A 144,179-nucleotide genomic window follows, 5' to 3' on the forward strand; every position below is an offset into this window, starting at 1 on the left:
TTATCTACACTTTCCATCAACAACTATGTGGCATAGTCCATCATGATAATAACTTTTGACGAGCAGGTTTGATCATTAGGATCCTCAAGTTAAATTTTGAAATTTCGTCCCAATACTTTTGAACTTTTTACTTTTGACATTCCTTTTTTATTTTCACATAGTTTGCCTTTGTTAAGCAAAATTGTCAATTACATCATCTTGAACAGCTCATTGGGATATAAAATCTTTTGTAATGACGTCATAGCTACTTTTGAATGAAAATATGAAACCATTGGGATAAGATATCTGTAAATTCTTATTGATAAATTACGTAACTTCTTATTAATAAATTTCAAAAAAATGTTTTTAAGCTTGTTATAACAAGTAAGGAGTGTTATTAAAACTTAGTGACCAAAAATTACAAAGTCTCTGAGGCGGGCAGCTCCTTTCTGAAGCCCCACTTTTCACGCTGCATTTTGTCTCACTCCTTTAAGAATTATTGCTCAAACATAATTGTCATTGACATGGAACAGGATTATATTTAAAACACCTTAAAACTGCTCGTCGTTTAATGGTTGGTCCCTCTAGAAGCTCCTTCCCCGCTTTTTACGGTAAAGTTTAGTAGCGTAATTTTGTCTTCGTTCATAAAGAATTGGAAAAGGCCAACCTGATTTTTGATTTGCGTTTATTAGTATTTTGCCTGAAATAACTCTGAAATCCTGTAGAGTGAGCCACGATTTTTTTTTTTTTTTTTTTTTTTTTTTTTTTTTTTTTTTTTTTTTTTTTTTTTTTTTTTTTTTTTTAGTAGTTTCACATGGTGTCAAAACGTCGTATAATTAATAATACATAATAGATACGAAAAAGTGAAGTTTTTTCGAAAGTTAAGGTCTTATTTAAATCCGATCATTTTTTACTCTTAAACAGGGCACAAAAACATCTAATTTTTATTCAAGTAAAACCCTATCTCGATCTTCTAGGACAAGTAGTTCGATACAGCTAAAACAAGCTTGAAAGTAATTGGCTACATTACCCACTTATTTAGCATGGCCTACATGTATCTTTAAAAGCGAACATGCCACCACATGACATTGCTCCTTCTGAAAACTCGGAAGCTAATCAAGTAGATTTTTGACGTTTTTAAGTTGATGAGTTGCTCAAAAGTTTTTCTCGGAAGTGGGTCCTCTTCGGACCAAAGTTGCAGTTTCGTCCCATAAATGAGAGAAAATGAAATTATACTGGAGCCTCATACCTTTGGATACTTAAAAAGGTCACTAGGACTTTCTATTTACTTTTTAATAAGTCCTACTTCAAAATTATAGTGCCATTGGTTGGATAAGATCGCCCCTTTGAATTCTAAACTGATGCGTTGCTCAAAAAATTTTCTCGGTAACGGGTCCTCTTCGGACCAAAGTTGCTGTTTTGTCAAAATGGCAGAAAATGACATTATAGTGGAGCCTCTTACCTTTGGCTACTTAAAAAAGTTACTGGGACTTTCTATTTACTTTTTAACAAGCCCTAATTCAAAATTATAGTGCCACTGATTGGGTAAAATCACCCCATGAAAAAAAGAAAAACAAAAAAACACGCATCAGTTATCCATTATTCTCGTATAAATTATGGAATTCGTATTACTGCATAATCTCGGTAGTTGGCTTCCCTGACATATTAATGTTCATGTTGAGACGACTTCCTGTTTGGGAGAGTTAGCCCCCTTTTTCATTTTTTTTTCAGGCCTACAACTTTTATGACGTACCTTGACATTAAATTTAGCCTTATATATCTCTAGTGTCCGTAAAAAACAGAACTTTTCTGATTCATATATAGCTACTATGTTGTCTACTGTTATCTATGTTGTTATAAAAAACACGTTTTTTTAAAGTTTAGGTTATTATTAGCACCAGTCACATTTTGTTTATAGTTCACAACCATCAACTGTTTAGGACCCTTCACATTGAAAACGGAAGACTTCATGTTATGTGCTAAGGTTGTTACGTTTCCTGTTACCTGTTACCTGTTGACCCTTACGTTCATAATACCTTCATATTGAAACTATTCCCTTCACACTGGAACACTGTTTTGTGATAACGCAAGTTCAAAATCCCCATAGACAATGATCACAATCATCATTCGCTGAAGATTTGAATTTGCAAAACATGACACAAAAAAAAAAAAAAAGGAATAGTTCAGACGATTCGGTACTAGCTGCTGAAGCTATCCTTGAGGAGTCTTATCAGCAGGGAGAGCATGTTGTCCAATTTCTTGCATATTTCAAAAGAGAAAGATTTTTCTCCATTTTCAATCCTCTTTACTTTTAATACAATTTTCTTTGCTCTTTTTCAGTTTTTTTTGTTGTTGAAAATAGGGTCCTTCGAGCTTAACGAATATTTTCTATCTTCTACAAACACAATTATTGTTGTCCCAAATGCTTATTTTTGCCTTGTAGCCTATACGTAGAAACAAGTAATTTTTGTAACTTCTTTCATTAAGACTCTTGTGATTTGTCCGTCAAACACTAACGTTAACGCAAGGTGTTATGCCTGCATACTAACCCTTTCAGAATCCAGTGTTAAGGGGAGAACGTGACAGCGTAACGCAATGTGAAGGGTCCTTTTAACAGGCGTCGAGTTAATCGAGCAGTACACCCAAACTGAAAAAGAAAGAATTTAGAATGCTACACAAACAATACTAGCTGCGCAGATGGAAGCATCCCTACCTTCCAATTAATAGGGGATTGCAAAAACAACTTACGAATGTCTGTCACTACACTGGAGGCAATAGTGTGCTTTCCTATTGAGCCATGATTGAATTCCGCGACCGGTCGGCGCCAGCTGTATTGGAACACCCTTCCTGGATGAGCGGATTATTGCACCTTCTGAATTGGTATTAAAAAGAGAATTGTCCGAATTGATGGGTGTCTATTAAATTACCAATTAACCCAAGGTAGCACCAAGCTCTCTTACAAGATTGATAGGTATTATGTTTCTTGTCTTTCAACTACCAGAGGATTAGCACAAATAAATTGAGTTGTTTCTGAAATTACTTTTCATTTGTTACAGATAATATGGTTCAAAATAAGTAGCCATTATTGACGAAGAAGAAGAAAAGGTCAATACAGTTATAGAACGGCTCAATACACATCTAAATGTTACAAATTGATTGCTGGATTTTCAACAGCTTAAAAAGATTTTAAGTTGTAATGTTTCTTTTTGCTTTCGGTTGAATAAACTTGCTTTTTATTTAATTTCTGATCGTCTTTCAAATAATGCTGGGAAATCTACCTCTCTCCTCCATGGAAAAGTCCCCTAATCTCCAAGCAAAGATCTCCATCTGCCTCCAAGGAAAGGAAAATTCCCCCACGAAAATTCCTTTCTAGACCTCCTTGCGGGATTCCTTTCCGTGTAAAATTCCCCCGAACAATTCCATCCTCGCTGAAAATTCCCCCAGCGAATTTCGAATTGTCGCTAGCCTACAGTGAAAAAAGACATGTTTTCTATTTAATTTCAAAATACCTATCGAATCATGCCAGAAATAACCCCCTCCTTGAAAATTTTTCAATGCAAAGTTTCTCCCGCGGAAAACGGAAAATTCTTCCATGGACTATGTCTCCCGCGAAAAATTTACCCACAGAGATTTTATCCCACGAAAATTCCCCACGTAAAAGTCCCCCAGACATTTCAAATCCCGCAGAAAATATTCCCGGACAATTACCCGAGACATCTTCATATATAAAATTGAGTCGTCTAAGAGAAAGTAAGGCAAATAAAAAGCTTTTTGTATAGAAGTAATGACAAATTATCGCCCTCCCTCCTTGCGTGCAAAATTTTTCCTGGGACGTCCACTCCCGAAAACTTCCCTACCCACTTAAAATATTCCTCGTTTACCCCCCCCCCTAGACAAAACTCCCACCTCGAAAAATATCTGTATCCATGTCAATAACAAATTCTATATGTAAATAATGGGCAAAATTCATTAACCTACAGCAACTTTCCCAGAGGCTGTGAGAACCGTGTCACCCCAAGAGGCATAGCTACTGTACCTTTCAACTATGCTGGACAAAACGGCTATCTCAAAATTTTGGTGAGGTTACTTTGGGGGAAAAGAGGCGTGCGAAGGGTGCTAGTTGCTCTACAATCTTTTTGGTCAATTAAAAAGGGCACGAAAACCTTGAATTCCTGTTCGAATGAGCCCTCTCCCAACTTCACAGGACCATTGGTTCGACACGATCACCACTGGGAAAAATACGCACAAGCAAAAACATAAACACGCATCCATGACCTTTCTGCTGAAAAAACAACAACAAAAAAACAAAAAACAAAGCAAAATTCCTGATTTTTGCAGATGGGAGCTTCAAATCTCGACATTAAGGTCCCCTGATAGGCTTAATTGAATTTTTATTAAGATTCCTTGACTTTTTAGGGATGTTTCATATATTTTTCGAATTTTAAGGATCGAAGTTTTTGAGGGGTAAGATTAATGAGTTTTACACATTTCGAATCAGCATAAGAAGCCAACGATGTAACAATTGTTATCAAAATTCCGTGTCTAAGAGGCTCAATTACTATTGGGCTGAGTAACTCCTTATTTACAGTTCTTCACCAAAAACAGTTTGATTCTTCTTGATAAAACCACCTTATAGTGCCTTATGGCACCAAGGGTGGCATTTTTTGGTGCCATTTCCTGAGTGGAATGGCACACCCTTCCAGACCCCTAAGTATGCAAAAAATAAATATAAGTTTGGAAAAAAAACGCGTAATGGAAAAAAGGTTTTGATTTAATTTTCCGTCCTGTTTTACAGACCTAACTAGTAAATGATTTATCTTATATTGTATATGCAGATGAATTACTGCTTATTAGCCGTTCAAAGTTCCTTGTATGGCTATATATAGAAACCTACCTTTATAATATAAAACAGCAAATATTACTGAGCCTATACTTAAAGCTTGAAATAAGATTAGGGATAAAAGACTTTTAAGTAAATGCTCTATCAACTAGAATATCATCTAGAACTTGGAATAATTTGATCTTTCCAGCATGAAAGGAGTTACTTGACTTAGAATATCTTCAATCCCCCAAGACTAACTTAGGTCTGAGGAGTTGCAGGGACCTAAAGATAATATTTTCTCTTCGGGAAAACCTGTAAGGCAGCTTGTCGTTAGAACTTAAATTAGTATCTTCTCTCTTAACTTGCAAATCACCTTGAACGAATAAATTCGATCTTTCTAGTATAAGAAGACTTTCTTAACTTTGAATATTTTCAATCAGCCCAGACTAAACCAGACTATTTGAATCAGTTGATCCATCCAGTTGCAGTCCTAGTCATAACTTGTCGTGGCCGTAAATAGCCCTTTTCGCAAGTACTTACAGTCGTAAGTAGCAACATGTATTTACAGCAGTAGTATTAAGACGTCTGATGACACACATACCGTATCCCTCTATTCTGATGACACACATGGGGATTATACTAGAGCCAATTGGAGTTACCAATCCCGCCTCATCTGGTCTTCGGGATTTTTAACTTAGAAATTTTAGTGGGCGGATGGTTTTACTTATTGAGAATTTTGATGTTGAGATTTTTATTTCAGCTACGATTTGGAATTCATACTACCAGTATTCGCACGTTTGTGGAGAGACTAAGTAGTAGATTAAGCATGGATAGATGGTTGTTTTTCATATAATATCATACTTAAATCATCTGAGAAGTTGCTGCTCCTAGAATTCTAGTGCAAAAAATAGATAGGGGTAATGCATGCTTGAATAAAATCTGTCTTAGACTCCTATGGTTTCTTCTCTAAATCCCTAAGTCAATTAAAGCACAGAAAAGCGACGATTTTAATAGTTTCACCCTCCTGAAACAGCATTTTCAAGATGATGAAATGTATGATTTAATAACAAGTAAGGGTATATACCCGTATGAATACTACATCTCCATCTCGAGGCTTCGTAAGAAAAAATTGCCATCCATCGAATCGCTTTATGATTCACTTCACAATCGTCAATCCACCACTGTCGGCTATGAATTTGCTAAGAGCGTTTGGGCTAAGGGAGGGTGTAAAAATGGGGAGGATTATTGCAAAAAGTACCTGGCAAGTAATTTATTGACGTTGCTGGATATTGTGTTGAAAAAAATGGATAAAATCAATAAAGAAGTTGGGGTATTATTTTCCAACTCCTCATCTGGTGATCGATTTAATTGTCACTCAGAAGACAGAAAATAGCATTGATCACCAACGTGGGTCAGGATCTATTTGTAGAGAGATCTATTGAGGGGGGGGGGTTGTGTGTTTCCCACGGAAATCGAAACCTTAAAACTGATAATGACCTTGAAATTGAAATTAATCTTGAATTGGTACCTTAACATCAAAACCTTGATAATGCACAGGTGAAAAGTTAGATGCAGTTTCTCTTATTGCCAACCTTCATCCGAAACAGAATATTGTTGTCCATCACGTTCTTCTGAGATAGATGCTATCCAGCGGTTTCAAGGTCACAAAGATACATAGAACCCTATAGTTTGAGCAAAAGCAATATATGAAAACGTTTATCAACACTTTTGTCAGTACACGATCAGAAGCATAAACGAAGCTTGAAAAATAAATTTTAAAACTCATTTTAAACTCAACCTTCGTTAAAATGTGCGACAGTGCGGGAAATGGGAGTCGTTGTGACGTTGTAATCGACCTAAAAGATTGTGGATCCAAACTTCACATTGTTCACCACGATAAACTCTAATATGGTCCTTTTACATATGAAATAAATAAAAGTTTTTTAAATAAAAATATTGCTTCTGGTAGCGTAATTTCTTAAAACTCATGTTGAAATTCTATTACAAAGTGTATAGGTACACTTTGGCCGAGAGAGGGACAAGTTCATTACAGGGATACCGATTCACTTTTGCTAAGAGTTGAAACAGACAATTTATTAGATGATTTGGAAAAATGTATGCAGATTAGCTGTCGAATGGGCTTTGCCAGTTCGGATGAGTCGATTTACCCAGTGCTAGTTAAGCACCAGGCCCCCAAAAATTATTATTTTTAAAATAAGAGACACGTAGCGACTTGATTTTCAATGGTGTGCTTGCAGGTCCGAAGGTGTACTGTGTTTATAGAAACTGTGCGGAAAGTAATCTCATTCCAAGAGCAAAAGTCAACTCTTCCAGACTTAGGTTATGCTGATGATTTGAGCATCCTAAATGAAAATGAATGACTTTTTTGGAGTTACGAAAATTGAGGGTGTAGGGATAGTTTTGAAAATTAATGTTAAAAAGACTAAGTCACTAAGAGTAGGAATAAGTGAAGATTAGGAGGTGATGCTGTCTAACAAGAATATCGATCAAGTGAACAGTTTCTCTTTCCTAAGTAGTATTGTTAGTAAAGACGGTGGGTGCAATGAAGATGTTCGCAGTAGAAAAACCAATGCACAGCGTGTTTTTCACAGTTGAGAAAAGTTTGGATGAATAGAAAGATTAGTTTTCCAACCAAGATGCAATACTAGAAGCTATGGTGATGATAGTGGTCAAGTATGGTCCTCAAGCGTCGGCCCTCCAAAAGAATGAGGAAGACTTGCTAGATGTTTTCCAGAGAAATTGCCTAAGAATTATTTTGGGTACCTGACGTACTTACCAAATCTCAGACAGTAAGTTGTACGAAAAATGTTGTCTTATGCCGCTTACTAAGGCTATAATGAGAGAAAGGTGGATATGGCTAGGAAAGCGAACGAAGGATGACATATCGCCAAATATCGTCCTTGTCCGTCAACCATCTAGGGCAAACCAAATTAAAAGCAGGCCGTCCCTGAGCGGGGTGGGAGGATATCGTAAGGAAAGATTTAAGGGAAAAGGAACTTCTTGATACTGTAAAAAGGGAGGCTTTGCATGGATTTAGATGGAGGAGGAGTATGCGTAGCTGTGTTGAGTTCACGCGGCTTGGTGCTGCAGTGAGTCGTTAATAGTAGTAGCAAAAGTAGATGACTTAACCTTTGTCATCATAGGCAGCGCAGCAGCACTACCTAAGTAAAGAGCAAAGTGTCTTCCATGAGTTATTTTTTTCAGACCATTTCGAATGGAAGAAGTTGTCATTGAAACTTTAGAGAGAGCTCATTCGACTGGAAATTCTAAGTTCTAGTGTCCTTTTTAAGAGTAATAATTTATTAAAGGGCAACCAACCCCCCAACCAGGACCTTTTTATCTGCACTTCCCCTCAACCCCCACACTTTTATCAAAATTTTACGATAGACATTTTCTTCATAATAACCGTAAGACCAAATAACTTTGCCTCTATGGATGATAAAACCCTCAGAGCATCTGTGGCAAGGGATGTAAGCGATGTAAGCTACACATTTTTTACATATATGGTTCATCACTGGCAGTGCAGTAGCGCTGCTTATGTAAAGAGCAAAGTAGGCTCTATGTCTTATGTACTTGTATTAATTTTTTTTTCACCTAGGCACTTCGTACGGAAAGAGTTGTCATAGAAACTTTGGAGGGGGCTCACTCGATTAAAAATTGGGAATAAGGAATGGGAATAGGGGTGGGGTTCTCAAAATTGACTCAAAAAACTAGTTGTGTTTTGAGTCAGCACTAATCCACACACGTCCATACAAATCCATGCATATATAATATTTTTACACTATAAGCCCTTATGATACTTACAATTTATAAACGGTTAAAACGCTAAATAGATCAAAAGATAGTATAGAATAGAATATATTTATTCACTACAATAGCCGGAGCTACTAGCATTAGCATGTCATGACAAAAATAATTTATACCTTCAAAAACACTCACAGGAAAATTTAAACAAACATTATATTAATCAAACATTAAATATTAGTCGCGTCAATATTATTAAAATGACGGGTAAAATATGGAACAAATGATTTGCGATATCTCTCAGTACTATATGCTGAGCAAGTCAGTAACTGTGTATAATAGTTTTTTATTTGTCGGAGTCTAGTAACTGGTCCTTCAGTTGGGGGGCTCACAAAGTTGGGTAGTAGACGACAATGAGTTGGGTAATTTAAACAATTTAGTCCAAATCTATATGTTAAGCCATGTCTACGACTATCAAGTGAGTCCAAATTGAGTTGTTTCAGTGCATCTTCGTAAGCTGAGTAGTTTTGTCCAAGTATAATTTTTACAGCTCTTGTTTGTATCGTCTCAAGTCTATCTGTTTGATCTTTTGTCAATCCCGGATGCCAAGCAGGGCATGCATACTCAAGAGAAGGTCTAACATAGCTGCAGTATACAGACTTTAAAACCTCAGTTGGTGTACCAAATCTTTTTAGGTTGGAAAATGAATGTAAAAGCGAGGCGCCTTTTTTAGTCAGATAGTCAACGTGCGAATTCCATCTCAAATCATCGTCCAAAAGAATCCCAAGTATTTTAACAGTTTTCTTTGTTGGCAGTATGGAATTATGAGGAGAGTGGTTGTTACCCTTTAGGAAGGAAAATGTCATATAAGAGCTCTTAGTTTCACTGACCGTCAGTTTTACCTTTCCTAATTCAGCTTTTAGATCATGATAGATTTCGATCAAGTCAGACTGTTCAGTAGTCGGAGGGCTTAGTCGCAGTGATAAAACAGTTAAATCATCAGCAAATTTAAAACGCTCACGTATTGTTGTTAAAATACGGTTACAAACAATAAGAAAAGAAAGCGGGCCTAATTTAGTCCCTTGTGGCGAACCACAAAAAATATTTACAAATGCAGATGGCTCATGATCAGAAAGTTGGACACACTGAGATCTTTCAAAAAGAAAACTAGCGAGCATTCGTACAAAAAATGGACGGGCACCCATAGCCTTTGCTTCTTCCACAACTACATTATGATCAAGACTATTAAAAGTCTTAACTATGTCTGCAAACTTTTGTGGAATGCTAGGGAAAGGGGAGGGGGAGTGGACATCGAAATCCGACTTTTGGGATAGAGCTGGATCGATAGACATCCCATTCATTCAGGTTATCAAAACACCATATCTCTGAAAAAGAAATACACAATTTAAAGGACCCAGTTGAAAAATATTGGCCGGGGGAAGGCAGATTTGGAATATCGACTTTGGGGGCCGGGATGGGGAATTTATCAAGAACAATAAATTAATTAAGAAAAATGTAATTCTATTGATCCTAATTGCGATTATTTTTAATGCTGATCTGCTTTGAAATTTAGGGCCGTGAAGACACCCCACTTGAAATTTCAGAACCAAGGAATATCAATCAGGAAACAAATCTGGGTTTATTCTTGGCATCGTTTTTATTTTATTTAAAAAAAAACTCGTTTTAAAAAATGATATCAAAAGCCATTTTTTTTTTAGACAAACGAGCACCGAAAACGAAATATAACATAATAAATCATATTTTAGAAGATTTCCGATTGACATAAATCAACATTCAAAGTCGTAACACGATGGGGGTCAAGATAGCTTCAGCCGCTTAGAAGGCCCAAAGTTATGCAGATTTTCAAACCATTCGAATATTACTTCCCCTTCCCATCCATCCAAGATTATACTTCGAAAGTATTACTAAAACTCGCTGCAAAATTTTTTCCAAAATATAAATAGCATGCCAAAATCTTAATTCTTAAACAGAAAATCCGAAAAAAAAGCTTTACAAATGTTGTTTGCATTAATCAATAAAAAAAGAGGGCGTTAGCTCAAGTCTATTTGTGGCAATTCCTGTTCGTTTTAGGTTTGACTTGATTATTCAATGCAATTTCTGTTCTTTCTAAGTCTAATTTATTCTTTGAAAGTGATGATCAATTTAAGTTTTAGTTATTATATGACTTTATTTCTCTTGACCTTTGGTTTAACTCAGCTATTTACTTTTCTTTGAGAAACAATTTTATTAGAAGTATTTTTAATTAATCTAAAAGCAAAGAGCGACATCGAGTCGCTCTTTGCGAATAAATTTCATGAATGTATTCTGAAAAATGTAGTGCGCTTGATAAAAGACAGGTCGTCACCAAAATCTTGGGAGGAATCAGGCCCCCCCTCCTTAGGTCTGTAGGTGTCACTCATTGACGCACATTTCGGGCCTGTCGGTCAGTATGATTAGAATGACTATATTAAAATTACGATCCGATTCCATTGCGACAAGAGCACCAAGAAGCACACAGAGTGTATAAGGAATGTCAGTTTGTCTTTCGATCATTATAGGTCTTTGAAAAGACACCCAAAACTCAGTATGTTGGTTTCAGTAAGCCTTTCCTTAACTTTATACGACAATCTGTTCAACATAACGTGCCCTTGTTAAAAGATAGTATATATGAGACGCACCACTCTTTCCTAAGTCAATGCCATTGTGTTAACTATAACACAATCCTGTTCAATTAATCGCTTTTGGTTTACAAGATTAATGACGTCGCAGGAAAAGTAATAAGAAAAAGAAAAACGCTCTTTGCGTGGTTGGGGCTGACTCAAACCAAAGCATAACATAATACAAAAATAAAATCTTTGTCATTTCATTTTTGAAGCGAAACAAATGAATGGACTCGATAAACAAGAACTTAAATGAACAAATATTAACATTAATTATAAAGTTAAGCTTAAAATGAACATAAATTACCACAACAAGAGTCATGTGACATCAACCTTTAATGAAAACTAAACATAGCATTTTCAAAATTCCAGTCAATATAAATCTATCTATATCATCTATAAAAAATATTATACTGTATGGGAATGTAATCAATTTAATTCTGTCGACAATGCGTTACCAAGAGACTAACAATTTACGGATACAATTGTAGAAGATAATAATCGAGCAATATATTTTGCATTATATCAACGCTATAGCTTAGTGAGTAGCATATCCATGGCACAAGCTATTCGCAAACGTGTGGCAATCATGAAAAATATAAGAAACAGCATATGATTCATTAACAATACACATTTTATTGACAAATCGTAAAGAAATACAAAGGAAAAAACTTAATGAAACAATGGGTTGAAGCTTCTTTGAGTGAGGTGTTAGTGAAACTGTCTCATCCAGTCCATGGAGCATCTCTTGATATTCTATTCGGAACAGTAATGCAGTGAAGTTGATACCTGCGAAATAACATTACAATCTTACCACATTACAAAATTAAAGCAGGCAATAATATTTTTGACAGTAACCATGCTAATTATAGAAAGTTCCAGAGACAAATTCTACAGAAAACAATCGAAGAAACTGTGAAAGTGAAATTTAATTAAATTGGGAGTGACAACAATGTGCCTTGAATATTCTTCTTGTATTTATTTCTTGCCTGAACAGGACAAATGCTTTCAAACCTAATAAGACCCGGGATAAATGTAATCTACATGTTACAATCCCCAAACGTAGATCCACTTCCTTGTTTCAAGAGGGTTGGAATATTGTTCCACGTCCTCAGAAAAAGTCGAGGATCTTGGTAAAGTTTTTGTTTAGGTAGTAATCCATTAAACAAAGGCAGTGAAGATGCAGGCCACACGAGGTAGGATAATTGTCACCCGACTTTTCTCACATATACAACGGATATAGGAGAAAAAATAGAAAACCATCTAAACCACTTTGTTGTGACGTACATTTACTCCCCTCACCCTAAAAACGGTCCCTGACCTTTCACGCAAACCTTGGTGTCGATTTCTTAGACAAATGGAAATTTGTTGATGGTCTACCTGTCATAGACCGACATTTTAAAAATTAAAAAATTAGCACAATGGATATCCAAGAACAAATCCCATTGTTCAAGGATTTTCCTCTCATTTACTTACCCAATCCTCAAGTACGCATGTCCGTTTTGGCATCATGGCATTTCCAACAATACCAGGAGGTAGACTAGAGACAGTCCATAAAAGATGTTCACGAATTATCTTTAATGAGGGTAAACTCCCCTATATCTCCCTTATTCGGAAGAGCGTATCTGGTCACCTTCAACAAACAGAGGCAGTGAGGATGTGGGTTCCAAGAGGTAAGATCCTTGATGCCAAACTTTTTCGGACATATACAACGAAAAATGGAAAACCCTCTACATTATTTTGTTGACGACATATACCCTACCCCCCTGCCGAACCATTTACGCAGACCTTGGTATCGATTTATCGGATAGAAGGAAATTTGTTGACGATAAAACAGTCTTAGACAGACGTTTCAGAAACTTAAAAAGTAGCCAAATGGATATCCTGGAACAAATTCCATTATTCAAGAATTTCTCCTTCATTTGTACGCCCAATCCTGGAGTACGCATGTCCTGTTTGGCATTTCTGACAATGCCAGGAGGCAGACTAGAAGAAGTTCTTAAAATGTGCTTAAGAATTATATTCAATAAGAGTAGAGTCCCCTATATCTCCCTTCTTCGGAGAGCGAGTCTGGTAACCCTCACCAAACGAGAATAAATATTGTCCTTTCGTTCCGCGAACAATGCCCTCCATAGCCCCCGAACAAATTCCTTTTTCTCTAGTCAATTTTTCTCCTCCAACCTCGTCTCTCTCATTCCGCTTCAATAAAAATCTCCTCCTGCCACCAACTCAAATCTTACCTTCCATTTGTCCAATATTTATTTTATATTTTTTGTCAAGAGACAAAATCTTGTATTTGTTTTTGTTTGGTTTATTCCCTTTCAGTCTTGTGACTTTTAACTGCTTCTGACATTTCTTTTTTTAACGTTTTGTACAAACTCCTTGAAAATTTGAAAATTTTATTTTTTTCCTGACTAGCCCTACTATATTGATCAATAATGTTTGTGTGTTTTTATTGACTCGAAACTGCGAATTCGACCCATCCGGGTTGTCACAAGAAATTCTTCATCAATGAACCTTATCTCCTGAAATTTAAAAACGATCAGCTTTAATGCCATTAAAACAAAGAAATCATTAGTCTCCTAATCAAAAGTTGTGCATCGTTATCCGGAGTTTATTTACCAAAAATCGAGCCATCAAGAGAGTTGATGAGCACCGTTTCCTGGGAAATCATTTATCACGGGATCTTTCTCGGATTGCTCACCTCTATCTGATCAAATTCTTCGGTGCTATACAGCAGGAAGTAATTCCTAGCTTCAAAAGCCTTCTCCCATTCAGCTCGATCATCTATCTACTTAAGTCCAGTATAAGAATTGCTACTAAATACTGCTGCCCAATAGATACTCTATGAATGGGCTTGCCCAGCTCAACATCACTTCTAATCATTCAGTTTAGGTCTTTTGGGGTGTGGGGGGGGGGAACATGTAACGCAACCAAAGATTAACTGCTGGTTTAATGTGGTGTTAATAAATTCCTTTCACAAGAACATCTACACATCTTCTTCTAAGGAACATGCTCTTCTTTCACAACCGTGTGTCAAGGCGACAAGATAAACAAATAGCTTGCTGTTATTGCTTGAGTAGGACAGCTATAGGTAAAAGTACCTAAAATCAGCTTTGTCAAGTGCCGCACATTCAACTAGATCAACTCACCGAGGACAACATTAAGTTCTATTATAGAATAAGAGAAAGAGACCACCAGTCTCACAGCCTAAATCCTTAAGAATTTCTTAAATACCTATATCTTTTCGTGTCTCTGATAAAGAAAGGTCAATCGTGTAATGTTATTGAAATTCCGTAGCTTTAATTTGTCGAAAAATAATCAGGCGAAGAAGGATATAACTCAGAAATTTTATGTATTCATGCGACAAAGAGGAGTGCATCCGAGTACAAAAGAAACCTGCTGCAATTAACTTCGAAATAGCTTCCAAAAAGTGAATAAAACATTTTTTTTTTTACAAAATTTAAATGGAGTGAAATAGGTCTTAGTTGATATGCAAAGGTGGACAGACAGCCACTGAACTCCAAATATATTGTGAAGAAAATAAGTAAGAAAATGATACTATACTTCAAAAATCGGAACCTATTTTGGTGTCCTAAAATACAGGCAGTCTCGTAATTCTACCCAAACTTCAACAAACAAACATTCTGATAAAGCTTTTCCAATTACGATAATTTAGTGAGGAATTGTAGCAAATTCATTTTTGTTTGGGGGTAAGGGAGGTAGTTTTCTATGAAGAATCCCCCAGTACAACGAAAATATTTCCCCAGTAAAGAAAACATTAATGCTCTGTGTAAAACGAGGTTCCATAAATCAAAATTGTCTTTGCATACCAAAAATATGAAGGTGAAAAACCGTATTACATTATTACAAAGACATATTGCAAACATGCCAGTTTATAAAATCTACAATTCATTTATGAGGACCTGCCCTTCTAGGAGGTTCGTGTTTGCCCTTTATGACAGTTATAAGCAATGCTCGAGAATTTCAACTGGAAGGAGGAATATTTCACTATATATATATATATATATATATATATATATATATATATATATATATATATATATATATATATACATATAAAGGGAGGATGAGGATCAAGAAAACCATCATTCCCTGGGATTAGTCTTGCCAAAGAATTTCCCAGTTCCAGGGGAATTTCTATAAATTAGTTATATAAGCTACTTGGCTAGTATTTTAGGTTTCTGTAGTCTGCAGCTATCTTAAAGTTGTTGCCGCTGTCTCAGTAATGATTTCTTTCTTTCTATCTTTTTTTTTGGCGAAAAAAGTTGGAAAAACAGATTTAAAATCTCTAACTATATTTCTAAGGCAGTCTTTACAAATTTTCATTTCGCTGACCTGTCACCCTATGGAATTAAGTCAAATTTGACAAGAAAAAATACCCCTGCAGCGAAATAAGTGGGATTTTCACAAAGAAAACAAATCTAAAAAAGCGGACTTCCAAACACTTTAATGTGAAGCTTCAATCATGTAATATATTTAAAAAAGAGTATTAACAGGTTTTAATTTTGAAACTGGAATTTTTGAATACCTTGCGTTGATTAATTAACAAAAGATTTGGTACTTGAATTTTGTTCGAACCTACATAGAATGCTTTAACTTTTAGATTATTTGGTTAGTTCCTGTTGGCAAAGAAAAACCAAGCGGAAACCGTGTTAAGCATACAAACTCTCTAAGCATAATGATTCATAGGCAGCCTCAATCATCATAAAAGACAAACTATTTTTACAGGAGATAGAAGAGCTACACAACCTTTTATTTATACGTCACAGTTCTAAGCAAGTAAACTTGCTACTGATCAGTTTATTAACATGCGTTGTGTGAAATATATTGTCTTTGTAAATGAGTTGAACATGCCTGGGGTCAAGTAAGTTACCTGTAAAATTTTATCAGTCAAACTTATCTGTTAAATATTCAAATTTAGTTATCAGAAAGACAACACCTACTTTTTATTCTTTTGGAAGTTCAAGCCTCACTAAACATCCTACATTGGCTGAGTGGAACTTTGCTTCGTTTTCTAACACTTTTAAATTTTGTATTAATAATAAATAAAAAAAAAAAAAAAATCAAATTTTCAAGAAATTAAGCGTGTTTTCACAATTCTAAAAGAATTTATTAAAAACATTTTTACGAACAAAGTTGTTTCCGCAAGCTAACTAACAATAGTGAGTTAAACTTCTCTAATAGGTACAAACATTTTTTAACAAAAAAAAATCCCAAGAAACTTTGAGGGAAAGGTTCAGGAATTTGAGAAATTAAAATAAAACTTCATTTAGAAGAAAGTGTGTGGGTGGCTTTTGTGTTTATCAGTCTTATATTTCATTTTATACTTATTTTGAAGTTTTAAATGCTATGAAAATTTTAATTTGTGTATTTGAATTAGTGTATTTGAATTTTGTATTTTGCAGTAAATTTTATTATTCCCTCCCATTCTGGGCAACAGTTTTTTATTTTTATTTTTCCACTAGCTAATACGATAGTAACGCCAGAAACGGGACTATTCTCTGCCTCTGCTCTTTCTTTGGCACAAGGTAGTATTGTTCAAGGAAGCTAATTACCCTATTATGCCATTATTCCAGTTTCAGTTGAGATTATCTAATCTGTGAAGAGTGATGTAACAATTGGATGAAAAAACGAGTGCGGTGCGGAGTGAGCTAAGATTGTTCACAACTTTTTGACAAAAAGGATTTATTTTATCAATTTTGTGAACAAATCAGAAACATTGTCGAATGATTAATTCAGGTATATGTCAACATTGAGCCATTATATCTTTCTACTTAATCAGCCACCCGGTTTTGATCCGGTAACAGGGACTTGAAGAAGTTAATAGTTTTGTCATGTTGGTGCCATCCATAAATTACTTTTTATGTTGGCTCTTCATTTGTAAAAAAAGCATCTTGAATAAGTCTTCGCTATTTTTTAAAAAGATGGCATTAGTAGCAATCCGTGCAAAGAATTCCTCATAGTGACGACTCTCCAAATGAGTACTGTATGTAGCCTTGGATTAAGAGATATGGTTAGTCACTGTTATATAAACAAGTTTTTTTGATTGGTTCTGAAAATATCTAGTTGTTTGTTGTATCTTAATCAAGCTGGGATGAAAGGTGACAGCTAGTGTCCTAATTATGCCTTTCGGAAGTCCGAAGACCAGTCCCACATATGTAGGGAAAGAGGGGCCCCTAGGTTATCCGTAAGGACATCTACCAAAGGGCTAGTGTCACACTTTTGAAATATGGAACCAATTCGAACTCAGTGAGGAATAAGCAAGAGGATTCATAGATTCTTGTCATCAGCAAATTTACGGGAAAGCGACACCAAAACTCAACATAACTTGGTGAAAAGAGTTAAGCTCATATTTGTGTCTTTTGGGTTCTATACCTGATTCAACCTCTGTATAAAGGATGGGGCTTCAAATCTCTCATCATGAGCCTAAACACTGGGCGCGCTGGTGGAATTCAGCCAAACTCAGCCAATGCCTATAATTATGGTCTCAATTGCCTATGATTGATCTGAAAATCGTGAGGAAAGGGACAAACTTTTGGAATCCGCCAACAGGTCACGGTCACGATTAAGTTATGAGGCTTAGGTTACGATTAGAAACGATACGAACCAGGAGCTATGGTTTCCGCTGAGTATTTTGAAGATTCAGTCTGGTCCAATACCTTGTATGGCATTTGTCCCAAAAAAACGAGTTCCATATTAGCTTTCATGCCTGGCCTTATTTTCGGTTAACATGCATCTTCACATTTATGAATGACACTTTTAGGACGACCCATAACCAAAGGATTCCTTTTCCCTATCAAAATCGACACTAAAAATTATTCTTATGTATTTGCTTTGTTGTTGCGGTGCGCACAAGAGATTTTCTTCACTATTAGGATAGCAGAAAACCAAAAACATGAAGCCAATGCAAGTTTTCATGTACAAAACATAGTCGCAAATACGTGGTGTTTCTCCAAATGGACCCATGGGTTACAGAAGTTATGTGAATACTTCCCAACACTATGCATTGGGTGGAGGGGTGTTATCACTTTATTTGGGATAATTTTGACATTCTTTTATGCAAATTTATGTGAGTAAAAAAATTGGAAAAATCGAAAAAATAAAGATTTCAACGATTTTAATGGGCTGCGCACATTAAAATAGCAATTTGAAGGTATCTAAAAACTAGTGTACCAAATAAAAACATAAATTCTTGCAATAAGAAAATGTCTGTGTTGCATTTACAACACTTTTCCATAACACGAGTCCTCTATTAAACGGGAGGTACTTGTTAATTATTCGGAGCACACTCAAGTTCTTGATCTGAATGTAAGATCTGAGAAAACATTTTTTCTAGTATAAATACATTAAATATGTATCTATACATTAAATATTTAATTAAACTACATCCGCATTGCAATTATATAACTAAGACAAGCTAATTATCTCTGAGCGCACAGAAAAACTGGTTTTTACAACAGATGAAGAACAACAATGCGGTCACTATAGTACACAAGTACCCAACTAACAACTTGCCACAGCACCAAGCCGCCTAATGCCAAAAAAGCAACACACGCTCCTCCTCCATTCTAATATACTCAAAGCATTCTCGTTTACACCCTTCCAGGAGTTCCCATTTCCCTTACATCTTTCTTTACGATATCCTCCCGTCTAAACCGCGGATGACCTCCTTGTAGTAGGGGGGGGGGGGGAGTTCTCTTTTCCCATTTGGTACTTGTTAATTATTTTGAACTCAATCAAGTTCTCGATCTGAATGTAATGTCTGAGAAATCGGTTTCATAGCCACAAAAACAAGTGACAGACTGAATTGGACTTATATAATTTGGGCTATATAGTTGCACATTAGGGGGGGGGGGCGGTTGTTGATAAAGTCTTTGGCAGCGTGATGTCAGGAAACCATTTTTACTTCATAATATGCAAAATAATTGTAGCTAACATATTTTTCATACAGACCCACCATACTTTACCATCAGCCCCCTAACGTGAAATTATACAGCCAAAGTTATATAAGTCCAGCGCATTCTGTCACCTGTCACTTGTCTTTGTGGCTATGAAACCAGTTTTCTCAGATTTTACATTCAAATCAAGAACTTGAGTGAGTTCTGATTAATTAACAACTACCAAATGAGAAAAGAGGACTACCCCCCTCCTACAACACCATTCCGACTATGCCCATGCTAAAATCTATGAGCAATAAATCATTCTCCTTCCCCTGTATCCACAAAACAAAAAACCCAAATTTTATTTCCATGATTAACATGCTAGTTTGAATCAAAGTCTGAAGCGTACCTTCCCAATCAATTTTCTCTAGCACTTGCTTTATGGTTAATTGCTTGCAACTATGCAACCATGCATAGTTGCTACTATGCAAGTTAAGTTTATTAAATCGTAAAAAGGAATATTAAGGAATATCAAAACTCACTGAGATCCTTACCTTATTGTTTTAGGCAAACTATCAAGAACTTCTAAAGGAAAATTTTTCACTCTCAAAAGACATAGGGTTAGAAGTGAGGGTGCTGCAAAAGAAAAAAAATACACTAGAATGCAATAAACATAAATACTTATCATTAAAAATTATTTAACAAGTAGAATTAAATATATATTTAGGTAATAATTAATAAATACGGGACATTACATAAAATTAAAGACTTTTAAAAACAGCAAAGGAACGTCGGAATAGTATTGCTATTTTAGATTTCAAGAAGGTTTCACACTTCATAGCAAATATGAAGAGCTAATACCGTTTCTTTCATCCCCCCGTGCGATAGCACTTCTATGAGGCCAAAACCTGTAGCTAAATCAGTTAGCTAGTTAAACAAAAGTTACCAAACCCACCTTAAAGACTTAAATTTGCAGTTTGGCCATATTTGTACATTTATCTTACGACCTGGAGAGATGTAATGACGATTTTTGGCATTGATAGGTGTAAGGTTCGTCCATCATCCCTTATCGCATGAATGTAATCTCTGTTTCTGGAGGTGATATAATGTGTTGGGGTAACTATTCAAAAAAGTGTAATTTTCTGGGTAAATTTATAGCAAACAGTATTACTGGCTTTCGTATAAAGTGAATATATCATTCGATGCTTTTTTTTATGCTCTTTACAAACATAATAATCGCTTCTACCGGAAATTCAGATTTAAGCACTTTTTGACCTCTTAAAAATGACCTATATATGGAGTATAAAAAAGGCTAAGAAAATTGGTCTCAAACCTTAAATACCTTACAACAGTGATGTCAAACTTACTGTTTCATTATGAATCCATTTTTTTTAATGTTATATAATCCACAAGCACTGATTTTCCAATATTAATTTAAATAAATTAATTTTTCCAGTGTTATGACGTTTTCTTCTTCATTGACATCGAATTTTAAATAAAAACATGCGTTTTTGGTCGAAAATATGAAAACCGGCTATTACGAACGCCAGTTACTACTGTGTGCTATAAATTTACCTATATTAAATACAGCAATGGGTAGTTTGCGTATTTAATATATGCCATGCTTTACCTCCACCCCCTCCCCCTGATGTGCAAATATATAGCCCGAATTTGTTTCTAAACTATTACAGATTTGCGATTTCAAATATCCTATTATTTTGTAAAAAACGACCGAAAACGCATGCTTTAATTGAAATTTCGGCGAAAAGGAAGAAGAAAACTCTATAACATTGATAAAATTTATTTGTCCAATTTAATCGTGGAAAATCAGTGCTTGTGGATAATATAACATTAAAAAAATGGATTTATAATGAAACGGTAAGTTTGAGTCCAATGTTTTAAAGTCTGAGACCAATGTTTTAAGCCTTTTTTATACCCCATAATTAGGTCATTTTTAAGAGATCAAAAAGTGCTTAAATCTGAATTTCCGATAGAAGCGATTACTATATTCGTAAAGAGCATAAAAAAGGCATCGAGTGGTATATTCACTTTATACGAAAGCCAGTAATACTGTTCGCTATAAATTTAACCGTTTTCTGTTTAACAAATCTAATTCCGGACCAGACTAGCATTTCATTGAATCCTTTTGCAATGTCCTTCGACTTGAACCTTCTTGCATTAGCCCAACAGAATATACGTTGTCTCACATCAAAGTTAAAAAAGTTCCTTCATTTGTTTAAATTGGTTAAACCAACTAGCACTTGGTGGAAGAATTGGTAGTATTATGACATAATTTAGGGAATTCCAATATTCGTCTGGAACGATACATAATATATAGTCACCGTGACGTTAGGTCGGAAACCGTGAAATCTGGCAACTTCAGCATTAGTGATACGCAGCTTTTTTTTTATTATCTAACTAAATACAATCTTTTTTACCATGGAACTTGAAACTGGACACACCAACTGCAAGCTAGTTGTCATTTTAGTTGAAAAATCAGGACCTAAATTAGGACTTCTGTAAACAGAAGAAGAAGTAGCATTTTAAGTCAGGGTTCAGAACTTACCAAAATCAAGAACAATCAAATCGTCGAGGTCGACTAATCTATTCCATATCTCTCCTCCAATAGGACTAAAAAAAAAATTAAAAAATAAGTAAAGCAGAAAAAAAGATAGGGGGAAACAAGAGTAAGAAAACTAAAAACAAAAAAAAATAACTAAAGGTCAAGATACGGTCACCAAAATATTATTTTTCTGCAGTGAAGTTAAAAGAAGTGCCGTGATCGGCCATGAGTTTTTTTTTTTTTTTTTTTTTTTTTTTTTTTTTTTTTTTTTTTTTTTTTTTTTTTTTTTACGGTAAAAACACTGTTTGCTCTGGGTACCCATGAATAGAATAGATTTTACTTTTTTTTTAAAAACTTCAAAATTCAACAGAAACTACGAATAAATTTCTTAATTTCAACAGTAAATTTCTTAAGGACTTGGCATGTTTAGGGGCGAATGCCCAAAACACGCCAGTATGTCCTCAAACTAGACAGTTATTTGAATTGCATTCGGATCATAGTTGTTTTTGATTTTTTGGGGGGAGGGGGCGAGAAGATACGAATCGGCAGTTCGCTGTGTCTAACTACTTTTCCTATTTAAAAATGACACTGTCGATTTTTGTTCGAATTAATTCTGTCGCAATAATCGACGACCACTGGTTGGGTACCATCTTCCTTGTATGAAAAAAGCGAAAACCCATAGGTATCACATGCCATCGTACACATACCAAGTACGCTAGCCGTTACGCTTGTAGTATCGTTGTGCATGCCAACGACACAGACGTGGCAGTAGCCTGTGTTCATTTTTTTTTAAGAGCTTCAAGCTGAAGGACTGAGCAAACTTTTCTTGAAGCTCCCGACTTGCATTATCCCAGTATACGAGCTGGCGGATGGAGTCCACTTGTCCAAAGAGGAGCAGATTATGTCACCGTTTGTACACTGTCTGTCAGGGTGTGACACAACGAATTTTTTTTTCGGCGTCGGGAAAGGTTCTTTCTTAAATACCGCGGCGTCTCTAACTTTTGCTTCAAAAATGGTGTCTGTGACGGAGCGGATCAAGGATGCAGAAGGGAAGCTTTCAGTCGACACGTTTAGAAAATTTTACGATCTACCAAAATCCCTGGGCATTGAAATGTACAGTAAACAGGCCGGATTCAATTCACTGGCCAGTGTAAGGTTGGTGCCAGAAACTGCCACCTTCTGACGACACCTTCAAGCCATGCATACGAAGAGCCATATTCGCTACATGGATAATCTTGTCGTCAGTAAAAGCTCGGCCGAGCATTCCAGATCCACTCCTCCATGGATGGAATATGGCTGAAGGGGGAGTAGATGTGGTCGTCTCAAGCTGTAAAGAAGCATCAAGCCTGGAAGCTTACTGCAGATGCAAAAGTAGAAGATGCAGGAAAGACTGTAGCTCCTCAAAAATGAAAGGATGCTGCAGCTTATTCTCCTGCCACGGAACGAGGAGGGCATGCAGGGAGTCTGACTTTACCCCATCTGAATTCTCGGAAGAAGAAAATGAGGAATATTTTTGAAAGTTTTACTTGATACCTTTTACTTTTAAGTACAAAAGGTACTATCAGTTACTAATCAGTTACTATTACCCAATTTTATGGGCAGGCCGAGTACGACAACTCTAGTGCGCCGACTGAATCCATCTGTGAAGCAGGATTCTTTCATGTAGTAAATAGCTCAGTCGTATCAGTCGCAAATCAGGTCTCAAAAAGGTAATTGCAGACGCCTTAGTATACCAGCAAACATATTCGTCCATTCTATAAATTAAATGAAAAAAACTAGTTTTTTTAACTTTAAGTAAGGAACGACATTAAAACTTAAAACGAGCAGAAATTACTCCGTATATGAAATGGGTTGTCCCCTCTTCAACGTCTCGCTCTTTACGCTAAAGTTTGACTCTTTGCCACAATTTTACTTTTTAAAACAATTAAAAGCATTAGCGTAAAGAGCGAGGCGTTGAAGAGGGGACAGCCCATTTCATATATGGAGTAATTTCGTTTTAAGTTTTAATGTCGCTCGTTACTTACGGTTAAAAAAACTAGTTTTTTTCATTTAATTTCTGAACGTTTTTGAATTAATACATGTTTGATTTTGGCTCTCCACCATAGGACTTGTCCAATCTTATTGAATGTTTTGTATTGAATCAGATTAACAGATTATTAAAATGAAATTTGCATATTAATTCTTTTTTTGGCTAAATGGATTTCTCTTAGTTTTGATCAGACGATTTTGAGAAATAAGGGGTGGGGAAGGAGGCCTAGTTGGGCTCCAATTTTTCGGTTACATAAAAAGGCAACTATGACTTTTAATTTTTAACAAACGTTTCTGTTAGTAAAAAATATACATAACTTAAGAACTAACTTACGTAACAAACTTTTATATTCTTATATTTTTATTATGTATATAAGGGGGTTTGTACCCTCGTTAATGCCTCGCTCTTTACACTAAATCGTAAGTTTTGTCTCAATTCTTTAAGAATGACCCCTGAATCAGAAAGGCCGTAGAGTAAATAGTTGAAATTACTAAAAATACTTTAGCATAAAAAGCGAGGTATTTATCTCCTCCTAAATACCTCGCTATTTATGCTAAAGTATATTTAGAGCCCCTCATATGCGTAATAATCTCTGTTCGTTTTAAGCTTCAATGCTACTCCTTACTTTCTCCTTAATTGAAAAAACTTTTTCATGTTTATCTTTTCATTTTTTTTTATAGTAGTTTTAGAAAATCCTGAACCCTTTTCATTGAATTTCTCTTCCCACATGACATATTTCTCGAAGGAAAGATTTAACTACATAGCCCCCTCCCCTCATTCCCACCCCCAAAACCAAAAAAATCCCCCTGAAAACGTCTCTACACTTCCCAATAACCATTATTATATGTAAACACTGGTCAAAGTTTGTAACTTGCAGCCCCTCCCCGAGGGACTGTGGGGGAGTAAGTCATTGCCAAAGACATAGTTATAATGGTTTTCGACTATGCGGAATAAAATGACTATCTCAAAATTTTGATCCGTTGACTTTGGAGAAAAAATTAGCGTGGGAGGGGGCCTAGGTGCCCTCCAATTTTTTTGGTCACTTAAAAAGGACACTAGAACTTTTCATTTCCGTTAGAATGAGCCCTCTTGCGACATTCTAGGACCACTTGGTCGATACGATGACCCCCGGGGAAAAGAAAAAAAAGAAAAAAAAACAAACAAATAAACACGCACCCGTGATTTGTCTTCTGGCCAAAAATACGAAATTCCACATTTCTGTAGATACGAGCTTGAAATTTTTGCTATAGGGTTCTCTGATACGCCGAATGCGATGGTGTGATTTTCGTTAAGATTCTATGACTTTTACGTTGTGTTTCCCCCTAATTTCCAAAATAAAGCAAATTTTCTCAGGCTCGTTACTTTTGATGACAAAGACTAAAGTTGATGAAACTTATATATTTAAAATTAGCATGAAAATCCGATTCTTTTGATGTATATTTTAGCATCAAAATTCCGTTTTTTAGAGTTTCGTTTACTATTTGCCGGGTCGCTCCTTATAACATTACGCCGGATTCCTCAACCCAATAACTCACAAAAAAATCCTGAATTGTCACACTTAGTTATAGGCTAAATTTGGCGTTTTTGGCCTATATCTCAGAAACGCCCCAACGGCGAACATGCGCCCTATAATATTCGTTTTCAGCATGGTCGACTACCCTAGGATCCGTCCTCAGCATTTTTGTACCTTCCGGCATGGGTGGGTGCACGATACAGAATCTTGCGCTCTGACCAAAAGAAAGGAAATAACGGAAGAAACTCGTTTCTGGGGAGTTTCATCTATTCAAAGGTTCAAAGAGAGGTTCCAATCCACACTTAGTAGTCACATTTTGGGTACTAAAAATATTATAATTTCATTTCCTGTTTTGAATGAAAGGCTTCGCCAACTTTATATATATATAGCTTCATAACTGCTTATATATCTTCCAGCCTGATATTGTACGATTTCGTCGATATGTTTGATTTCGGACTGCAAACCAACGGTATTTTAAAATATAATTGTCTTCAACCTGTTGAATCATTAGTCTATAGGAATAATAATGCATTGTACTGCATTTCTTATTCATTTCTTTGTTAGTGGCTGGATTTATCAATTTAATATTACTGTGATAGCCGTCGGCTCCATCCCAAAAAATGATAGGATATTGTAGGGCATCGTAGCATCGATGAGTTTCAGCAATTCTTACCAACTGAGCGTTTCGCTTATGAAGAATAATATCTGGAGGTAAAAACTGATCACCGACCATAACGATTGCCACTTCATCGATAGTTGGAGCATTGTATCTACGCACATGTTGGCCAGGAGGCGTTTTGTCAGCGGAAATAACAATTTTATGCGTGTCAGTAGGCATCAAATCGATGGCTGTTTTGAACAGACGCACTAAATTATTATTTTCGTGAAAAAGATGTTGCAATTGGGAAACGATTATCCTTTCAACGTTGGGAGAAATTTCGCAACGTGCATTCAATTCAGAATTTCTATCACTGATGATGTACAATTGTAAAAATTTATGATTCTCGCCTGAGAATGGTAGAAGGGACCCTGCTCTATGATAAATTTGCCCTTTTACTTTGAAAGTAGACATAAATTGATCTGGATTTTCGATTTGGGCTCCAAACGACGTCATTTGGAAACATGAGCTATATTTTCTGATTTGTGACAAAAAACGCTTAGATTCTGACGTAGTTCCAGTAAGGAAATTCTTCAATGGCTCTGGTGGTGCAGCCAATAGAGGAAGTTTAACTTTTCCTGAGGCGCAACACATTCCCATTGTTTCACCATTGAATTTCAAGGCCTTCCAATAGGGACAAATTTTAGACATAGTCCCGATTTGAACACATCTACTCAAGCTATAATCATCGACTGGGCTGTACCTGAATGCCAGGCGATAACTTTCAGGTTGCTCTGATTCCTCGGCACGCTTTCTTTTCTTACTTTCTCTATCAGCAGTAAGCCTGATTTCTTGCTGTTCTTGTGATTCCTCGGCACGCCTTCTTTTTTCACTTTCTCTTTTAGCAGCAAGTCTGGTTTCATGTTGCTCTGGTAGTTCCTCGGCATGCCTTCTTTTTTCACTTTCTCTTTTAGCAGCAAGTCTGGTTTCATGTTGCTCTGGTAGTTCCTGGGCACGCCTTCTTTTTTCACTTTCTCTTTTAGCAGCAAGTCTGGTTTCGCGTTGCTCTGGTAGTTCCTCGGCACGCTTTCTGTTCTTTCTTTCTCTATCAGCCTCAAGCCTGTTTCCTTGCTGTTCTTTTGATTCCTCGTCACGCTTTCTTTTCTTACTTTCTCTATCAGCAGCAAGTTTTTTGGCATAGACTCTTTGAGCATCTTCCTCGGCTGTTGCCATTGTAAGTTCATCAGTCATTTTACAGTTAAACATTAATAGATTTCTACGTGAACGCATGTCTTAAATATCTTTAATGACGTCACCGTCATAACAAAAATGACGACAACTAACTTCATGACGTCAGTCAACACACAAACATGACGTCACCCGACAGACAGACAACTTATTTATATATATATACTAGCTGTTGGGGTGGCGCTTCGCGCCACCCCAACACCTAGTTGGTGGGGGCGCTTCGCGCCCCCCCAAGCCCCCCCGCGCGCGTAAGTCGTTACGCGCCATAATAGTTACGCGCCATTGTAGTTGTGTCCCTATGTCCCACCTGTGAATATAGATTGATATATATATATATATATATATATATATATATATATATATATATATATATATATATATATATATATATATATATATGGTTTTAACTACGTAAAACTTGCGAATATACAACATTCTTTGCTGTCCCATTGTCTTTGCATATAAATAGATTGTCAGGTTTACCGACTCTTGAACATGCAACATATAATGGTCCATGGGAAAACAATCTGTATTCAGATCTATACCTCATGATTCTAATGATTGCCCTTGAGCTTTGTTGATGGTGATTGCTAATCGACCATTCCCTGTCCCGGTGTCCCGGTCGTCATTTACATCCCCCTGTTTCCCCCGGTGTCCCCGTTGTAGTTGTGTCCCTGTGTCCCGGTCGTCATTTATATTCCCTGTGTCCCGGTCGTCATTTGTATCCCGGTGTCCCGGTCTGTATATACATTCGTTTTTTAGTTTTGTTTTTCTCCTTTATTTTTTCCTTTTTTTTTCTTTTTTAGCTTATTTAGATTTTTAGATTTTTTAGTTTTTTTATTAGTTTTTAGTTTTTTTTTCTTTTTAGTTTTTTTGTCCCGGTCGTCATTTATATCCCCCTGTTTCCCCCGGTGTCCCCGTTGTAGTTGTGTCCCTGTGTCCCGGTCGTCATTTATATTCCCTGTGTCCCGGTCGTCATTTGTATCCCGGTGTACCGGTCTGTATATACATTCCTTTTTTAGTTTTGTTTTTCTCCTTTATTTTTTTCCTTTTTTTTTCTTTTTTAGTTTATTTAGATTTTTAGATTTTTTAGTTTTTTTATTAGTTTTTAGTTTTTTTTTCTTTTTAGTTTTTTTGTAGTTTTTAACTTCTTTTTAGTTTTGTTAATTTTTTTTTTTACTTATGTCCTGGTCGTCATTCATACTCCCTGTGTCCCGGTGCTTCCCGGTGCTTTGTTGATTGCTAATCGAACATTCCTTTTGTCCTGGTCGCTTTCTCTTTGAGTTTCGTCATTTATTTTTTTCTTTTTTAGTTCTTTTAGTTTTTACCTTTTTTAGTTTTTTTTAGTTTTTTAGATGAAAATTTTTTTTAGTTTTTTCCTTTTTTTCTTTTTAGTTTTTTATTGGTTTTTACCTTTATTTTAGCTTATTTTTCAGTTTTTTCCTTTTTTTTAGTTTTTTTTTATTTTTAATTTTTTTAGTTTTTTACCTTTTTTTAGTTTTTTTAGTTTTTTTAGTTTTTTAGCTTTTTTACTTTTTTTATTAGTTTTTAGTTTTTTTTTTGTAGTTTTTGCCTTTTTTTAGTTTTTTCAGTTTTTTTTTTTAGTTTTTTAGTTTTTTTTTGTAGTTTTTGCCTTTTTTTAGTTTTTTTAGTTTTTTAGCTTTTTTATTTTTTTTATTAGTTTTTAGTTTTTTTTGTAGTTTTTGCCTTTTTTAGTTTTTTCAGTTTTGACGTCACCTGATCCAGTTTTTTCAGGTGACGTCACCTGACACATCCACAGACAGACAACTTATTTTTATATATATAGATTAGTTTTTAGTTTTTTTTGTAGTTTTTGCCTTTTTTAGTTTTTTCAGTTTTGACGTCACCTGATCCAGTTTTTTCAGGTGACGTCACCTGACACATCCATCCACACATCCATCCACACATCCACAGACAGACAACTTATTTTTATATATATAGATATAGATATATATATATATATATATATATATATATATATATATATATATATATATATATATATATATATATATATATATATATATATATGTATTATATATATATATATATATATATATATATATATATATATAATAATATTATATATATATTAATATATAATATTGCATATAATAAATTGTCAGGTTTACTGACTCTTGAACATGCAACATATAATTATCCATGGGAAAAACAATCCGTATTCAGATCTATACCTCATTATTCTAATGATGTGTCCCTGTGTCCCGGTCGTCATTTATATTCCCTGTGTCCCGGTCGTCATTTGTGTCCCGGTGTCCCAGCTTGTAATTTCTCTTTGAGTGTCCCGGTCGTCATGTATATTCCCTGTGTCCCGGTGTCCTGGTCGTCATTTGTGTCCCGGTGTCCCGGTCTGTAATTTCTATTCGAACAATCCCTGTGTTCCGGTCGTCATTTATATATCCCGCCTGTGCCCCCGGCGTCCCCGTTGTAGTTGTGTCCCTGTGTCCCGGTCGTCATTTATTTTCCCTGTGTCCCGGTCGTGATTTGTGTCCGGGTGTCCCAGTCTGTAATTTCTCTTTGAGGTTCCCGGTCGTCATTTATATTCTCTGTGTCCCGGTCGTCATTTGTGTCCCGGTATTAATTTCATCAGTTGACAAACATGACGTCAGTCGACAAACAACTTCATGACGCATACAGCTCAATCCTTATAATGACGTCAGTCGACAAACATGACGTCACTCACCACACAAACATGACGTCACTCGACACACAAACACACAGACAACTTATTTATATATATATATATATATATATATATATATATATATATATATATATATATATATATATATATATATATATATATATATATATATATATATATATATATATATATATATATATATATATATATATATATATATATATATATATATATATTGACCAGTCAAAGCAAATATACCCTTGCATTTTTCCGATTTCACACTTTTATTCAAAAATCTGTTGGAACGTTGAAAAGATCCTTCTGACTAGTCTTGACCTCCTGATCAATTAAAAAAAAATATTTCATAAAAAGAAATCTTTCGAAGAAAAGTAAAGAGCAATATTAAACCTAAGACCCGTAGGCACAAATTTATATAATGATCCAAATGACGAGAAATTAATATACAAGAATAAATGAAACCCAAATCAAACAGAAATTAAAATACACAATCATAACTATTGTAGAAATAACAGGTATGCACTAATACTGATCAATAAATAAATCTTACTGCGAGTGAAAATTAAACTGAATATTCAAGTCAAACTTGAAACGAACAAAAAGGACTACAAACAGGAGTTTGGCCACTGCCCCTACCCCCTCCCCTAACCTTAAAAGTTCCAAAGCCTGTTGCGTCATTTGCGTTTTATTGAGAACTATCAGCATTTCGAACAGTGTGCTTTAGTTGAAAAAAATAATAATAAACCGATTGTTTTATATGTAATAATATTAATTCTTGGAAATCTCAACACTTTCAGATTTTATTTCACAGTATGTTTATTTTATTTTTCAATATTATAAATATAAAAAAAATGTTTAAAATATATGTTGTTTTCAGTAAAGTCCAAATGATGCAATTGGCTTTAGAAAGTCTACGACTAGGAATGGGGGAAGTGGGGAGTAGCCAAACCCCTCTTTGTAGTCATTTTTGTTCGTTTTAAGTTCGACTTGAATATACAATTTAATTTTTACTCGTTTTCAGATTTATTTATGGTCTTAAGTTTAATATGCCTCTTTATATTTCTTTGAAGAATTTATTTTTAGAGTTTTTTAAATTAATTTCTGTTCGTTTTTGATTGCCAAAGTTAATTATTAGTGAACAAAATGAATGTTTCCACAGTTTTCGGATCTTCAGCTGAGGAATTAAATATCCAATTCTTATTTATTAGTTCAAATTTACTGGATTTATTTAAACGAGCCCCTCGACACTCCTTAGAAGTTTCAACTAAATGCCAGTAGCCGTTCTTGAGATATTGCAGCTACAATCATTAACAACAGAGATGCGTATAGTTTCTTTAAGTTCAACATCCCCCTAAACACTCTCTGAATTTTTCAAGTGATACCCACCCTAACTGTTCTTGAAATACTAAATATATGCCGTTTTAACAACCTGGATGGATATAGCATCTTTTGGTTTTGTTTAACTTCCCCCTCAGTATTCCATGAAAGTTTCAACTTAATACCCGTAGCCGTTCCTGAGATCAATGTAAATATGCCCAGATATTCCCTTTTGATAACTTGCAAGACATCTAGCAAATTTCTATTTAGTGCAACACTCCCCTAAATATTCCCCGAAATTTTCAGCTTAATAAAATTATCAATTCGTGAGATATTGCAGATAAGCCCTTTTTACAACAGGGATGCAATATGCCATTTGACAAGCAGGATGCAGTTAAACTCTTTTGATTTAGTTCAACAGTTCTAGTTGTAATAGTAAAAGCTACAGCAGTATCTGCCATCAGTCACAATCGTACTAGTAGTAGCACTAATAATATTGGTAGTAACAGTCTAAAGTACTAGCACTTGTAGTCACTAGTTGTCACATTCAGTCACAAGTTGTCATACTCGCAAAAGCAAATAGTCACAGTCGCAGTTGCAAGTTGTCATAGTCACAAGTAGCCGCAGTAACAGTCGAGTTGCATTCGTGTTCGCAGTCGCAGGTAGTCGCATTCGCTATTATTCACAGTCAGAAGTAGTTATAGTCACAAGTAGCCACAGTATCAGATACAAGTAGTCATGTCTGCAGTCACAAGCAGTTGTAGTCACAAGCAGTCATAGTCACAGTCGCAAGTAATCACAGTAACAGTCAGAGTAGTAGAAATAATAGTGGTCCTGAATGTTTCAAGTTAATACCCTTAGCTATCCCTATTATATGACAAATACGCCCTTTTGATAATCTGCATGCACATGATGCTTTTTGATTTAGTTTAAAATCATCCTAAAAATGCCCTGAAGGTTCACCTTAATATCCTTAGCCTTTTCGACACACCCAGGGTCAAACACTTCCCACTTTCCTAATGATAAATCCTGCAGGTGAATAATCGGCACAGTGTATAAGTAACAACCCTGTCTCCGAGGCTTTGGCGGCAGAGCATCCCCAGAGACATAAGACATATTAGATTTGTTGACTATTTCGAACAAAATGGCTAATTCATGATTTTGATCAGAGGTATAGTCATCCACAGAGGCATAGTTATTAGACCTTTCCACTATTTTGAACACAATTTTTTGTTTTCAAAATTTAAATCAGTGTTGGGGAGAGAACATCGAAACAGGGCGAGTTGGGGAGGAACTGGCAGCATTCCGACCACTTCTGGACGCCCCCCTGAACATGCCTTGAAAGTTTCAGCACAGTCATTACCACTGTACACGATGAGTAAACGACAACGAAATTTATAAGGGTGCTATTTTTCCAGAGAGGAGAGGGATCATTTCATCCAATCTTGCGAGGAGGGCTCCTTCTTCTATTTAGAGGTAAGATTTTTTACTAGTGCTAACTACGACAAACATTTTGTAAAAGTGATTATTTTATAGCATCCAAGTATTGCAGTCAGGAGCACGATATCATTGAACGATATCAATTTAAGGCGAATTTTTGTGGCAGAGTCAAGCGCCATTTTTGTGTTGGCTAAAACAGAAACGGTAAGAAACCTGTTTTTACTAAAAGAAAAACGGCCGTTTTAACAGATACTTGTTTTTTTTTATAGTTGTTTAAGCATAAAAGAGTTCAGAGTGGGTTATATGTAAATTAAAAAAAAATTACAAAAAGACCCAAATATATCAAAGGACCAAAGACGAATGTACAAAAAGACCACATAAAAAAAACATCGTTAGCACTGCTTTCGCGTAAAGTACGCATAAATAATAAATGCACTCTCACTTGGTATTGAAATTGCAGGCACTGGGAGATGCATGCATGCAATTTCAATTAACTCTGGATAAGTGTAGAAGTAGTTATTCCAAATTTTCTAGTGGATCAGAACTATTTTTTTTCCTGATCTTCGTCTCTCGCTCAAGAACAAGGGAACTCTTTTCTCATATACCCTAACAATACTTGCTGCCAAGCAGGTAGTGCTTATAATGTTATCATTTTGACTTGAAAATTTCATCCGAAGTCCAGTCTTAGAAACCAAGTAGTGGAGGCATTTTGGTTTGTCCCTGCATTGGTAAAAGCGACGTCAATTGGGAAAGATACAGAGTTAAATTGGATTTTATTGAGTTCTTCTGTACTTCTCTGCTCGGAAATAAACTACTAGAAAAGTAAGGAGACAGACTGACGAGGTGAATCTCAGTCTATATGGCTGATTTTTTCGAAAATTTTATGGTTTAAAAAGCCCTTATGAAAAGTACCATACCAAATTTAGGACTGGCCGAATGATATCTCTTGAGCTGAACAGGTAATAATTCCTTCAGGCCATTGACTGACTGAGCCATAGTGCTAGTATCCAGAGTCTGACAAAATCAAAGAAGTCCTTTAATCATCAGCACAACTTTGCTGGCCGAAACATAAGTATACACACTAGCTATCACCGTTGCATGTTTGAACGGGCAAAGAACCTTAATGACCGCTTCCACGATGGATCACACATTGCTGTGAAGTTCAAGCTCTTTGACTTTAGCTTCACGAAGGTTTCGGTTGAAGAAGTCGTGCAGTGGCTCTTTTCGGGCACAACAAATTTCTTTCATGGCAGGGGAGCTGTTCCATCGAACATTCATACCCTTTGTGATACATGGGCTAAGATTATATGTCATGCACATAGCCTCAAAAAAATCATGGGATCTGGAGGACACTTTCGTGAATGCTCCTCGCGTTAATACTTTACTATAGACGCCTCTTTGCCTAGGGACTGCTCACTGAGCAGCCAGGTAACTATGTACTTACCAATACTAACCAAAAGGTGCAAATCCAGTTAGAACCAGTTAGCTGGTTGAGTTACTTTTACGCAAATAAAATAAAAGTCGCTAGAACCAACTATGATCCTATTCGCAACCAAAACACGGAAAAGGAAGAAAAACGAGTTTAAACAAAGCGGAAACGGCAAAAACTGTAAAAAAAAACAGAAGGTAATAAAAAAACTACAACTTGTTTCTTGTTTTTCCTCTTTTCTAAAATTGAACAGAAAATTTTAGAAAAAATAACAGAAACACTGCCGACCCATGTTTAGTAGGTTATCGAGCTTTAAAAAGTCACAAAATGAGTTGCAGTAGTAGTGTCCCTGAGAGTTTCAATTTAAAACCCTTACCCTTTCCTAAGATATTACGGATACACCTTTTTAGACAATCAGGATGCACAAAGTATCTTTTGATTTGGTCCGAAATGCTCCTCATCATTCCCCAGAGTTTCCCTAGATATCCTTAGCCTATTTGGACTAACCCAGTATCAAACATCCCTCCCACCTTTTATAATGATAAAGCTTGCATGCAAAATGGATAAATCACATAATTTAGATTTCTTGCCCCGGGAGCTATGGGGAGTATGGCATCCCGGAGCCGCCATTGTTAGACCTTTTGTCTGTTTTAAACAAAACAGCTTTTTAAATTTCTATTAGTGTTGAGGGGGAGGGGGGTATCTAAATAAGCAGGGGGCGGAGGCAGCTTCAACATCCCCTGAAAATTTCAACGTAATATCTTCAGCTGTTGCTTAGATATTGATGATTCACCCTTTTAACAACTATGAATATAGTGTGTTTTGATTTTGTTCGCATTCCGCTCAAAAGTTCCTGAAAATTTTAAGTTAATACCCTAAGCCTTTTTGAAGACACATGATCAAACATACTCCCTTTTCCCAATAACCAACCTCATACATAAATAACTGACAACATGCATAGCTTACAACCCTCGCCCCGAGGGCTTTGAAGGGTTATTATGCCTTCCCGGAGGCATAGTTATTAGACCTTAATACTATTTTGAACATGATGGCTATTTCAAAATTTTGATTGGATTTCTTTACGAGAGGGCAGCTAAAAAATCATAAGAAGGTGGTCGGTTGCCCTCCAGCCGCTTTTCAAAATATCCCTCAACTTCCCCCCCCCCCAAAGTTTAACCTTAATACTCTTAGAAACTTTGGACACACCCAGAATCAAACATTCCTCCTTTTCCTAATGATAACCATTCTGCATGTAAATACAGGCAAATTGAATAACTTACACTCCTTGCCCCGGAGGCTGTGGGGTTTATTTCAACCGCGGAGGCACAAATATTTGACCTTTGGAGTATTTTGCACAAAACTACTATCTCATGTTTCATCGGATAGCTTTGAGTAAAAGAGCATAGGAGGAGAGCTGGTAGCCATCCGGTCACTTTTGGCTCTTAAAAACGCACTTATCTTTTCAATTTCCTCTCCGACGTTTATACGAACACTCCATTCCATATGAAGGGGCCGTGGAAAAAATTATTAAGAACACATTGGAGCCTTATGGCACTTTACCACAGGCCTCAGATTAAATTTAGGAAGGCACATTAATCTCATAGGGGCGTGCATGTTATTCGGTCCCGATCAATGCAACCCCTGTAACTGAAAGCTCGTTCAACTAAACGTCCATCCAACTCAACCCAATGCGATGCTATCTTATCAACTCAACCATACTTAGTTTAGTACCATCTAAACCAACTCCCATTCAACTTTCAGCCTGTTTAAGACAACCTGTACAACTCAACCCTGTTCAAATCAACTCCTTGCAACTCAACCCACTTTAACTAAATCCGTGTTCAAATCAGAGCCATCCAATCTAACCCCATACAACTAACTTTTAGTAAACCACATTACTTGAATACTTGTTTGGCAAAATCAATAAACAACCTTTGAATAAGTTTTAATCAGTGCTGATTAGAAGACCAAAAGTTGTTCTCGTTTCCTTCACAGTTTATAGCTTATGTTGCAGAAGCCTTAGCTTTAGGTCAAATTTGACATTTAAATAATAGCATAGGGTTGAAGCTTTAAGTGATATCACACTTTGTAAGGTTTCTGTGGTAACATCTTTTGTACAAGTATTTCCATGTTTAAAATAAATATAAAGCTCGTTAATATAGTTTTTTTTGTCCTAAAAACGAACTATTTACAAGTGAATAGCGTATAAAACTTTAACATATCCCCCATGTTTTCTCTATCTCTGGCTACTTCAATTTTTTGCAGATTCTTGTGCTCAGGGATTTCATTGCATACTTTTTCAATTTAGGGCCATCTGCGGGAGGGGAGGGTGGGGCAGACAAAACATTTTCCCTCGCACGGGAGCTCCTAGAGTGCATAATTTTTTAGTATTTAATTTTCAGTTTAGAAACATTTGGAATGAAATTGGTCAGAATTCCAATTAATTTGCTAGCTGAAAGATAAATGTGTCATACGATTTACCATCTAACGGTCTTTCAAAATGCAACCTTAGGCTATAAGCAAAACGTTAAGGTTGAACGTAAGATAAAAAATGCTGTTTTTAATTTTTTGACATTATTTGGTTTTCATTGGTTTACTTGGCTTTATAACCGTTAATGAGAGTTAAATATTGAATAAAAAAACAAGCCAACAAACTAAGAACAGTCCTGTGTATAGCCTACGATTATATCCTTAAAACATAATGATGTTAATTCCAAGATGTTTCACCAGTTTTCATTTTTCAAGGTTAAGATGATAAAACAGTGTTCACAACATATAAAATGTATTTTGTAAATATATAAAACATATATAATCAAACACGATATTTTATCTATATTTTGTTTTCAGAAAAGCGCAAACTTAAAGCGCGACACTTAGGCTTTGAAGAGGTAAAGGGGACGGTAAATCTTGCCCTTATTCGTGGTAATTTCTGCTCGCTTTAAGTTTGACTCAATTATTCCTTTTAATTTCTGTTTTTTGGGGATTCATCGACTCATCCAAAGTAGTCAGTACCTGTTATCTTTTTGTTTAATGTCATTATTTATATTAGTTGTTGTTCGTTTTGGGCCTCATTTATTCATCCAGACTAATTTCTGCTTGTTTTAAGCGTGAGTTATAATATGACTTTTAGATTTTAATATGGCTCTTTACTTTTCTTTGAAAAATGTCCTTTTAGGATTTTTCTTAATTAATAAAAACTAAGTAGTTTTCATTTCATCAAACATCATTTTTGTAGAAGCTGAAAGACAGCAGTCAGCACAAACTGAAGCAACTTGAGCAGAATGGCAGCATTTCTTTTTAAAAAGCGTGAATAAGGACGAGAACAAAAATCTTTAAGAACACTTACGATGTTCCTCCAAAAGTAATGGCTCTATTCTGAACAATACAAGTTGTGTGCCTTCTTCGCATTGAGATTGGTTCTCCACAGCAATTCATCTCATGCCATCTATTTGTTTTCAGACAAAAGGCCCATAAATCGTTGAAATGTCGATCCAAGATACTATTAAATCCGCCAAGAATGAATATCTGGTCCTTGTATAAAACTAAGAAAAATAGAAGATAAAAAAACACAACATGATCTCCTAATTATCCCACGGTTATTAACTGTTCACTTAAAACTAACAAATCACATTGAAAACATAACCATAAAGTATAGCTATAGTGTATACTCCAATTTTAACTTCGAGTGACTATGGAGAGTTCCAAAGAACTAAAATGCTTCAGCTTTTCGCATAAGAAATGAACCCAATATCCACATAGCATTGCTGTAGATGAGTATCCATTAAACAGAAATAGCAGTAGACAAACAAATTGGCTTGACACATTTATTAGCCTTCAGCAGAAGCAGGTTTTCGAAGTAGAGTTCCAGCAGATTTCTTTTACATGTTGATAACGAACCTTAGTAAAAGAAGAGACGCTCGACAGCTGCAGACGACATGTGTTATATTTTCTAAGAACCTTTGACACTAACGAATACTGTAGGACAGACAAAATGTTTTTACTATTCGTCAATTGATCGCAATAAATTTACTTTTTGGAACAAGTTGCGCCACTCAACTGGTTCCAAGTCCCTGTTCTTGATTCCCATGAAAGAGAAGAGATCAGCACTGCTTGGTTCCAGTATGCTTTCAGCAGCTAGAGGGAATAAAAGGTTTTGTCAGCAGGTCCAATTTGACCTGTAACAACATTCTCATCGGCATCAGTATTGATTCCATCACCACACTTTTTTTTACCCTCAAAAAACCCATCTTGTTTGTCTCTCAAGGCCAAGTATGATTGGGTTCACAAGAACATTTATATTTTACAGTGATCACTACATTTGATTTCTCCTAAATTCTTTTTTAGTTTTTTTGAAATTAAGAGCGTATCAGCCTTTTCGAGTACTTGCTCCCTTGACATCATATCTAAGTTGAATTGCTGGGTGGATCAAAGGCTCCCCTCGAACTCTTTGTCCCCCACCCCGATCTCTTTATTTAGTACACTCAGAACCTTTAGCAGCTGGAAGTATGCATTCCTTTCGTCAATTTTCTTGATTTTAAAGTACTTCGACTTAAGAATAGTTGGCAAAACAAGACTTACATTTCGTTTTGGGATTTTGATACTTTCAAAATTTTAGAATACCTCAGACTAGATCAGTGGCAATCAGACATGTCTGACAGAGACATGAAAGCGTAGTGAACAAGTAACTTATTTTGCAAATATACAATCATTTTGAAAGTGTTTTGTATATTATATTCGGAAAGAAAATATTTAAATACTTGTTTAAAATACACAGAAGCAAATTTAGCCAAGTACATATTCTGAAATAAAAGAAAGTAAATAAGCATATTTTTTGCTTGTATTAAAATACTGTAACAACACTGTATAGTAGAGAGTTCAGAAGGAGGTAAAACAAAGAACTAACGAAGCCAGCCACTATATATATATATATATATATAAAAAATCTTATGTATATATATATATATATATATATTATAAAAAATATTTTTTATTTTATCTTATGTATTATTATTAATACATAATCTTATGCATATATAGATAAAAAATCTATATATATATATATATATATATATATATATATATATATATATATATATATATATATATATATATATATAATATATATAATATATATAATATATATTATATATATATATATATATATATATATATATATATATATATATATATATATATATATATATATATATATATATATATATATATATATATATATATATATATATATATATATATATGTTATTAAAGAATCTTATGAGGAGAAATTTCTTACAGGCCGAATGACTTCGCCTTCCAATAGGGGAGACGGAGCAATTATCCACTAGGGGTTTATACCATAGAAACTTCTTGCTGTCAAACACATAGATCGTGTTATCATAATCGTCATCACCAAATCCTGGTTGCAAGCCTCTATTTTCGATTCTTCCTCCAAAAAAATAAACACAATGGCCATAAGCTGTAGCTGAATGAAAATCTCTCCCTGCAGGAGGAGCACCCTGAAAATTGATCTTTCTGAAGTAAAACAAGATCCAAGTTAAAAAACTGAATACTATTTGATTTTTTATCATCTCTATTTTGCAATATGCTATTGTTTGAAATAAACCATAGACGTGTTAATTTATGCTAGATAACCGACAACGTGTATTTCAGTGAGCTCCTCGCAATTTTTCTTCTATGTCACACCAGATGTTTCGTATAGAATTCATATAGGGTGTCTGGAGGTAGGCCTGATTACATAAACTAACAGATTAGTTACCATTGTTGCCACTATTCTTCTGATTGGATACCTGATTTCTCTCTCACGCTTTACAAATCGTTTTCTATGCTCAATTCATCTAGGAAAAGAATGAAGGATAACCTAAATCCTTTTCACTGCAGTATCTTCCAGAAGGCATCATCAAATGAAACCAAACTTAGTTGGAAGTAAAGACTACTATCCTATGTGTCTTTCGAGAGTCCGGACCTCTTCCAACATCTCTAGATAACGGGAGGAGGTGGTCCCCAAGCTTCAGCCAAACTTAGCGGTAGGTAATAGCTAGTGTCTTAGTTGTGCCAATTGGGTATCCAATGACCCAACTACTCCTGAGTGTGGCAGGGGGGGGGGGGAGGCCTAGGTTTTTGGAACCAGGGGCAGCCAGATTTCAATCAATCCTAGTCAAATACAAAAGTTGTTGCACTAGTTCTGTCTTTCTGTTGGCAAAAAAAACTATAACAGAGTTTTCTGAAACTGAGTCTACATACAAAACTTTTCTGGACTAAGATTATTCTGACGATTAAGCATTCTAGATAAAATGTTAAAGAAATTTCAGAGAGTTTGGAAGCTCATGATGCAAGAAAATATTAGAAAATTAATGTTAAGAAGACGGAGTCACTAAGGCTAGGAATGAGTGAAGATGAAAGGAGACGTTGGGTGACAGAAAGGTCTATCAAGTGGAGAGCTTAACTCCCCCCCCCCCCGGGGTAGTATCATTAGTAAAGACGCTGGGTGCAGTGAAAATATTAAAAGTAGAATAGCCAAGGCCAAGAGTTGTTTTTTTCACAGTTGAAAAAAGTTTTAGAGAATAGGAAGAGTCAGATAAGTCCGCGAACCAAGATTAGAGCATTGGATGCTACAGTGATAACAATGGTCAAGAATATTTCTGAAGCATGAGTGCTTCGAAAAACAGAGGAAAATTTACTATGTTTTCTAGGGATGTGGGCGTCCTCCTCTCGCAAAAAATTCTCACTCCATTTTCCCCAAATACATCCTATCAACATTTCCATTTTCCCCAAATGCCTCCTATCAAGATTTTGAGATAGCCATTTTGTTGAAAAGAGTCCAAAGATCAAATAACCATGCCTCCGGGTTTGACAACCACTCTTCCATCCCCTAGTGCAAGGGCTGTAAGCTATGTAAGTTGCCCGTAGTTAACATAAAAGGTTTTTAGGTGGTCGTATAAACATCGGAGGGCCAAGGCCTCAAAAGGGGCATTTTAATACTAAAACATCCTAAGGAAGGGGCAATGGGGGATGGATATCTATAATCCTCTTGATTTCTGGTCTACGCTGTTATTATGAAAGCTAAGAGTAGCATTAGAACCAAAAATTAGCAGAACTTATTCTGTATAGGAGGGGACTGCCCCTTCCTCATCCCCAATCTCCCCCTCGCGGTCGTAGAAACTTCGGAGGATGCTCATTAGATCGAAAATTTAATGTTCTAATTCTTTCTTTAAGTCAAAGGTGACTGGAGAAAAACCCACACCTGTCCTAAAACTGTTTATAACATCTGATCCTTTTGTTTACCCCTTAGGACATCTGATTGACATTGTGAGGTACCTATTTTGTGCTTTTTTGTGCTATTTTGTGCTAGCAGCTCAATTGTGTGTTTGATGGAATTTTTCCATGAGGGGAACTTTCCAGGGGAAATTCTCCTTTGGGGAAATATTTTCCGGCGTAATGTCTGGAGGAAATTTTACAGGGAGGGGGGTGCACTTTATGCCCGATGAAATTTCCATAGAGGAGTTTCCCGTGAGGGAGAGGGGTATATTTGATCGAGGGTGAGATTTACCAGCATTATTTGAAAAACTAACAGAAATTATTCCATATATGAAGGGATGCCCCTCCTCAATACCTTACTCTTTACGCTAAAGTTTGACTGTTTGTCCCAATTTCGTAAGAGCGTCTACTGAAACACGAGGGCCGATTAATTAGAATAGAAAGCCTTTTGCAAAAGTGCTAACAGCTTTAGCGTAAAGAGCAAGGTATTTAGGAGGGATCTCTTCATATATAGAACAAATCTGCCAAAATTAATACTGAAAAACGTTCAGAAATTAAATTTAAAAGAATAAGTTTTTTAACTGAACGTAAAGAGCGACATTAAAACTTAAAACAAACAAAAATCATTCTATATATGAGAGGGGCTGTCCCTTCTTTAACGCCTCACTCTTTAAACTAAAGTTTTATTATTTTAAAAACTAGAGTTGTGATGAACAGTCAAATTTTAGCGTGAAGTGTGGCGTTGAGGAGAGGACAGCCCCTTTCATATCTATATATAAAAATAAGTTGTCTGTCTGTGGATGGATGGATGGATGGGTCAGGTGACGTCACCTGAAAAAACTCGATCAGGTGACGTCAAAACTGAAAAAACTAAAAAAAGGCAAAAACTACAAAAAAACTAAAAACTAATAAAAAAAATAAAAAAGCTAAAAAACTAAAAAAACTATAAAGGTAAAAACCAATAAAAAACTAAAAAAAAAACTGAAAAAACTAAAAAAAGGCAAAAACTACAAAAAAAAACAAAACTAATAAAAAAAGTAAAAAAGCTAAAAAACTAAAAAAACTAAAAAAACTAAAAAAAGGTAAAAAACTAAAAAAAATAAAAAATAAAAAAAAACTAAAAAAAAGGAAAAAACCGAAAAATAAGCTAAAATAAAGGTAAAAACCAATAAAAAACTAAAAAGAAAAAAAGGAAAAAACTAATAAATGACGACACTCAAAGAGAAAGCGACCAGGACAAAAGGAATGTTCGATTAGCAATCAACAAAGCACCGGGACACAGGGAATATAAATGACGACCGGGACACAGGGACACAACTACAACGGGGACACCGGGGGAAACAGGGGGATATAAATGACGACCGGGACAAAAAAACTAAAAAGAAAAAAAAACTTAAAACTAATAAAAAAACTAAAAAATCTAAAAATCTAAATAAGCTAAAAAAGAAAAAAAAAAGGAAAAAATGAAGGAGAAAAACAAAACTAAAAAACGAATGTATATACAGACCGGGACACCGGGATACAAATGACGACCGGGACACAGGGAATATAAATGACGACCGGGACACAGGGACACAACTACAACGGGGACACCGGGGGAAACAGGGGGATGTAAATGACGACCGGGACACCGGGACAGGGAATGGTCGATTAGCAATCACCATCAACAAAGCTCAAGGGCAATCATTAGAATCATGAGGTATAGATCTGAATACAGATTGTTTTCCCATGGACCATTATATGTTGCATGTTCAAGAGTCGGTAAACCTGACAATCTATTTATATGCAAAGACAATGGGACAGTTAAAACCATATATATATATCTATCTATATTCACAGGTGGGACATAGGGACACAACTACAATGGCGCGTAACTATTATGGCGCGTAACGACTTACGCGCGCGGGGGGGCTTGGGGGTGGCGCGAAGCGCCCCCACCAACTAGGTGTTGGGGTGGCGCGAAGCGCCACCCCAACAGCTAGTCTATATATAAAAATAAGTTGTCTGTGTGTGTGTGGGTCTGTCGGGTGACGTCATATTTGTGTGTTGACTGACGTCATGTTTTCGACTGACGAGATTACAGACCGGGACATCGGGACACAAATGACGACCGGGACACCGGCACATAGGGAATATAAATGACGACCGGGACACTCAAAGAGAAAGCGACCGGGACACAAGGAATGTTCGATTAGCAATCACCATCAACAAAGCACCGGGACACAAATGACGACCGGGACACAGGGAGTATAAATGACGACCAGGACATAAGTAAAAAAAAAAACTAAAAAAACAAAAAAAAAGGTAAAAACTACAAAAAAACTAAAAACTAATAAAAAAACTAAAAAAGCTAAAAAACTAAAAAAAATAAAAAAAGAAAAAAATAAAAAAAAGGAAAAAAATTAAAAATAAAGGAGAAAAACAAAACTAAAAAAAATATAAAAAAAAAGAAAAAAAGGGGAAAAATAAAAAAATTTATTTCATCATATACCATTTCAAAAACGAATGTATATACAGACCGGGACACCGGGACACAAATGACGACCGGGACACAGGGAATATAAATGACGACCGGGACTCAGGGACACAACTACAACGGGGACGCCGGGGGGCAGAGGGGGATATATAAATGACGATGGCGACACAGGGAATGGTCGACTAGCAATCACCATCAACAAAGCTCAAGGGCAAAAAAGGGGAAAAACACAAAAATTTATTTCATCATATACCAATTCAAAAACGAATGTATATACAGACCGGGACACCGGGACACAAATGACGACCGGGACACAGGGAATATAAATGACGACCGGGACTCAGGGACACAACTACAACGGGGACGCCGGGGGGCACAGGGGGATAAATAAATGACGACGGGGACACAGGGAATGTTCGATTAGCAATCACCATCAACAAAGCTCAAGGGCAATCATTGGAATCATGAGGTATAAGTAAAAACAACTAAAAATAGGTAAAAAACTAAAAACTAAAAAAAAGACCAATTCAAAAACGAATGTATATACAGACCGGGACACCGGGACACAAATGACGACCGGGACACTCAAAGAGAAATTACAGACTGGGACACCGGGACACAAATGACGACCGGGACACAGGGAATATAAATTACGACCGGGACACAGGGACACAACTACAACGGGGACGCCGGGGGCACAGGGGGATACATAAATGACGACGGCGATACAGGGAATGGTCGATTAGCAATCACCATCAACAAAGCTCAAGGGCAATCATTAGAATCATGAGGTATAGATCTGAATACGGATTGTTTTCCCATGGACAGTTATATGTTGCATGTTCAAGAGTCGGTAAACCTGACAATCTATTTATATGCACAGACAATGGGACAGCGAAGAATGTTGTATATTCGCAAGTTTTACGTGGTTAAAAACATATATATATAGACTAGCTGTTGGGGTGGCGCTTCGCGCCACCCCAACACCTAGTTGGTGGGGCACTTCGCGCCCCCCCCAAGCCCCCCCGCGCGCGTAAGTCGTTACGCGCCATATTAGTTACGCGCCATTGTAGTTGTGTCCCTGTGTCCCACCTGTGAATATAGATATATTTATATATGTGTTTCAAACTACGTAAAACTTGCGAATATACAACATTCTTGGCTTTCCCATTGTCTGTGCATATACAAAGCCTTATGTACTAATAATGACGTCATATGCAAACGCTCTTTTTACAAACAAACAAACATGCATACACACAACTCGTTTTAATGTAGATAGATAGATAGATAGATACAATACAAATTAACTGCGTAAAACTTGCGAATATACAACATTCTTCGCTGTCAAATTGTCGCTGCATATAAATAGATTGTCAGGTTTACCGACCCTCGAACATGCAACGTACAATTGTCCATGGGAAAAACAATCAGTATTAAGATCTATACCACATTTTTCTAATGATTGACCTTGAGCTTTGTTAATGGTGATTGCAAATGCTAATCGAATTGGGAATTGCAATCTTTTAAATTGAAAAGGCAGATCCGTTGGAATCATGGGAATGCGAGGAATAAGAACAGCCTCACCCTCAAAAGGCCCTGTCAAGATTGTGGCCTCTATTAGGTTTTCCATTGTTTTTTTTACGGCAAGTTGCGTGCCATTGCAAAGCTTTGGTGGGTTGATATTTCTTAAAAGTATTATTGGTACGCCTATTTTTAGTTGTACCACGTGTGGTGGAAACCCTGAAAGATCCACGGAATTTAAAAATTCAGATGGATAATTAACCGCTTCATTTGGTTCCAAAACTGTGTCGACTGACTTGTAAAGGACTGCCTGGTCTCGAATCTTGGACAAAACAATATTGTTGATTTCGTGGACGTCTATATTTTTGAGTGCAAGAATCGCTCTTTCACTTAGCCATTTATTATTTTTATAATTGTTTAGAATATTCGGAAATACTTTTTCAATCAATTCATTTTTGGACGTCACTAAATTACAGAAATCAGCAGGTAGTTGTATACATCCTGAAATTGAGTCTACTGGGAGCTTTCCGTTTCCAATTGCCAGCAATTGATCTGAAAATGTTTGACCAGAGTCATCATTTTGCAATCGGACACGCATATTTGTAGTTAATTTTAATGTTTTTACGTGTGCCCATAAATTAGAATTTTTCAGGCAAGCATTCATTTCGTCTGCAGGGGTTGATCTCGGTATTATAGGTAATGTCTGCCTGAAATCTCCCGCTAGCAATATTAATGTGCTGCCAAAGGGTTTCGACTTCCCTCGCAAATCTTTCAAGCATTGATCCAGAGCCTCGAGCGATTTTTTGTGTGCCATTGTGCACTCATCCCAAATAATAAGTTTGCATTGCTGCAATACTTTACCCATCCCAGATGATTTGGAAATATTGCACGTGGGAGTTTCTGTAGAATGCAAATTCAGAGGCAATTTCAAAGCGGAATGAGCAGTTCTTCCACCAGGCAGCAATGTTGCGGCTATTCCGGACGACGCAATTGCCAACGCTATATCATTTTTTGATCGAATTGATGCCAGAATCACTTTTATCACAAACGTTTTACCAGTACCTCCTGGCGCATCCAAAAAGAAAATTTTTCCAACTTTGTTATCGACACAATGCATTATCGTATCATAAATGTCTTTTTGTTCCGACGTTAACTTGGAAATGTTATTTTGTACATACGACAATAGATCACTCGTACTGTAGCTTTGTTCACGATCCAATTCTACACATGTCGAAACAGCAGCGATACGGTTAGGTGAAGGCATTCCCAAATCCTGAAGAGGTTTGTTTGCCATACGTACGCACAAATCTTCTATAATAACTAAAGTGTAGTTATAAATTTCTGATGTAAAATCAAAAGTCATATCTGACGTCTCTAACTGTTTTCGATGGAGTATATCTTCGGACATTTTTGACTTATATTTTTCCCATAACTCTGTAGGAGCTGATGGAGAGCAAATTGTTAAAATGATGCCAAACAATGCGCAAATTTGACTTGGAGTTGACGTTTCGCATGCGTCATTGATGCAGTTATCCCAGTGTTGGTCATTCTCCAATAAATTCAGAGCTTGGCATGCACTACGGTAAGTGTCATGTATAGTACCGTTTACAGTTCTCAAATACTCAAAGGATGTCGGACCGGGTACATTCGCCAAAAGCAGGCGTAGAAAGAAGCATTCATGTTGATTGGGGTGAACGGTGTAGAGTCTTCCTATCGTGGTATCTTTGAAGATGGTAGGTTGGCCGTCGACTGACTTACCCTGTTTTCGACGTTCAAAGACTTTATTTTTAGTATTCCACGTGTAATACGAAGGCACTTCAGTATACAGCAGTTTTTTTGCAAAAGAATCATTTTTGCAAAGCGAAAAGAAAGCGGTTAACTTTGTATCCGGTGGATTCAGGGCTCTTTGTTGCACGTTGGTTACCGAGAAATAAACACGTTGACCATTCTGTAAATGTACCGCTAAGTGAACAACGGCTGGACTACGTTCATGTATCGGAAATGAAAGAATTCGCCAAACAGCTTCATTACCGCTTATGTATCTTCCAGCCTGATATTGTACGATTTGGTCGATATCTTTGATTTCGGGCTGCAAGCCAAAAACTGCCATGTCACTGCCTTTGTTGACGTATTTACATATGTATTTGATTGCCTTTACGGAGTTACAGTATTCAACGTTTATGTGTGCATTAAATGTTTTTGATAATAACGGGGAATATGGAACAAACCACTGGTTATCTACTTCGATGGTGGTACCGTTACGCTTCTTTATTATTGCTATTTTACCGCCATCTTCAGTAGATCTTCTTCTATATTGTGGGTAACCATCATTGCCAGTAATTGTGTTTGATACTAAAAGTCGAGGATATTGCTTTGTGCACCTTCCTTTGGCCATGCATGGTGAATTTTCGTTCAGTGCACCGCAAGGTCCATGTATCATATTTTTTACTATAATATCATGTAACCCCTTATCGACATTTTCATCAGGTATTTCAGCGGAAATCACATCATCAATTTCGTTCGAAGTAATTTTTTTATGTAGCCAGATTAGTATATGTGCGTGTGGCAAACCTCGTTTTTGCCATTCCACTGAGTACATCCAGCATCGCACTGACCCAAACACTTCAAGTTTTACTATGTAGTTTATCAGTGATTTCAACTTTTGCCGGAAGACACGGGCCGTAATGTCATGTCTATGAACCGCCGATTGTTCTTGAAGTAAAAGCTGCTGTATCTCGTCCCAAGATTGATTACATGTAAATGTAATAAATAAATCTGGACGACCATAGAGACGAACATACGCAATAGCATCTTGAGCATATTCATGCATATGACGGGGACTGCCAGCATATGACGAAGGTAAAATTGTTAATCTTCCCACGTTTGTGGTATTACCGTCATTTACAGCTGCATCTCGCAAATGAATGTATTGTTCAGAGCGGAGCTTGGTCTGATTCAGGCGGATATATAGCAAACGTTCTGATTCAATTTTAGCATACATATCAACGACGTATTGGTGAAACAATTCACGGCATTTTAAAATATAATTTTCTTCATCCTGCCGAATCATTAGTCTATAGGAATAATAATGCATTGCACTGCATTTCTTATTCATTTCTTTGTTAGTGGCTGGATTCATCAATTTAATATTAAAGTGATAGCCGTCGGCTCCATCCCAAAAAATGATAGGATATTGTAGGGCATCGTAGCATCGATGAGTTTCAGCAATTCTTAACAACTGAGCGTTTCGCTTATGAAGAATAATATCTCGAGGTAAAAACTGATCACCGACCATAACGATTGCCACTTCGTCGATAGTTGGAGCATTGTATCTACGCACATGTTGGCCAGGAGGCGTTTTGTCAGCGGAAATAACAATTTCATGCGTATCAGTAGGCATCAAATCGATGGCTGTTTTGAACAGACGCACTAAATTATTATTTTCGTGGAAAAGACGTTGCGATTGGGAAACGATTGTCCTTTCAACTTTGGGAGAAATTTTGCAACGTGCATTCAATTCAGAATTTCTATCACTGATGAAGTACAATTGTAAAAAATTATGATTCTCGCCTGAGAATGGTAGAAGGGACCCTGCTCTATGATAAATTTGCCCTTTTACTTTGAAAGTAGACATAAATTGATCTATCCACGATCTTCTTACAATTAAAAATTTGTCTTTGAACGATTTTCTTAAATACTTTTAATGACGTCATCGTCATAACAAACATGACGACAACTAACTTCATGACAACATGATGACAAGACGTCACTCGACAGACAGACACATCCACAGACAACTTATTTTTATATATATATATAATATATATAATATATATATATATATATATATATATATATATATATATATATATATATATATATATATATATATATATATATATATATATATTAGTTACGCGCCATATATATATATATATATATATATATATATATATATATATATATATATATATATATATATATATATATATATATATATATATATATATATATATATATATATATATATATATATATATATGGCGCGTAACTAATATGGCGCGTAACGACTTACGCGCACGGGGGGCTTGGAGGGGCGCGAAGCGCCGCCCCAACAGCTAGTATATATATATATATATATATATATATATATATATATATATATATATATATATATATATATATATATATATATATATATATATATATATATATATATATATATATATATATATATATATATATATATATATATATATATATATATATATATATATATATATATATATATATATATATATATAAGGAAACTTACTTAAAGAAGTCGTTTGGTCAAAACCAAACTTAATTAGCAGAAGTAGCTAGAGCCTTAAGTGTCGTTTCTGGAGGAGGCGAAACAAAAAAGTCATAATGATACCTGCCACAAGAATAGCTCGGATTGATGTAAATGGTAAAAAAGAACCATTATAGCCATGTAGTGTACCTGTACAACATATTAAGCAACTAAGAGAAAAAATTGAGGAAGTCTTTATGTAAGCAGACTACTTACTCCAGTTACTAAAGTTCTCCATGTCATGCTCGGTATATGAAGGGTCCATATGTCTGTTGAGTATTCATCTTCATCACTATCGAAACCCCCAAAAATGTACATCGTATCATCAATGAGAGTAGCTGTGTGACCATCCCTACCTGAAGGTGTATAGCCGTGTGTAGTTGGTTCATTCCAAGTAATATTTTCTGAAAAACAAACAGTGCAATATAGTGTATATATATATATATATATATATATATATATATATATATATATATATATATATATATATATATATATATATATATATATATATATATATATATATATATATATATATATATATATATATATATGTTATCGTGAATGTCCGAAATCTAGTTAATATCGACATTCACCCGTGAATGTTCGAAATTCCCTTTTCTCTGCTTGGTTTAATTAACTTTGCGAGTCAGCTTTTTCAGTCTTATGTAAGCTATGATGGTAAGAGTCAAAGTTAGTAGACGTTAGGTTATGTTAGTTTACGTTAAGTAACTTTAGGTTATGTTAAATTTGGTTCTAAATATCAGAAATGGGTTAAAAACCTATCCTAACCCAAACTTAAACCACCTAACCTAATCTATAGTAATCTAGCCTGTCATCATAAAAACTTACATTAAATTGAAGTTTTACTGGTTACGCTTACTAAATCTAAGAAGTAAAAAAAGGTATTTTGGACATTCACCGGTAAATTTCGACATTTACTAATTTGCAGACATTAAAGGTAGGCTTCTATATATGGATTCTCAATTTCGCTTGTCTTCTAAACGCTGACAATTTGAGCCTTTACTTTATCTCATGAAGTCCAAATGGACCTTAAATTAGAAGTTGTGCTTATGCAAAATTATGTTTTTTATTGGAACTTTAACGTTTGCATCAGCTTGTCTTTTGTCATTATGAACCGACATATCACAGCACCTTTGTTTCTACTATTTGTTCAGGTTGTGGGACAAAAACTGTTTCTTTTGCCTCGTTAAGCTTTTTGTCGTTATGAAAGACATATCACCAAACCTTTGTTTCTTTTAATTGTTCAAATGGTGGGACAAAGTATTTTTTTTCCAACGATTTATCAAGTCCAGGTTATTGACTTTCAAAGGTACAGTAGACATTGAAGACCACCTTTGTTTTTTTGAATTGTTTCACCAGGTGGTGGGACAGAAACTTCTTCTTTTGTCTCAGCTTCTCTTTTGTCTTTATGATAGACATATTGCCGAACACTTTCAAAGGTATAATAGGCATTGATGACCTTTTCCACAACAAAATTCAGAACCCAATCATCATCGCTATCATTTTCAATTTGTTTGGTTCGTTTTATCTCGGCTTCGTCTTTCGTCATTATGAAATACATATCGTCGAATCTTTGTTTTTTTTTTTTAACAAAGGTATGGTAGGCATTGATGACCTTATCCATGTCACAAACCCAAGCCCAATCATCATCACTATCATTTTCAATTTTGGCACGTTTTGATTCTCGATGTCCAGGTTGATTTTCATCGACTCGCGCACATGCTCGGTGTCGCATATCTTCTAATCACGTGTGTCTTTGCTCATTATTTTCATTTTGACTTACTCATTAGCTCGTTGTCGCATGTCTTCTGACCAGATGTGTCTTTGCTCTTCATTTACATTTTTGACACGCCACCACTGTTCTTCTAGCCGCATGTGTATTTGCTCTTCATTTTCATTTTTGACTCGCTCACATGCTCGATGTCGCATGTCTTCTAACCACGCGTGTCTGCTCTTCATTTTCATTTTTGACACGCTCTAATTGTCGTTTTTGCATATCTTCTAACCGCCCATGTCTTTGATTACTTCAGAAAATTTAGCAAGTGGTCTTTGCTTTAGCTGCCCGTATTGGTGTTGCAGCAATTGATGGTGCAAATTTTCGTTTTTTGGGCCTTCCAACATACATTATATGATATAGATAACCGATGCGTTGGAAACTCAACAATCTTATTTATGATATGCATAGCCTTATATAAGAAAACACTTATATAATTTCATAAGAAGTGCTTATACGATGTACTAGCATAGTCGTCATTTCAAAAACCAAAATTAAGGCTTTTAACGAATTTTCTCAGACTTCTGACCCATCTAGATAGTTTTTTTTTTATCGAGAATATCCCAAGATACCAATTTCGACAAAAAAAAAATTGGAGCCGTTCGATGCACTGCATTGATGTCAATGATATCATGCACTGAAGCCATTTGGAGAGGTGGCAGCAGGTGTGTATACGATTGAATTTCAAAAACGTGGGTTATCAGCTATTCATTTGCTATTGATCATGAGTTCTTGTGATCGAACCCGTAAACCAGTCAAAATTGATAATCTTATCGAGAAGTAAAGATAAAGGTAAAGAAAAAGTTGACCTCCAATAAAGGTCAACTTGGATATACTGTTCAATAGGACATATATTTTCACTTCGACCTGCATTCGCGACAATATACAAATTACAAGCCCAAACTTTCGAATTTGTTGGCGCCGACTTCGTACTCCTGTTTTTAATCATGACATGTTGTACGAGACATATTCTAGTGTTAAAAAACAACGTAACTTGAAAATTCTGCTACCAATTAAAAACGAACGACGAACATATAATGCTATGTGGAAGGAGGGATTGCTAACTGTCAACAAAACTTCGTATTGTTAGAATTATGTGCCTTTTAAAAATCAATTAAAGGAGCAATAATTGTGTGCATATATAATTATATATTTTTCCTCGAAATCGATTGCACAGCTTTTTTTTTCTGAAAACCAGCACATTGACATTTCTGGCCATAAGAAGGACCTAAATAGTGACAAATTTAGGAAAGAATAAATATTTTTCCCAATGTGGTTGTATCGAGCCTATGGTGACACCAGGACATCAAGAAGAAGTTTGCATTGTCTGCGGTACATTGTATATATTGATTCTGTACGCGTGGTGAAGCCACCGTTCTATACATTTAAAGAGCATAAATTACGTCCTTTTCCCCGAAGAGTGGTCGCATAGTTTTTACTATAGATGACGGATTCGAATTATACAAGATGACAAACGACTCAAGCATCTAAAGAAAAACGCATGGAACCAAGAACAGTAAAAATCACATTGAATTGCAAAAGAAAATGCTGCAAAACCAAATCTACTGTTAGAAAACAAAGCAAAATTACAACGGAATGAAGAAGTGGGTTTATTTAGCGTGCGTGTGTTTGTGAAGGATAGAAAGGAAGAAAAAAAAAATTTAATTCACACCAGTATTAAAATTTTTTAGAGAAATTACCGATCTTTCACCCTTGAACGAAGGCGTGTTTATTTTAGCGTCTGCAAAGGTCCAAAGGAAAAATAAAATGAGCCCACAATTGAATTTCCTAACCGCCCAGGCGGTTAGGAAACCCACCCTGGAATGGAATGAAGTTATCTTGGCGCCTATGGAGGATAAAAAGAAAGAAGAATTAAACCCATGTGAGCTCACGTAAGAATTTCTTAACTCAACTAAAATTGCTGATTTGTCACCATGTGACTCGAAACTAAAGGATAGAACGATGATTATGCCAATACGTAATTCAAATATTTCAGAAAGCATAGACATTTAAAAATTCGTGGCTGTTACTGAATTATACAACAACGCAACTAAAGAAAAATATACCGACTGGGGAAAAGCTGGAAAAGAAGTTTTTCTGTATCTAAGACGTCATACGACATTACAGATGATTTTAAATGAATCTACAGCTATAGTAAAAGGCATGGAAAATTTTCTGAGGTAATGAACAACGAAAATGAAGCGCAAAAGAGACCTGCGACTACAAGACATGCGTCAACAAGCATCACAAAAAATTCCAAATAAAAATAATGAACAACAAAATTTGCGATATAAAAAAAAACAGTGATGATCAAACTGAATCGTAAATGAAAGCTATCGTTAGAAGAGACGCAATAATGAAGAATCACAACAATTCCCAGAAAAAAAGAAATCCAATAAAAGCGATGGTGCATGAACAGGAAGGAGGAATTGAAATCAAACCAGAATTTCTTAATTCAAGTGAAACAGGTGATTCGCTCATGACTTAAAACCAAAGAATAACGCAAAATTAAAGAATTAAAGAATAACGTATTGGTTATATATATATATATATATATATATATATATATATATATATATATATATATATATATATATATATATATATATATATATATATATATATATATATATATTATATATCCGTTAGAACTTTTTTGGAAGAAAAAACCATGCGAGTCGCTTCATTTATACACATTTCAAGAGCAAAATTTATTTGAATTTTCCCCTAGAGTGGTCGTATCGTTTCTAGCATATAAAAGGCATGCAAAATTACACAAGATGAGAAATTGGCCTGAACAGTTAAAAGAAAAAGGCATAGAACAAATAACGGCAAAAATCAAATTGAATTACAAACGAAAATATTGCTCAACGAAATCTGCAGTTAGTAGAAAAAGCAAAATTACAATGGAATGAAGGAACGTGCTAGTTTAGCTTGCTCGATTCTGTGAAGGATACACAGGAAGGATGGAATGAATTCACGCTAGAACTACTTAATTCAATTGAAGCAAATAGTTCTAGCAGTTCTTTGATTTTTACAGTTTTAAGTAGTTCTTTGATTTTCCCCTTAGAATGAAGAAGTATTATTTTAGCGTCTGCAAAGATACACAGAAAGGAGAAAAAGAACCCAAGTCCAAGCGTCTAAACCACCCTGGAATAGAATAAAGTTATTTTGGCGTCCGGGAAAGGATAAACAGGAAAGGGGTATTGAATTCATGCCAGAAAAAAAACATGTGAAAGACGTTATTATACATTTATTTACATTCAAAGAGCATAATTATATCGTTTTTCCCCAGGGGTGATCGTATAGTTTTTAGTATCTATGACGGATGTAACATTGCAAAATTTGACAACTCAAAACAGCTAAGAATAATGCATGGAACAAGAAACAACAAAAATCACATAAAATTGCAAACGAAAAAGTTGCACAAGGAAATCTGCGGTTAGAAGACAAAGTAAAATTTTAATGGAACGAAGAAACGCCAACCTAAATATTTCTTTGTTCTTCAGTCTCGCTTATCATTACTTCAGACATTTTTCAATGTCATTTACACGAGCTTCTCGGATTGGTCTTGTCACATGGTCTAGGTTGTTCATTTACATGTTGTTCTATGGACGTCCTCTTGATCTTGTGCCAATTATACGTATACATATATACGGCTGCCAAAGGTTAATTGAGTCAAAATTAGGGACTTCAGAATTTTTTTTCCCTCTTTTGCGACCGTTTCCTCACATTCTATCATATTTGATGATTGAGTCAAGTCTGAGTTCTAACAACAATTTCTACTAAGGTCTAAACTTTTGGATTTATTTTTTCAGGTTTTGAATTGTTGTAATCCCTTGTCAAAATATCTACAAATATTTTTGCATTTATCAGTTTTGTGCTTTTTAAGCAACTTAATGTAAACTCCATGCATGAAAATCTTTAATTTTTTCAAATAAGAGTGACAAGTGTCACAACGTTATTGCAATACCGATATATTTAAAAATGACACACCTCACATAATTTTTATTCCGAAATTAAGACCCTTAAAGAATTTTCTCGAACTTCTGACCAATCTAGATCGATTTTTTAAGCCAGAACATCTCAGGATACAAATTTTCACGAAAAACCAAAACTCTAACGAAATTTTGATACCAATAGATATATCAAAAGAATCAGAGATTTATGCTTATTTCAAATATATAAGTTTCAATAAGTTTAATCATACCTGTCAAAGGATACGAGCCTGAGAAAATCACACCATCAAATTCAGCGTATCAGATAACCCTACTGCAGAAGTTTAAAGCGTCTATTTAAGAAAATGTGAAATTTTGTATTTTCTGCCAGAAGAAAGATCACGGATGCGTGTTTATTGTTGTTTTTTTTTTGTCCACGGACGATCGTGTCGACCCAGTGGTCCTAGAACATTGTGAAAGAGCTCATTTGAAAGGAAATTATAAGTTCTTGTTTTTTTTAAATGACCAAAAAAATTGGATGGCAACTAGGCCCCCTCCCACGTCCCTTTTCCCCAAAATCGTCCGATCAAAATTTTGAGATAGCCATTTTGTTCAGCAACTATGCCTCAGGGGATATCATGACCTTCCCCCCTGGGGAAAGGTCTTTTAAGTTTCAAAATTTGCCTTTTGTCTACTTATAGGATTTGTTATTGGGAAGTATGCATACATATTTCGAGGGGCGGGGGGATTTTTCGCTGGTGAGATTTTCCACGGGGGTAATTTTTCATGGGGAGGGAAGTTTCCAAGGGGTTAATTTTTCACGGGAAATTTTACACCGGGGAACTTTGTCAGAATTGCTATACGAAATTCTTCTTAAATTCTTCGAAATTCTTCGTCTTGCTTTCTCTTTTCCGTCTCAACTTTATGCGTGGAAATGTTAAGGGTAATTGTCCGAGGTAATTTTTCACCAGGATTGAATTGTCTATAGAATAAACCCTTGGGGAGGAGGGATTTTTCCGTGGAGGAATAGCCAGATTTCCTGGCATTATTTAAAAAACGATTCGAAATTAAGTATAAAAAACTAGTTTTTTCAACTAAAAGTAAGCAATATTAAAACTTAAATCGAACAGAAATTATTACGTATATGGGGAGGTTACTCCTCCACAAGACCTCGCTCTCTGCGCTAAAGTCTGAATTCTGTCCCAATCCTTTAAGAACAATTCCTGAAACACCATTTTCGTTTAGTTAGAACAAAAAAAGCTTTAAGCACTAAAAACTTCAGCGTAAAGAGAGAGGTGTTTTGGAGAAGTGCCCCCCTCACATACGTAATAATTTCTGTTTGTTTTAAGTTTTAATATTGCTCCTTACTTTCAGTTGAAAAAACTGTTTTTTATTTATTTAATAGTTCTGCAAGACTGAGAACCGTCTATCATTCCCTATTGTCGAGTTTCCAATACTCGTGAATTAAGTGCTTCCTTAGAAAATATTATTTTATTGCATCACCAAATTTGGCCTCATTGTAAAAGAGTCACTGCTTTCTTCAATGTAATATAATTTTAGCGACGACACTGATACACAAACACACCTAGTAACTGATATAGTTACACAAAATTATAAATACACTTTTAAATACACGCACAAATTATCATTAAAAAAAATAATTCTATGCTGTTACAAATTTACAATGTACTTTTAAAATCTAGAGAAAAAACAGAACTACATATGCTTCCTTACCGCCATAACGTAAAGTAGAAATGAAATCTTAATTTTGTTTAAGTAGTAGTAATGAGCAAGGTAAAACCGTCATTTCTGACTACTGAAACGGTTTTTGTCAGATTAAAATATAGCTTACCTAAAATGTAAGATAACTGAGCCTGGTATCAGAGAATCAGAAGCGATGTTCCTTATAACTTATTTAATAAAAAAACAAAACAAGTCTTTTAACTGCAAGTAAGGAGCGATATTAAAACTTAAAACGAACAGAAATTATTCCGTGTATGAAAGGGGGTCGTCCCCTCCTCAACGCCTCGCTCTTTACGCTAAAGTTTGACTCTTCCTCCCAATTCTACTGTTTAAAACAATAAAAAAAACTTTAGCGTAAAGAGCGAGGCGTTGAGGAGGGGACGACCCCTTTAATATACGGAATAATTTCTGTTCGTTCTAAGTTTTAACGTCGCTCCTTACTTCCAGTTAAAAAAACTTGTTTTTTGTTTAATTTCTGAACGTTTTTTTAATTAATGCATGTTTTGAATTTGGCTCACCTCAAATGAATAACTAAAATGAAATTTGCATATTATTTTTTTTCTAAATGGCTTTCTCATAGTTTTGATCGGACGATTTTGATAAAAAAAAGGAGTGGGGAGGAGGCCTAATTGCACTGCTATTTTTGGTTAATTAAAAAGGCAACTAGAAATTTTTTTTACAAACGCTTTTGTTAGTAATAAATATATGTAACTTACGAATTAACTTACCTACCGAAATTCTATATTTGTGTATTTTTATTTCGTATATGAGGGCGTTCTCCCGTTCGTCAATGCCTCGGTCTTTACATTAAAGCTTCAATTTGGTTATTCTTTAAGAATGACCCCAGAATCACAAAGGCCATAAAACAAATGGCTGGAATTACTAAAAAATACTTTAGCATAAAGAGTGAGGTATTGTGGAGGAAAAAAAACCCTTATATACGTAAGAATTTCTGTTCGTTTTAGGTTCTAATGCTGCTGCTCCTTTCTTCCACCTGAAAAAACTTTTTTTTTATTTATTTTCTCATTGTTTTTTTTTACAATGCTGGAAAATCCTGCGGCCCATTCATGGAAATTTTCTTTCCTCGTGATAAATTCCTCCATGGAAAGATCCTACCACGTAATCCCCTCCCCCGACCACCCTATAACGTGAAAAAGTCCCCTGAAAACGTCTGTACATGTCCCGATAACCGTTACTATATGTAAACAATGGTCAAAGTTTGTAACTTGCAGCCCCTCCCCAGGGGACTGTGGGGGATTAAGTCTTCCCGAAAGACATAATTATTATGGTTTTCGACTATGCTGAACAAAATGGTTATCTAAAAATTTTGATCCAGTGAATTTGGGAAAAAACGAGCGTGGGAGGGGGCCTAGGTGCCCTCCAATTTTTTTGGTCACTTAAAAAAGGCACTAGAACTTTTGATTTCAGTTAGAATGAGCCCTCTTGCGACATTCTAAGACCCCTGGATCGATACGATCCCCCATGGGGAAAAGAAAATAAAAAAAAATAAATAAAAAATAAACACGCATCCATGATCTGTCTTCTGGGAAAAAATACAAAATTCCAATTTTTTGTAGATAGGAGCATGAAACTTCTACTGTAGGGTTATCTGATACGCTGAATCTGTTGGTGTGATTTTCGTTAATATACTTTAAATTTTAGTGGGTGTTTCGCCCTATTTTCTAAAATGAGTTAAATTTTCTCAGGCTCGTAACTTTTGATGGGTGAAATTAAACTTGATGAAACTTACATATTTAGGATCAGCGCAAAACGATCCTTTTAATGTAATTACTATTATCAAAATCCCATTTTTTAGAGTTTTGGTTACTATTGAGGCGGGTCGCTCCTTACTACAAGTCGTTAACACGAACTGTTTGACTATGATATTACCGTGAACTAACGCCAGGAGAATAAGAATAAAACCTGAATAAAAATACGATTCTTTTATGTAATTACTGTTATCAAAATCCCATTTTTTAGAGTTTCGGTTACTATTGAGGCGGGTCGCTCCTTACTACAGTTCGTTACCACGAACTGTTTGACTATGATATTATCGTGAACTAACGCCAGGAGAATAAGAATAAAAGATTAAAAAATACACAAATTTTTCTGTTTTCACAGCTCAACTTTAATGGACTAAGAAGAATGAGCAAAATAAACTTAAAGAATCTACCTAAATCAAATGTATATAATGTGCTGCAAGCTTCAGCTTCGTTTCTTCCTCCCCAGAGTACAGCCTTATTGTTGTATCTTATGACTGTATGACCGAACCTTTGACATGGTAGACTTCTCCCTTCAATCTGATGCTTTGTATTCAAAGCTGACCAACGATAAGTATCTGTGGAACAACAACTGGGTCAAACTTCAAGGAAGTAATATTTTCATTGTTATAATACACAGTATAAAAACAACAATTTATTTCAATTTCTGTTTGCTTGAGATTTCATTCATTTATCTCAAGTGATTTTGGTGATTTTTAAGTTTGTCGCAATTATTCCCTCCATTTCTCTTGGCTTTTAATTTGCCTTATGCGACTTTACCTATGCTCGTTTTTTGGTTTGAATATTACTTTTTTTTTGTTTTAAAAACTTTTTTGGAAAAATGTAAAATAAACTGTACGTTATTTTCAGATCGTTTTTAGCTTAATTATTATTATTATGGGTAAATTGCAAGAACCGTTGTAAAGTTTTTTGGTTACTTTTACTTAAGAACTAAAGTATTGGAATTTAAATTTCAGGTAACATCTTGATATCAAATAAAAATGCTGGATCAGCCATAATCTTCTGTGAGAATTTTTTAGCAGTATTTTTATTATAAGACTGGGATAAGAAGGAAAGTTTCGAATCACAGGGATTGAAGGTCAGCACAATTTTTGGTCTTACTCGGATGAAGTCATCCTAACCTTACAGACAACCTTGAACATAAATAATTCACTAATTTATTAGCAGCCGATTTCGAGACCGGGTTGGGCACTCGGCATGTGGCAGGCTTGTATATATTTATTTTCGTTGTAAGTAGCAACTTCCAAATGAATCACCTTTGTTTGCTACTCTTTCCTTGGGAAAACGGACGACTCCCCAGGGAATTGCAATCAAAAGTTGCGTAGTGTATAGGTTTGGCGCCATTTTTTTTCAGTCTTGTCACATTTGATGGTCTAGTCTAGGTTGTTAATTTGTCCTCTAGGCTTTACGAAACTGTTTAAAACACCTTTTGTAAATAGACTAATTACACTTGGTATTTTATACTTAGCCATGTCCTTTTTGTAATGTTGCATGCGTCACTGATATAAGCACGATATTTTCACTCCTGAGGGCGGACGGGGGAAATGGTGTAATGTGTTCTCTTGAAAATGTGCTCATAAATATACAACTAAATGACACTAAAAACAATACAACCACTACTGAGACAAATATGACGTATATATGCGTCTGAAATGAGCTAGAAAATATGACATCACTCAGGTGATTTTTGTTTCCAAAATTAAGGCTCTTAACGAGTTTTCTCAAACTCGTTCTCTATGCAGGGCAGATCGTTTTTTTATGCCAGAAAATCCCAGGATGCCAATTTTCCGAATATATGGAGCTATTTTTGAGAGAAAATTCATATATAAGTACACAATTATCCCTCGTTTAAAGAAATTAATTTAAAAAAGTTTTATTAAAAAAAATATTAAAAAAGTCTTTTCATACTAAGTTTTTTCAAAGATATTTGATTATTAAAGAAAGTCCGGAAACAATTTGAGACAAATTGTTGTCTTTTCAAAGATATTTGATTATTAAAGCAAATAGGGGGCCATTTTTTAGAAAAATAGTTTAAACTCGTTTAAAGAGATTAATTTAAAAAATTTATTTCACTAAAAAATTCTTTCAAAGAAAAGTAAAGATCTCCACTAATCCAAAAATGAGCAGAAATAAAGTCAAATAACCTTCCAAGTATAAAACTACCACAAATCACCATCAATAAATAAATTAAAATACGAACAGAAATTACAATAAATAACCGAGTCAAACACAAAACGATCAAAAATTACAATGAGTAGATCTGACAACCCCAGCCTTCTTAAGACCAGAATACATTTTGCACTTTACTGAAAAAAAAAAAAAAACCGATGACCGAGATTGTCAGTTTAGAATACCTATAATGCTACTGATTTCTTAAAGTTAACAATTTCTTTTTTATTAAAGTAAAAAAAAGTGAAAACATTTTAAATACATTTTGTTTTCAGTAAAGTACAAATTAAGTTCTGGTCTTGAGAAGGCATGGGGGTTGTCCGGCCTGCTCGTGTTAATTTTTACTCGTTTTGAGTTTGAGTAGGTTATTTGTTGTAATTTCTGCTCGTTTTGAGTTTCATTTATTTATTGATGGTAACTTGTGGTAGTTTTACGCTTGGTAGGCTATTTGACTTCATTTCTGCTCACTTTTGGCTTAGGGGAGCTCTTTACTTTTCTTTAAAAAACTTGTTTTTTGGAAGAAATTTTAAAACTAATTTCTGTTCGTTTTTTATTGATGCAATCTTTTTCAAGAAAAAAATACATCTTTTCGGGTATTTTTCTACAAGAATCCAAAGTCTGGTTTGCTGTTTGTATGGAGGAGAATCTTTTTTCACAATTTTTAATCCTGACACAAATAGTATTGTTTAATTTAAGTTTATACCTCCTCAAGCTGGCCTGAAAAATAAAACTTAACATCATTTCTACAAAATTATATCTATGCTCTTTAAAAACTTGGACACACTTACACCCTTTTGATTTATTTACATTGTAAGAGCGGAAGTAGTAATAGTAGTAGCCCTGAAAGTTTCAAATTAATACCTACGGTCGTTCCAGATACATTGCTGAGGTTTTTTATTCGCAACCATACGCACAGTGCCTTTTGGTTTAGTTTTAAAGCAACATTTAGTTTTAAAGCATAATGAACTAATTAGAGAATTGTGAGGATTACATACCCAATATCCTTAGAGACATAGCTGCTGGACTGATCTACTTTGCTGAAAAAGAAATGGTTGTCTCACGATTTTAATTGGATGTATTTGTAAAATGAAAGGGCTTGCGAGGAGGTACCCTTTAAAAAGGCACTCGAACTTTTAATCTTGAATCGAATTACTTTCTTTCAAGGTTTCAATGATACGTCTAGCTATTATAGAGCGGCGATGCCTATGATATTGCTTATACGCTCTTTTGAAAACCAGAATACATGTAATTTCTTTGTTTAATTGGAACTCCTCCTAAACGTTCCCTAAAAGTTTCAACCTAATACCCTTAGTGTCGTTAGTTACAGGAACTGTAGTGATAGTATTAATAGTATATGTATTGCCTTTTGGTGATTTGAATATCATTCTCATCAAGTCCTGGATGTTTCAACTTAATACAATTAGCCGTTACTATGAAATTACTGATATATCTTTTTGATAGACTGTAAGTGATTTTCATCTCAATGTTCTTTGCTTTACTAGTAGTTGCAATAGAGGTTGTAGTTGAATTAGCAGCAGCAACAGTAGTAGTAAATGTAGCAGCGGTAGTAACATTAGTACTAGCATGCACATATTATCTTTTGGTCAATTGATCTTCCCCTTTAAGCATTTTCTGAAAGTTCTAATTTAATACTCAAATCCATTCCTGAGATAGGTTCTTTTGAATGTGCATGCACATAGTGTCTTTTGACTTAGTTCAAATTTCCCATCAATATTTTAAAAGTATAACCGTGGTTGCAGTAGCAGTAATGGAAGCAGGAGTAGTTGTGATACTTGTAGTAGTAGTGGCGTGCAAATATTACCTTTTTGGTCAATTGATCATCTCCTTTATCATTTTATGAAAGTTTCAAATTAATATACTCAGTCACTCCTGAGTTACGGCCCTTTGAAAGCCCGTATTCATAAAATTTGTTTTGATTCAGTTCAACACTCTCCTTAACCCTCTCTGAAAGGCTCAACTGAATGCCCTTTGTCTTTTTGGAAAGTCAAGGTCAAACATGCATAATAAGATATACTTTATGTAAAAAGAGAACAAATTACCTTACTTACATCCTTTGTTCTGGGGACTGTGCAGGCCTAGGTTTACCAAAAGGTCCACTAGGCCCGGGTCCAGGGGCGCAAAATGCCAGGGAGCTAAATAAATTATTACTGAGTGATTATTTTTCTTGACAAAAGCTGGATCAATGTTATTTATTGTCAAAGTGACAAGTGCACTCCTTTGCCATGCAACCTATTCACAGAAGTGATTTTAAAATAACACAGGAACTCCGTGGCCACTTATAAACTGTCAGATTTGTCCCAAGAATGGCAGCTGAGAGTTTGATATCATCTCTTTCTTTTATTACTTTTGGCTCATCAGTTGCGCTTCGATCAGTGCTTCCACTATCCCCGAATTTTTAGGGACTTCCTCAAAAATCCCGCAAAAACAGAGTGGCGAAAAAGCCTGGGCCTAGGAGCATCAAAGCTTTAAATCCGACTCTAGGGCTGTGAGGGGGTTGACGTCTCCAAAGGCATAGTTACAAGATCTTTCAAAGGTTCTGAAGAAAGTACAAGTCTCAAAATTTTGATTGGATTTTTGTTTCGGAAAATGATAGTGGGAGGGGAGAAGCTGGTTGCCCTCAATTCACTTTTGACTCTTAAGAAGAGCACTATAACTCCAATTTCCAATCAAATGATCCCTATTAAAAGTTTATACGACCACCCATTCAATAAAGATCTTAAATGCTTTTGGGGCATAATCTAAAAACCTCGACCCTAGGTTCTGAGGGGCTATTCCAACCCCAAGGCCTTTATATAGGATCTTTAGAACATTTTGAATAAGATGGTTATCTCGAAATTTCTATCAGATAAATTTGGGGAAAAGAAGACGGGGGTGGGGCTAGTTGCCCTCCAATCAATTTTGACTCTTAAAAAGAACATAAGGAATTCTTAATTCCAACTGAATGAGCCAAATCGAAAGTTTATACAACTACCCTTTCCATAAAGACCTTAAATGTTAACAATGGGCAATTGACATAACTTATAGCCCTTTCCCTGAGGGTCTTGCGGAGGGGGGTGTAATCCCGAAAGATACAATTACATGACCTTTCAAAAGATTGATTGGATGTGTTAGAAAAAATCACGGGCGATAGGGACTGGTTGCCCTCCAAATACTTTCGACTATCAAACCGGGCACTAGAACTTTCAATTTCCAATTCAATGAGCCCCCTCCGAAGTTTTTGCAACCACTGTTAAAAACCTTATATTATCATAAAAACTTATATGCCCTGAGGTATAATGTTTTTTCCTTGCCCTGATTGTTCTGGGGGAGAGGGTTAAGCTTCAAAGACACAATTACCGAACTTTTCAAATACGCTGAGCAAAATTGCCATCTCAAAATTTTAATTGAATGCATTTGAAGAAATGACGGGAGTAGGGGGGGGATTGGTTGTCCTCCATTCACTTTTGACTATTAGAAAGGGCAATAGGTCTTGCCATTTTCAACCCAATGTTTTCAATCGACGTACTTCTATACGAAGCGCCCTGATCTAAAAAAAAAACATTGTGTCCGCATCGCTCTTTACTTAGGCAGTGCTATTGCACTGCTTATGATCTTTGGACTGTTTTTTTTTTAAGAAATGGCTACCTCAGAATTTCTATCAGATGGAATTCGGAAAAATAGATGTGTAGGGGAGGGGGAGGGGGTTACCCTCCGATTACTTTGAGTCTTCAAAATGCCACTAAAACTTATGATTACTAATCCAACGAGTCCCCTCCGAAGCTTATACGACCATCCTTTCTACAAAAACCGTATATGCCCCCAGGGCCCACAACCCTTGCACTGAGAGCTGTGGAAGGGGGGGGGGGTGTCATCCCCAGAGATAAAATCATCAGACCTTTCAACTACGCTAAACAAAATGGTCAATCAAAATTTTGATTGGATATGTTTGAGGAAATGATGGGCTTGGGAGTGAGGGGACAGGTTGCCCTCCAATCAGTTTCAACTATAAAATGGGCACTAGCCCTTTCACTTTACAATTAAATGAGCTCCTTTCGAAGTTTCTACGACAACTCCTTCTATACGAAGTGCCTTGATCTAAAAAAATAAAAATAAATAAATACTACATCGCTGTTTACTTCGGCAGCACTATTGCACTGCCTATGGTAAGACATACCGATATTCATCGCTGATATGTTGATGTCTTAATAGGCATTATTGCTGATGATGTCTTAATAGGTTTGGATTTGTTAAAGTTAAAAAAGAGAAAATATTTAAAATATGTATTTGTTTTCAGTTTTCATGTGCTAATAAGGGGGACATGAGGGCGTCAGCTCTACTTATCTTGGTTTCTGCTTGTCTTGAATTTGACTCATTTTGGCAAAAATTAAATTTAGTCTGACTCACCTAAAAGTGATCATTTGTTTGACGAGATAGGATTTGGGCCTTAACTATGGACTTACCGGACAAAAATGGCGTCTTCTGGGAAAATCTCAAGATTTGGTGTCGATCTCTTCTTTTAAATCGCAGATATTCTCACAATGTTAGAAAACAGATGTTTGACTGATATTAACTAGTACAGAAGACAAAAAAGATTCAGAAAATCTCTGCTTTTGTTTATTTTTGTTATTATTGCTTTAGCCACAGAAGCAAGGCTTAGCGTTGTCTATACTATAGTAATGTCCTCAAAGGCACTTCATAGGGAGGGAGTAGTCGTTTAAGCTTCGGAGCAGACTCATTTCCCTCCCACCCCCTCGTTTTCCCGAATGCATCTAATTTAAATTTTGAGATAGCCATTTGTTTAAAATAGTCTAAAGATCATATTAAAAGGCCTCCAGGGTTGACAAAAGCCCCAGTCCCCGGGGCCACGGTTGTAAGTTACGCCCCGAGGGCTTATAAGGTTTTTATGGAAAGGGTGGTCGTATAAACTTTGGAGGAGGCTCATTTGATTGGAAATTGAAAGTTCTGGTTCGGTCTTTAGAAGTCAAAAGTGACCGGAGGGCACTTATCCCGCCTCTAATGCCATCTTTTCCCCAAATGCATCCAACTGAAATTTTGAGATAATAATTTAGTTCTAAATAGAAAATATCATACAACAATACCTCCAAGATCGACACAGCCCCGCCAGGGCCCAGGGGCAAGGATTGTAAGTTAACCCCAGGGACATATAGGGTTTTTATGGAAGGGATGGAGGTATAAACTTTGGAGGCCATAAGGCTTCAATTTTCTTTGTCCTCAAAGGCACTTCGTATGGAAGGGATGACCCTCTAAGCTTTGGACCGGGTTCATTCGATTAGAAATTGAAAGTTCTAGTTCTCTTTTTAAGAGTCAAAAGTAACCAGACGACAAGTAAACCCCCCCCCACCCTATTTTCCCCAAATACATCTGATCAAAATTTTGAGATAGCCATTTTTTTCAAAATAGTCAAAACGTCACATAATAACTTCTCTGGGGACAAAACCCTCCAGAGCCCGCAGGCAAAGGTTGTAAGTTATGCCTCTGGAGCACGTAAGTTTTTATGGAAGAAGTGGCCGTATAAACTTTGGAGGAGACTCATTTGATTAAAAATAGATAATTATAGTTCCCTTTTTGAAGAGTCGATGGTCATCGGAGAGCAACTGGCTCCCTCCCCCCTCACACAGTTTCTCCCCAAATAGATCCGATCGAAATGTTGAGATAGCCATCTTGTTCAAAATAGTCAAAAAGATCATATAACAATGCCTTCGGGGTTGACACAACCCCCCACAGCCCGGGGACAGGGGGTTGTTAGTTATCCCCGGGAGGCATATAAGGTTTTTATGGAAGAGGTTGTCGTATAAACTTTGGAGGGCACTTATTCAATAGAAAAAATAATAAAGCTGGATAGGGACTGGTCAAAATTTGGGGCAGCTTGTCATATAGCCTCACCAGAAATGGAAAAACACCCTGGAAGACATTTCTAAACATCAGTTAAATTCCTACCACAAAGAAGCTTTTATTTTGGAGGTAGTTTTCTGGCAACTCTGGGCAGACAAATGTCCTATATAGTTGAATTGTTCAATACTCAGAAAATACAAGAAATAGAAATAAACAAAAATAGCTCCATCTCATCACAAAAAAAGTACTTCTGTGTGGATGGCAAGAACTTGAACTTTGTAGGAAACAAGAGTCGGAAAAATCGACCTTTGTGAAGCCAGTAAAAATACTGAAAATTATAGATCACTGCTACGCTATATAATGAAAGAAGATCCAATAGTGAAAATAGTGTTTGAGAAAAGTACGAGCAATGACCAATACTTCAGCCGAGGAATTCAGAAAGAACTGCTTGATACTTTTGGACAGCTCATTACTGCAAAAATTACTGATCAAGCTAAAACGGTTCGTTTTTTCACTATTCTGGCGGACAAGATATTTGACAAATCAAAGCAGAAAAATATGCCCCTAGGGCTTCAATTCTTGGACAGCGAACCTTTTCAGATCAGGAAAGGGTTCTTTAAGTTTGTTTCTGTTGGAAACTTGGGAAGTGAAAGCGTAGGTCAATTTGTCATAAGTCGAATTAAAAAATTGGTCTCGATATGTAACAATGCAGGGGACAAGGATATGAAGGGGCTCCCAACATGAGTGGTATTTGTCAGGAGCCCAGGCTTTTATCAAGAACAAATATTCAATGGCCAAGTTATGTTCACTATATCTCCCACTTCTTGACTTAGGTTTTGACGAATTCGAGCCAGATCCATGATATCAAGCACTGCATGAATATTACTCGTGAAGAATTATCTTCTTTCACTTTAATGGAAGCAAAACACTGTCTTAAGAACTTACTGTGCGAGACCCGACAGTTAGAAAGACATGATGCGATACAGATTTCAGAGGAGTTACTTGTTCCGACCCAGAGAGCATCGGTAACTTGTAAGAGTGGAAACTGACGCTAGTATCGACAGAAAACTATCACACGATCCAGCGCTTGGCGACAATTGCCCTTTTTTACAACCATATAGAAACTGAGATCAGAAACTAATTTATACCCTAATTTTCCCATTTACACTAATTATATAAATTATTCTTATTCTTACACTGGAAAAAAATTCAATTGTCAGCATATGCTAGATGGCGTTGACAGTTTTTGTCGACACTAGCGCCCGTTTCAGCTCTTATATGTTACTAATACTCTTCAGTTCCGACCTTTAAGGCCTTAAAAGAGATAAGGGACAAATGGAGACTCTGTGGCATCTTTAAAAGCCAGAAGTCTGCTAAATAACATCCTGAGCTACCTTTCTCACCAGGAAAGAAAACTAGCAGTAACCATTATTAGAATCACAACTAAACTAGCAAAGAATGAAGCGATGCTATGCAAGCGGAATTACTTTACATTACTTACATTTTCATTACATTACTTTTGTACATTACATTTTATTTCATTACTTTGAAACATGAATGCCCTATTATGTAATATCTTCTCTGTGATGGACGATATGAGGCACATTATTATGAGTTTAAAAAAAGTAGGATTGAGAACGTGATACTCAAGACGTTTTGGTACATTTACTCTAAGGAGTGCTCCAGACTATACAGAGACACCTTGCTGGGCCATGGAAATAATTATTTATTTATCAGGGAATTTTATTAAGAGGACTAGATTGGGGTAATAATGTTATTTAGTTTATACTGTTGATGTTGTTTGTTCTTCTATTCTTAATTTTGTCATCTTAAGATTTGTACGTCTCATATTATTCTACTATTTGTTCTTGGTAAATCAATTCTTTTAATTTTGCGTGTTACGTATTTACATAGCCCATTAATTTTTATGATTATAATAACAATTTCTGTGAACGATGTATTGTGTTTGTTCTTATTTTGTCCTTTAGTTACAGCCAAGAAAAGAAAGATCAAATGTGTGCAACAGCTTCACACTGAATCTTGATAAGAAGACAAGGTAGTACAAGAAGAAAAGGTGAGTAGTAAATATAGACAGTATTAACAAACAACAAGATCAAAGTGATGTGTACAAAAAAAACAAACCGGCTGAAAGCATGATCAACAGCAAGAACATGTGAAAAGAAACTGGTCCGAACTAACTGAAAACAGTAAACTAAGCGAAAGTAAAAAATCGATACATGTTTCAAAAAAACTGAAGAAAATTTAACAGAAGCATGGAAGCCAAAATTTTAAATCGGGAGGAGGGGAGGATTCCTCACGAGGATAAAAACACAATCATGTGTTTTGAACACATGATTATGTTCAAAACACATTCATGTTTTGAATCATGTGCTGATTCAGGGCTGCCGTCTCTAGTGATTTATCGCTATTTCTAGTGATTTTTTATATTGCCTAAGAATAAAAATCACTAAATCAGCACAAGAATTACAAGATTATTGAAGAAAATCACCAAGTCGACCAAAAAATTACTAAAATCTGGTAATTTCTTTTTTCGCAGGGTAGCAATTCTGGGGACAACAGATATTACCATAGTTCCATTTTTTACCGCATGCCCGTGGTCGTAGTTATAAGATGACACTGTGAAAATATATTTGTGTAATGTGTCACTATACTTTTTTCTTTTCTCCTTTTTTCAACTTATCACAAAAATATTTTTTCCTTTGGAGAATTTTTTTTTATAATTGAGCAAAAAAAAGAAAAGTCAAACCTGTGTCCAAGCAGTAAACATCAATATCTCTATGCGGTTGCTCATTTGAGCAATATCCTCCAAAGCTAATAATTTTGTTTTTCCATTCAATGGATGCATGATTCACCTTCCGTGGGCCTCCAGCTAAATGTATAGTCCACATTGTCTTTCAAGTCTTTCAAAGGTGACAACCTATAATACGAAAAAGGCTATTATCAAAAGAAAATAGGTAAAAACTAATCTGAAATAAATAAGAAGACCATTGATTTAATGGTTTCGGCAAGAAAATAGATGACTAAGCTTTTCTTAATTAACTATCCTGAAAATCAATTTTTTAAAGCTCTAAAATAAATCCCACTCCAGGACCAAACCACCAAAGCAAATCTATGTGACCCAGCCTGGATTGTACTTGGGCCTAAATTTTACAGGGTTACCACAGACTATTTTATAGGCAGCGCAACAGCTCCGCCTAAGTAAAGAGCAATGTGGGGACAATTTATAATTTATTTATTTATTCATTTTTTAGTTTTAGACCAAGGCACTTTGTACAGAAGGAGTTGTCATAGAAACTTCATTGGGGCTCTTTCGATTGGAAATTGGGAGGACTTGTAACTTTTTTAATAGTCCAAAGTGATTCGAGGGCCCCCCACCCATCATTTCTCTAAACACATCTAATAACCATTTTGTTCAGCATAGTTGAAAGGTCCCGAAATTTTGTCTTTGAGGATGACGACCTCACCACAGCCCTCAGGGCAAGGGTGGTAAGTTATGCCCTGGGGCATATGAAGTTCAAAGCGATCAGGAGAGAACTCTACATCCCCCCCCCCTCCTCATACACACGTCGGAAGTTGGAAGTTTTAATACCCTTTTTAAGAGTCAAAAGTGAACGGAGGACAATCAGCCCCCCTCCAAGCCTACCATTCCCCAAAACACATCCGATCAAAATTTAAGACAGCTGTTTTGTTCAGCATTTTTGAAAGGTCAAGTAAATATGTCTTTGGTGATGTCAACCGTCCCAGAGTCCTCAGGGCAAGGGCTGTAAGTTAGGCAATTCGCTCATTGTTTACATATAGTAAATGTTACTAAGAAAGGTATACATGTTTGAACTTTACTTTCCATGAACACAAAGGGTATTAAGGTGAGCCTTTACCGATTGTTGAGGAGAGTGTTGAACCAAATCAAAAAACGTCACATGTATACGAATTGTATAAAGGGAGTAACTCACGAATGAATGAGATCAAAAGACGCTATGTGCATGCATTTTGTCAAAAGGGCGCATCTCAAGAATTGATTTGGTGGATCAAGTTGGATATTTCAGAGAATGCTTTAAGGGGATCATCATCTGACCAAAAGGCAATATGTGCAAACTACTGCTAATACTACGAGAACTTCTACATTTACTACTACTGCTACTACTACTTTTATTACAACTACTTGTAAGGCTAAGAGGATCAAGATGAAAATTTCAAGAAGTATATAAACATACAGATTATCAAAAGCATATATCAGCAATGTCATAGCAATGGCTAAATTTATTAAGTTGAAACTTCCAGAAAAAGATGAGAGGGATGATCTACTGGCCAAAAGGCCACTTATTATTACTGCTGTTACTAGTACTACCACTATTACTATTAAAACTATTGCTATTAATATCAATACTACTACTGTGACTACTATTACAACCATCCTAAAGCGTACGAAGGTGAAACTCTCAAGGAATTTTAGAGGGGAAGGTGAACTAAATTAAAACTTACGTGAACCAAATCAAAACTCACCGTCCGTACGCAGGTTGTCAAATGGGCTTAACAGCAATATTTTAGGAAAAATTTGGTGTCGGACGTAGAAACTAAAAGGGTTTGTTATAGGGGATGTTGAACTAGCCAAAAAAATATTTGCATCCTAATGCTACTGCTTCTACTCATATTAAATAAAAAAACAAGTTTTTTCAACTGAAAGTAAGGAGTGACATCAAAACTTAAAACGCACAGAAATTACTTCGTATATGAAAGAGGCTGCTTCCTCATCAACGCCCCGCTCTTTACGCTAAAGTTTGACTCTTTCTCTCAATTCTTCTTTCTAAAACAGTAAAAAACTTTAGCGTAAAGAGCGGGGCGTTGATGAGGAAGCAGCCTCTTTCATATACGAAGTAATTTCTGTGCGTTTTAAGTTTTGATGTCACTCCTTACTTCAGTTGAAAAAACTTGTTTTTTTATTTAATTTCTGAACGTTTTTGAATCAATGCATGTTTTGATTTTGGCTCTCCGCAGAGGAATAATCAAAACGAAATTTGCATATTTTTTTTTTTTTGGCTCAATGGCTTTCTCATAATTTTGATCGAATGATTTTGAGAAAAAAAGAGCGGGGGACGAAGCCTAGTTGCCCCCCGATTTTTTGGTTAATTAAAAAGGCAACTAGAACTTTTAATTTTTTACGAATCTTTTTATTGGTAAAAGATTTACGTAACTTATAAATTAGCTTACGTAAAGAACTTTTGTATCCTCATGTTTTTATTACATATATGAGGGGATTCGCCCCATCGTCAGTACCTCGCTCTTTACACTAAAGCTTAAATTTTATCCCAATTCATTAAGAATGACCCCCTGAATCACAAAAGCCGTAGAATAAGTAGTTGAAATTACCGAAAATACTTTAGCGTAAAGAGCGAGGTATTAGAAGGAGGTGAGCCCCTCATATGGGTAATAATTTCTGTTTGTTTTAAGTTTTATTGCTGTTCCTTACTTCCAGCTGAAAAAGCTTTTTCACTTTTATTTTTTAATTGTTTTTTTTTAAATAATGCTAGTAAATCCTGCTCTCCCTTCATGGAAATTTTCTTCTCCCATTACAAATTCTCGAAGGAAAGTTCCCCCAGCATATCCCCCTCTTCTCAACCCCTCCCCCAAACCAAAAAAATCCTCCTGAAAACGCCTGTATACTTCCCAATAACCATTACTATATGTAAGCACAGGTCAAAGTTTGTAACTTGTTGCCCCTCCCACGGGGACTTTGGGGGAGTAAGTCGTCCCCAAAGACATAGTTATAAGGTTTTTCGACTACGCTGAATAAAATGGCTATCTCAGAATTTTGATCCGTTGACTTTGGGAAAATAATTAGCGTGGGAGGGGGCCTAGGTGCCCTCCAATTTTTTTGGTCACTTAAAAAGGGCACTAGAACTTTTCATTTCCGTTAGAATGAGCCCTCTTGCAACATTCTAGGACAACTGGGTCGATACGATCACCCCTGGGAAAAAAAACAAAAAACAAAAAAACAAATAAACACGCATCCGTGATCTGCCTTCTGGCAAAAAATGCAAAATTCCACATTTTTGTAGATAGGAGCTCGAAACTTCTACAGTAGGGTTCTCTGATACGCTGAATCTGATGGTGTGATTTTCGTTAAGATTCTATGACTTTTAGGGGCGTTTCCCCCTATTTTCTAAAATAACGCAAATTTTCTCAGGCTCGTAACTTTTGATGGGTAAGACTAAACTTGATGAAACTTATATATTTAAAACCAGCATTAAAATGCGATTCTTTTGATGTAGCTATTGATATCAAAATTCCATTTTTTAGAGTTTTGGTTACTATTGAGCCGGGTCACTCCTTACTACAGTTCGTTACCACGAACTGTTTGATTACTACTGCTGCAACTATTTTTATTAATTCTACTACTAATACTTGACTTGATTTATTGACAAAACAAAAAAAAAAGTAAGAAATACACTTATTCCCGTACTGCCAACATGCCAAAGGCTATAAACAGCCAATACGGGTTTTGAGAAATCAATAATTTTATAAAAATATTAGAACTAAAATTTGAAAAAATGACATCAAACAAAAATATCCTTTTTCTAATATCATTAAGCAAAAAAACAAAACAAACAACAAACAAAAACTAAGCAACAAAAATGTAAGCATTTTTTTTTATCTGCTCAATAAGATATTTTGAAGGTTTTTTTTTTCAGAACTAGATTAGCGAAATCAATTCTTCTATATATTTGAGTAAAATAAGAGAATTCTACATATGAAAGAAAATAATTCACTTCACAAGATTATCGCATATATCTTATTCACAAAACATTAAATAGAACAAAAGTTAACAGCTCATATGGCATTTGTGACGAGGTCAGGAGAGCAAAGAGCCAAGAGCTCATATGGCACTAGCTCTAGCAAAATTCTTATAATCAATAGATTAATTTAAAAGGAAAATCAGAGGCTTAATGCCGGTCGGAATTTAAAATAAGAGCTCAAAGACACGAAGTCCTTCTAAACATTAGAATTCATTAAGATCCGATCACCCACTCGTAAGTTAAAAACACTTTATTATTTTCTAATTTTTCCTCTCCCTTCAGCCCCCCAGATGGGCAAATCGGGGAAAACGACTTTATCAAGTCAATTTGTGCAGGTCCCTGACACACCTACCAATTTTCATCGTCATAGCACGTCCAGAAGCACCGAACTCGCCAAAGCACTGGACCCCCTCCCCTATATCTTCCAAAGAGAATGAATCCAGTCCGGTTACGTCAATCACGTACCTACGACATTTGCTTATTCTACCTACCAAGTTTCATCCCGATCTCTCTAACTCAAAGCGTTTTCCAAAACTTCCGGTTTCCACCTCCAACTCCCCCCAATGTCACAAGATCTGGTCGGGATTTAAAATAAGAGCTCTTAGACTTGAGCTCCTTCTAAATATGAAATTTCATTAAGATCCGGTCACACGTTCTTAAATTAAAAATACCTCAATTTTTCCGAATTAAAACCCCCTCCAACTCCCCCAAAGAGAGTATGTGCTTATTCTTCCCACCAAGTGTCATCCTGATCTCTTTGCTCTAAGCGTTTTCCAGGATTCCGACCCCCCCCCCAAATCTCCCTAATGACACTGGGTCCCGTTGGGATTTAAAACAAGAGATCTGAGTTACGAGTTCCTTCTAAATATTAAGTTTCATTAAGATACGGTCACCCGTTCTTAAGTTAAAAATACCTAAATTTTTCTAATTTTCAGAATCTACCCTCCCCCAACTCCCCCAAAGAGATCGGATCCGTTCCGGTTATCTCTCCACTCTAAGCGTTTTCCAAGATTTCCGGTCCCACCATTAACACTGGATCCAGTCGGGATTTAAAATAAGAGATCTGAGTTATGAGGTCCTTCTAAATAGGGAATCAAACAGTTCGTGATAACGAACTGTAGTAAGGAGCGACCCGGCTCAATAGTAACCAAAACTCTAAAAAAATGAAATTTTGATATCAATAGCTACATCAAAAGAATCGCATTTTAATGCTCATTTTAAATATATAATTTTAATCAAGTTTAGTCTTACCCATCAAAAGTTACGAACCTGAGAAAATTTGCCTTATTTTAGAAAATAGGGGAAAACAACCCCCAAAAGTCATAGAATCTTAACAAAAATCACACCATCGGATTCAGCGTATCAAAGAACCATATTGTAGAAGTTTCAAGCTCCTACCTACAAAAATGTGAAATTTTGTATTTTTTTGCCAGAAGGCAGATCACGGATGCGTGTTTATTTGTTTTTTTTTTCCAGGGGTGATCATATCAACCCGGTGGTCCTAGAATCTTGCGAGAGGGCTGATCCTAACGGAAATGAAAAGTTCTAGTGCCCTTTTTCAGTGACCAAAAAATTGGAGGGCACCTAGGCCCCCTCCCACGGTAATTATTTTCCCAAAGTCACCAGATCCAAATTCTGAGATAGCCATTTTATTCAACGTAGTCAAAAAACCTTATAACTATGTCTTTGGGGACGGCTTACTCCCCCACAGTCCCCGTAGGAGGGGCCACAAGTTACATACTTTGACCAGTGCTTACATATAGTAATGGTTATTTGGAAGTGTACAGACGTTTTCAGGGGGATTTTTAGGTTGGGGGAGGAATTGAGAAGAGGGGTATATGTTGGGGGAACTTTCCTTGGAGGAATTCGTCATGGGGGAAGAAAATTTTCATGAAGGGAGCGCAGGATTATCTAGCATTATTTAAAAAAATACAATGAAAAAATAAATATGAAAAGTTTTTTCAACTGAAAGTAAGGAGAAGCATTAAAATTTAAAACGAACAGAAATTATTACGTATATGATGGGCTCACCTCCTCCTAATACCTCGCTCTTTTTAAAGCTAAAGTATTTCTTAATAACTTCAAGTATTTATTCTACGGCTTTTGTGATTCAGGGGTCATTCTTAAGAAATTGGAACAAAATTTAAGCTTTAGTGTAAAGAGCGAGGTTCTGACGAGGGGTGAACCCCTTTGTATACGTAACAAAAATATGAGAAAACAGAAGTTCGCTACGTAAGCTAATTTGTAAGTTACGTATATCTTTTACTAATAAAAACATTCGTAAAAAAATTTAGAGTTCTAGTTGCCTTTTTAAGTAACCAAAAATCGGAGGGCAACAAGGCCTCCTCCCCCGCTCCTTTTTTTCTCAAAATCATTCGATCAAAACTATGAGAAAGCCATTTAGCAAAAAAATAAATAAATATGCAAATTTTCTTTTAATTATTCATCTGCGGAGAGCCAAAATCAAAACATGCATTGATTCAAAAACGTTCAGAAATTAAATAAAAAAACAAGTTTTTTTTAACGGAAAGTAAGGAGCGACATTAAAACTTAAAACAAACAGAAATTACTTTATATATGACAGGAGATGCTTCCTCATCAACGCATCGCTCTTTACGCTAATTTTTTTTTACTGTTTTAAAAAGTAGAGTTAAGAGAAATAGTCAAACTTTAGCGTAAAGAGCGGGGCGTTGATGAGAAAGAATTTGACTCTTTCTCTTAACTCTACTTTTTAAAACAGTAAAAAAATTTAGCGTAAAGAGCGGGGCGTTGATAAGAAAGCATCTCCTTTCATATACGAAGTAATTTATGCCTGTTTTAAGTTTTAATGTCGCTCCTTACTTTCCCTTAAAAAAACTTGTTTTTTTTTATTTAATTTCATTAAGATTCAATAAATCCTTTGTAAGTTAAAATACCTCATTTTTTTCTAATTTTTCAGAATCAAACCTCCTCTTGACTCCTCCAAAGAGAGCGGATCAATTCCGGTTATTTCAATCACGTATCTAGGACTTGTGCTTATTTTTCCATCCAAGTTTCATCCCGATCCCTCCACTTTAAGCGTTTTCCAAGATTTTAGGTTTCCCCCTCCAACTACCCCCAATATCACCAGATCCGGTCGGGATTTAAGATAACCGCTCTGAGACTCGATATCCTTCTAAATATCAAATTTCATTAAGATCCGATCACCCGTTCGTAAGTTAAAAATACCTCATTTTTTTCTAATTTTTTAGAATTAACTGTCCCCCCACTCCCCCCTAGATGGTTGAATCGGGGAAATGACTATTTCTAATTTAATCTGGTCTGGTTCCTGATACGCCTGCCAAACTTAATTGTCCTAGCTTATCTGGAAGTGCCTAAACTAGCAAAACCAGGACCGACAGACTGACAGAATTTGCGGTCGCTATATGCCACTTAGTAAATACTAAGTGCCATAAAAACTAAACAAACTACAAAAACAAAATTGATTCCTTTATATAGTTGGGTAAAATGTTCCAAACCTCTGCACCAAAATGTTGTAATGACAGTGCACCTCTATGGCTGTGGTGCATTTCTGATATATGTAAATTATTTTTAGATGAGGTTGTTGGATATGAGTGATATTCTGAAGCCGTTTGAGTGGTGCTCAAGAATTAATGAGGCATTTACCTTCATTCTTATGTGTAAGTATTATCTGACTTTTCTTCAATTGTTTGGGAACAACTCCTTTTTAAATAAAATGTTTAGCAGAAAAACATAACAAATAACCTGGAAAATTGATTTTAATGTTCTTTTTGGTGTTTAATCAACTCCCAGAGATTCAGAGAGACCAAGCGATGTAAATGCTTTTTCTAACTCATGCATTTGTGTCATATCATCCTGAGTGAAAACTGAGTTCGGTTTATCAAGCACGGTAATGTTTTCAGTTGTTTCAATTGGTCTAGTATTATCAGTAATCTGCCAAGATACACTTGAATCAGCATCTGAAAAATAAGTACAAAACCTCTTAGCAATATCCCCATCCTCCTTTGACAAAACCCCATCCGGAGAGGTAATAACATTTGAAATTTTTTCTTTGAGTTATTTCTTATAAGTTGAAAATATTCCATTTATTATTTTCAATGTTGCTCGTATATTATTTATATTTAATTTAAAAACGGAATAATAATCATTTCTTTTTGTTCACAGTAGCCCGGTATTCCTTAAAAAGTTTATCATTTTCAAAGGAAGAGAATTTTATTTTCTTTACGTAAAGGCTATTTCTCAATTTTAATACGTAAATATTTTTTATGTCAGCAGTGAATCAAAGTGGTTCCAGGCAGACGGGTTTTCTATAATCTTTTGGTTTGGCCAAACAACGTGAATCCATGCTTGAAGAATTTTAGCCATAAATAACGAATACGCACTTGCCATGTCATATGTTTTATATACCTCTTCTCAATCTATCTTTGAAAGAAAGGTTTTCAATTTCTCACAACTTATAGTAGAAAAATTGAAAACATTTCCTCAGGGATTATAACTGCTTGCCCTTAAACTGCAGCCATTATCAAATTCTTGTTTGTGTAGACTTAATACAACATAGTTTAAACAAGAGCTAAGAGCTCATATGACGCTTGTGACGGGGCCGGACGAGCCAAGAGCTCACATGGTATGAGCTCTAGCAAAATTCTAAGAATCAATAGATTAATTTAAAAGGAAAATCGGAGGCTTAATGCCGGTCAGGATTTAAAATAAGAGCTCTGACTCACGAGGTCCTTCTAAATATCAAAATTCATCAAGATCCGATCACCCACTCGTAAGTAATAAATACCTCATTTTTTCTACTTTTTCCTCTCCCTTCAGCCCCCCCCCCAGATGATGTAATCGGGGAAAATGACTTTATCAAGTCAATTTGTACAACTCCTGGACACGCCTACCAATTTCCATCGTCCTAGCACATCCAGAAGCACCAAACTCGCCAAAGCATTGAACCCCACCCCCTAACTCCCCCAAAGAGAGCGGATCCAGTACGGTTACGTCAATCACATATCTACAACATTTGCTTATTCTACCCACAAAGTTTCATCTTGATTTCTCTACTCTAAGCGTTTTCCAAGATTTCCGGTTTCCCCCTCCAACTCCCCCCAATGTCAACAGATTTGGTCGGGATTTGAAATAAGAGCTCTGAGACATGAGTTCCTTCTAAATATCAAATTTCATTAAGATCCGGTCCCCCGTTCTTGAGTTAAAAATTCCTCATTTTTTTTAATTTTTCCAAATCAACACCCTTCAGCTACTCCAAAGTGAACAGATCCGTTCCAATTATGTCAATCACGTATCTATAACATGTGCTTATTCTTCCCATCAAGTTTCATCCCGATCTCTCCACTCTAAGCGTTTTCCAAGATTTCTGTTTCACCCCTCCTATCTCCTATGTCCCCGGATCCGATTCGAATTGAAAATGGAGCATCTGACACATAAGATCCTTCTATATATCAAGTTTCATTATGATCTGATCACCCATTTGTAAAATAAAGATACCTAAATTTTTAAGTTTTCCAAGAATTCCGGTTTTCCTCTCCAACTCCCCCAATGTCACCGGATCTGGTCGGGATTTAAAATAAGAGCTCTAAAGCACAAGATCCTTCTAAATATCAAATTTCATAAAGATGTCTCCTGGTAACAGAGTCGCACTGAGTGGTTTTTATGGCACATGGTATCTTACCAAGTGACATATAGTGATCGCAAATTCTGTTGGTCTGTCTATCCCGGTTTTGCTACTTTAGGCACTTCCGGGTAAGCTAGGACGGTGAAATTTGGCAGGCATATCAGGAACCAGACCAAATTAAATTAAAAATTGTTGTTTCCCCTATTCGACCATCTGGCGGGGAGTGGGGGGGACGGTTAAATAAGAAAAATTAGAAAAAATGAGGTGTTCTTAACTTACGAACGGGTGATCGGATCTTAATGAAATTTGATGTTTGGGAGGATATCGTGTCTCAGAGCTCTTATTTTAAATCTCAACCGGATCTGGTGAAATTAGGGGAGTTGGGGGGGGACCTAAAATCTTGGGAAATGCTTCGAGTGGAGGGATCAGGATGAAACTCGGTGGGAAAAATAAGCATGAGTCCTAGATACGTGATTGAAATAAACGGACCGGATCCGCTCTCTTTGGTGGAGTTGTGGGGGGGGAGTAACTCGGAAAAATAAGAAAAAATGAGGTATTTGTAACTTACAAACGGGTGATCAGATCTTAGTGAAATTTGATATTTAGAAGGATCTTAAGCTTTAGAACTCTAATTTTAAATCCCGACCAGATCCGGTGACATTGGGGGGAATTGGAGAGGGAAACCAAAATTCTTGGAAAATGTGAAAATCGATATATCTTATGGATGGGTGATCGGATCTTAATGAAACTTCATATATAGAAGAATCTTATGTCTCAGATGCTCAATTTTCAATTCGAATTGGATCCGGGGACATAGAGGGTTGGGGGGGAGAACCAGAAATCTTGGAAACCAAAAATCTTGGAAAACGCTTGGAGTGGAGAGATTGGGATGAAACTTGATGGGAAGAATAAAGCACAAGTTATAGATACAAAATTGACATAATTGGAACGGATCCGTTCTCTTTGGGGGAGCTGGGGGTTGCTAATTTGGAAAAACTAGAAAAATTGAGGTATTTTTAACTTAAGAATGGGTGACCAAATCTTAATGAGATTTGATATTTAGAAGGAACTCATGTCTCAGAGCTCTTATTTAAATCCCGACCAGATCTGTTGACATTGGGGAGAGTTGGAGGGGGTAACCGGAAATCTTGGAAAACCTTATAAATGTCATAGATACGTGACTGACATAACCGGACTGGATCCGATCTCTTTGGAGGAGTTAAGGGGTGGGGTTCAGTGCTTTGGCGAGTTTGGTGCTTCTGAACGTGCTAGGACAATGAAAATTGGTAGGCGTGTCAGGGAGCTATACAAATTGACTCGATAAAGGCGTTTTCCCCGATTCGACCATCTGAAGGGCTGAACGGAGAGGAAAAATTAGAAAAATTTAGGTATTTTTAACTTACGAGTGGGTGATCGGATCTTAATGAATTTTGATATTTAGAAGGACCTCGTGACTCAGAGCTCTTATTTTAAATCCCGAATGGCGTTAAGCCTCTGATTTTGCTTTTAAAGTAATCTATTGATTCTTAGAATGTTGCTAGAGCTCATACCATATGAGCTCTTGGCTCTTCCAACCTCGTCACAAGTGCCATATAAGCTCTTAGCTCTTGTTTTATATTGTTTAAGAATTCTAATATTTTTTTCTTTCTGTTCTGTAACTTTGGCATTCAATTAATGTGTGATGGATAGTTTCAATCTTGCCACCCTTAACACAGTTTTCACTTTCACCCAAGTTTATTGATTTTACGAATTATATTATAAACATCCGAAAGTGCTAGAGTAAACGTTGATTTGACCCCTATCGAAAGTATCTTTTCGAGTGTGACTTTAGAGGGATTTTCTATTGCTGGGTCTGGTTCTGAAAACTCTGTGGAAAAATGTTGTTCCCACGCTTTGGGAGGGTTATTAAATGACTGGTTTAAATGACTTGGGTTATTAAAAATCTTTTCAGAAAAATTGGAAGGAATAGTAGCTCTGTGTTTCTCTTGCTCCTTTGAAAAACGGCGTTTGGTGGATAGACAAAACGATTTACATCACCACTTCTGGGACGGCTGTAATCTATCCAGATACTTAACCAGAATTTGGCCTTATTTCAAGTCTCAACAAGTAAAGAATTCTAGGACTAGCCCTTCACATGGCATCCAACTCATACTTTCATACTTTAGTGCAAGAGAAACACTGCCTTTCTATTTGCAGTAAGGCATGTGAAATAAGTGAGGCATATATATTTTATTTAATACGAGTTTCATTAATTGAAGACGAAACCAAATCCTGGAAAAGATCAGATGGTATTTTTATCTTTACGAGAATATTATCAATGCAATGCTGCTACCGGAAAACGCTTGGGTCCCACCATAGGTGGATCTTAGCCAAAACACAATATTGCTTTCTTCTCTGTTAATCCTTTCATATACTCCTCTTTTAAACTGAATATTTGTTTTATTGTTTGCCCACTATGTTCGATATTTGTCTCCATTCATATAGCCTGTCTATTTTAATTTTGTAATTATATTTTCAATTGTACCAATTATTTTTGGTGTTGTTCCTAGTATTGGTAAACCTGCCACTATTGCCTTTTTAGCAGCAATGTCAGCTTCTTCATTCCCTCTTAAGTTTTTGTGTCCAGGTACCCACGTAATGGTTACTGATGTGTTTGTGGATGTTGCCAACTCATCCATTACTAACAGAGTATTTACTATCTCTCTTGAGGTCTGTTTCAGTGCTTATTATGCTTATAATTATAATAACTTAATTTATAATTTATTCCAGAAAAAGCCCGTGGGCCATAAGAAAATTACATAACAACAAACAAACAACAAATTAACTACATTAAATTAATACTATTTAAAGAAAACGCTCCCGATGTGCCGCTGCAATCCTTAAAAATCTTGCTATCCTTTTAATACTCAGTAAATTTGTCTCTTTCATTCTATCTAGGATCCATATCTCATTCAATTTTTCTTTACCATACATCTCTCGCCTCCAATCATTCAATTCGACACATTCACACAAAAAATGTAATAAACTTTCATCCTGAGATCCACACATAGGACAAGCAATAGATTCTACCTTCTTCCCTTTTCTCCCTTGATACTTTCTTTTCTCCCCAATCAAAAATCCATTTCCCCTCCAATCCAAATAAGCCTTCAAATCCTCTCTACTTAACCCTACCTTCCAAAATACCTCCTCCCCCCAACTACCCTTTATCTGTCTATACAATTTTAACGACCCTGAACGATCCAGACTTGCCCACCATATCTGTATTTCTTGGTTCTTCAACCTCTCTTGTACCTCCCTTATTACTATTTCCTCCATACCCATAATCCCCTTTCCTTCATTCCACCATTCCCCTAATCCACACTTAATAAGATATCCTTAATCTCCACCGGCCACCCTGTTTTACTATTCTGTCTCAACGCCTCTAAGTATGCTGCCTTTGCTACCGTAAATCTCTGCATACCCAGTATCCTAGCCCAATATCTCACCATGGTCACTAGCCTCATAGATTGCAGCGATACTAGCCCTAAATCCCCCTGGATTACCAAATTACCAAACGAATCCCATAGTCCTAACATCCTCTTATAATATCTCATCATAACCACCTCAAGTTTTGGACCTTTCCGATAGCCTCTGCTCCATAATGCATCACCGGTACTATCTTACTTGTCCAAATCCTCTTATGTACTCTAATATCTCTCACCCGTCTAAGACTACTCCTTGCTATTTCACCGCTAATATACCTCCCTCTTGCATTCGCTAGATCCAGATGCCCACTGAATTTCCCATTACTAGTAAACTTTACCCCAAGATAAACAAATTCATTATTCACTGGTATAGTTTCACCTTTAAAGAAAAAATTCACATCTTCACTTTCCATGGCTTTACGACCAAATACTATCACCACTGACTTCAATATGTTCAGGATTAACTTCTTCTCTTCCAAATAAACCTCCGTAATCTCTAATAATTGTTGCAGTTTCTCCTTTGTTTCAGCCAGTAATACGATGTCGTCAGCAAATAGTAGTAAGCACAGTTTAAGCAAATCTATTGATAACATTGGTGCATTATTCTTAACAAAAAATTCATTGGCATCATTTAAATAAAGGCTAAACAATTTCGGTGACAGCACACATCCCTGCTTTAGTCCCTATTATGCTTATATTGCACTTTTTGAGTTTGAACAAATTAGTATCTTGGCATTTTCTGAGGAAACTAACGTTAAGTAGTTGCCTGCTTTCCTACTAGCAAAAAATTCAGCTTGAAATATGAACTGTGAGGGATCCAACTTAACTATTTCTGTCTTCTTCAGTGTTAGTATGACAAAAGCAGCTGCTGCATCCTCATTATTTTTGGACCCATCCGTGTACACCATTGAATGTTCTTTATACTCTGTCACCATTAAATGGTTGAATCTGATGTAGTTAAATGGGTCTTCTTTTTCAAATTTGTTTGTTAAATATTTTATGCTTTCACTTGTCCATGGAGGTACTAGTGGTAGGTCTTGCAGGTATAACATCTCACTGAAATTGAAAATAATATCCTTTGTTTTCAAGAAACTCTCTGCTTTTTCTATCATTCATTCTTTATTCCACTTTTGGATTTGTTAAATGCATAGGCAAGTCCTCTCTCTTCATAATTAAGGCTTTGCATGGGTGGGATGATTGGGCTAGCCAAATCTTGTTCTAGTACTTCAGCATGTGCTGTTCTCTTCTGGTTTGAAGGTCAACTAACCCACTTTCAATTAATAAGTAGGAGATGGGCGTTGTACTTCTTGCCCCAAATGCTATTCTTAGTGCGCTATTATGGATGACTTCCAGTTTGTTTAGTGTGCTTTTTGACCCAATATTGTAGAAAAGTGAGGCATAATCAACCTATGCTCTAATGTATTTGCAGTAGAACTAAGCATAAATACTGTATTTGCTCTTAAGTTTTCTTGGAAAGTATTTTCATTATTTTGAGTTGTCTTATGCATGACTGTTTTATATGTTCCACCATTGGTTGGAGGGACATCTTTTGATCTATCAAACATCCAAGACAAGAGTGTTTAGAAACTCTTTCTACTGTTTGATTTTTTAACATCAATGTGGAGATATTAGTTACATGTCTGTTTGTAAAGACCAACATTTTTGTCTTTGTGGTTGAACATTCTAAGTCTAGATCCTCGGCCCAAAATGCCAGCTGATAGATCATTTGCTGTAGTTTTGCTAATATGTCTGTTTCTTCAAGGCCTGTTAGCCAGAAGCAAATATCATCATCAATTACTAAGGCCTTTATTTCATCATCATTCAACAGGCTGTTGTACTGACTAATATTGTAGAAATCTGGTCCTGTGCTGAGCCCTGTGGGACTCTTCTTTTTGATTTTACATGTATATGGGAAAGGCGATTTTCTGATTTAACTTGGACAGTTAACTTTGGCAGACTGATATTAGGGGACCTTTTATTCCCAGGCTAATCAGTCCATCCAAAACCTGTCTATGGGATACAACATCAAATGCTGAATTAATATCCATGAAGACTATCATCATGATCTTGTGGTTCTACAGGGAGTATAGGGCATCTCATTGGAGCAATACAAGAATGTCAGTGGTACTTAAACCTTTGCAAAAACCACATTGGAATGGAGGCCAAAAATTGTTTAGTTTCCACAATCTAGTTTATTCTATTTTTGTATTAATCTTTCATAAAGCTTCCCCATTAGAGGTAATAAGGTTATAAGTATATGATTTTCTACTTTTGTTGGATCTTCATGGGGCTTGGGTAACATGATTGTTACTTCCTTTGTCTACATTTTTTGGGAATTCCCCTGATTCCCAGCACTTATTAATTATTTGAAGTAGCATTTTTATCCATTTTGAAGGAAGTTTTTTTAAATAATGAGGATATACTTGGTCATTGCCTGGTGCTGTTAGTGGTAGGTTTTTAATTGTTGTTTTTAACTCATTTATAGGAAAAGGTTGATTATAGGGTGCATCAGTAGATGTGTCTCTAACTCTTTTATTTTCCAGAGGGTTTTTCTTACAACTGACTGGTCAATATCTTCTTTTTAAACTGATCTGAGACATTTTGCCCCTTCATTGGCTGTTTCCCAATTATCTCTAATTTCTTTTCCATCTGATTGAATTGGCATGTTCACTTGGGGTTGTTTGTTATAAAAGCCATTAATTTTCTTAATAAACTTAAATATCTTTGTAGAGAGGTGTCAAAAATCAAGTTTTTCAAAGTGTTACTTCCAACTTTTACATTTTTCTTCCTTTACTGTTTTTTTTTTTTTTTTTAATATGGCTGTGGTTTTCTGTAGTTGTAGATAATCCTCAAAGGTAAACATTATTTCTTACTGTCTTTTGTTATTAGCTTCTTTGCAAATATTGTTCTACCAGGGGGTGTGTTTGTGTTTTGTGTGTGTTTCTGTTTTATTTATTATAAGTGACTTGGCTGCTTGGATCAGGCTGTTTTGGAATGCTTCAATTGTTTCTTCAGCATTGTTTAACTCTACAAAGGCATTTTCAAGATCTTGCAATTCTAAAATTTCTTGGTATTTGTCCCACTTCACTAGTTTGACATTTATTTGCTTTCTGCAGCTCTTGTTTTCACAATTTGTGGGTTGATCTCTTATTTCATGCATTACTGGTAGGTGATCACTCAACAAAGTGATTTAACTTGCTGACCAAATGGTCCATTTTGAAGAATTTCTTCATTGTTTAGATAAAATTGACTGGTTTTTGAAAGTTGTTTGTATAGAACTTATGCATAAGACAGCTCTTTTTAACCTATATTTTAGGTTTCTGCAATCTCTGTAACAATCTTGTTTTGTCTTCTTTGTGGGCAAGTAGTGGATGTAGTTGTATGGTTACCCTTGCAGTTTGCACAATGGTATTTTGTATTTCTTGTTTCCCCTGGGTCAGTTTTTAATGGACAGTCTTTAGATTAATGAGATTTTGCATATCCAAGGCAAGATGGTTTTGGTGAACTGTATACTGTTTTAATATGGGCAAATTTTTAGCAGTTTTGGCACTGAATAATTGGTCTGTTATAATAAGAAACTTCTTTAGGTCTTCCTGTAAACCCAATATGGGAAAGCAAGGTGTCACTTAAAAATGGGATTCAGTCAGCTTTGCTGTCTTCTGTTTTTCTTGTTGCTTTGTTAAAAAGTTTTGGTCTTTTTAACTGGTGAATTTTCAATTCTGTATCTAAGCATTCCTTTATGTCAGCTTCTGTCATTTTTAAATTCACCCTTTTATGACACCATGGACTAACTTTTTTCATATTTTGGCCATTACACTTAAGCTTCCTAGTTGTGTAGTCTTCAACAGTAATTCTTTGGAGTTTTCATTTTGAGCATATACTATTAATAGTTCATTGTTATTTACCAAGGCATATTGAAACTTGTTTTCTTTTAGTATATTCTTCAAGTCTTTGATAATTGTCCTGTGGTCAGGGAACTGCTTGTTATGTTCTGTGGGGATTATATTTACACAGCAGTGATACTCTATGCTTACATTAATAGCTATAGCCATTAGAAAAAAATTTCTGTTTATTGTGTTTCCCAGGTTAACTTTTTTGTGTCTCTTAAGGATTTCAAAGGTGTTTGGCACTGCTGGGGACAGAATTCTAACATTTTCTTCTCTTCTCCTGGCTTACCTTCTACCTCTCTGCAGGGAACTGCTTCACCTATATAGCTTTCATTGTCACTCTCATTTCTTGCTTCACCACTTAAAGCTTAAAATCTATTTTCTACTGACAGCTGATTATGTTCCTTGATTGTTTCTCTTTTATTTTTCAATTGTACTGTCTTATTCTCTTTGTTTGTATTTATCCATTGACTTGTATCTGATTGATTATAGTTTTTATGCTTGACTCTGACCTGAGATTGTGATTGTTTGACATGTCACTGATTGTGGGGAGCCAGTGAATAGAAACTGATTGGACCCATTTGTAGGATCATGCCATATTTACACTAGCTGGGTTGGCAATTTTCTCGGTTACAAAAAGTCCATTCACCAGTAGGCGATTGCTCAACCCAAAATATGCGTTGTTGTAGAGGGGTAGGCCTTGATGGGCCCCCCCTATATTGTCCATTTGGCTCAATTCTCAAAACTTACATATTTTACGATTTTATTCTTTTTCAAATTCTAAGAAAAACTAGAATAAATATAAACTTAGAAAGAAAGATTTATCATCCCACCGTTTAATCTCTTCTTCTCATTTTTTTTATTAGTCTTTTAAAATTAAATATTTCAATTCCTATTCGTTCCTTTCTTCTATCAAAAATCGCTGATGTTGCCAAACAAAATCCTATCAATTGTCAAACAAAATTCACAAAAGCAAATACTAAAACGTACCTAGTGCCTTTCCCTCACCTCTGATGTAAACTGTTTTCAACTACTAACTTAACATAATCCCAACTTGATGATGACCACGAGATGATCTCTTGAAAGAGGAATACTCCCAAAGGTCTGTAAAAGTGAAACGGTAACCTTCTCTTCAAAGTCAAAAAGTGAGAATAGCTCAATTATTCTATCCTCTGTGTGCTGTAAAATGTTCGGGTTAATTATTTCAAACATCATTTTTAATTATTTGAAAGCCGAGGACTTTTTACAAAAAAAAGAACAGTTTAGACTCTTAAAAAATAAAAAAATCAGCTGAGCTACAAATACTTTTTTTGTGGACAACTGGAGAAAAAGTATTATTAAAAGTTTACTTTATCTTTCCAATACTCCAAAGTATTGCAAGAGCAATTGCAATAGAGCATGCCACTTTCAACAATGAATAAATTGAGTATCGAGAGTAAGACTTGAATTAAGAAGTGGATTGTAAACATTTGTATTATATCATCATCCAAAAAATTAATGAAAGCTGGTTTTGTGGTGACTTTTTTAAGATCCTCCCATTGTAGGCGTCTTTCTTGTAAGCTCTATACAAAGAAACTGTAAAAAAGTGGCTTTGCACATATAAGTATAGTGACAGTCAAAATATCCTGGTAGTTATGAAAATTGACGTCTCTGCTGGTCTATTTGGACATTTACCTTTAAATTGGTATGGGAGAATATAAAATTTATGAACCACCTCAAGGTTTCTCAACTTCTCAAATATTTTACAAAAAATTGTAACTACCCTTACTAGCCGATATGGTGAGCATTCATTTACGAGTTTTTTTCTTTTTAGGGACAGGAGTAAAACGGCCAGTTGAATACAAAGAGGGAACTATTCCTTTTGTAAGCACCGTTTTGAAAAATAGGACAAGGTGGTGAAATAAAATAAAGAATTCCATATAGGAGGTGTTTGGTGCAAACATGATCTGTACCTCTAGAGAGAAGTTTATTGATTTTACGAATTATATTATAAACATCCGAAATTGCTAGAGTAAACGTTGATTTGACCCCTAATGAAAGTATCTTTTTGAGTGTTACTTTAGAGGGATTTTCTATTGCTGGGTCTGGTTCTGAAAACTCTGTGGAGAAATGTTGTTCCTACACTTTGGGAGGGTTATTAAATGACTGGTTTAAATGACTTGGGTAATTAACAATCTTTTCAGAAACATTGGAACGAATAGCTCTGTGTTTCTCTTACACCTTTGAAAAACGGTGTTTGGTGGAGAGACGAATCGATTTACAACACCATTTCTGGGATGGCCGTAATCTATCCAGATACTAAACCAGAATTTGGCCTTATTTCAAGTCTCAACAAGTAAAGAATTTTGGGACTAGCCCTTCACTTGGCATCCAACTCATACTTTAGTGCTAGGGAAACACTTCCTTTCTATTTACAGTAAGGGGTGTGAAATAAGTGAGGCATATATATTTTGTTTAACACGAGTTTCATTAATTGATGACGGAAACAAATCCTGGAGAAGATCAAATGGTATTTTATCTTTACGAGAATATTAATAATGCAATGCTGCTACCGGAAAACTACACAAAGACAGACATATAGAAAAGCAAAAACCCACTCAGACACACAGGCACACAGAGAGACAGAGTGAAAAAAAACATACGAACACACAGAGTCATACATACGAGTGAGAGATACAAAAACACAAGCAAATAAAGATTCAGGCGCACAAACACACAAAGAGAGACGGGAACAAGCAAATACCCACTCAGACCCACAAGCACAGAGGGAGACACACAATAAAACAGCCGCTAAGACACACAAGCACGGAGAGGAAGACAAGCAAACATCCGTTCAAATAAATAGGTAGAGATAGAGAAAGATAAAAAACAAATAAAAGCACAAAAAGTCAAGCTCAAAAACGAACAAAGACAGTCAAAGAGACAATCAAACATCCCGCTGAGACACAAAGACACAGAGAAAGCCAGATAGAGAGAGAGATAGAAAGAGAGAGAGAGACAGACAGACAGACAGAGAACAGAGAAACAAGCAAACAGTTGCTCAGAGACACAGGCACAAACAGACAGAGTCACAAAACTGCAAACAAACACACAGAATCAAACACACAAAGACAAAAACAGAGAAAAGCAAACACCCGCTCAGACAAAGATGCACAGAGAGAGAAGAAGAGAAGGAGAGAGAGAGGGGGAGAAAGAGAGAGAGGGAGAGTGAGAGAGTAAGAGAGACAAGCAAACAACCATTCAGAGATACAGGTAAAGACAGAGAGACAGAGAGTCAGAAAACAGATATAAACACACAGAGTCAGGCACACAAACACAAAAAGACAGACGCAGGGAAAGGAAAACATCTGATCAGACGCACTGGCACAGAGAGAGAAAAAAAAAAGAGAGAGAGAGAGAGAGAGAGAGAGAAATTCAAAAACGCAGAGTTAGACACACAAACACACAAAGACAGACACAGAGACAAGCAAACAACCTCGGAGACACAAAAATACAGAAAGAAGCAATATCCACTCAGACACAAAGCGACAAAGAGAGAGAGATAGAGAAATACACTGAGTCAAACACCACAGACACGGAGACAAGTAAATAGCCATTCAGACATACGGTAGAGCCAGACATACAGGCATACGAAGACACAAACAGAGACAAGCAAACATTCGCTCAGACACTTTTAAGTTAGGCTCGTTTGCATCCTTTTTTTTTCATTGAGTTTGGTTCATTGAGGATGGGTTAGCTTAGCCGGCCAAGCGAACGAAACCTAAGCGAGCCTAAGTTAAAATAAGTTAACTTAATGTAACCTAACCTCATGTTTGTTTGTCTTTTGTGTGTTTTTATATCTGACTCTGTGCCTTTGTATGTGTTTTTATTCTCTCTCTTTCTTTCTCTCTCCCCCTCTCTCTCTCTCCCTCTCTGTGCCTGTGTATCTCTGCGGGTGTTTGCTTGTCTATGTGTCTGTCTTTGTGTACTTGTGTGTCTGATTCTGTGTGTTTGTATGCGTTTTTCTGGCTCTCTCTTTCTCTTTGTGTCCGTGTATCCAAATGGCTATTTGCTTGTCTCTCTTTCTCTCTCCCTTTGCCTCTCTCTCTCTCTCTATCCCTCTCTCTTCCCCCTCTCTCTAATCTCTCTCTCTTTCTCTTTTCTCTGTGCCTCTATGTCTGTGCGGCTGTTTGCTTGTCTCTCTCTCTGTATCTGTGTGTCTGAGTGGGTGTTTGCTTGTCTCTGTGTGTTTTTCTGTCTCACTCTGTGTGTTTGTGTGTCTTTTCTCTTTCTCTCTCCCTATGGCTATGTGTTAACGACTGTTTGCTTGTTTCATTCTGTGGCTGTGTGTCGTAGTGGGTGTTTTTTCTGTCTCTATGTGTTTTGAATCTGACAGTGGGAGTTTCGAATGTATGTTATGTCTCATTCTCTCTCTCTTTTTCTCCCTTTCTCTCTCTCTCTCTATGTACCTCTCTCTCTCTCTCTCTCTCTCTCTCTCTCTCTCTCTCTCTCTCTCTCTCTCTCTCTCTCTCTCTCTCTCTGTGCCTGTACGTCTAAGCAGATGTTTGCATGTCTTTCTCTCTGCCTTTGTGTCTGAATGGGTTTTCGTCCCCGTGCCTGTCTTTGGGTGTTTTTGTGTATGAATCTGTTTATTTCTTGGTGTTTTTTGTCTCTCTCACTCGTTTGTTTGTGTTTCCAACTTTGTGTGTTTGGAGGTGTTTTTTTCTCTCTCTCTGTTCCTCTCTGTCTGAACGAATGTTTTTCTTCTCTCTCTGTGTCTTTATCTGGGTTTCTGACCTGGTATTTGCTAGTTTCAGTGTCAGTGTTTGTTATTTGTGTGTCTGACTCTGTGTGTTTTTTGCTCTCTCACTCTCTTTCTCTCTCTCTCTCTCTCTCTCTCTCTCTCTACCTTTTTCTCTGAGCAGCTGTTTCCTTGTACCTTTTTCTATCTCTGTGTCTTTGTGTCTGAGCAGGATGTGTTTTTATCTCTGTATCTGTTTGTGTGTGTTTGTCTCTCTGACTCTTTGTGTTTGTATGTGTGTCTCTTTCTCTCTCTCTCTCTCTCTCCCTCTTTCTATCTCTCTCTCCCTCCTTCTATCTCTCTCTCTCTCTCTTTCTCTCTCTCTCTCCCTCTCTCTCTCTCTCTCTCTCTCTCTCTGTGCTTGTGTGTCAGCGACTATTTACTAGTATCTTTCTTTGTGTGTTGGTTTTTATAATACCACGTATAGTTTTGATAATGAAACACAGGATTTTGTATATCAGGCGAGATTTTACCAATGTAGTGTAAGATGTTCGATAGTATTAGACAAGATTTTGGTAATATCAAAAACTATTTGGAAGCATTTGGCTGAATTTCTTATCAATACCGTAACCTGTTGTCACATGGAAACCATCCAAAAAAATGCACTTGACAGTACCAGTTGTTAATAACCTGTCAAACTTATGTAGAAATAGTTTTAAATTATCTATGTGAGTCTCATTACCAACATATTGTGTATAATTCTATTTTGAATCCGTTTAAAAAATCCCTTGACAGAACCAGTTGCTAATAACCTGTCAAATTAACAAAGAAATTATTTTAAATTGTCTATATCTACCTAATTACCAACATATTATGTGTAATTCTAATATGAATATGTTAAAAAAAATCACTTGACAGAACCAGTTGTTAATAGCTTGTCAAATTTGTATAGAAATCATTGCAGATAACAGCATAACGCCCTTCGAGTATAACAGTAAAGTTGAAAAATTAACTGTTTCTGCAGCATTTTTTTGATTTGCAACATTTATAATTCTTCTATTTTCTGCACTAATTTCGTCTTTTTTTGTTTTAAGGTATTTTTTACTCATAGTCCCTTGTCACCAACTCCAGTCAATATATTGACAGGTGATTGATAAATTGTAATTAATCAATTAATATCCTCACGTAAATACTGATCTGGAACAATTTGTTACTTAAAACTCACATTTTTAAGTAACTATAGCATTTTTATGTAATTGTCACAACCATGGTGCAACGAAAGAAAATCCCTGCCAGAATGCGATGCGGTGCCTAAGCTGTACAAGCACCCGACACACATGCTACCACGTTACGTACGTACCCATCTAACAAGTTAGCGAAGTTAATGACCTCAAATGCCCAAAATGATTGAATTTTATATTGACAAACGTTTCATCTCCTAGAATAGAAATGACAGTCTTAGTACCAAAATTACCATGCTTGAACAGCTCTGCCTCACCGAAGAAATTATTTGTCTCCAAGAAAACTTTCTGTCTAACGACAGTAGAAATATGTTCGATGCCTTACCCTTACACATGGTCCATTTTGTACCAGCGAAAAAACCTATGAAACGAGGGTGCCCCTCAGGTCGACTTGCTAAGCTTATAAGTTAGTATATAAACTCCGAATTGTTCGATAGTTCCGACCATTTCTTAGCAGTCAGAGTTGGTGAGACTTTTATAATAAATGTGTACGTGCCCACCGATTACAGAGACGATTACTTCGAAATGAAGTGTGTTCTAGCCTGACAAGAACTGGAGAATGCATGAATAACATTAGCGCTTCTCATCTCCATTGGATTTTATTGGGGGACTTTAATTGTGATATATCCAAAAGTGAAAGCTCGCGTTCAGCTCTTTTGCTTAGTCTGATTCCAAATGAAAGTGCTCTTGTACCGAAATTGGGTGACTTCACGTACATTCGCCCTACCGGATGAGTGTCCAACCTTGATCATGTCCTTGTATATAGTAGTATTTTTAGTAGCTCATTTACAGTAGATGTGCTCCGTGAATTTTTTGTTTCTGACCATTTACCACTATCGTTCCGCATCAGTGCACCAATTCTATCGAATGTGCCCAAATCGCCCTTTAAAATGGAGAACTATCATTGAATGGAGTAAAACCGATTTGGCTGATATCAGTAGTGGCTTGATAATCCACTTTCGAATACCTTTTGACTTGCTCCAAACATCACTTCCTATTCCCACGTCTGAAATTCGTCTAAAACTAAATATGTACTCGTCAATTATTTCGCAAGCCCTCGATCCAGAGTCCTTGTTGGGTCACAGGTTAAGGGCTGGTCCGGGAACCCATCCCTTGTTGAAGCCTGCAAGAAGGGCAAATTTTGAATAGTCATATGGATAGAATGTGGAATACCCAAGAATGGCATAGTAAACCAAACACGGATTTCCACAAAGCGCCATTTTTCTAAAGAACTGCAAAAACATAGAGCCGCTATTAATTCTCATCTTTCAGAATAGATAATGAGCGATATGACGCTTCTGTCGAAAAGTTTGACCCGCAACCAGAGTGAAAAACACGCTCTGTCAGCTTATCTCTGCTGAGGCCAGGCAATAGCATTTCTTGAAAGAGTTTTCAGAACCTGATTCGACAGTAGAATATCCTCTTAAATGTGATCTCAATCGAATACTAACAAAAAAAGGCTGCACCCACGTTTATTGTTTCACTTTCTGATATTGGGAATTCTACGCAAAAAAAAAGCAGCCTTTTTCGAGTGGTACAAATAATATTTGTACTAAACACATTCTTCTTGGAAGTCCCCTATTATTTTGTTACCTTGAGATCATGTTCCAAATGGTGTTCACAACTGCAATAGTTCCGACCTCGTTCTCTTCCGGTCGTCTTACTCCTGTTCCAAGAAAGAATAAATTGCTGAATAAGTGTTATTCATATTTCCCTATTACAGTTGCTACAACTCTCTGCAAGATTTTTGAAACACTCGTAATGCCAGAACTTAAAAATAAATGCTACATGCAGCCATATCAGTTTGGCAACCAAAAAGGCCTGGGGTGTGCCAACGCACTCACCGTACTATCGTCAATACTTATAGATGTTGATAAGTCTGGTAATTCACTCAATGCTCAAATTCTGGTGATAAGTCAATTTGAAGGTCATGTTTGATTAAAGTTTTTCATATATTCATTATTTGCTCTAGCATTTCTTTTCATACACTGAGATACACCTCCTCTTATTCCTTTTTCAATAAAGGTATACGTATCTTCGTAAAAAAAAATAATGGAATTTCTGAATTAGAGTGTTTGAGAAAGGCTTCCTATGTTAGTCCTGGTGCTGAAAAGAAGTACAATGGATCTAGTATATACTTATTTAAACATACATTCCTAAACCTTTCAACGAAATTTGATATAATTGAAACATCACTTTTCAGGTATAATTTAGTATAATCTAACGGTGATTTACATTTAAAAAATTTCCAAATAGACCTCGCTCTTACATATTCTTCTTCGGAAATTTCTTGTTAATCTAGAAGAAAACGTGTGTATTGATGGTAATTTTATATCATTTATTTTTTTATAGCAATCAATATATTCATAGGGATAAATCCCTTTCTTCATTATTTCTTTGAATTCTTCAGTATTTTGAAATAGATAAAAAATATGCTTAAAATTATTTCTTAAACAATTACAATTTACTTCACATTCACATTTAGCTAAATTTTCAGAAAGCCTGTCTAACGTTGAAGCCATAAAACGGAGTAATCTATGGAACGCATTTCGTAATGGGTTTCGTTAACAGTTATCGTCTTATAAAATGATTTAAAACTCCCCGCTGAATCAAAAATACCGTTATTCAGCACTAAGTCTCTAAGAAATAAATGAGAGTCATAGTTTAAAAGAATATGCATTACAATAGGGTATATTTAGGAATTCTAAAGCTTTTGTTATATTCTGCATGAGTAAATCCATGTATATAACCAGTCATATGGTCTTGATCTAAATGAAGACTATTATCGTCTATTTCCTTTTCATAAATATGACAGCTTTTAATAATTGTATTATTCCACTTTTCTCTTATTCGTTCTTTTGTCTAACCATAATCTCTCCGTCTATTTTCATATGCATTGGCTATTTCTGTACACAATTCTCTTATGGTAGTTACAAAATGCTCGCTATTATCTTCACCAAAGTATTCGTAATATTTTTGTGTTGTATCAAAAGAAAAACCCACTTGGAATCCAGAAGCAAATGGCTTTTGCTCTGCTACTTTATTTGTCTTTTTATTTTTTTTATTAAATTCTTCTTTACACAGTTCAAAATGAGCTATAATACAGTAAGCTGCTTTCGTTTGTTTTACTATATTTCTAAATTGAATTTTAATTCCTGTTTTTGGCGTAATGATTTCAGGATCTTCACAATTGTCCTTTTTAGAAGGTGTTTCAAACTTTTGATCTTCTGTGAAATGTCTTCTACAGAAGATGCAAAGAAAAATTTTTGAATTATGTTTAGTAATTAGAGTTTTCAATAATCTACTTAAATCTTTAATTAAAACAAAATGATTTTAAAATAGAATAAACTAAATAACCATTTTATTTTCACTTATTTCAAATAAAAAAAAGTAATGCTATATTTGTTTTAGCTTTATAAATATCTTGAATATCGATAGGAAAATTAGTAATCCCTTTAAAGTTTAATTTATTTTCATATGGTTTATATTTTGACAGTCCATCAACATCTGTATCATTCGCTGGGTGAAAAGAAGCGAGTTTAGACCAAAGAAAGCATTTACGATGATTATTTTTTATACTAATGTAACCTTTTTTGTTTTTTACAAATTCAGATAGTTCTGTATAAGTACATCCCAAATAATTTGGCTATAATTCAATAATCAATTCCATTGACTCTTTCAAACTATAAACCTGATTTGGATGTACTCTCTATGACTCATGTGTGTATATTCATGTAATTACCATTTAGATGGCCTTCTTCGATGTCACTATTTTTACTAAAAATTTAAAGAATGGCTAGGATGATGAATAGTTTCGGGCTCTTCATTATCCTTTTGAGAATAAAATATTACCCATGACATAAATTGAATTTTGTAACTATTTCTATCATTCATTTTATTTTTTAAATCTCTAACAACATAGTCAAAAAGTGCTCCAAAGTCAGGTCTATTTGCATTTACTGAAATATTAACTGTATGGAATTTTTTTCTAATCCATTAAATAATTCTTCTTCGTTTAATATATACTCTGGGATATCTGGTACTTGTCTTGTTCTTTTCTTATTTATAAATAAATTTGAAATGTAAACATTCCTTTCTTTTTCAAAACTCTTTCTACAAGTTACATCTTGAATGAATTGTCGATTTTTATCTAAATCCATTTTATTGACTTCTATTTGATTATTAAATAACTTTTTGCTTTATTTTTCACTTCAATATAATTTTCGGCACTTGAAATCTGTTTTGATTTTAAATTCTTAAGCTCAATAAAATTTTTATATTGTACACTATTAAATTGAAGTTTTAAATCTGAAATAATTTCAGTCTTTTCTTTGATTTTGTTTTCTAATTTTAATTTTAATTCAGGTTCAATATTGTAGTGATACTGCTTTTTTGTTTTTCTCTTTTTACATATCATGACCTCTGAATATAGTGATAGCATGTTGATATTTATTATTAAGATGATCTTCGATGATATTGAATATTTTATGTTTTTTGCCTTTTATCTTTAAATTATGGCCTAATTTTTGGTAAATGACCGCAATTCATTAAATGTATCATTCGATAACCGACTTTTGATCTTGACAAATTTGGATTTCGTTGCAAACTACTTTTAATCACTTCTGCAATGTCTGCCATTTATTATTAGCTAATCGTATTAAGCAAGATTTCAAATCTTATAAAATAGTCAAGCCTGAGGAATTTTATTACTTACTATTTACTATTCTTGGGACTTTCCTAAGAACGTAGAAATCTGTTAGTGTTTGTTAATATGTTTGATAATTTAAATCTGTCTAATAAATGAATTCCCTAATAAATGGGTTTTTATTTATGTAATGTAAAAAGGCTAATGTAATTGATTCTTTAGCTCAGACAGTTTCAAAAAGAAATAAAGTGCCAATGATTAAGGGTATTCGTATATTTTGTGGTTGCAAGAAAAATCGTTTCTTAAAAAAAGAATCAATCAGTAAAATCTTGGATAAAAGGAAAAGGTATTTTCACTGACAAGAGTAGCGTCGAAAATAAAATTTTAGAAATCTGTTATTTGAAATTTTCAGGGATCGATGATTTACATAGAAAATTAAAAGAACATGGCTTTACTGAATCAAAAACAAAATTAGAGAAATTTTTTGAAAATTTCTCATTTGTAATATCAACGACCAGTGGCAAGTAGATTGGGCTGATTTGTAGCAGCATTAAAGTGAAAATAATAATTTTTATTATATTCTTACAGTCATCGATTGTTTTTATTAAGTTTGTTCGGTGTATTCCATTTAAGAATAAAACAGGTGAGGAAATTATTAATGCTTTTACGGATTTACTTAAAAGTAGAAAACCCAAAAAAATTACAAACAGATAAGAGTTAAGAATTTGCTACGAAAAACGTTCAAGTGGTTTTTTAAGAGTCATGACATTCATTGGTTCTCTTATGAGAGTGAATTGAAAGCTCAAACTGTTGATCGGTTTAAAAGAACAATCAAAGAAAGATTATTGCATTATTTTACTCATAACAACACAAAACGTTGCATAGATGTATTACCCTCTTTCGTTTACTCTTATAACAATTCTTGTCATCGATTCATCAAAATGAAACAAATAGAAGGGATTAAAAAATGAAAACAAAGTGTTCACAAATTTATTTCCTGTCGTTGAAGTTCAAAAATATCCATAGTCAAATTCAATGTTGGTTCTTTGGTAGGAATTAATAAAATCAAGGGTTTTTTTAATAAAGTTTACCTACCAAATTACACAACTGAAGTATTTCAAATAGCTACAGTGAAATATATAACCACTATAGCGTAAGAACTGTCGGATAAAGCTGGTGAGCCCATCACTGGTGGTTTTGTCTGGGATAGATGATGGTTTGATTGGATAGATGGTTTGATTGCTGGGATTGTGGGATAGATGATGAACTTTTCAGAGAAATAAATTCAGAGAGACTATGATCCTGAGGCATCCTATTTTGAAATGCCGGGTTTTTTATTTAGAAAATTATCAATATTTAAAAGATATAATAGATGAGTTAAGGGACACTTACTCAAAATACAAAAGATAGATGAAAGATGTATGGAGGAAGATGAATTGGAGAAAAAATCTCAGTTCGTAAAAATCTATAGAAGAAGTTTAAAAGGTATTTAACGTTTAAACTACAAGATTTATGTGCCTATCCATGAAATGTACTCCTTCCGATAAAATTGGATTACTTAAATTATCATGGTCATGGACTGGTGTTTACCCACTACCCTTGACAAATTTCTCCTTACAAACCCAACACATTTCTTTATTTTTAATTGCCAACTCGTCCTCTGGTGATAGCCTCATTCGATAATTCACGTTTCACAGCCGTAAACTTGACTTATTTGCAGTTTTAACAGGTACAACAGTAGCTGTACCTGCACAATCTTCCCAGCCCAATGTGTCAAATACATTTACCATTTGTATTCCTTGCATCTCTTTGTGTATGGGCATATGTGATTGCAATGGCTTCTGTTTCTTCAACACGATTCGGGTATGATGAATCATATTTATCCATAAGTTTGGCTTCAACGTCCAATTCCACCTTGTCACTCTGTAAAGTTGAATTGTGAGAATTGTTGAAACACAAGATGGCGTTGTCACAGGCTAAATAAAAAAAAATATGAAAAAAAAGTATTTTCAAAGAAAGGTAGAGAAAAAGGTTTCAACTGTGGCTTAAAAATTTTGCCATCATTCCGCTGCCAGAAAATTTTAGTGAAGCCAAAAGTGCCTCAATTCCAGGCCAAGAATTCAAAATCTATACCAAAATGGGGTAATCAATCGAAAATACAGATTTTGTTTGGACCTAAGTACAAAGATTCACACTTATTTCTTTAAAAGATGATAAAATAGGCCTAGCTTGGTGCATGCTTCAAAATACCTTCCCAGGACTTACTTAGTCTTCAGACCTATCCCTGAAAGTCTCGTTATCCCAACCTAACCAGAAACTAGACTAGAATTTGACCAGTTTTTGCTAATTTTTTGGAGGCCTTAGGCTACTTTCCTTGGTATTTCTTTATAAGAGCTACTTTTTATGAGAAATATGCATAATACATTGCCTATGGTTGCCTATAGACAGAGTCACACAATCAGCAAACTCTTAGTCTGTAGCCTAGGGTTAAATCTGGCATTGTTAATGGGTATGAGGTCACACCCAATAACTCATTACTATAGTCAAATGACCCTTGTTTGCCTGTTTTTACTTACTATTACACAAAAAAACTAGTTTTTTAACTGAAAGTAAGGAGCGACTTTAAAACTTAAAAGGAACAGAAATTACTCCGTATATGAAATGGGTTGTCCCCTCCGCAATCCCTCGTTCTTTACGCTAAAGCTTTTAATTGTTTTAAAAAACAGAATTGTGGCAAAGAGACAAACTTTAGCGTAAAGAGCGAGGGATTGCGGAGGGGACAACCCATTTCATATACGGAGTAATTTCTGTTCGTTTTAAGTTTTAATGTCGCTCCTTACTTTCAGTTAAAAAAACTAGTTTTTTTATGTAATTTCTGAACGTTTTTGAATTAATGCATGTTTGATTTTGGTTCTCCACACATCAATTATTAAAATGAAATTTGCATATTAATTCCTTTTTTGGCTTAATGGTTTTCTCTTAGTTTTGATCAGACGATTTTGAGACATAAAGGGTGGGGAAAGAGGCCTAGTTGCCCTGCGATTTTTCGGTTACATAAAAGGCAACTATAAATTTTAATTTTTAACGAATGTTTTTATTAGTAAAAAATATACGTAACTTAAGAATTAACTTACGTAACAAACTTTTATATTCTTAAATTTTTATTATGTATATGAGGGGGTTTGTACCCTCGTTAATACCTCGCTCTTTACACACGTAAGTTTTGTTCCAATTCTTTAAGAATTTCCCGTGAATCAGAAAGACCGTAGAATAAATAGTTGAAATTACTAAAAACACTATAGCATAAAGAGCGAGGTATTTATCTCCTCCTAAATACCTCACTCTTTATACTAAAGTATTTTTAGAACCCCTCATATGCGTAATAATCTCTGTTCGTTGTAAGTTTCAATGCTACTCCTTACTTTCAATTGAAAAAACTTCTCCATGTTTATTTTTTCATTGTTTTTTTTATAGTAATTTTAGAAAATCCTGCGCCCTTCATTGAATTTCTGTTCCCCCATGACATATTTCTCCAAGGAAAGATCTTCCTACATACCCCCCTCCCCTCAAACCCTCAATCCCACCCCAAAACCAAAAAAAAACCTGAAAAGGTCCGTACACTTCCCAATAACCATTATTATATGTAAACACTAGTCGAAGTTTGTAACTTGCAGCCCCTCCCCCAGGGACTGTGGGGGAGTAAGTCATTCCCAAAGACATAGTTATTATGGTTTTTGACTATGCAAAACAAAATGGCTATCTCAAAATTTTGATCCTTTGACTTTTGAGAAAAAATGAGCGTGGGAGGGGGCCTAGGTGCCCTCTAATTTTTTTGGTCACTTAAAAATGGCACTAGAACTTTTCATTTCCGTTAGAATGAGCCCTCTTGCGACATTCTAGAACCACTTAGTCGATACGATGACCCCTGGGGAAAAGAAAAAAAAAAAACAAATAAACACGCACCCGTGATTTGTCTTCTGGCAAAAAATACGGCAAATTCCACATCCTTGTAGATAGGAGCTTGAGATTTTTGCTATAGGGTTCTCTGATACGCCGAATAAGATGGTGTGATTTTCGTTAAGATTCTATGACTTTTAGGGGTTGTTTCCCCCTATTTTCCAAAATAAGGCAAATTTTCTCAGGCTCGTAACTTTTGATGACAAAAATTAAATTGGATGAAACTTATATATTTAAAATCAGCATGAAAATCTGATTCTTTTGATGTATATTTTAGCATCAAAATTCCGTTTTGTAGAGTTTCGTTTACTATTGAGCCGGGTCGCTCCTTACTACAGTTCGCTACCACGAACTGTTTGATGAGAAAATAATATTATCCGTTCCCTTATTTAATGTTTAAATAGGTTATATTTACATAACCATTTGACGCTAAAATTCGACAGGTTAAAGCCATCTAATTTTCCGAACAATAGCAAACGTATAAACCTGTATCAGTCAATGCATGAAGAATCTTTTCGCTCAATTACAAAGGAGGGCATTAAAACATGGCTATTTCAACAATTATTTTACGATATGCATGTTTCATACCTGGTCGTGATAATTAAGGCCTACGCTGAATAGGGGACAGACGGTTATCCCATTGCGACCTGTCAGAATATGCAACGAGTAGCGGGAAAGCACATAGAAATAGTAGGTGGGTAAAAAGTGTGCATTTCGCGTGAAAAATAAGGCTGTTGTGCCTCGGATTATTCATTGAGGCATTTGGTATTTATCAAATGTCATATAGCAGTCGTTATTTCTGTCCGTCTGTCGGTCTCTCTGTCTGTCGGTCAATCGGTCCCGGTTTTGCTAGTTCGGGCACTTCAAGATAAGCTAGGACGATGAAAGTTTGCAGGCATATCAGGGATCAAACCAGATTAAGTTAGAAATAGTCACTTCCTCGATTTGACTATCTGGAGGGGAGAGTAGAGGGGCAGTTAATTTGGAAAAATTAGAAAAAATGAGGTATATTTAACTTACGAGCGGGTGACCAGATCCTAGTAAAATATCTGTCTCAGAGCTCTTTTTTTAAATTCCGACCGGATCCGATGACATTGAGGGGAGCCGGAGGGGGAAACCAGAAATCTTGGAAAACGCTTAGTGGAGAGATCAGGATGAAACTTGATGGGAAGAATAAGAATTAGTCCTAGATATTCTGATTGACATAACCGGAACGTATCTTCTCTCTTTAGGAGGAGTTGGGGGGGGGAGGGGTTAATTCAGAAACATTGGAGAAAATGAGGTATTTAACTTACGAAGGGGCTATCGGATGTCAATGAACTTTGATATTTAGCCGGACTGGTGACATTGAAGGGGGTTAAAGGGGAACTCGAAAATCTTGGAAAACGTTTAGAGTGGAGGGATCGGGATGAAACTAGGTGGGAAGAATAAGTATCAGGCCTAGATATGCGATCGAACTAACCAGAATAGATTCACTTTTTGGGGGGAGTTGGAGGGGGATACGAACGGGAGATCGGATCTTAATGAAATTTTAAATTTAGAAGGACCTTGAGTCTCAGAGCTCTTATTTTAAGCTCCGACCGAGTTGGGTGAGATTGGGGGAGTTGGTGGGGGAAACCGGAAATCTTGGAAAACACTTAGAGTGGAGAGATCGGGATGTAACTTAGTGGGAAGAATGAGCACAAGTCCTAGATAAGTGATTGAAATAACCGGTCTCACTTTGCTTGGGGAAGTTTGGGGGGGTATAATTCGGTAGTTCGGAAAAATTTGAAAAAATGAAGTGTTTTTAACTAACGAAAGGTTAATCAGATCTTGATGAAATTTGATATTTGGAAGAAACTCGTGTCTCATAGCTCTTATTTTAAATTCTGACTTCATCCGGTGACGTTGGAGGGGGAAACTGGAAATCTTGGAAAACACTTATATTGGAAAGATCGAGATGAAACTTGATGGGAAGAATAAGAACTACTCCTAGATATTCTGATTGACATAACCGGAACGGATCTGCTCTCTTTTGGAGGAGTTGGGGGGGGTGACTCTGAAAAATGAAAAAAATGAGGTAGTTTAACTTACAAACGGGCTATCGAATCTCAATGAAATTTGATATTTAGAAGGACGTTGTGTCTCATAATTCTTATTTTGAATCCCAACTGGATCTTGTGACATTGGAGGGAGTTGGAGGGGAAATCGGAAATCTTGGAAAACGTTTAGAGTGGAGAGATCGGGATGAAAATGGTTGGAAGAATATGAATCAGTCCTAAATATGTGATCGACATAACCCGAATGGATTCGCTCTCTTTGGGGGGAGTTGGAGGGGGATTAATTCGGAAAAATTAAAAAAAATAAAAAAAACTAGGTATTTTTAACTTATGAATGGGAGATCGAATCTTAATGAAATTTTATATTTAGAAGGATCTCATGTCTCAGAGATCTTATTTTATGTCCCGACCAGGTGCAGTGAGATTGGGGGGAGTTGGAGGGGGAAACTGCAAATCTTGGAAAACGCCTAGAGTGGAGAAATCAGGATGAAACTGGTGGGAAGAATAAGTACAAGTCCAAGATACGTGATTGAAATAACTGTACTGCATCCGCTCTCTTTGGGGGAGTTGGGGGGAGACATCCGATGCTTTTGGCGAGTTCGGTGCTTCTCGACGTGCTAGGACGATGCAAATTGGTATGCTAGTTAGGGACCTACACAAATTGACTTGATAACAGTTTTTTCAGAGATTCAACTCTCTGGGGGGAGGGGGGATAGTGAAAATTGAGATATGTTTATCTTACGAATGGTTAATCGGATCTTAATGAAACTTCATATATAAGAGGATCTCATGTCTCAGATGCTCCATTTTCAGTTTAGATTGGATCTGAGGATACAGGGGGAGGAGGGGGAAACAAAAAAATCTTGGAAACCGGAAATCAAGGGAAACGCTTAGAGTAGAGAGATCGGGATGAAACTTGACGGGAAGAATAAGCACAAGTTCTAGATACGTGACTGACATAACCGAACTGGATCCACTCTCGTTGGGGGAAATGGGGGGGATCTCTAGTGCTTTGCCACTAGTAGAGAGATGGTACGCCACTAGAGTAGATCGGGATGTAACTTGATGGTAAGAATAAGCACAACTTATAGATACATTATTGACCTGATTCGATCTATCTGGGGGAGTTGGAGGGATTTCTAGTTTTCGGCGAGTTCGTTGCTTCTCGACGTCCTAGGACGATGAAATCAATAACTCTAGTACCGAGTCTAATTTTAGGCTCCGACCTCGTCACAAGTGCCATGAGCTCTTGTTTTTTAGGAAGGGTTAGGGTTCTACTTCTTAATTCTATATAGTGAATTATACTAGCTCTTATTTGAGCATAATACCGTCCCCTTTTTGTTGGGGGAAGGGGTGTATCCCTAATACACATATAGGCTTAGCTGCATATAAGCTCGGGCTAAATCCATTTTAAAATTTCTTGATGGAAGTTCCATCTCTAATGTAAGATTGATAAAATTCCCCTCTAGCACCGGTTTTTATAGTCCCCAGAGAACATAGAAAATTTTACGGTTCCACCATGCGAGTAAAAATACCATTTTATAGCTTATCCTCTTTTTTCTTGAAAAATTAATACAGGATTTACGTAGCCTGAACAATTCAGGAACGTAGCCTTTCGTTCCTGGAAATAACGGGAAATTCCTTTTTCTGTTATCAATAACGAAAACAAAAACCCTGTGTGCTGAGCAAAAAAAAACTATATGAATGGGCTATGATCAATTTGGATTGTGTTCTTACTTGGGAGGGCCTGAAGGTTTTCCCCTACATCCTTAGGTTTTAAACAATCAATCAAAAAGTATGATGTAACGTCTACGTTTGCATGTTGATTGGTGGGCTATGAAGGTTTTTCCCAGCGTTCTTTGTTCTTTTTTTTTACAGCCACAATAAGAATTATGATGTAACACCTGCGTTTGCATCTTGATTGGCGGCCCGTGAACTCTAACAAGTCCTATTGCGTAACAATCAAAGAAATCTTGAAAAAACATTTGCAAAAGTAAATAAACAATCCTTATTATGTAACAATCAGGGGTACTATACTATTACATAACATACAGGTGTATTATGGTACTAAGTAAAACATAGGTGCGTGTAATAATGTCTTGAGTGGCTAGCAGCTATAATAATATGCCCCCTATATGTCTCTTTAAGACCATCTTCGCTCCACTACTTATTTCATCTAACATATCGTGGGTTGCCTCCTCCTTAGCACCTCGCTCTTAACGCTAAAGTTTTTTAGTATTCTTGAAAAATTATTGTTCCAATTAAACGACCCTTGTCTTACAAGAGTCACTCTTTAACAATTGGGACAAAATTCAACCTTAAGCTTATAGAGGGGGTGTTGATGAGGAGGCAACCCCCTTCATATACCTAGTAATTTCTGTTTGTTTTAAGTGTCAATGCTCCTTACTTTCAGTTGAAAAACCTTGTTTGTTTTTTTAATAGTCCCTGATCGTATTATAAATATTCCCAGGAAATCTGGCCCCAGCTTTATGAAAAAATACCCTCCCCAAAGATATATACTCTAGACCATTGGTTCTCAAATTTATTTAGACACTGTGGCCCTTTTCACCCACAAAATATTTTAGGTACCCCTTCTCAGTTACAGGTACTAAGTAAACTATAGCTAAAATATAAATAAAATTGTCAGTTCTAGAGTTAAAGGGTTATTTTATTTTTTGTTGACCAACCGCGTACCCCCTATAAAATTTTTGCGCACCCTCAAGGGGTACGCGTACTACAGTTTGAGATTCCCTGATCTAGACAATTGAATCCCAGTGAAAATATATCCAGAACAATTACCCTTAACAGCTCAACGTATAAAATTGAGACAGAAAAGAAAAATCAAGATATCTAAAAAAAATTTAGTATACGAATTCTGGAAAAATTCCCCAGAGTATGATTTCCTTTGAGAGGCTCACCCGCTGGAAACTTCCCTGCCTATGGATTGCTCCTCCGTGAAAAAAGCAGAAAATTCATCTTCCCACCCTAAAATGTATGTATGCTTCCTAGTAACAAACACCATTTGTAAACAATGGGCAGTTTTATAACTTAGAGACCTTTCTCCTGGGGCTCTGGAGGGGTCATGTTACATCCAAAGGCATAGTTACTGTGCCTTTCAACTATGATGAACATTTGGCTATTTCAAAATTTTATTTCACAATCTTTTTGGTGACTTGAAAAGGGTAACAGAAATTTTAGTTTTCGTTCGAACAAGCCCTCTCATGGTATTCAAGGACCACTCAGTCAATGCGATTACCCCCGGAAAAAAAAACACGCATCTGTTTTTCTTCTGGCAAAAAATACAAATTCCACAAACAGAAGCTTTAAACCTCTACAAAAGGGTTCTCAGATACGCTGAATCTGATAGTGTCATATTCATTAAGATTTTATTACTTTTAGGGAGTATTTTCCCTTGGTAAAATTCTAGTTGATTGACTTTTGGCTATCTTGGAAAGGGGTTAGGTTGGGAAAACGAAACTTTGATGGATGGGTCTGAAGGCTAAAGTATGCCCCGGGACGGTATTTTGAAGTACCCACCTCCACTCTTTCTCGCTCTAAAGGCCCTGAACTTTGATGACCTTTAAAAATATGTGTGTTATAAAATTGAAACCTTGCAAAATAGATCTTCTGCTTGAATGAAGTACAAAAAATTGTTTTCAGCTTCACAACTTTGCTCGATCCCAATTTATAAGGTTTTAAAGATACACAAGTGAATTTCCTAAATTTTGAAAAAAAAACATTGAAATGACTCAAATAACAGGAATGTATTTTCGAAACTAAAGGCAGAGAAAAGGCAACTGGTAACTGAAAGTTAAGGTAAAACGTTGTTTTGTCAAAATTTCAATAGGTATAGACATGTCATGTAGGCAAATTTCAGGGCACTTCAATGGATGTGGGTACTTCAATATACCTTCCTGGGACATATTTTAGCCCTTAGACTCGTCCCTCAAATTTTCATTTTCCTAACCTAACCCCTTTCCAAGATAGCCCAAAGTTTATCAACTAGAATTTGACCTTTTTCCTTTTTCAACAGTAAGGCGAATTTTCTCAGGCTCGCAACCTTTGATGGGTAAGACTAAAAAACTTAATGATAACTTATATATTTGAAATCAACATAAGAATCTTATTCTTTTGATATATCTATTGGTATCAAAATTCTGTTTTTTAGAGTTGCAGTCACTATTGAACCGGGTCGCTCCTTACCTATAGTTCGTTACCGTGAACTGTTTGAAAGAATTTCCTGGTTTGTTGATTACAACTTTAAGGCTAGATTTGTAGTCTAAAACCAAATACGCTAAGTTTGCAGTTACAGAATTAAATACACGTATTTTTAATTTTTGTTTAACTTCTATCATAACTGGGATAGAAGATTAATGAAAGTTTCTTTTACAAATCTGAGACATTATAGCAACATAAAATCCAAAAGAATGGTATACACAAATTTCCAAAAATTAGTTTCAGATCATCAAAGCAAAAATCCCCACGATTGTTCTTTGGGCAAGAACTACTACCCCTCATGTTTGACCTCGGCAGAAAAAAAAATATAATGCGTTTTGTCTGTGTTTTTGACCTATCAAAATGTAACTGCTAAATAGTTTTTTTCTGCTCAAGTGACTTGAGAACTCTTTTAATTAATAAGGGGTCTTTGTCCAAATGTCACATTTCTGGCAGGTCTTCATGATGAAGTCTTCCGCTAGGTATATCTGCTAAAAATAGATACTGGAAACGATCACCGGCTTGCGCCTAGACCGCTGCACTTGATTTCAGTTTTCTTAGGATTTCCGTGTGCAAACAACTTTTCATTAATTTCTGAGTTGGATTGTAGTGAAAGTTTCAATTGTGGGCAATCAGCCATTTAATTTTGCAGGAATAAACAAAAAATTTCACCTGTAAGTTATAACCAGTTATAGTAAACAAATGTTGACACTAGACTTGATAAGACGTAGCTATAATATTTCTTCTTCTGATGTTACTCAAAATTGGTGAAAAATTGAATGTTTTAACATGGAATAAACCCAAATCACATTTTGAGAAAATGCTTAAAATATACGACTTTCTTACAAAATAGTCGATGAAGACCTTAAAATTCACTTTGAAAATTATTTTATCCTTTTAAATCGCAAGTACATTAAATCAAATCCTATTTTCACACATACAACACACACACACACAAAAATTCAGTAACGTGACCAAACTGTTTATGTATTGATATATCAGTCCAGTTCCAGATTATTTAGAGATTTATTTTGAATAAACAAGTTTTTTTTTAATGAAAGTAAAGAATGACACTAAAGATTAAAATGAATAGAAATTTTGAATAAACAAGTTTTTTTTAATGAAAGTAAAAAATGACACTAAAGATTAAAATGAATAGAAATTTTTCCCTAGTTAGGGGAAACTCATCTATCCCAGCTAATCCTCAGTCCCTCACTTTTTACGCAAAAAGTTAAAAATTTTACCACAATACTGCTGTGACTGCTCAAACATGAGGTGCCAATTTTGCTTCTCGTAAAAATCAGCATAGCAGATTGGATAGCATAACACATCGTCTACCTAAAAGCAGTAGAGGTTGGACCATTACATGTTAAAACTATTATGCTAGGAAAATACAAATTAATGCTATAGATGGAAGAAAACCCAAAATTAACCTTCTTCGAGTATTACCTCCACCTCTTTCCATCCAAGAATCAAGAATATAAAGTCATAAACCTTAACAAATTACCTTAAAGTATCCCTGTCTGTTATACCTGAGCCAGCAAATTGTTAGATCAGGAGATGGTTTAATTAAAACAGTTTCCAATGAACCCAAGGAACTCCATTGCGCTCTATGTTGACATAGACGAATACCTTTTACCGAATATATATACGAATTACCTGCTTACTAATTCCGGTACCTCACAAAATCCAGTAAATGGAAGAGGGCATGTAAATAAAACATTCCTGCCCTGTTTTATTTACTGGATTTCGTGAGGTACCAGAATTAGTAAGCAGGTATCCACCTTAAGAAGCTTTTGGACTATATAACTATTCTTTTCATTAAGTAAACTTGCAATAGTTGTGTGTATATGTGTATATTTTTCCTTCAAATCTGCGGCATAGTTTCTTTTGTGAAAACTGTCACTCTGACATTTGTGGCCTCAAAAACGAACTAGACTGATTGCAACTTTTAGGAAGAATTTGTATTTTTCAAAGGGTGGTTGTATCGAACCTATGGTGACTCAATGACATCAAGAAGAAGTCAACATTATGACAAGCCACAACAAAAATCAAATATATTCAAGCCTGCTGTGTGCAGAGTGCCCGGGCTTGTGCTAAGCCCTAGCTCCTGGTATTATGTACTGTACGTGAGCAATAATTGTGTATGTATTCTATTTCTCGAAAACGGCTCAATATTTTTTCGAGAAAATTGGTATTTTGGTACATTCTCGCATAAACAAGAGCTAAGAGCTCATATAGCAATTGTGACGAGGTCGGAAGAGCCAAGAGCTCACATGGTATGAGCTCTAGCAAAATTCTAAGAATCAATAGATTGATTTAAAAGAAAAATCAGAGGCTTAATGCCGGTTGGGATTTAAAATAAGAGCTCTGAGACACAAGGTCCTTCTAAATATCAAAATTCATTAAGTTCCGAAAACCTGCTCGTAAGCTAAAAACAGCCTACCTCATTTTTTCTGATTTTTCCTCTCCCTTCAGGCCCCCAGATGGTCGAATCGAGGAAAACAGCTACATCTTGTGCTTATTCTTCCCATCAAATTTTATCCCGATCTCTCAACTATAAGCGTTTTCCAAGATCTCCGGTTTCCAAGATTTCTGCCCCCCAGCCTCCTATGTCCCCGGATCCGATTCGAAAACGGATCATCTGAGACATAATATCCCTCTATATACCAAGTTTCATTGAGATCCGATCACTCATTCGCAAGATAAAGATATCTAAATTTTCACGATTTCCAAGAATTCCTGCTTCCCCCTCCAACTACCCCCAACGTCACTGGATCTGTTGGGGATTTAAAATTAAAGCTCTAGAGCACAAGATTCTTCTAAATATCAAATTTCATCAAGATCTGATCACCGTTCGTAAGTTACAAATGCCTCATTTTTTCTAATTTTTCCGAATTACCCCCCCCCCCCCCCCTAACTCCACCAAAGAGAGCGGATCCAAAGCGGTTATGTCATTCACGTATCTTGGACTTATGCTTATTCTTCCAACCAAGTTTCATCCTGATCTTTCCGCTTTAAGCATTTTCCAAGATTTCCGGTCCCCCCTCAACTCTCCCCCAATTGACATTGGATCTAGTCTGGATTTGAAATAAGAGATCCGATTTCGAGGTCTTTCTAAATATGAAATTTCGTTAAGATCCGATCACTCCTTCGTAAGTTAAAAATACATCATTTTTCTAATTTTTCAGAATTACCCTCCCCCCTCCCAACTCCCCAAAAGAGAGCGAAGCCGTTTCAGTTATGTCAATCACGTATCTGGGACTTGTGCTTATTTTTCTCACCAAGTTTCATCCCGATACCTCAACTCTAAGCGTTTTCCAATATTTTAGGTCCCCCCACAACTCCCCCAATGTCACTGGATCCGGTCAGGATTTAAAATTAAAGCTCTGAAACATGATATCCTTCTAAATATCAAATCAAACAGTTCGTGGCAACGAACTGTAGTAAGGAGCGACCCGGCTCAATAGCAACCAAAACTCTAAAAAATGGGGTTTTGATATCAATAGCTACATCAAAGAATCGCATTTTAATGTTGATTTTAAATATATAAGTTTAATCAAGTTTAGTCTTACCCATCAAAAGTTACGAGCCTGAGAAAATTTGCCTTATTTTAAAAAATAGGGGGAAACAACCCCTAAAAGTCATAGCATCTTAACGAAAATCACACCATCAGATTCAGCATATCAGAGAACCCTATTGTAGAAGTTTCAAGCTCCTATCTACAAAAATGTGGAATTTAGTATTTTTTGCCAGAAGACAAATCACGGGTGCGTGTTTATTAATTGTTTGTTTTTTTTTCCAGGGATCATCGTATCGACCAAGTGGTCCTAGAATGTCGTAAGAGGGCTCATTCTAACGGAAATGAAAAGTTCTAGTGCCCTTTTTAAGTGACCAAAAAATTGGAGGGCACCTAGGCCCCCTCCCACGCTCATTTTTTCTCCAAAGTCAACGGATCAAAATTTTGAGATAGCCATTTTGTTCCGCATAGTCAAAAACCATAATAACTATGTCTTTGGAAATGACTTACTCCCCCACAGTCCCTGGGGGAGGGGCTGCAAGTTACAAACTTCGGCCAGTGTTTACGTATAATAATGGTTACTGGGAAGTGTACAGCGTTTTCAGGGGATTTTTTTTTTGGTTTTGGGGGTGGGGTTGAGGGGAGGGAGCTATGTGGGAGGATCTTTCCTTGGGGGAACAGTTACTCCATGTCATGGGGGAACAGAAATTCAATGAAAAGGGCGCAGGATTTTCTAAAATTACTATAAAAAAAACAATGAAAAAATAAACAAGGAAAAGTTTTTTTCAATTGAAAGTAAGGAGTAGCATTGAAACTTAAAACGAACAGAAATTATTCCGTATATGAAATGGGTTGTCCCCTCCGCAATCCCTTGCTCTTTACACTAAAGTTTTTAATTGTTTTAAAAAGCAGAATTGTGGCAAAGAGTCAAACTTTAGCGTAAAGAGCAAGGGATTGCGGAGGGGACAACCCATTTCATATACGGACTAATTTCTGTTCGTTTTAAGTTTTAATGTCGCTCCTTACTTTCAGTTAAAAAAACTAGTTTTTTTTTATGTAATTCCATTAACATCCGATTGCCCGTTGGTAAGTTAAAAATACTTCATTTTTTCTAATTGTTCCGAATTAACCGGCCCCCCATTCCCCCCAGATGGTCAAATCGAGGAAACAACTATTTCTAATTTAATCTGGTCTGGTTCCTGATACGCCTGCCAAATTTCATCGTCCTAGCTTATCTGGAAGTGCCTAAACTAGCAAAACCGGGAGAGATAGACAGACAGACAGACGGACAGACAGACCGACGGAATTTGCGATCGCTATATGTCAAGTGCCATAAAACGATCTAGATAGGTCAGAAGTCTGAAAAAATTCGTTATGAGCCTCATTTTTGTTTTTTTGCAAATGGCATCATGTTCTATGTTGGAACATCATGAAGGATTTCTGATGACATAAGCATTTTTCTGATGACATAAGTATGATTTCATGCATAGCATAAATAAGATTGTTGAGTTTCCAACGCATGAATTATTTATGTAATATGATGTATTTTGGAAGGCTCAAAAAACAAAAATTTGCAGTTGCAGTTACCTAGATGATGATTCTTCGGAACCAACACCTGAACTATCAAACGTGATAAGATGTGAAAATTGACAACCTGGATCATCAATTGCGACAACACCAATACGGGCAGCTAATGCAAAGGCCATTGCTAAATTGTCTGAAGTAATCAAAATTCCAAAATATGTCAAAAATGAAAATGAAGAGCAAAGATACGGGCGGTTAGAAGATATGTGAAAACGGCAATTAGAACGTATCAAAAATGTAATGAAGAGCAAAGACAAACGCGGTTAGAAGAAAAGCGGCGGCGTTTCAAAATGAAAATGAACGGTAAAGACACTCGCAGTTATAGACATGCAACACCGAACATGAGAGCGAGTCAAAAATGAAAATGAAGAACAAATACACATGCGGTTAGAAGAATAGTGGGGGCGTGTCAAAAATGAAAATGGAGAGCGAAGACACATGCAGGTAGAATACATGCGACACCGAACATGTGAGCAAGGTCGAGTTACAAATATCCTCCTCCCCCCCCCCAACTGCCGGTCATATTGACTAGAAATTCTTGCATTACTCTGATTTCAACAATATGTACTATGCTCATTTTCCTATTGATCAGAACATATGAAGACTCGATCTTTAAAAAACATCAGTTAAGGTACTATTAGCCTGCCAAAATGTTGCAAAAACGCTTAGAGTCTGGAGGTTACATACACATAGCTGTTAAACAAAGGAATAAAAATAAACAGAACAAAAAGAAGTAGAAAAAAAAATAACAACAATCTATCAACAGACAATTCTATAATAATTATAAAAATTACAATAATATTAATAGCAGAAATAATGACGTAACTGTCCCATGTTCAACCACTTGTTATGTGTTAAAGCAAGTACGGATGTCAAGAACACCTTTCGCCTTTCCCCCAGTAATGCACATCGGTTTGCTCTGAAGAATCTGAATCCGTTCAAAGTTTGTATAGAAATGGCTTGATCGTAAAATGCACCGAGTGATGCATACGGCTGAAAGAAAGCAAGGTATAAAGACATTAAAACTCTTGGACAAGGCCGTGTCCAGGAAGGGGGGGTGACGGGGTTTGAACTCCCCCGAAATGTTTGTCCGACTCGTAAAAACGTAACATAAATAAATATAAACAAACTTTTAATGTGTTTTTTAAAAGGTTTTTTGTATCCCCATCCCAAAAAAATCGTTTCGTAAGCCCCCCCCCAAAAAAAAACAAAAATCCTTAAAACATCGAATTCCATCATGACCACGGGGAGTCTTTGCTGCAACAGCATAATTATAGTGTTTCCATGAAAGATTAAAATCAATGTATACACCTAAACAACAGATTTGCTGAATTTGCACAATACGCTTGTTCTTAAGCATACTTCATCATTGATACCATAGGACTTACCTATTCTAGCGTATAAAGTGAAACTGATCTTATCAACGTTTACTGATGATAAACTTAAACTGGTAAAAATATATAGAAACAAGATCTAAGAGCTCATATGGCACTTGTGACGAGGCAAGAACAGCTAAGAGCCAAGAGCTCATATGGTATGAGCTCTAACAAAATTCTAGGAATCAATAGATTGATTTAAAAGAAAAATCAGATGCTTAATGCCGGTCAGGATTTAAAATAAGAGCTCTGAGTACGATGTCCTTCTAAATATCAAAATTTATTAAGATCCGATCACCCACTCGTAAGTTATAAATACCTCATTTTTTTCTAATTTTCCCTCTCCCTTTAGCACCCCAGATGGCCGAATCTGGGATAATGACTTTCAATCATCAGTTTGGATTTCGATCGAAACATACTACGGAGCAAGCATGCACTACACTCATCCGTTTTCTTCATACCGCTTTAGATTCCGGAAAAATACCAGCCGCTATCACGCCTACCAGTTTTCATCGTCCTAGCACGTCCAGAAGCACCAAACTCGCCAAATCACTGAAACCCTCCCCCAACTCCCCCAAAGAGAGAGAATCCAGTACGGTTACGTCAATCACGTATCAAGGACATTTGCTTATTATATCCACCAAGCTTCATTCCGATTCCTCTACTCCAAACGTTTTCCAAGATTTCTCCCTCCAACTCCCCCAATGTCAACAGATCTGGTCGGGATTTGAAATAAGAGCTCTGAGACATGAATTCCTTCTAAATATCAAACTTCATTAAGATCCGGTCACCTGTTCTTAAGCTAAAAATACCTAAATTTTTCTAATATTTCCAAATTAACACCCCTCGGCTCCTCCAAAGAGAACGGATCCGTTCTAATTATGTACGTATCTAGAACTTGTGCTTATTCTTACCATCAAGTTTCATCCCGATCTCTCCACTCTCAGCGTTTTCCAAGATTTCTGTTTCTCTCCTCCAACCCCTATGTCTACGTACAACCCAAAACATGGCGAACAACAACTAGAAATTGCAACTATAGTTTCATCAGCAAATGACATTAAGAAACAATCCAAAAAATCAAACCTCTTAGCATCTGCCTAAATAAAGTAAATAAGTCAACGAAGGACCAACTTCAGTGACACACCACAAGACATGTGATATGGCGAAGAAAATATATAACCAAATGTTATTTTGATAGTCCTTCCAAATGAATTAAATTAAAAAAAAGTTTTTTTTACTGAAAGTAAGGAGTGACATTAAAACTTATAACGAACAGAAATTATTCCGTGTATAAAAGGGGCTGTCCCCTCCTCAACGCCCCGCTCTTTGCGCTAAAATTTAACTCTTTCTCACAACTCTACTTTTAAAACAATAAATAAAACTTTTACGTTAAGAGCGGGACGTTGAGGAGGGGACAGTCCCTTTCATATACAGAATAATTTCAGTTCATTTTAAGTTTTAATGTCGTTCCTTGCTTTGAGTTAAAAAAAATTGTTTTTTTTATTTAATTTCTGAACGTTTTGAATTAATGCATGTTTTGAAGACTTCTCACCGTACATGAATAGTTAAAATGGAATTTACACATTAATTTTACTTTTTTTTAACTAATAATAACCTCATAATACCCTAAGTATAATTTTGGTTACAGTTGTTTAAGAATGACTTCTGAATAACAAAGGCCGTTTAATTAAAATAATAACCTCTTTTAAAAGTTGAAAAAAAACTTTAGTGTAAGAGCGAGCTATTGAGGGGAAGCAACCCCCCTCATATAAGTAATATTTTCTGTTTGTTTTAAGTTCGTTCGTTGGTTTTGTTGCTCCTTACTTTCAGTTGGGAAAACTTGTTTTTATTTAATTTCCGATCGTTTTTAAATAATGCTGGGAAATCCAGCACCCCCTTCATTGAAAACTCCCTTCCCTTATGAAAAATTCCTCCATGGAAAAATTGTCCCATGTAACCTCCTCCCCCGACCCGCCCTTAAAACCTCTGTATACTTCCCCAATAATCAATACTATGTGTAAACAATGGGCATAGTTCACAACTTGCAGTCCTTCCCCTAGGGACTGTGGGGGATTAAGTCATCCTCAAAGACAAAAATATTAGAATTCTTGACTATGCTGAACAAAACGACTATCTCAAAATTTTGATCAGGTGACTTAGGGAAAAAATGAGCATGGGAGGAGGCCTAGCTGCCCTCCAACTTTTCTTGTCATTGAAAAAAGGGCACGAGAACTTTTAATTTCCATTCGAATTAGCTCTCTTGCGATATTCTAGGACCACTCGATTGATGCGATCACTCCTGGGAAGAAAAATAACACACATCCGGGATTTTTCTTCTGGCAAAAAAATACAAAATTCTACATTGTTGCAGGAGCTGGAAACCCCTACAGTAGGGTTCTGTAACACGCTAAATTTGATGATGTGATCTTCATTAAGATCATATAACTGTTAGAGAGTGTTTCGCATCAATATTTGTAACCATTGACACGATTTTGAAGCTTGAGATCAAAGAACATGAAGATATTTTCACTTCTTTTATGTTTTTTCAATTATTTCTGAAGATTCTCAACATAAGAAATTTGTGTAGACAAGAGTGATTTTTGAATTAAAATCAAGTTGTCATCAAACCATTTGCCAATTGGAGACAAAGCCAAGACAGGTAGTCTGAGTGAAAGGCAAAGCTGGCATAATCCTTTTTCAGGATTGTATAGAAAATGAACATTTGTTTTATCATTTGTACTTTGTTGTTAGATTTTGTCTATCATCTATCCATCCATCATAGGGTGGTAAAACTAAGGTAGATAGCCATAGAACTAAGGGATGATCAAGATTTTTGGTTTGCATCATAACGGGCAATGGCGATTTGACTTATATGCAAAAAGAGGGACTAAATTTTTTTTATCTGTATGTCATGGAAAGACAGTTTGGTCTTCAAAAATACCTGAATCGCTTTGTGGAAGTAACTGTAGCACATGTAGGTCTCCGATTTCTGGCTTCTGAGTTGCTACCCCCTTTAAAGAGCAGTGTAACTCTAATTTGCTTTAAAGATTCTGGTAAGGTCTCTGTCTTCGGCGACAACTTGGTCAAGGAGGCACACTCGTGCCTCTTTAAATAGGCGAACCACGACAATGTTAAGCGATCTTCGGTTCCAGTGGTCGCAGAGGGATGGGGAGGGATGCATTTCTTAGCCCGAGCTTCAACTAAGAAACCTGCCAAATTTCATCCCCCTCCGACTTTTCCTTCATGGGGAAAATCTGGCCGAAAGTTTCAACCACCCAACCCCCCCCCCCTTAACATTGTCCGATCGAGCTGAAATTCACAAGTTAAGGTCCCCTAGGGCCCAGGAGCTTATCTGCGAAATTTCAGCTCGATCCGATAACTCCTTCCCTGTTTTCCAGAAACCACACATAGCCACTTTATGTTCATGTTCTTTTTTTTCGCCACGCCTACAGGTCACAGCCGACATCGGATCTGGGTGTACGAAGACTCATTCGACGCGGAATTCTCCGAGTAATTTTCCTGGAAAGTTTCGTCTGAAAATCTTAACCCCCCGATTTTCTAGCTTAGAAAAACCCATTTCCCCATAAGAGCCCATGTTAATTTTTGAAATTCTTAAAAGTTATATTTATACATATGCAGGTATTTCCTAAGGTCAAGGGTTCAAGTCCCTTATCGGGCGGTTTTTTTTCACAAAATATGAAAAAAACTTCATTTTCTTAAAGAGTTAAAGAGGCTGCGTCCCAAAGTCGAACCTTAAAACGTACAGGAGTTAGGAGAGGCAGTCCTAATTCCTGTACGAGGAGTACAGGAATTATTAAATTACATCCACCATGGATTGTAGAAAAACGTACAGAAATAATATGAAAAAAACTTTCATATTATTATATGAAATTAGTTTATAAGTTTATAAGTTTCGTTCTAATTATTTATGTGCGGAGAGCTAAGATCAAAACATGCATTAATTCAAAAACGTCCAGAAATTAAATATAAAAAAACAAGTTTTCTTAAATGAAAGTAAGGAGTACCATTAAAACTTAAAACGAACAGAAATTACTCCGTATATGAAAGGGGCTTTTCCTCCTCAACGAACCGCTCTTTACGCTAAAGTTTCTTACTGTTTTAAAAATAGAGTTAAGAGAAAGAGTCAAACTTTAGCGTAAAGAGCGGGGCATTGAGGAGGAAAAGCCCCTTTCATATACGGAGTAATTTCTGTTCGTTTTAAGTTTTAATGTTACTCCTTACTTTCATTTAAAAAACTTGTTTTTTTTATTTAATCAAAAGTTAGTACTCTATCAAAGCATGAATGTTCGGGTATTTTTAAAACCTTGCGAAATTAGCTTGTTTGTGCTGTTTACGACTGATTTTGTCATACTGCTAAAAATTTTCTCGGGTTAGGTATAATTCTTGCTTTGTATTAATAGAATAATTTTTCAGCCATCTTTTGCTGAAGATGCAAAGTAAATTTTCTTCAGAATGAGCTCATCAAACTCTGGTCGTGGCACTCCTTCTAGGCAACTGCAGCAGCAGCAGCCTGGCCTTCTTTACGCAACAACTCCTAAGCCATGGCAAGGAGCCGGTAGGGCATCTCCAACCCCTTTTGGTAAGCTTCCTTAAGATCTCATCTATACACTTTAAGCTTTTAGTTAGAAGTTCTAACCAAAGAATATAGTAAACTGCAGTAAACAGTGGAAACCGATGCGTTTCGAAAAGGAAATCACCCTCGCCGTCAAGCATTTGGCATTTCTTTTCTTTTTTAAGTTTTTAAGCTTGTTCTCATTTTAAACTGTCGTGTTCTTGTCTTTTAAGGCACTTTAGAACAAAGAAAATATAATTTCGTCACCAGTAGGCCTGCCCCTTTCAAGTCAACTAACTTACTTAGCTCGCTTAGATTTCTAAACTTTTATATAGGCCCTACTTTGTAGAGACTACATTTTGACTTGCAATATTCGTCAAAAATAAAAACGCTGATCAGTTATCACTTATAGAGAAATTTTAGCTTTAATCATGTGACCCTTCAGACTAATTATATTAATTATCTAATTTTTCTTTGAAACTGCCTACATTATTTGTGCCCCAGCCTTTCCAACACTCTCAGTGGTGCTATATTTTTTATCCCTTTCTTCAAATTTTAATTTGTCAATAAATTGCTATTCTTCCATGTTTCCCATCTTCTTTGGCCCAAACCTTGAAAAAAAAAGTATCTCAAGGAGCTATTACTTTGTTGTTATGTCCATTTCAGGGAATCCACCAACCGTACCTGTTATTAATTAATCCTACTTAGCCTTTTTTTTATTGTGTATATTTTATTCCATAATCACAAACAATATAGAGAAATCAAGAAGATTTGATATGTCAGAGAAGTTATGTTTGTCTGAAATGGCAAACTGGAATAATGTTTCGGTTAAGACAAGATTCAAAGTGGTCTCATTTTGGAATATTTCCAAAATGAGAAATATATTTCCTTGAATTTTCTAGTCTGAAAAGGACGGAAAAAAGAAAGAATTTAAGTACAAAAAGCTACCGCTTATTTTTTACATTGCTGCCCTTTTAGGCATTTACCAGGGAATAATCTTTGATTCAGCAATCATTTTTCAGCTTATGTAGAATTATTTCCTTCAAGTAATTTATCAACGACGATACTTTTTTTATGGAGTTGAGATTAAACTAACTTCCCTTTTTTAACAAAAATTGCTGTTTGTTTTAGTTTTATCTATTGTTGGTTAATATCTACTAAACTAACATGTGAAACCAGCTGATAGAAACAGATAAAATGTATTTCTTTAATTTAGCTCAAGCTCAGCATCAACCCTCTTCTCCGAGATCTGAAACACCATTGCAGCTACGTCGGGTTCAATTATCCCCCAGAGAATCACCGCACGGTTCTCCGACTCCTTTTTCTCGTCCAGGTCAGCTAAAGAGTAAATCGTCATCTGCTGAAGATAATGTTATCCGACCCATTTCGCCTTCTAGAAACTCTCAGCGGCCTGTTTCTTGGGTAAGAACATTTTTTTTTTGAATTAGCTTTAATTCTTTTAATCACATTGTAATTTGACATTATATGCCTTTTAAACATAGACTATATCTTGAACTTTTTTCCATAGAAAAAGGACTACAGAACCTTTACATATATTAAGACTAACTATCTTTTGGGAAAGCTGTATGCCTCCAAATTTGCAAGTATTCAATCTAGTAAGGTTTTCAAATATAGATGTCATCGTACAATTTTCGAAATTCTTATGGTAGAGCTCGATGGGTCGACCATGTTATTTTAATAAAGTAGCAAATTAAAAATATAATAAAAATGATGTAACTCTGCATTATTTATGCAAACAGTTACAAACATTACAACCGCAGCCAATGGAGAGCACAGCTCTTAGTGTCGGTTTAATTCCTAAACAATTTGAGAGCAACCTAAAGTAATACCAGGGCTGGCGCTAACAGAGTACGGAACCTTGGGCAAACTGCCGACATTAAGACACTTGAGTGTTGTATTAAGTCACACTGGGACGTGTCAAAGTGCATATTAGGCATTTAAGAGATCAGAACTATAGCAAGATAAAATGATTTTTAGTTAAAACCTGAAGCGAGGAGTTACGAACTCTAAGCTATAGTTATGAATTTGGCTTCAAAAAATAGTATAATGTTATGATTCAAGTCCCCTAAATTCCCTTATTTGCTGCCTATTTTAGTTTCTGAAATCTCTAACTTTTCTTTTCGTGTAACAGTTAGTACTACTGACCCAAATTAGTCACAGTGGCTCCATCCATTGTTCTTAATCTAAAAGGTTAACAAAAACAGAGCATAAAGGGGAATGAGGTGTAAATTTTAAAAAATAATGCCGGCAGATCTTTTGCCGGTATCTTTTGCCGGATCCTAATTATACGGAAATAGGATTCAGTCCTAGCAAAAATGCAGACCAATGAAATAATCACGAAAAATCCACATTTGCTTACTTGATGGGAAACACTTCACTGACTTATTTATGGTCAAGGGCGGTATCAATATCTCGTTTAATTCATAGCATTGTCAGTCTTGTACCACATTGTCTTTCCATTTACAATTGAGAGGAAAATCTATTATTATGGTTAAAACTTTCCAAATCAGTGGAAAACAAAAGCGTTTTAATACATATTCAAAATAAAAGTCCGGATGTCGGCTTCATACCTGGAAGTGTTTATCAACAGGGAAAAAATGTAGACGTAAAAAAAATTGCTTATAATAAACATGAATAAACCGAATAAAACACACAAACGCTATACAAAAAGCAAAAAGAAAGATGAAAAGAAACTCACATTTAAATATAATCTAATCGCGTAACAACACACAAGCGACAAGCCAGGATTTCTGCTATATTATTGTTAGTATACGTCTTAACTGATATTCTGGTATAGGACTATTACAAAATGAAACGGTCTTTGACTTAAAAACTTTACATATCAACTAATTTAGATTAACCAAAAACAAATTTACTTACTTATTTAGCTCCCATTAGGTCGAGTTGGCTGATTCTTGGCTTCTCCCCTAATCGCATCATAACAATGTTTTAGTATGCCTCCCTGTTTGTTTGCAGTACTGGGATGGGGTAGTCAGGAAAAATTTCATGCCAGCGCATGGGAGGTCGTCCCCTTGGGTGAGAAGCATTTATTTTTCCGTCAAAGGGTATTTCGGGCAATTGGGCTGGCGAAATACGCTGAACGTTCCTTTGATACTCAGTCAAGGTAAAAGATACCAGTGAGCTTTTGGACTAGTATAGACCACGCTTATCACCTTCTTGCACATGCTCCTTATAACATCGATAACATAAAAGGGAATTCCGTAATGAGCCAAGATATGCCAAGGACCATCTCGCCAAATCAGGTCGAAGACTTGCTTAAAGTCGATGAACAGTTAGTATAGTTCTTTATCAATTTCCAAATATCGTTCCTTGATTTGCTTGATGACAAATATTTGGTCTCTAGTGTATCTATTCTGACGGAACCCAGCATGATTATAAGGTATAACACATCTTGTCATGTCTTTCATGCGATCTAGGAGTATTTACGTGAGGAATTTAGAGGGTTGGCAAGCAATTGCCCTTTCATGATTTATAAAGAGGAAAAGATTCTTGGTTGACTTTCGAAGCAACGGTATGCCAATCCTCTCTGCTTCAATCATGGACTGTTGACACCATCATGTGGGTCTTTTACCCTTTCATAGTTGCTGAAGAGGATACTCTAAATATGATATCCTGCAGTACCAAGCAGTTTAACCCACTGCTCGGAAAAGGTTTGCGGCTCACAAGATGAGTCCGCATGTTTGTGGGCCTAGATCAGTCTACTTTAGAGGGGCCTTCTTCCTCCTCCAATTGTATTTATGACCCCCAGGTAAGGGTGTCCCAGTTTCAATTTATGGAGAGCCAGGGGCTAGATTTCCCTTGGTCCGGACTTCCTATTCAATAGAGGTACCCCATATATATGTAAGGCTTTCCCCTATCTGCAACCAAAGACGCGTTGAGTTGTCTAGGGCTGATTTGCCTCTATTGAGAATGTGACTCAGCAGGATTTGAAACAAACTGCAGGTCAAGAAACTATTGAATAAATCTTCTGCATAGCTAATTGGGCACAAGTTCGTTGACTTCTTCAAAAAGTGTATTTTACTTTGGCCTTTTAAATTCAAACTTGTAGCCTGTGAGACTGAATAAGCAAACGTGCTTGATATCCTGTGCTATTAATAGTATGTACAGTCTTTATGAGTTTTTGTTAAGCTACATTAAACTGAATGTAAACGATATTCACCCTCGTCTCTAAATATGTTAATCCCTTTATGTACAAATTTTATTTTTGTAATTACTTTACAGAAGTCCAACAAAATTGTCAGTTATTTTTGTTTCGTCAAACATTATTTTATGGTGCAGAACATACAAGTTTGATTTCAAATGATTAACACGAAATAAACTTTGGAAGAACGAGCTTGTGACAGATTAGTAGGTAGGTAGGTAGGTAGGTAAGTTTTATTTTATCCACAATAAAAACATAAATAAAAATGACAACACTAATAAATTATTGCAGCAAAAAGAAAGTCCTAAGGACTTGTGCTGCAATTTCATATTATGATTTACATCTTATAAATAAATATCTAAACATAAAATCTCATGATTAACCACCTAGCCTATCTTATATATAAAAAATAACAACACATACACATGAACAAAATGCAACAAAATAATCATATTAAATATCATTTACCGGTATTCAGCCCCCACCCCACATCAATAAACTGCAAAAAAAAAGACATCAAAAACCTCCTGCCCTTCAAAATCTATTACTTAAATAAAATGTTTTCAATTTATTTTTAAACCCATATAAAGTGACAGACTCCCTGATGCCAGCCGGCAAACTATTCCAAACTGAAGGGCCCAGATTACGAACCACATATGATGATCGAACTGTTTTTCTTTGTTCATGGCTTAAAAGTTGTGAATTTCTTGTATCATAATTATGGTACTCCTGATTCATGGAAAAATAATCATGAACATACTCAGGGCATATATGTTTCATGCTCTGGAACACAAAAATTGATGCCTGGTAGTCACGAATCTGACCAACATTTAAAACATTACACCGGGAAAAGCTAGCAGTAGTTTTGGATTCAACCTGCTCTTTTATGTCCGCAATCAATCGAATGCTTTTATTTTGCAAGATCTGAATCCTTTTATAATTAGAGAAGAAATTGCTAGCCCAATGAACACAACCATAATATATATAAGGATGAACAAGGGAAAAATAAATGATTTTTAAAATCTTGAACGGAAAAGTTTTTTTTACACGTCTCAAAATTCCTAGACCCCTAGCCATTTTAGCACCAATAACACTACAATGCTTTTTCCAACTAATATTATTATCTAAATAAAACCCCAAATACCTAATTTCAAAAATTTGTTTAATGGGTAAATGTCCAAAAAAAAATGTTATTATTATCATTAAGTAACCTACCTGTTCTACTAAATATAGTGTAATTTGTTTTAGATGCATTAACTGCTAGGGAACTACCTACTGTAAAACTGCGCAAACGTTCAAGTGTCAAATTAGCCTTATGTGCAGCCTGCACCAAACAACTACCAATTACTGTTATCGCAGTGTCGTCCGCGAAAGAGGTCAGCGCTTCAACTCCAACATGTGAAGCCAACGAATTAACATAAATAAGATAAAGTAGAGGTCCCAGCACGGAACCTGGAGGCACTCCACACTTAACACCGAACTCTCTGCTTGATATATCTGATAAAGCAACTTTGATAGTCCGGCCATGCAAATACGATGAAAACCACTTTACACAAGAACTACCTAACCCAAGCCCACTTAGTCTACTAAGATGAGTATTAAAATCAACAGTGTCAAAAGCCTTACGGAAATCTACAAAAACAGTTAAAGGAACCATATTATTTTCAAGCGCATTATCAACAAAACTTAAAAGATGGTGTACTGCATGACTAGTGGAATGTTTACTTCTGAAACCTTTTTGATACAAAATTTTCTTCGAATCCAAAAAATCATACAATCGTTTATAAATAACTTTTTCATAAATTTTACTAAATAAAGGTAAAATGGAAATTGGTCGCCAATTACAGGGGTCTGAGGGGTCCCCACCTTTATGTAAAGGTATGATTTTAGATCGTTTCAGTTCCGACGGGAAATGCCCTTTAACCATTGAGAGATTAATTAAATGAACCAGTACCGGTAAAAGATACACCGACACATAATTAAAAGCCTTAAGGTTCAATCCATCTACACCAGAAGAATTTGATTTAAGGCTACAAACAATTTTTTCAACTTCTTCTACATTACATGGTACAAATTCAAACCCATTCTGCATGCTTGAAGGATTTGCGTTAATGTTGACGGCACAACCACCTCTAGACACTTCATTCTGTATAACACTACCAATTTTCGAAAAATAATCACCCATGTAATTTGCTATTTCCAACTTATCATGAATAATTCAATTGCTAGTTTTTAAATTGGTTATACACATATCTTTTTTTTTCACATCCTATCACTTCACGGACAATTCCCCAAGTATCTTTTATATTACCTTCCTTAATCTTCAAACGGTTTAAATAATACTCATTCTTTGCATTTCTTTTTGAATTATTTACATAATTTCTCAACTCTTTAAACTCATTTAAAATCATTTCAGATGGATTATCAAGATATTGACAATACAACTTATTTCTTTGTCTTATTAAACTCAAAATTTCATCATTTATCCATGGCTTTCTCGGTTTAGCTTTCTTGCAATTAATTTTATTCAATGGGCAACTTTTCTCAAACACAGGGTAAAGAATATCTGAAAAAATATTAAAAGCTTTTGAAGCATCATCCTTTTCATTGTAAACCACCTCCCAATCCAACGAACTAACTTCATTTTTAAATTTAGCCAGATTAACTTCTTTCATGTCACGCCGAAGAATCTTATTTTTTCTTTTAATTTTACAATGTGATAACTTCTGCAACAAACAAAGAAGCGGTAAGTGGTCCGAACCAGAATGGATTAATACATCATACATGCTATCTCCCACCATAACTTCACTTACGAAAACATTATCAATCAAAGTTGCAGAATGGTCTGTTAGTCGGGATGGGATAGAATTTAATGGGAAAAGACCAAATGAAAGCATGACATTAAGGAAATCCAAATTTTTGGCTTGAAGATCTAATAAATCAAAATTAAAATCACCTATGATTACAATTTTATCAAAATTTCGATTTATTTCAGATATTAAAATTTCGAATTCCTATAGGAAAAAATCCGGGCTAGCACCAGGGGGTCTATACACCGATGAAATAAGAAGTGGATTATTATTACTTGTCACTATTTCAATAGCAAAAGTTTCAATCTTACCTTCAATCCATAAAGATAAATCTTCCCTTACTTTGAATTTTATATCATCCTTGATTATGAATGCTAAACCTCCCCTTCCCATCAATGACCGGTTCTTGGAAATAAGTGCGTAACCTGGAACATTAAATAACGAAGCAGGACACTGTTCACTAATAAATGATTCACAAATACCTATCACTTGCACCTCACTGTCAAGTTTGTTAATTATATCAACTACATCTTCATGTGAAGTAGTTAAATGACAATTCCAGTGGAGAATCTGGAATCCGGACAGCATAACGGGTGCACTCACATCATCTACTGCAACATATTTACTAAGCCTTGCAGGCTGTTTATCCGAAAATTCTGACCGGCTACCAACATCACTCGACAAAATATTATCCAACGAAAAGCGATTATTTTCTAACTGTAGTAATCGTGAAAACATTCATAAATAAATTATCCTACTTCCTATTAAAGAACTATTACTACGAAAGAATGTAAATACTGAAGTACAAATTTATAACTACTTAAACGAAAAAAAAAATTCAGGTTATATGTCGTCACAACTCCACAGTCGGCGTGTCCGAGCGTCATTTCCAGATCGAGCGAAAATACAGCCGTGATCGGACCATACGTTGTGGTTACCTAACCTATCACGAGCCAGTTGCCAGTTTGCTCTTAGCAGCAAATACCTTTCTAGCCACATCCTTAGACGAAAACTGGGCGAGTACCGGGGCAATCATATCAGGCCGCGTAGGTTTCGCTGGAAGGGTAAATCTATACACTTTAGTTAGTTCCGAAACATTAACCTGTACGCCCATCTTGTCCGAGACAATATTATTAATACACGATTTTACATCAGCACCCGGAGCTTGTTTGACACCACTGAAAATAAGTGAATCCAGCCTATCTTCCTGCTCAATATCATCAAGTCTACTTTCGATCTTTTTCACTCGCTCTTCGAGTATCATGAAGCTGTTTTTTAGCGGTTTTAGTTGCTTTTCGATAAAATCAAATTTTGGCGAGTATTCGACCATCAAAGAATCATATACGTCAGATATAATTGATTCAGCCGAGTGTGGGAGTTGATTTTTATGCGATCAGAAACTTTACGTGAGATTTCATCCCTGAGATTCGCTTTTACAACTTCCAATTCTTGTTGGGTCTGAGTTTGTCTCATGCCTAGGTCAGAAGATTGGTTGCCTATATCCGGGCTTGGATTTGACGGATGATTTTTCGGAAGATGTCATGGTTGGTCGGTGCTGTTAGAAACAGTGCCCTTGCGCTTAGCACGATAATTTTCCAAGTATGGCTGGTAGATTTCTGGGTCATAGTCCATTTCATAGAAAGCAAGCTTGGCCTCGTTAGTAGTTTTTTGCAGTGCCTCTGTTCTCTTTAATTTGACGTCGTGGAGGCTTTGGGTAGAGACTGTTTGAAAATCATGCGACCCGTAGCAGAAGACGGTGAATTTTGCTGGACCTGACGCTTGCTTGACTTCACCAATAATTTTAACTGGCCACAAGGGATAACCCTGAAACTTAGCGATAGTGATTTGACCAAGATTGTAAAATGCGGACAAGAGCCTACAAACTGGCAAAAGGCAGCAAAAGTATTCATTTAAAAACAAGGTTAAGAGTGAAAATCCAATTATAATTTTTGTCATTAGCGTGAACTTCTCTTTTTGTGGAATAGACTGATTTTACTTTGTCGAAGCTCCCGTATACCAAACTTAATCAGGAAATAATTCAGAACCTACTTCAATAATGCAAGGACACTAGTTTGTCATTTGCAAAGGGATACCAGGTACCTTGACACATTTAATCCTCGCAGTGTTAAGTTAGAAGAGATTGGCGAAGAATATTTGATTTAATAGCCTTTACCAGAGGCATTATAGTCGGATACATAATTGTCAGATTATTTATTTTATAACGAGAGATAGTCAGAGAAAAAATTCAAGCCGAAATTCAAAAACTCACCGAATCAAATTTACGCCTTCGGTGGACGTCTAAAGACTGACTGACTCAAGAAGGTAATAGCACGAAGAGGAAGCGTAAAAGGCTCAAACCAGTGTTGCCACCACGGTCCGTTACTAGAACGCCCTAACTGCCCAGATTTGTGTTCTACACAGCGCTTTTCGTTGCTAAAGTAAAAAATTGTTTAGTTGTATCGTGGCTTTTGCCGTGACATGTAAAAGGTCTGTTTAAGCGTATTTAGATTTGTTTCATTTGAATTTTAAAATCTCTTTTAATGTAAAAGAATAAAAATGCATCTTAAGCAGATTGGGGCACTAAATGGGAAAATGCACGAGCACAACCCATAATAAGTACATTTAGATGATTGTCATGCATAAAATGTGTTGAAACGTATATTTTTATATATGACATGTCAAACAATTACATTTTACATGTATATACCGCGTCCAGACTATCTATTTTCTGAAAAATGGGACAGAAAACGGAAAGCAGGAAAAGCAGTCTAGACCTACAATTTTGGTCAAAAAAGTGTCTGGATTAGTTTATTCACTATTCTCATCTAACTTTTTTTCTTCTGAGACAAAAACCAAAATAAACAATTTTTGAATCTGGGCAAGACACTTTCCCTTTTTCTGTTTTAAGCCATGTTAAGATCGTTTTCTTCTTTTGGCAGTACTATCGTTTTCCGTCTCGTTTTCCATTTTCTGACTCACTGATCTTCCAGGCCCGAAACCGACAGATAGCACAGAAGTAGTAGTCTGAGTTTCCAGTTCTATTTCCTATTTTTTTCAGTAAGAGGATATTCTGGACGCACTGTAATAAGTAATTTACTATTATAGTTTCAAGAGAAAGATCCACATGCGGAAGCAAGTATTAGCTGTCGTTTTTCTTGCTTTTCGCTTCTCATTTTTATTTATTTTTTATTTTTTTGCTCACTTGAGGAGCTTACAGCGAATATGGTTTTATCGCCATCTAAAACAATAATATCCGCCATCTAGAATGCCCGTTTTCTTGATGCATGAAAACCTAAGTTTTGAATACGTGATGTTGAAAGCACAATTTGATTAGTTCGAGATTCCCCTCAGCATTAAATAAATTATGAAATCTTCCTGTGGATAAGAAACTGCTGTGTTCCTGAAACTGCTGTGTGCCTGTTATCAACGTAGCTTCCTTACGACACCATTTTCATGTATTTTACTATCGGGAGATTTGGAAAAATAGCCTAGGCCAATAAACGCGTACAAATGCACAAACCTGTGTAGCTCTGTTTAGATTTCTCATAACCCAACGCAAAAAAAACCTCAGAGCTAAAAAAAAACTCTTATGTCAACATCTTATAGTCCTCACAATTTTTTTAGGGGTGTTACTTTTAGCCAACAGAAAAGACGAATATCTTTCTTTTACAGAGCCACTTATTTATTCTCAGGACCGATGCTATTTATACCAAAGTTCACGCCAATCTTTTGAAACGAGAACACAGTAAAAAGGGTGTCAGCGTTTTATATATATATATATATATATATATATATATATATATATATATATATATATATATATATATATATATATATATATATATATATATATATATATATATATATATATATATATCGTCGCCTATTTTTCAAAATCCTCATTATTTCGTTCAAGACAAAAAGAAAAAAGTGCTACAATTTGGTCATGTAAGACAAAAAGTGCTACATTCAATGTAGCACGTGCTAGTAGAAATGATGAAACAGTGATACATTTAAGACATTTATGCTACCGTTGGCAGCCTTGGCTAATGACTCATTCATTGAATCTAACGACTGAAAATTTGTGATTGATTGATTTATTGTAGGGAAGTTGCAGCTCTCTTAGCGAACATTGTTCTCTTTTTTTTTCAACTGAAAACTCTTGCTTAAACCAGAAATTTGAAACTTGAACCTCTAATGAAAGTTAATAGTATGGCCTTAAACTTTGTTTACTGGATCATGAACTAGACCGTATGCTGCATTACAATTTTATGTGGGCTACTCACGGAGCCCCAACAAGAGTTGGCCCCTGGGTGGTGACCCCACTTCGCCAGGCCTTAGCACTGGCCTTGATTAAAACTGGAAAAAATACAGCATGTCAAGAAAACAAGCAGCACAAGGCAAAAAAAAGAACAGAGGCCATCCCCCTCCAATGTATTTCAATCCAAAATTTAGACAAAATCTAACATTCGCAAATCTCCACATCCCAACAGGTGATAATCTCCAAAACACATTTTTCATTGACGAATGATCCTTTGGCATTATTTCTGCCAGATTCAAGTTTTTGCCAAATATGTTAGTAAAATAGAGGCTTTTCAACTTTGTTCTTCATTTCTATTCTTGCACCCTGAACGCTCAAAATTTCAAAAACTTGACTTCTCACTTAACCGCAACAATATTGTTCTCGTAAAATGTACTAATTCCTTTAATGTACTTATTTGGCATGTCATGCAAGAAATGATAGGAACTCCACTTAAGTTTTTCTAGTGGCTGAATTTAATGCCTGTACATAACCTATTGAGTGAGCACTAAAGGATCCTAAAGGAGTTACTCCTCACTCATTATCTAAGAATTAAAAATTTAATCTACGCATCCTTGTCCCATCCTAAGACCACACTGTTCTTTTCTTGAAGATCTATCTACAGCATCACTCTTTCTGATAAGTATCATCATCCTAATTTAGCTTTGTGCATTATTACTGCATCTTAAGATATTCAGAGAACTGACAAAATTGTTAGGGAATGGGTGGAAAGAGAAATAAGATACATAAAATGGAACATGGAGATAATGATGATGATAAAATAAACATGATGATGAAGCTAGCTTCATCAAGTTGGTATTTTGATAGTGGCCCAGTGTTCATAGCTTTGTTTCTGCTATTATATCTCATACTGAAATTTCTTAAAGTAGTTTTACAAAGTCAGTCTGTTAGAATGACAATAAGTTATTCTTCTTAAAAAGGTATGATGTCAATGAATTTGAAAGTTCTTTCAACTCTTTATTGAACTGGCTATAGTACAGAGATATAGCTATGAATTTTTACACTAGGTATTTCAGGTACCACACATTTTATGCAACTTGGAATAAACTGGTAGATTAGTATCTTCTCTGGTATCTTAATAGAAACTCTTTTATCTTCATGTGGATTGAAGCAAATGTCTGTACAAACCCTCGACATATATATATATAAAAAAAAAAAAATTCAAAGGAGCATCAATGAGAAGAAATAGGCTGCTAAAAATATTACTATACTTTTTACTTATTACTATACTTCTTACTATACTAAAATATTACTATTTCTAGATAGTAATAGAAATACAGCTGAAGAATTTAGTTTAGGCTATTAGCAATTGAAGAAATCTTTTGGAACTCCTTACAGCAATGAAATAAAATAAGCCAATAAGAAAGCAATCCTTTCTTGTTAATTGATATCCTCAGCAAAGACGACCAATTGAAAGAAATACAGGTTAAAAAATCGTTTAAACAATTCGACTTTACCATTTAAGGACTTGCCCACGAAAGGTAAATTAGTATGTAGCATTTAAAGACTAGTAGATTTTTGATCATTTTTTTTATGTGCGAATCAAAAACAACTTGTGACCTTGACTGATCACTTTCTGACCTTCATTGAGGAAACTTTATATCGCAAAGTGCCTCCCAGGTACTGGTGAAGTCACTAAAATTCTCCTCGCCAAATCTGAGAAGTTAAAATTAAATCTTTCGCGATTCACCATGAAAAGACAAAAAAAATCCTTCTATCAGAAACAAGGTATCATATTTTAGTTCTGTGTCATAGAACCTTCAGTGGCAGAATGCTCACTTTACAACTCGACTAATAATTTTCTGTTAGTTGATTTGCGCTGCCATGGGAAGGGGTAAGAAGGCAAACAACTCATTTGCCAAAACAGTTCAACTAATACTTTTCTATTATCTGATTTATGCTGACATGGGATCGGGTAAGAAGTCAGACAAGTCATTTGCCAAGGCAATGTTATTACTGAGTATGAAGTTATTAAATAATGTTACTAACGAGCATATTACCGTTAATACCGTCGTGAAGTTCATCATAACCTAAAGCATGGATTCGATAATAACTACTCACATGGAGATCGAATTGATTGCCATATAAGATTCAGCTCAGGCTGTGACCTGCTTCTTTTTGTTTCAGCGATTGGGCCAAACTGAAAAGTAGCTTTAAAAAAAACACCCACTAAATCTTCCTTTAATATAGGCCGTTGGATCCCCTTTGCTCGGATCTCCCCTGCCTGGTGGAGGATTTGAGTGGGGATTTGCACCCAACCTCGGAGAACCATCAACTGCTGAAATCGTGGCCTCGCAGTCCCAAGATTACGTTGACGAAAAATTAGCTGAATTCCAGGCTACCATACAACACCTGCAAGGTAAAATGTCTTTATATTTGTTTTGTTTTATGTATCTTTCAGTCTTCATGGTTGTCTGGTCAACAAAATATTTTCAATATTACATATTGGTAATGTAAGTCTTCTATAATCGTTGAATTACTTGCGGCCTTCTTTTCCGAATTACATCGAAGGATTTCTCCCCCTTATCCTTCTATAATCATTGTGTATCAGCCACATTAGAGCCTAAAAAAGACTAAATAAAGAAAATCAAGTTTTATCAACTGAAAGTACGGAGCAACATTAGAACTTAAAACGAAGAGAAATTGTTACGTATATGATGAGGGTTGACCTCTCCTCAATACCTCGTTCTTTACACTAAAGTTTGATTTCTTGATCCAGTTATTTAAGAATGACTCCTGAATCACAAAGGACGTATAATTAAAATAATAAGCTCTTTTAACGTTTAAGAAAAAATGCAAAAAGAGTGAAGAATCAAAGAGAGGGTGATCCCCCTCATATGCGTAATAATTTCTGTTTATTTTAAGTTTTTTGTTCCTCCCTACTTTCAGGTGAAAAAACTTGTTTTTTTATTTAATTTCTACCTTTTTATATAATGCTCCGAAATCTGGCTGCTCCTCAATGGGAAATTCATTCCCCCGTAAAAAAATTCCTCCATTGAAAGATCCTCCCATGTAACCTCCCCCTTCAACTGAAATATCCCCCTGAAAAATATCCAATAGTCAATAATCCAACAGTCAATAACCAATAGTATATGTAAAAATTCGGGCAAAGTTCATAGCTTGGAGTCCTTCCCGTGACTCTGGGTGGTCAAGTCATCCTTTGATACACAGTTATTAGATTTTCCGAATATGCTGAAAAATGGCTATCTCAGAATTTCGATCGGGCGACTTCGGGAAAAATGAGCGTAGGAGGAGAGCTAGCTGCCATCCGATATTTTTGGTCACTTAAAGGACACTACAACTTTTGATTACCGATCAAAGGAGCCCTCTCCCAATCTTATGCGATCACTGGTTCGATGCGATGACCCCTGGAGCAAAAAAACAAACAAAAAAAGCAAAAAAAGACAATCGGAAATGTATGTTTATGCACGTAACATGCATGTAAACATTCATGATCTGTCTTCCGGCAAAAAACGAAAAATTCAACATTTTTGGACATAGGAGCTTGAAGCCTCTACAGTAGGGTTCTCTAGTATGCTGAATCTAATGGTGTCATTTTCATTAAGATCACTTGATGTTTCGGGGATGTTTTTCCCCTTTTTCAAAAATCGGCGAATTTTATCAGGCTCGTAACTTCTGATGGGTAGCATAAACTTTATGAATTTTACATATTTTGGATGAACATCAAAATTAGACTCGTTAGATGTATCCATTGTTATCAAGACTCTGTTTCTTTAGTTTCGGTTACTATTGAGCCGCATCGCTCCATACTTACAGTTTTGTACCACGAACTGTTTGATCACCCAATGTTGTCCCAATTCTAGTTGCATCTTTGAATAATAGCCTAGGCTTTGATTTGCTAAAGTTAGCGAAGTTATAGGACAAAAATCAGATAGAAGCTAAAAGACAAACTACAAAATTAAAAGTGATCAGAGGGCGGATATTCCACCACCCCCCGACCCCTCATTTTCCTGAAATGCATCTGACTGAAATTTTTAAATGGCCATTTGTTGTCATAGAAACTTCGAAAAAGGTTCAGTCGATTGGAAATTGAAAAGGCTATTTTTAATAGTTAAAAGTGATTGGAGGGCATCTCACCCCCTCCAACGCCCACCATTTTTCCAAACGCACCCAATCAAAATTTTCAGATATTCATTTTGTTCAACGTAAATGAAAGATCCAAAAATTAAGTCTTTGAGGATGAAACCGCCCCCAGAGCCCTCAGGGCGAGGATTCCCAAATGGTTCTGATAGAAATTTTGAGATGGCTTCTTGTTGTCGCAGAAAATTAGAAAAGTCTCTTTCGATTGGCAATTAAAAGAACTAGTGCCCTTTTTAATAGTTCAAAGTGATTGGAGGGCATCTAACCCCCCTCCCACGCCCACCATTTCCCCAAACACATCCAATCAAAATTTTGAGATAGCCATTTTGTTGAACATAATTAAAAGCTCTGGAAATGTTGTCTTTGAGGATGACACCCACCCTCCCAGAGCCTTCAGGGCAAGGGTTGTAAGTTATACCCTGGGGACATATAAGGTAGCCTACCTATAGAAAGGGTAATCGTATAAACTTCGGAGGTGACTCATTGGATTGTTAATCAGAAGTCCTAGTGCCCTTCTTAAGATTCAGAGTGATCTGAGGGTGAATGCTCCCCCCGTCACCTCATACTTTCCTGAAATGTATTTGTTAGAAATTTTGAGATGACCATTTGTTGTCATAGAAACTTCGAAAAAGGTTCATTCGATTGAAAATTGAAAGGGCTATTTTTAATAGTTGAAAGTAATTGAAGGGCAACTCACCCCCTCCCACGCCCGCCATTTCCCCAAACACATCCAATCAGAATTTTGAGCTAGTCATTTTGTTCAAAGTAAATGAAAGGTCCGATAATTAAGTCTTTGAGGATGAACCCCCCCCCCTAGAACCCTTAGGGCAAGGGTTCTCAAAATGAATCTGATAGAAATTTTGAGACGGCTGTTTCTTGTCGTAAAAGCTTTGAAAAAGGCTCATTCGATTGGTAATTGAAAGTGTTAGTGCCCTTTTTAATAGTCCAAAGTGATCGGAGGGTAACTACATCCAAATACATCCAATCAAAATTTTGAGATAGCCATTTTGTTGAACATAATCGAAAGCTCCGGAAATTATGTTTTTGAGGATGACACCGCCCCCCAGACCTTTCAGGGGAAGGGTGGTGAGTTATGCTCTGTGGGTATTTAAGGTATATATAGAAAGGCTGATCGTATAAACTTCGGAGGGGCTCATTAGATTGGTAATCAGACGTTCTAGTGCCTTTATGCAGATTCAGAGTGATTAGAGGGTGGATACACACCCCAAATCTCGTATTTTCCCAAAATGTATCAGATAGAAATTTTGAGATGGCCATTTGTTGTCGCAGAAACGTCAAAAAGAGCAAATTCGATTAGAGATTGAAAGGGCTAGTGCCCTTTTTAATATTCGAAAGTGATTGGAGGGCATCTAAACCCTCCTCCCATGCCCACCATTTCCCCAAACACATCTAATCAAAATTCTGAGATCGCCATTTTATTCAACGTAATTGAAAGGTCCGGAAACTATGTCTTTAAGGATGACAAAACCCCCACAGATCTCAGGGCAAGGGTTATAAGTTATGCCCAGGGTGTATGTAAGATATATATAGAAAGGGTCATCTTGCAAAACATGAGTAGGGCAGAAAACCCCAATGCTTTCTCAAGACCAGAATATAATTTGAGCTTTACTGAAAACATAATACATTACCTTGTTTTTACTTTTTTTAAATGTTTTTACTAGATATATGAAGGGGAAGTCCTTCCTCTTAAACTCCAATTACAGCGCGAGTGTCTAGTGCCCTTTTTAAGAGTAACAAGAGATTGGATGGCAAGTAGCCCTTCTCTCAAGCCCATCCATTTTCCAAACGCATCTAGTCAAAATTTTGAGAAAGCTATTTTATTCAGCATAGTAGAACGGTCTAGCAACTATGTTTTTAGGGATATTAGGCATGTCAACTCCCCATAATTATGCAGTTGGGCCATTATGCTTTAAAACTAAATATTGCTTTAAAACAAATCAAAAGGAATTGTATTAAATGGTTTCCAATAAGACACCTCAGCAATATATCGAGAACGATTGGGGGTATTAAGTTGAAACTTTTGCGGATACTACTATTACTACTTCTGCTCTTACAATTGAAATAAATAAAAAGAGTGCAAGTGTATTGAGTTTGTCAAAGAGCATAGATAAAATCTTTTGGGAGCGATGTTAAATTTTATTGTTCTTTCAACTTCAGAAGCTATAAATCAAATTAAAAAATACTGTTTGTGTCAGGATTACAAATTGTTGAAAAAGTTTCTTTAAGAAACAAACAGTAACCCATACTATGGATTCTTATTTAGAAGAAAAATGAAAAGATATACAATATTTTTTCCATGAAAAAGACTATGTCAATAAAAAATGAACAGAAATTAATTAAAAAAAACTTTTACGCAAGACAAGTTTTTCAAAGAAAAGTAAAGAGCTTCATTAAGTCAAGAATGAGCAAAAATAAAGTCAAATAATCTTCCAGGCGTAAAACTACCACAAATCACTATCAATAAATAAATGAAACTCAAAACGAACAGAATTTACAATAAATTAGCCGAGTCAAACTCAAAACGAGCAAAATATAACATGAGTAAGGCTGATAACCCCTGTGCCTTCTCAATACCAGAACAAAATTTGCGTTTTACTAAAAACAAAAAAAGTCTGAAATGTTTTCACCTTTCTTAATTTCATAAATGAAAAATTATCAAAACCTTGACGAAGAAATGTCAGTATATGTCAATTTAACTGACAATCCAGGGTCATTCATTTGTTTGTTTTTTTTTTTTTCAGTAAAGCTCATATCTTTGCTATTTTTGGACATGTAAAGCAATAAAAAAGATGGGACTGGTAATTATCTATTTTCTAATACAGATAGCATTTTAGTCAAAATAGTTTTTAAGACGCCCCATCTCGACTTTTAATCAGTTAGGGTTGGACTGACTTCTTTCGTAGGAGAAAAAAATTCTTTTTTTGAGGAAACAGCTTGGAGGTTACAAGCCCGCATCGAGTAAGTTTTGTGTCAAAACTTGCTCCTGTAGTTAGAAATTCACTCTAAATGTGCATTTTCGTTGCGTTTTACCAGTCAGAAAAAAAATTTTGGGGGAAGGCCTCAAACCCCATAAAATCCCTCCTCCTTGGATGCGACGTTGAGGGGGAGGGGAAGAGAGTCTCTGACCTAGCATGTGGGATACCTACTGGAAGGAAAATGAGGGTGTTTTGAGCATTTGTTGAAAAAATAAAGAAGTCGTCGATACGTCAAAGGAAATTTACACTTCCAACTGGCAATAAATGCTATTTTAAGAGAATTGATTTAAAAAACAAAATTTTCTGAGGGTAGTAAAGAGTGAAGTTGAAACTCAAATAGAACAAAAATTGCTACTTTAGGATCTATGTAATATTTATCGGTAATACTGGTGCAAATGTACCAACTGCTGATATTTCCCTATGATCGTAGAATTATAGAAAACTAGTGCTATACTAAAAACACAAAAACCAAGTATAAGAAACAAGAATATTGATTTAGGAGTTAATATTGAGTATGTAGCCTCACAACAACAAACTAATTTAGAACGCTTTTCCTAGCCTTACACGAGCTGTGATATCAGTAACTTTCAGTATACAATAAAAATTTTCTTAAAGACTTAGACATAAAAATAAATATTATCTTAATGTAATGTATTAAAGGTAATTATTTGGCTAAAAAAGGGAAGAAAAAAAGAAATGTTTTCCTACTATCGCAATTGAGATTTAAAAAAAAACAAGTTTTTTTAAATGAAAGTAAGGAGCGACATTAAAACTTAAAGCGAACAGAAATTACTCCGTATATGAAAGAGGCTTTCCCTCCACAACGCCCCGCTCTTTACGCTAAAGTTTGACTCTTCCTCTTAACTCTACATTTTAAAACAGTAAAAAACTTTAGCGTAAAGAGCGGGGCGTTGAGGAGGAAAAGCCCCTTTCATATACGGGGTAATTTCTGTTCGTTTTAAGTTTTAATCGCTCCTTACTTTCATTTAAAAAAACTTTTTTTTTGTTTAATTTCTGGACGTTTTTGAATTAATGCATGTTTTGATCTTGGCTCTCCGCACATAAATAGTTAAAACGAAATTTGCATATTAATTTTTTGGGTTAAATGGCTTTTTCATAGTTTTAATCGGAATATTTTGAGAAAAAAGGAGTGAGGGAGGAGGCCTAGTTGCCCTCCAATTTTTTGATTACTTAAAAAGGCAACTATAACTTATAATTTTGTATGAACGTTTTCATAAGTAAAAAAATATACGTAATTTAAGAATTAAATTACGTAGCGAACTTCTATCTTCGTATGTTTTCATAGCACTTGAATAACCTTACTCATCTATTCAATCACCTATAACAAAACAGTATACCCCAAAATCAACCAAATAAAAATGTCCCAATCCGTTCAAAGTTATCATTAATAAATGCAAGCCGCCGTAAAATTACAAGTAAAAGCACCTCAAATCTACTGAAATGTTCCCGAGTGATCACCTCCCATCAGAGCTCCTCAGAGGAATACACGCTTGCCAATATTGGTTCCTGCGCATAAAAAGCCATACGTTCGTAAAAAATTAAAAGTTCTAGTTGCCTTTTTAAGTAATCAAAAAATTGGAGGGCAACTAGGCCTCCTCTCTCGCTCTTTTTTTCTCAAAATCTCCAATTAAAACTATTAGAAAGCCATTTAGCCAAAAAATATTAATATGCATATTTCGTTTTGATTATTTATGTGCAGAGAGCAAAGTGGTGCGCTAAAGTTATCTATAATCCTACAAGTATAGGGACATATCACCAGTGATTTATTTGCACTAGTTCTATCGATATATGTTTTAGGCTGCGAAGTAATAATTTTTGTTCGTTTTAGTTACAACTTCGCTTTTTACTTCTCTCAGAAAAACTTTGTTTTTAAATATATCTTTACCTCTTTTTAAGGAAAAACTTTTAAAAGGCACAAAACTATGATTGAAAAAAAATTAAACACCGAATACAGATACGTGTGGTACCAACTTCGCTCTTTACTTCCCTAAGATTAACTTTGTTTTTTTTTTTGTTTAAATTAATCTTCGTCCATTTTTAATTTTAAACGTTGTTAATAAGAAATCTCGGTCGCCCACTCACATTAAATCCTGTGGAAATGGTCGGTCATAAATCTCTTAATCTTAAAATTAAATAAAAAAACTAGTTTTTTAACTGAAAGTAAGGAGCGACATTGAAACTTAAAACGAACAGAAATTACTTCGTATATGAAAGGGCCTTTTCCTCCTCAACGCCCCGCTCTTTACGCTAAAGTTTGACTCTTTCTCTTAACTCTACTTTTTTAAACAGCAAAAGACTTTCGCGTAAAGAGCGGGGCGTTGTGGAGGAAAAGCCCCTTTCATATACGAAGTAATTTCTGTTCGTTTTAAGTTTTAATGTCGCTCGTTACTTTCAGTTAGAAAAGCTAATTTTTTTTTTAATTTCTGGACGTTTTTGAATCAATGCATGTTTTGATCCTGGCTCTCCGCAAATAAATAATTAAAACCAAATATACATATTAAATATTAAATTTTTTTGGCTAAATGGCTTTCTCGTAGTTTTAATCGGAAGATTTTGAGAAAAAAAAGAGCGAGGGAGGAGGCCTAGTTGCCCTCCAATTTTTTGATTACTTAAAAAGGCAATTAGAACTTATAATTTTTTACGAACGTTTTCATTAGTAAGAAATTTACGTAACTTACGAATTAACTTACGTAACGAACTTCTATATTCGTATGTTTTTATTGAGTATATGAGGGGGTTCACCCTCGTCAATACCTCGCTCTTTACACTAAAGCTTAAATTTTGTCCCAATTCTTTAAGAATGACACCTGAGTCACAAAGGCCATAGAATAAATAGTTGAAATTACTAAAAATACTTTAGCTTAAAGAGCAAGGTATTTCGAAAAGGTAAACCCCTCATATGTGTAATAATATCTGTTCGTTTTAAGTTTTAATGCTGCTCCTTACTTTCAGTTGAAAAAACATTTCATATTTATTTTTTCATTGTTTTTTTTAAATAATACTAGAAAATCCCGCGCCTCCTTCACTGACATTCTCTTCCCCCTTGACAAATTCCTCCATGGAAAGATCCTACCACTTAACCCCCTCTCAAATTCTCCCCCCCCCCCGAAAACCAAAAAAAATTCCCCCTGGAAATGTCTGTACACTTCCCAATAACCATTACTATATGTAAACACAGGTCAAATTTTGTAACTAGCAACCCCTCCCACGGGGACTGTGGGGGAGTAAGTCGTCCCTAAAGACATAGTTATTAGGTTTTTCGACTATGGTAAATAAAATGGTAGAATTTTGATCCGGTGACTTTGGAGAAAATGAGCGGGGGAGGGGGCCTAGGTGCCCTCCAATTTTTTGGTCAATTAAAAAGGGCACTAGAACCTTTAATTTCCGTTAGAATGAACCCACTCGTGGCATTCTAGGACCACTGAGTCGATACGATCACCCCTGGGAAAACAAAAAAGCCAATAAACACCCATCCGTGACTTGTCTTCTGGCAAAAGATGCGAAATTCCACATTTTTGTAGATAGGACCTTAAAACTTCGACAGTGGGGTCGAATCCAATGACTTTTAGGGGGTGTTTCCCCTTATTTTGTAAAATGAGGCAAATTTTCTCAGGATCGTAAGTTTTGATGGGTAAGACTAATCTTGATGAAACTTATATATTTAAAATCAGCATTAAAATTTGATTCTTTTGATGTAACTATTGGAATCAAGATTCCATTTTTTAGAGTTTCGGTTACTATTGAGTCGGGTCGCTGCTTACTACAGTTCGTTACCACGAACTGTTTGATTTGGTCCCCAATTACATTCAAATGGCTCACAGAACTGGTAGACTATCTTAATTACATTATTGTATGTCTGTCTGCCTTAGTTCTACCCTATTATGACAGACTATCATCAAGAAGTGAATATTATCATTTTTATACAATTCTGAAAAGATTATGCCAGCTTTCCCTCTCATGGAGACTATCTAGCTCTCAAACCGTTCTTTATTAAAAATGATCAGAACGCTAAGAATTAACTTCTAAGATTGGTATCGCGCGTTCATTTATTTATTATTCTAGAAGTAACTATTTTTCTAAATAAGATTTTCCAGGTTTTCAAACCTAAGCATTATTTTAGTATCTATCAAAATGTCTTATGAAATTTTATCAAACAGTTCGTGGTAACGAACTGTAGTAAGGAGCGACCCGGCTCAATAGTAAACGAAACTCTAAAAAACGGGATTTTGATACTAATAGATACCTCAAAAGAATCGGATTTTTATGCTTATTTTAAATATATAAGTTTCATCAAATTTAGTCTTACTCATCAAAAGTTACGAGCCTGATACTAATTTTGATGCTAATAGATACCTCAAAAGAATCAGATTTTTATGCTAATTTTAGATATATCAGTTTCATCAAATTTAGTCTTACTCATCAAAAGTTACGAGCCTGAGAAAATTTAACTTATTTTAGAAAATAGAGGGAAACACCCTCTAAAATTACGATCTTAACGAAAATCACACCATCGCATTGAGCGTATCAGAGAACCCCTCTGTAGAAGTCTCAAGCTCCTATCTACAAGAATGTGGAACTTGGTATTTTTTGCAAGAAGACTGATCGCGGGTGCGTGTTTATTTCGTTTGTTTGTTGTTTTTTTTCCCAGGGGTGATCGTATCGACTCAGTGGTCCTAGAATGTCGCGAGACGGCTCATTCTAACGGAAATCAAAAGTTCTAGTGCCCTTTTTAAGTGACCCAAAAAATTGGAGGGCACCAAGGCCCCCTCCCACGCTATTTTTTCCCAAAATCAACGGATCAAAATTTTGAGATAGCCATTTTGTTCAATATAGACGAAAAACATAATAACTATGTGGTTGGGGCTGACTTACTCCCCCACAGTCCCCGGGGGAGGGGCTGCAAATTACAAACATTGACCAGTGTTTACATATAGTAATGGTTATTGCGAAGTGTACAGACCTTTTAAGGGGGATTTTCGGTTGGGGTGGTTAAGGGGAGGGGGCTACGTTGGAGGATCTTCCCTTGGAGGAATTTGTCACGGGAAAAGAGAAGTTTGATGAAGGGGGCACAGGATTTTCTAGTATTATTTTTAAAAAATAGTGAAAAAATAAACATGAAAAAGTTTTTTCAGCTGAAAGTACGGACCAGCATTAAAACTTAAAACGAACAGAGATTATTACGCATATGGGGGGTTCATCTCCTCCTAAATACCTCGCTCTTTATGCTAATGTATTTTTAGTAATTTCAACTATTTATTCTACAGCCTTTGTGATTCAGGGGTCACTCTTAAAGAATTGGGACAAAATTAAAGCTTTAGTGTAATGAGCAAGGTATTAACGAGGGGGCAAACCCCCTCATATACATAAATAAAATATACGAATATAGAAGTTCGTTACGTAAGTTAATTTGTTAGTTACTTATATTCTTTTACTAATAAAAACGTTGGTTAAAAATTAAAAGTTCTAGTTGCCTTTTTAAGTAACAAAAAAAACTGGACGACAACTAGGCCTCGTCCCTCGCCCTTTTTCTCAAAATCGTGTGATCGAAACTAAGAGAAAGCCATTTAGCAAAAAAAAAAATTGCCCTTTTCATACCTGAAGTAATTTCCCCTTCGTTTTAAGTTTTAATGTCACTCCTTACTTTCATTAAAAAAAAAACTTTTTTGTTATTTAATCATATAACCTGACTTTGAAACAAAGAAGTTTCCATTATTTATTTTTACTGGGCTACCAATACGGCTTGGCATGTTCATCATCCCCATCGTTCAATTCTGGCACCTGTGTCTGAATTTACCTTCCCACTACCCAATACCGAAAAATGCAATAATATGAGGAGTATTCCAAAAATACGTGACGTTTTCGCAACAAGGTATTGGCAACCCTTTTTTATGACTGTGAAGGAGTTGTACTTGTGGACTTTTTAGAAGGTTGAGGGGATATCTAGATTTCCCTAAAAATAGTCTAAAAGGATGGAAGCATCACCTGGAAAAGTTATTTTGCATTGAAGGAGGTTTGTTTTGAAAAATCTATTGTAATCACGGATGCTGTAAATCCATTGTATGTTGAAAGATCCATTGTAGTGGAAAATCAGTAAACAATTACAAAATTCTGCTTATATTTTAATGCCCTTGTACAATCAGAAATATGAACCATATTAATTTGGAGCTAGCTGAGCATTCCTGCAGAACTTCAAGCTTATAACAAAAGGTTTACTATCCTTTACAAAACAATACACGTTTAGGCACTGAGAAAAGGAATTTAGTATGAAACTAAGTGATTAGTCCAACATTGGAACCGACGTTGGTTGGGGGTTGACGTTTTGAATACACTTAATGCCATTCAGAGCAGGCAAGAAAACATGAGCTCTTCTATATTAAAAATGAACTGTATACTAAGAAATAATTTCTAAGATTTTTATCACGCATCGATTTTCTTGGCGTTCTAGAATTAGCTATTTTTTGTCTATTTTTTAGTGAAAACTAAAAAACACGCTTTGAAAAACTATCCAATCATATACATAGTTTAAAGTGCGTGTATTTATTTATGTTTTCATGAAAATCATAGATTTTCAATATGTGCAAATTCTAAAAGATACTGTTGACGAAATACCCCTTGGGTCCTAGTCCTGTGACAAAGTTGAATATATCTTGTAGGAAAGTTTAAAGAAGGTAGGTAAAACTTTAACTTAATATTTTATTTTAACATACAATCATACTGACATATTCCGTTTAAACGAAGGTTTTTTTTGTGCAAGGATTATTGTGCATGTTAAAAAGCGAAGTTGAAACTCAACGTGACTAAATTTATTGCTTCGCAGATGACACATGATAGGCTACATCTACTATGTAGTAAATGATATCTTTTATCCAATTGAAAGCTGTAGAAGAGTGGTAAGTTTGTTCATTGGGGCTATAGCCATTGGCTATATGCTTGCCAATGAAATGCTATTTAGAAGTCAATAAGAGACTTGTGCATTATACGGCAAAAGCTCAAGTTTACGCTGCGTAAAACTCGAGAACAAACCGGTTTCTCCGTTAGTTTCAGCTTAGCGTGAGACAAGGCAATAAAAGATGACGAAATAGATGGGATATACATAATTTTGGGTTATTTGTTTGCAAGTTGGGAGTGGGGTGGGGGGGGGGGGTAAAGCATTTGGACGGTTTGAAGTTCGAGACAATTCTTACTTCATAATATACAGAATAACTGTATCTAACACATTTTGCATGCGCACCT

The 144,179-nt window shown here is 35.8% G+C and overlaps 1 protein-coding gene across 2 annotated transcripts; it reads right to left on the reverse strand.

The window, feature by feature from the left end:
• Window positions 1–11,842: 11,842 nt before the first annotated feature.
• Window positions 11,843–87,586, reverse strand: LOC136028885 (kelch domain-containing protein 3-like). Of its 2 annotated transcripts, none has more exons than XM_065706842.1 (9): window positions 87,478–87,586; window positions 69,626–69,796; window positions 59,229–59,393; window positions 49,793–49,980; window positions 39,265–39,487; window positions 37,318–37,513; window positions 21,697–21,761; window positions 19,685–19,766; window positions 11,843–12,015 (listed from the first exon to the last, which is right to left on the reverse strand). In XM_065706842.1, exons 2-9 carry the CDS (start codon window positions 69,765–69,767, stop codon window positions 11,952–11,954), a joined length of 1,125 nt encoding a protein of 374 aa, XP_065562914.1. In that variant the 5' UTR covers window positions 69,768–69,796; window positions 87,478–87,586; the 3' UTR covers window positions 11,843–11,951. The 2 variants fall into 2 exon arrangements, with proteins under 2 accessions (XP_065562914.1, XP_065562923.1); XM_065706851.1 differs by lacking the exon at window positions 87,478–87,586 and adding an exon at window positions 83,137–83,841.
• Between the last annotated feature and the right edge of the window lie 56,593 nt (window positions 87,587–144,179).

Source organism: Artemia franciscana, chromosome 1 (genome assembly GCF_032884065.1).
Source record: "Artemia franciscana chromosome 1, ASM3288406v1, whole genome shotgun sequence".
NCBI classification, from domain to species: Eukaryota; Metazoa; Arthropoda; class Branchiopoda; order Anostraca; family Artemiidae; genus Artemia; species Artemia franciscana.

What these genes read in the sequence shown, in the direction of transcription:
- LOC136028885 (XM_065706842.1), bottom strand. Translation starts at nt 69,767, where the DNA reads ATGTGGACTATACATTTAGCTGGAGGCCCACGGAAGGTGAATCATGCA. An exon ending in AAGGCGAAGTCATTCGGCCT is followed by an intron (nt 37,514 to 39,264) that starts GTAAGAAATTTC and finishes TATTTTTCTTAG; the next exon opens with TTTTATACAAGGACCAGATA. An exon ending in TTTGATTGTTCTTGATTTTG is followed by an intron (nt 19,767 to 21,696) that starts GTAAGTTCTGAA and finishes TTTCTTTTGCAG; the next exon opens with CACCCTCACTTCTAACCCTA.